Source organism: Centropristis striata, chromosome 15 (assembly GCF_030273125.1).
Source record: "Centropristis striata isolate RG_2023a ecotype Rhode Island chromosome 15, C.striata_1.0, whole genome shotgun sequence".
NCBI classification, from domain to species: Eukaryota; Metazoa; Chordata; class Actinopteri; order Perciformes; family Serranidae; genus Centropristis; species Centropristis striata.
Window position 1 is genome coordinate 29,717,623 of NC_081531.1, and position 144,179 is coordinate 29,861,801.

At 38.7% G+C, this 144,179-nt stretch overlaps 1 protein-coding gene across 1 annotated transcript; it reads left to right on the forward strand.

Annotated features, from left to right (window-relative positions):
* Positions 1-27,882: 27,882 nt before the first annotated feature.
* Positions 27,883-115,011, forward strand: pcdh1a (protocadherin 1a). Its single transcript, XM_059351517.1, has 5 exons — positions 27,883-28,447; positions 36,123-36,937; positions 37,893-40,079; positions 91,301-91,520; positions 110,952-115,011. Exons 2-5 carry the CDS (start codon positions 36,143-36,145, stop codon positions 111,320-111,322), a joined length of 3,573 nt encoding a protein of 1,190 aa, XP_059207500.1. The 5' UTR covers positions 27,883-28,447; positions 36,123-36,142; the 3' UTR covers positions 111,323-115,011.
* Positions 115,012-144,179: the final 29,168 nt, after the last annotated feature.

The window sequence follows — 144,179 nt, forward strand, 5'->3', positions numbered from 1 at the left end:
TGATGCTTGCTTTGTCTGGAGTTAAGTAGTGAGGTTTGAGCATAAAAGAAAAACTTTCGATGTGTTTATCACTACTGCATATGCTGAGGATAATTGATCTATCATTTTTAGCATCTGTCATCGATATTCACTGAATACCAGAATGTCCAATTTAAGCCTTTTCATCTTGCTGGTAATGTGAGCAGACTTTTGATATTGTGCCCATTAAAGGTTTCATAGCCTGAAACATCTGAAATTTTATCAGTGGCTGTAACTCAGAGTTAGCATGCCACTCCATGTGTATCTGTCCTGGTCGGAAGTTCTGAATTACGGGCCTCTGAGGTTGCTGAAAGGCAGCATAAAGTACCCAACTATCCTGTCTTCTGAAAGCTGTAGGCCATGGCTGCTGGTTGAATTAATGATTGGGCTCACGCATGAAAACGAATCAGGCTCACCCAAAGGGTACCCTGGCCTGTCAACTGGAATAATGACTGGAGCATAGCAGATCACTAATGAGAACAGTAAACAGTCAATTGTTCCACAGTATGGCCAGAAGATAAAAGAAGTTGTGCTACAGCTCGGTGACATTGTAATACAGACTTAACATAGTAAGAAACACCAGGTTAACTTTGTTACAGAAAAGCAATTAACATTGTGGGAAAAAAAACATGGAGATGGTAATCCAGGGTGCCATATAGAGAAAGAAGAACAATTAAACACCAGAACACAGCATAAAAACAATTAGTCATGGTTCATGAGTTGTCGGTCAAAAACATTTCACACTTGAACAAACTAGTATTTGAGGTCCTTTAAAAGCAGAGATCCAAACAACAGGGATGGCTCCAACACAAACACAAACAAAGTAAAGTATTGAAATTACTTGATGGATTAATTGAATAATGAGCCTTGCTGGTTGAAAATGTATATTTGTTATTAGAAACAAAGAAGAAACCATCTATTCAGAGAGAGGGGAACTTTGAAAATCAAAATAAACACATACAAAAAAGATAATTATTCAATCCAGTTATCTGAAAGAAAGGAGACAATGCAAATGATTATCCTGTTCATTATATTCAGCTCTAAAGAAAGGGTCATGGAAACACAGGAACCAAAAACTGCACATGGGTATTTACTTAAAATATTACAACCACAAAACCTTTTTTTTTTTTACAACAGATATAGCAATTATTTCTTAAACATCACTAACATATCGGATCAACCATGCAATTAACAAACCTTCAAAAGCTTTTCACAATACTTGCGTGATTGTGCATTCTGTTCAGCAGGCGGGAGGTCAATGTGAGACCAAATTGTGTGTTTGTGCACAAATGTGTTATGTATGAACAGAATTGTTTCCTGTCTTTTCATTTTTCACCAAGTGTGGCATGACTTATCTACGGTGCTGTGTATGCCACTGTTGGCCTGTGGAGGGCATGAACAGCCATTTAGGCACGGTGTCACATCTTTTTCTTTGACTGGAAGAATCTAATCCACAAGGAGCTTCATGGCACACTTTCTGTCCCTGAAGATCCCACTCTGTCCAAACAGTTGGACTTGTGCAGTAAAGAGGATGACTTCCCACTTATGTACACTTCCAATCGTGCTTGAAGGCCAAGCAGAAGTAATTCTGCTGGGGACTGAAGCAAGGTATCTGCAGTAGTAGATTGTTTTAGTTTGCTTGTTTTCAGTGTGACTCTAGGGATGGCAATGTCAGCTGGTTGGTCCATCCACCACTTAAAGTCAAGAATTAAATATCTGAGACAAAAAATAAATCCCATGATTTTTTTTAATGATATAAAATATATATATTTAATGACAATGACTTGTAGTTTAGCAGGAATTATCACTTTCTGCAAGTGGTAGTATGTTTTTCTTTATTTATATAAGGTGTAAATTGAGTAAGCTCCTGTCAGGTTACTTGTTTGGAGCAGAGAAGAAAACAAGACTAAGGGCTATATCTTACACCTGTTGCAAACTATCATTGCTGGTCTCAGACTGACTTTTTTTCACGGCCAGTTTCCACTTTATTAAAGTAGCAACTGTACTTGTTCCTATCTGTGTGCCCATAGGCTCTTGGTCTTAAAATAAGGCCAGTGTTGGCACATTGCTATCTTGAGGCAACAGAAAACAAATGGGCCATTGCCCAACAAAAAAACCTGGTCTAAAGTCAATGGTGTATTCTTTTTCTGTCTAAAGAGAGTGTTATTCAGATAGTAAGATATGCCAAAAAGGCATTTTCACATCCAGCGTAGACTGTGCTTGTTACATACACAGGGACGTGCAGCAGTATTTCTCTTCCTCAGTTAAATAGTTCATTGGCACATTTGCTCATATGCAGTAAAAATGGAGCAGTTGATGGGACAGAGGATTGGGACAGAAAAATGCTCGCTTCTCCAATTTACTGAATCCGCCATATAAATAATATGTGCCCATGTGCAGGTGCATCCCGACCACCTCTTTGCCCCTTGCATCTTACTTGGGTTGATGTTTAGTACAACTATGTGTTGCAATCTTAGTTCAGCATGTAAGCATTGGTCATTAGCACAAAACATCAAATACAGCTGAGACTGATGGATATTTCAATAGAAAACCAAAATATTGGACAATATTAAATGTTGGCCTGATGATGGCTTTAGATGAAAATTTAAGGCTCTTGCCTGCATCTGTCCATCTGACCTACAGTACTGTTTTAACCAGACTATAGTCTCTTCCTGCATGCATGTCTGATGCAACTGTTTTGCAGATTTAAAATCACATCCTTTTTCCTGATGTAAAAAGTAAAAGACACAATTTCCTGTGTCACTTTGGTCAGTTTATTTGTGGAACTGGAGTGGCACTTGCATGTCTTTCCATTCCCTCCTTTCATATGTTTTGCTTCTTCACAGGCCTCTAAGTACATATTGCATTAGACCAAACAAAATTTTTCTCCGGTGCTGCTTTTCTCTGTTTCATGACTCAAAGCTCTTAGTCAGATTTTATTATTATTTTTACCAAGAATCAATGTTTACTGCCTAATAATGGGCCACAAATCCTAAGTAAGAACCCTATTAATCTTGATTTTTAACTGTTTGTGGGTTTCCATCATCAAAACGTTGTTTCACCTATATCAGCCAAACAACCATAAAGGCTGTAAAAAGAGACCTTCATTTTCTGCTGTTAAATGAGGGATTTATGTTTAAAGATGTTTGCTGTCCAATGACATATTCCAGTCAGTAATAGAATTGCAACACATTTTATGTTGTAAATTAGCATTTTTGGAAAAGTTGGTGAATGCTGGAGTGAAAGAATAATGTTATTTCCATAGTGACTGTTATCAACTGATTTAAGTACTGAATAAGAAGGTCTGGTTCAATTATTTTGTAAATCGTGTTGTGCTTAAGAGGGATGCTCTGGGTTGTTTTGAACAGGCATATAGTGTATGCAAGACTCTTAAAGAAAGGTTCTCATTTTATCAGTCCTTATGAGACTGGTCCTGTTAGGCAAACCTTGCTGCTCTTTCATGCCTTGCTCATATCTCCATGGCAACACACCAGCCCCTGCAGGCGTCTGCCAAATTGACAGTGTAAAACAGAGCGCACACATCCACCCATTCATCCAACCCCCTCTCTTTCTTTAGCACAGAGACACCGGTTATATAGTTAATTTGTTTATGTATACAAATCATACTGATCATTTATCAACTGGTATAAACTGTCATGTGTAAGCTATAAAATCAATGATTGCTTTGTTCCCTTTTCAAGGATTAATTTGTTGGAATTCAACAGAAATAAATTGCACTAGGAGTTGCTGACCAAAAGCCTTGCAGGTTGAGATAGGATCAGGCGTAGGAGCAGGATCACAGTGTAGGAGGATTTAATAGACCCTTACCTGCAGGGTATACAGGCATTTTCAACAATTGAGCTGTGATGTTAGTAAGCTGTTAAAAATGCTGGAGATGACACACACTGTGACAGTTCAACACTGTCTCTCTACATAAAGACCATCCATGTACTTTCAGCACACAGCATGCATCAACAGATATGATTTTTACCATCACAAATCTATTATTTTTGACATTTTGCATTGAGATGAAAGGGCAGACAACCAAATGTGGTTAATTGACATGACTAACATAAGAAATTACATGGGAAAGAAATGCAAAATACGTGTCTGAAAATGTACTTTTGGATGTGATTCAGTGAACACCAAATGAACAGCTCAAGCCTGTTTGAAGAAAAAAAAAATGTTTTCAGACCTCTAAACTGTGAACTGGCAGTCTGCAGACTGCAGGGTCTTTTTAATAGACACTCCCAGGGGATTATAGAATTCCCAAATGCTCTGAGGCTATGTATGATCTTGTTTTGTGCAGCAGATGTAAGTCATTACAATAAAAATGGGTTAAATTACAAAAGATCTCACATCAGAGATCACGAGTAAGCTGATTATATTCAACTTTTTTTTTTTTTTTTTTAATTTTTGCAAATGCATTATGACTGTGACAGAATGATTTCAAAGTTGAAAAGCTGTTTTTCTGACGTTGTTTCAACTGCACACTGAAATAGCTAGAAAAGGAAAATTTAATTTAGATTTTGAATACCAAATAATCTCTGAATTAATTTGAAGCATTTGATTAAAATAAAAATCTGCTGTTATTTACTCATGTTTCATCTTTATTAACAATTTCAGGTTTTTACAGAATAGGGAGTTATCAATGAATTAACAGTGAACATGTTCCAATGGATAATCAGTATCCACAAAAGGATGCAGAACTATTATTGCACGCATAGGACAAGTCATACCTTATGCTGTATACATCACACATGCATGCACATATGAGAAGATACTTTCATATTTATGGTCATAAGCGGTTGGTGGGGGCCCTGCTGTGCTAAAGATTGAAATGATCTATGCTCATTAACAGTCCCTAGTGCAGTCTAATTAGCATGTAATAGGACACCAAATCCAGCACAGGAGGCTTGTTATTTAAGGATAAAGCTCATCTCTCATTTGAATGCATTTTTCATAAGCTGCTCTAATTAAGTTTCATTAGCATTATTAATTAAACATGAAAAGCTTCTCATTTCCTCTGTATCTTGGCGTGTACTTCAAAACAGCACAGAATGACATTTCTCATGGTAATGACAGTCATGACATCATATTCCTCAAAATATGAATTTGTCACATTCTTAAACATTTGAGTGGAAAAAACCAACAAAATATCTGTTCACAATATGACCAAATCATTTAACCATTTTTTTTTTCAAAAAATATTGAAAATAACTCCATGTGTGCTTACCAAGTATGACCCTGTGGACTAGATTGATACTTTAAAAACATTCCGGTCGCACCGGGTAGTTGAGGACAAACGATGGATCACAAATACCTTCTGCTCACAAACTGCTAATCTGCGTCCTCAAGAGGTGACCCATGTTACGATCATTCATTCTCACTCAAAAGCTGAAGTACCATCATTCTTACCTTTTCAAAGAAAAGTCTCATGAAACCATCTTGATTTGGTTTCTCTGTCGCCCGTAAATCATGTTGAGTTACAGTTGTAGAGCCCATCTGGCATATTGGCAAAAGCTAGCCTTGGTTTCAGCAGGCACACTTTTTTCCCTTGCCATTTATAATGTGACACATTTCACAGATGATGTCAATCTTTGCGATTTATATGCAAACTAGTGTTTTCACTTTGGCAACATTTTTCAAAATGATCATGAAAAAGATCCTATGACAAAGTCTGCATTATGGCAGAATTGTGATAATCAAAACTGCTATGATCTAATGTGATGTGCAAATGAGTGTGATGTTTCCCTGCATTGCTTTTCTTAATCAGTCAAAATTATAGAGTACCGTTTGCATTGAAATACACAAGCTGGGTGCACATTAATAACAGTTCCTTTATTGTCAACATCAGTGCAAAGTTTAACTTTCATTTTCATGTATAATGTCATGTATCACAAGCCTCTTTGTCCCTCAGTCCAGGAAATATGGTCTGGGACATTTCCATTGAGGTTTGGTCATCAAAAGCACGGTTTTATTTCCCTGATTCATTCATCGCCGCATAAAAAAAAGTGGCACATTTTGTCACTATCAACTGAAGTTTGTCTATGACATGCAAATTAATTTGGTTGTAATTTTCCTAAAAGAGGAAGTAACACCTCTCCTTGATGCTTTGCCTGGTCGTAAAAAAGTTTACTCACTATAATACATAAGTATTCAGTGTACTATATGCAAATTTCCAAAAGTCCTTTCAGTTCCAACAGTTTAATCTTGTCGGCTAAACTTCAGAACAATTGCTGGTCTACTTTGCACAGCTTTGCACTTAAGGTAAGTCACCAAGAAGAAACAAAAGTCAAAGCAACAATCTGCTAACATTGTGCTGTTACTCTTTATTTATGAATATTTTCTCAAATCTTCCTGGCACAATTATGAACTCTATTACATAAATATCCAGACTCATCTGCATTAACAAATTAATTTAAAGGCATGGACATATATATATATATATATATATATATATATGTATTTTACCATAAGTTATCTAAAAGAGTTAATAAACAAATTTTGATAATACACCATTAACAGCCACATTGCTTAAGTAAAGTTTGAGCACACATAAAGAGTATTTATGACAACGTTGAGGTATGTAGTAATGAGGAAGAGTCATGAAAAGTTCTACTTCATTAAATCCATTCATCCATCCTTCCCAACCTATCTCCAAATTAAGGAGCTATTGAAGAAGTCAGACTTTTATATTAGCTTGTCTGGACTGGATGTCTGTTTCTGTTACGTGTCTGTTGTCTCTCTGTTGGAGTTACTGATTTATGGTTGTACTGATTGCTTTTAACACTCTGCTATGTCTGAGTGAAGCTTTCTCTGATCTTTTCACCTGAGCAAGTGTGTAGCCTGACAACCTCAGGACCCCCCTGGCCATTCTGTAGTCTAGACTAAAGACCAAAGGCGTTTCAGACTTTGCTTTCCAGGCCCTCAGGCTTTTAGAGGATCCTACCTAGGGAGTTTAAATTGGGGAGGTCAGTGCATCTCACCTTTTTGTTCTGTGTGTCTATGGAAAGAGAAAACATCAATATAATTTAATCTGTATTATTAATTTCTTCTGTAATTAAGGGGAACAAAGCATGCTACTACAACACACTGTAATAAATACTATAAAAGAAACTCATGAATAAGGATGGGCTCCATTAGGATTTTACTTATACTTCTACTCCTATCAATAGTCCGTATTGGTTTGGATCTTTATCAGTACTCTTATCAGTTCTTTTTCAATTCCAAATAATTGCTTTAAAGAAGGTCTCTCATGTGGTTGATCCATGGGTCAATAGATGAATAATTTCCTGGTCATTTTAAAAGGGAAGTTGGCCTCATGCACCACTGAGCAACTTTCATAGGAAAGAATGGGACCCAGCATCCACTATTGTGTTTCTTTATCTTTATACAACATTTAATCACCAAACACTAGCCTTAATTCTACAAACACTGCACTGCTACGTTCACAGCTTTTACTACTAAATACTTTTGGAAATTTGGCAGAACTCAGTTTGTATTACACTCATAAAGTGGAAATTAGCAAGCTAGGCTAGGTTACTAACTTAAACTCTGATTCCCACTTATTACATTTCTGGTCCGGATGTGGTGATGGCAAAATACTAAAAACTTACTACCACAAGTAGTCCTGTTACCTCAGCATGCCATATGTTACCCCATGATTGGAATCATGACATGGAGAAATGAACGGAGACTCAAATCACAGATGGGACTGAGCAGCGGTTAGCAACGTCGGCCCCCCAGCTGCTTAACTGCCTCTGTGGCTGCTTGAAATGAAGCAATATTACAACCTATTTTTAGTGCCTGCCCACATACAGTAGACCAATCAAATTATCAGCACCAACAGGCTCAGCCAGAACCAACAATTCACAAGCTTTGGAGATCGAAATATAAACTATCCCTGCAAAATAAAAAATGTTAATTTTGTTGTAATGACAGTTTTGAGTAAATCACTACCCAAGTCCTAAAGAACACCAACAATGCTGAATTCTCAACTTTGAACTGGTTATTAAACAGTCTCAATATCGATGCCTCTATATGACCCACATAAGAAGCAGAGGGAGAGTTGTCTTTTGAATTTTATTTTTGACTTTATATTCAGGGTTATGGCTGACGCTGCTTGCAGTTACCTCAAATTCACTTTGAACTTTTAAAAGTTCAGCTCATTAAAGCATTTTGGATCGATTCATGATTCTCATTCTCATTCTAAATATCTGCTTTAAAAACACTTACTATAACTTACGTTTCAAGTCTTTCAGAAGGCTATGGCACAAGGAACAGGAATAATGAAGGATTTTTTTTTTACTGCATGTCATAGCTTAAGTCAGCAGAAAAAAACTTACAGGACTTTGCACTACTAAGCTGCACATTATGACCTAAAAGGAAATACTTACCAAGTGTTCCCCTTTAAATAATAAAGGCATGGAGCTTATGCAAAGGCACGGATGTCCAGTCTTGCAATACAATACAATGGTGACTGAGTGACTGCCCAAGGAATGCTTAGAAAATGATGAATGCTTCAAACTTTTAACTCATTTAGAGCAGTGATGCAGCAGTTTTCCTCCCTGATTGATATAAACTCACTCTAGGGTATATTCTATTACAATAGCAGTGGATTTTCTGCTTTAGTGCCAGTTGTACTTACGTTGAACGAGCCTAATTTGAGCACATAAAGTCTCAAATCAAACAAACAAAACTGACATAACTTTGCTTGTTTACAGTGTAGCCTCAGACATCATGATAATGCCCCTAGTCTCAGTCTGTCATTTTGGAACAATGCACTAGACTGAAACCATAACGACATCCATTACTGTAACATGTGAAGATTTTTAGAATTGCTCTTTTAGATTGTTCTTGACAATCAAATTGGAGTTATAAATGGGCTCTATTTCCTAAATCAATTTTATTCCACTTTAAATAAATACTTTGTATTTTATTATTTCATTTTACATCATGTTGTCAAGTATTCCTTATGGGAAAGAATTACCCCAGTATGTAAAATGAAAGAAATCCCAATGGTAAGTCTAATTAAAATTTGGAGGCCAGATGTTTTGCCTTCTCTCTTTTCCCAAAAGTATTCTATTGGCAGCCTCAAGCCTCTGTATTTTTCAAGAAGCTATTTGGATGCACAATAAAGCAAGAAAAAATTCTTTCATTTTCAGCCAGTTGATATTCTTATATAGCTGTCATTTGCTGGGTGTTTTTCATCCAAAATGCCCTATAAGACCACGAGGGTATACGCAGTTAAAGACCTGCTCTCATATTAGTTCTTCTTGCTATAATACTAACATGGTCAACACAAATGGAAACACTAGATTTGTGTCTTTCCTCTTGGATATCGGCCATATTGGCTCCCATTGAGGAGAGGAAAACAATAATTTCTTTAAATTGTCTAACCATTAGTGACACTGGAAAGCACACCAAGGCTTTTGCTCATTGAGCTATGGTGTTTAGGAATAGCTGGAGCTATTATGATTCACCTTTTTGCAATCATAAAGACTTTACCACATTAAAGTTGAGAAGTGATTGAGCTTCTTTTCCATTTTGGAAAGCAACGGCCTCAAAAATGCCCATTAAGTGTAATCACCACCTCTCTTAAACAAGACAATAGTATAAGATTTACCAAGACAGTGTGTGCTGCATTAGTGGTGCTGTGATTGTGTCTGGCCCTTATAAATAACCTCTGCAGCTTGAGGTCTGTTCCAAACACCAGCCCTTCAGTTTGTACCAAATTATAACCTCGAACAGGTAGAATAAACACATCGAGGACAACACATATCTGGTTATTGTGCATCTTTAGAATGCAGTGGTATTATTTTTCTGCAGGGATAAAGATCAGAATTCATTGTGAATAACGCTGAGGTGATAATAAAACAAAAAAGCAACACGTTAGGTCTTTACATAATAATTGAATGGTGTTTAATTACTGTGGATTTGACCCACGTGGCTTCATTCAGCTGGTGAAAAGCTGAAGACATACACCTCTTGAACTACAATAAATTCAGAATAAAGTACTAATGATTACTTGCTAAAAAACCTTGCACTTTGCTCTGTCTAGAAATCATCTAAAGCAGCACAGGCATTGAATTGGAAAATGAATAGAAAGTACAACTAAAAATGTATTACCAGGGACAAGTTTTTTCCCATTTAAATGTAGTTATAAAAAGTATGGATATACTTGGTGATATGATCTGTTATGTGTTCTTTGGTCGTATAATTCTGAGATTTAAGTGATAGAGTTAATACACCTACATCTTTTTTAAGCATGATTGTCTGTCTATGAGTTATTCAGATTTTATTTTGAATTATTTATTATCAATAGGTTACTGACTGTAAAGTATATCTAATGTATGATGAAAGTAAGTTTGACCAACGGTTTTTATTATCTGTACAATTTAATGTGTTCAATGCAGTAGTGGAAAAAAAGTATTCTTTACTTTAGTTAGTGTACTAATATCACACTGTGAAATGACTCCACTACAAGTAAAAGTCCTGCATTCAAAACTTACTTAAGTAAAAGTACAAAATTATCAGCATTTGGGTGTACTTAAAGTCTCAAAAGTAAAAGTAAACATTATGCAGAATGGCCCCACTCAGATATATAGTCTAAATATATTATTCGATCATTTGTTGAGATGTATTTATGTAAGAAGCTTTTTAAATTTGTAAAGGTAAGGTCCTTAAATTATAATACTCAAGTAAAGTACAAGTACCTCAAAATTGTACTTAACTACAGTACTTGAGTAAATGCACTTTGTTACATTCCACCACTGGTTGTATATTAAAACAGTTTAAAAGCAAATACAAAGTTAACCTTATGACATAGCTCCAAACATTTTGTTTCATGTTTTAGTACTATGTGAGTTCATTAGTGCATATGCTACCAAAGAATATTGCTTTTTCAAAGACTGCAGAATTATAAAAACTTTGCAATAACTGTGGGTTTATATTAAAGAAGATTTAACTTCACATTTATCCTGAGTCAGTGTTTAATACAGTAAGGCATGTAGGTGGCTCTGTAGGTCAAGATCAAGTTTTGAAAACCTGTAGAAAAAAATAAATTGCCTTTACCTCCCCACAGTGCCTTTGAATAGAGATGCGTTGGTGATAATTTATTATCAGTTCGGCCAATATCTACAGCTAGCGAAGGCAATTAGTGGATGTAGCATTTTTTAAACCAATGAACCAGTGAATGGGTCACTTCTTTCACTGGTGGGTGAGGTCTTAGTTTGCTGTTCCTAAGGAAACACCTCATCTATTTCTGTTTTACTGCAAGCAACATGGTCTCTGCCACTTTGTTGGTAGGCATCCAAGTGGGAAAACATATTGTATTGTAAGTATTATAAATATTGTGTTCATTTAGTTGACTCTAATTTGAAAAGGATGAAAAAAAAAGAGTGATTTCCTGCTGTAGCCCTTGTCCAAAGTTCTTTAGAGGCCTGAATCTGATTTTGAAACATTATTAAACTCATAGAAAAAAAGATCCCATTTTACCGCGTCTAATAATAAAAATAACAATACAGTTAATACAGAGGCATTTCATATGTCCGCTGGAGTCTTTTCGACTTTGAACCCTTATATTTCCCAGGCATTTTAAAGTTTCATATAGGGAGTAATATAATATATTGCATCACTTTTACACATCAAAATTTTATTGTTATATTGGATTCGACGCCAGGACATGTTGAATATTAGACGCTCACACACACTCAGACACACACACACACACACACACACACACACACACACACACACATACTCCGTTGCCCATAAAGTTGGAATATATTTGTTTTTATAATAAAAACTTTAAATTAATTGTGGTTTAATTTTCATTGTGATATGTTTGGAAGAGATTAATTATTAAAGTTTTGAGAAGATATACACTTTATCTGTCAAGAATAAACCACATTGTCACAATCATTTCAGGGAAAGAGGTAAAAAAAAAACATTTTATTCCAACTTTATAGGCAGCCGTGTATATTTATACACTATTTTGTTCAGAGACCTGGTGTAACATTAAAACCCTAACCAGGTATCTGCTTTTAGATTGTGGTATTTTATGAGTGCCACACTGTCTATTTTTTACATTTTGGTCGAACCAGTATGAGTAAAAAGGCTGAAGGAAGATGTCAGGTAGGTTACTTGTTATACACTTGAACCTTTTTTTTCTAAGTTCAATCATATTTCTGGGCTCTGCAGCTACCCAGAGAGAATCTAGCCAAGAGTACTTATATTAAAGCTCATAGCTAAGAGCTTTGAGAACTCTGTTATTTCCTAAAATTACATCAACTAGGGGATACAAATCTTGAAGCTTTCCACTTCCATTAGCGTGAGTCTGTAATCAGCTGAATGGTTTGGCACAATACACAGTAAATAAAAAAATAAAAAAATAAATTAGAGTTCAGAAAATTAGACAAAACACAAAACACTTCACATTCCTCAGATCGACAATTAAATTCAGCCCGTGATTCAGACTGCAAAGCTAGATGAATGCAGCCATTTGCTAATCCATTCCAATCTATAGAATTTATTTATGACACACATAATTTAATCTTTTTTAAAAAGCAAGACCAAAATGCAAAGTAGTTTAATTTGTTCTCTTTTTCTCACACTCTTGTTCCTGCTTCCTTTATGTGGCGTTGGGTTTGCAGCTGTGCCGTGTAGCAAATGACTGCAGGATTGTTTAAAGCCTACTGTTTCACTATCAGAAATGTTATTGTTGCTGCTGTTGCGTGCCTAACCATCAGGATCATGTGGATATAATCCCAACCCAGTGGCAAACGTAAACAATAAATCAAAAAAAAAAGGGGAAAGGAAATGCAAAGTAGAGTAGCTCCTGGCATGTTTATACATGCTGCGACCCCCCAACCCTTTAAGAGAAATACTGACATCCAGCACTGCTGTGTATAATCTGGAATGCACTGAATATGATAAGGAGGCGCGAGTATAAGACATAGAGACATGTTTACATGACAGTAACAGGATTACCTACCCCTACACTGCAATATACTCATTGCATTAGAATATTAATTTTAAAAATGTACTTTAGTTGCACGTTTGAAGTCCAGTTTTGTGAAGATGAAGGAACTGTTTCCAAAGCACCTTGTTTTCCCAAGTTAGGATATTTCATTTCTTGCAAGAGGGAGGAGTGATGCAGATCCTCCCACCTCTTAATACTCTCGGCTTCATAGAGAACCCATTCGGTTAATTAACCAAACCACATGGGGCCAAACATAAGTCCAAATGCTCTCTTGTTTTGATTTAAAGTTCACAGTGAATAAGAGCATGAAGCAGAGGCTGCACATACAGTAGAATATATGTGTACATATACCTGTAGGGTTGTTGAAGGTCTGACGGAATAAATGTGCCGCTCCAAGTATAGGCTTAATATAACTACACTTGCCTTCCTGCTCAGGCTGACTACGTCTTCCTACAAGGTGCAGTCCTATTCAGTCGCCTCTCTGTCACTTCTGCTGAAAGTATGCAAATATATGCTATCACGTCTATTTTTAAAAGATATTAGTTTTACTTTCTGTGAACAATATCGGACATTGGTTAAATATTCAAAGATACTGTGAGTCACTCATCAGCAGTGGTGAGATACATTGTGAGTACATTTACTAAGTATTATAAGTACTGTACTAGAGTATGATCTTGAAGTACTTGTACTTTACTTGAGTATTTCCATCTTATGTAACTTTATTGATTGATTGATTGATTGATTGATTGAGAATTTATTTGAACACAAAATTGAAGAGGAACATTTAAAAACAAATGAACAACAATAAATACAAGTCAACAACACAAAATGAAAATACAACAACAAGACTCAAAACTTATTTGTGTTCAAAAGGAGTGGGAAGAAGCCAAAGCTTATTAAATCCCACCCCTTCTCCCTGTGTTAATGTACTATATTCAGTTATATAACAACAATAATATTTATATATATGTATGTATAACACATAGTGATGTAGTTTATAAACTTGTTATTACTATTATTAACATACATAACTTGTTATTAACTTACAAACACATAAGTACACATACACCCATGTAGTCATAATGAGACAACAATGAACAAACAAACAAACAACAACAACACAAAAAAGAAAGAAAAATAGTAATAATACATTTAAAAAATAAAATGTCAACAATAACCACCTGTCATTTAACACACCGATTTTCATATACTTCAACTATTGCATTTTAGAGGCAAATATTGTACTTTTTACTTTACTCCAGTTAGCTGACAGCTGTAAATACTTTTCAGGACAAGATTTCACGCAAAAAAACATGATACATTTCACGAAGATCATTAGATGTTTATTTTATTTATGAAACATAACAGTATATTAAGTAGCTAAAATTAGCCCTACCTTGAGAAGATCAAAACGCGGCTTGCATAAATGGATCAATAATAATAATCCAAAAATATATTTGTAATATATAAGACAATCTGAGTGGGTCCATTCTGCATGATAAGTACATTTACTTTTAATGCTGATACTGTAATAATGTACTTTTAATTCAATATGTTTTGAATGCAGGACTTTTACTTTAATGGAGCAATTTCACAGTGTGGTATTAGAACTTTTACTTAAGTAAAGGATCGGAATACTTCTTCCACCACTGCTCATCAGGATATGGAATAAACACCCCACTTCATAAACTCTCCTCCAGCCAGCTCTGCTTACTGGCCAGTTGAGGTTTTCAAATGTAAACAACAGTGTAAACACCAAGGGAAAGGTAATAAAAACGGTCTGTCCCAGGTCTCAGATTGTACATCCCCAGGTTTTATCTGGCCTCCTCTCCTCATGTCTTAGTCCAGCCCATAGTAAATGAGAGCACAGGAGGCAAGGAAGAGTAAACTTTTTTTTTTTAAATTAAACGTCCTTGCGTCAGAGCCATCATTTTAAAGCAACATAAATTAAATATGATGTGGGGCAGAGCTACACACAATAGATTTCCTCTATATGTGAACAAAGGATGGTAACACTTTACAATAACCATCATTTATAAATGGTAAACAGATAGTTTATTAATGTTTAATCATCATTTATAAACCATATATAGGCCGTAATGTAATGTTTAACTATCTACATCATTTCTAAATGACAAATAGATGGTATATTAATGTAACAATTAAATAAAAACTAATAGTTCATGAATAGTTTTAGATGCACTCATTTTGAATTATGATTTTGAAATGATTCATATACCTTTTAAGAAATTGGCTTTAAACATTTAAATATTAAATATGTATAGCACTTTGTAAATGGTTAATAACTGGTTTATAAACCATCTATAAACATCACTTAGTTGGTTATTGTAAAGTGTTACCCAAAGGATGTTAAAATATATAACCACGGTCAGCTCAACAAGATATTTATTTATCTTTCATCTTTTTTATAACGACCTTAACTCCTTTTTTCTGCTTTTCCAAATCCTGAAATACCAGACAGCGCCAAATAAACCTGGTGACTCTTTCTATACAGCACTCTGACAGAACAGAGGACTCTGGCAAGAAAAAGGATGTGCTTTATGTTAAATAATGCACAGGTTGAAGGAGCTGACGGGCTTGCACTTCACTGGAGTTGTACCTTATACAATTTCCTGAGATATATTGATGTATTGGCCTTATTGGCTGTATTCATCTTCTTCCCTTCTTTCCCTTTGCATCATGCCTGTCTTACTCCTAAGCTCTCCACCTGCCTCATGCATGATATTGTTTGGAAAAGATAAACCAGTGTGCTTGAGGTGAGGAGATAATTGAACGGACAGCTGTTGGTGGAAATATCAGTGGACAGATTGTTCAGCCTTTCTAACTGCCAATCAGAAACACACACATACACACACCATGCAAAATCATGACAGATATGACAGTGAGTTGTTCATGTGGTGCTGACAGCTTTATAAACACAACTCTTTTAAATCTCCTCAGATGCCAGTGTTATGAGGAAATCAGTTGTCAATTAACTTGTTTTAGCTGTTACATAATTTCAACCTTCAGAGAATGATGATTTTTCTTTTATTCCCCCCCCCCCCCCCCCCCCCCCCCCCCCCTGTTTCTTATTAACTTGAAAAACCTCAAAATCACCAGATAGAGTTTGGAAAACAATATTTTTATTATTTCAACATGCGAAACCAAACTACATCTGAAAACTTTTTAACATCCCAAATAAAATGCAATGTTATTTGAAGTAAAGCATGTTCTGTTTAAGACACAATGCTATTTAAATGTCCTTCTTTTATTGCCATTAAGACCTCTACAATGATATAATCTTCATTAAGAAGGTTTACAAAGCTTAATCTACTTTACAACAAGTAGACTGTAAATAATTTAGGAACACAGTAAAGTTGTGATATGAAATATTGATAGCAAAATAAAATCAGTTAGATTGTGATATCATGAAATCATTTGCTCAGCTTAGAAAAAGGTTTTTGATTCGACCATGCCTGATCACACTATTAGGAAGTTACATAAATTGTGCAGCAGAATATGATGCTGAAGCAGTAATGAGTCATGTAGGCACTCTTACTGAAATTGGGCAGTGTAGAAAAGAGATTTGCTTTTATGATCAAACTGTAACTGCTGATAAAATCTCAAGAAGTGCTAATAAATGCATCTGGCAATTAAATCTAGGAATTCAAATTAAGGATGATGAATGGCCGTGCGTCCCTCTGTATTCAACAGTTCTGCCTTTTTCATTTGTAGCCTACAACCACTTGGATTTATCTGTAACGTTTAGCTTTTTAACTGTATTGTTTTTGTCTCTCTGCTGCTCGCCTGCCAACTAGTTTGGTTCAGGTGTTTGTTTATCCAAAAAACATCTTGTGTCTTATATTTTAATGTCTGAATGTATCTGTTTTGTGTGTGTGCAAATGACTTGTGTTTAAGAAGAGGGATGTCTATTTTGATGTATTCCACGACTTCAATTTGAGGATAGACTTAGAACTCGGTGCTTTACTTTCTGGGCAAAGATGTCATTACTGAATCAATGCCTGCATTTAGAAATATAACATGATTGGATATTCTTTTTAATTTGTATAGATTCTACACGTAAATGGAAACCTAATTTCAGTAGTGATGAAAACTCTTCACTAATCAGATTTACAGTACATCAGTGCAAACTTTGCTTCATAAACTGCTGACTCTGTGTTCCTGGGCTTTGTCTCAGGGCTGAGCGGTTCAAGAATCATGAAGTTTTCCTTTTCCTTTCCGCATCACTGCTCCCCTTTTATCCCTCAGTTTGCCCATCTATAACTGCTTCTGCTCCACAAGTGGATGTGCTACAAATTTGAATGCAATATTTTCCTCAGTGTTTATTTCTCTTCATAGCTGAGGATGATATAGCCCAGACTCTGTTTTTATGATGGTGACATTTAAAGAGAAAATTCAGACCATATCACATATGGCAGAAAGATGCTGAGAACTGATTGATGCCTGTGGGCTTAAATGCTATTTTATGTCCGACCACACCCCGTGATGTCACAGTGGGTGTTTTTAATCAGCTGTCAAAGGCAAAACACCTGCTGTGGCATCACAGACTGGGATGTGACCAGAGGTACGGCCTTCGTTAACATTTGTACTTCTAGAGAGCAGTGCAGCAGCGGGTTTTAGCCCATATTTCATTCAGTGTGGATTTACTCTTCAAAGTGGTTGCTTTTGCTGCAGCTTTTTTAGTTGTTTTCTGCTTCCTCATTCCCCACTCTCTCTCTCTTTAGATGTATCCCCGTTTGTGTTACATATGTATGTGTGTGTGTATCTTTGCGTCTGTCTGTTGTAGTGTCTGCATTTGCCTTCTCTTTGCATTTTGCTCCTGTGAAAGTGTGTGCGTTTGTGGAGGAAGGAAAGGTACTCCAGGTGTGGTGTGTGATAAGAGAATTGATGTAAATGTATACAGATCACATTCACACACTGTGTTGTGTGCCGCAATAGCAAACAAACCATGAGCTTGGAATTAGAACATTCGCTCTGCCTACAAAGTTTTAAGCATCAATTGACGTAAATGGAGATGGATCTCAGTTTAAAAAAATAAAGATGTATATATATATATATATAAATATATGTGTGTGTGTGTGTGTGTGTGTCTAAGATTTGGAGAAAAATCTGTTGCTCATCAAAATATTAGGATGTTATAATCAGGGCACTGGCCACAGACAGTGTGCTGGCCAGATAAAGCATGGTGGGCAGACTGTTTTGGGGAATTTGGGAGAGTTTGAGGGCATTCTCTGCTTTTGTTCTGATGCACCGGTTACCCTTGCCTTGTCCTCGTTTTACCTCTCTCATATTCAAATATGGCCACAAGGAAAAGGTGAGTGGGAATCAAATAGGCCTGCGCTCTTTAAACTGACTGATAAAGACATCAAATGAAGCGGTATTTCGGCCCACACTCAGTTATATCTGTAATGGACAACACACTGTTGAATGATGGCCTTAGTCTGTCTCTGCTGTTTGTTTTAAGAAATGCACAATAAACGGAATCTGTGAATGCCACGTACCTTTAGCATTAATATGTGGAACAAGTAGACAATGTATTAATAATGAAACAGTGCAGTTACATTTTTAATTTATGTGATTAATTCAAAAAACGTTTCTGTTTACTGACAAGACCCAATCGTTTAACGTGTTTGCAATAACATAAATGAGACTTCAGAAGATTTAAATGAAATTCAACGATTGGGCTCAAATGACCACTCAAATGGTCACTCACTGTTCCAACACTGATTCACTAACTTTGCTAATTACATGATTTTGTCTTTTATTGATATACATATGTTAACTTTTGTTTAGTTTACATCTGACCTCTCTTTTCTACTCTTTTCCTGCAGCTGACTGTATGGACCACCTGTGAAAATACTTAAAGTATGGCTGGTAAAGAGCAGTGTAACTACACCGGTCCCACGAAATGAATGGCCACGATTCTTACAGATGTCTCGAAGCTTTATTTTCTCTCTCTCTCTGTACTTCAGCTGACACCGTGAAAACTACAATGAATAAAGACATACACACTTGAAAACACATGCAACTCCCAATCACTGTTAATTATCATTGTAACATATAAACAGAAAGTTACCGTGTCCGCCACTTGGACCACATGTAGAATTATTGTTCTGCCGTTGCTTGCTCTCCTCTACAGCCTTTTCTGCTGCTCTGACCCATAATGCAACTGAACCACAACAAACTGACCCGGCCTCACATTTCGACCTCACATTTCCCACAATGCCCTAAATCAGACCCTTACATTTCACATTAAAAGCCCTCAAAAAGAAATACATTTAACCAAACATTTTATGACATTAATTATTGTAGTTTAAATCACCTTTTTATAACCAGGAACCTGAATGACCATGAATGTCTATAAACACTACAAACACATAAACTGTTTCAGAGACAGTTACACTCCCACCAAATTACTATAATTTATGATGATCTTTATGTTTGAATAAATCTAGTAATTTTCAGAACCAATTAGTGGTTATCTGTAACTCTCAGATTAAATCTGATACTTTGAACTTTCTGATCAGGTAGGTGTTATTTGCACCAAAATCATTTCAGTTGTTCTCTACAAGTACAACTACTTTATGAATAGGACGTTCAAGAATGGATGTGGCATTAACTCGTTGACCATCCTTATTGAGCCTTCGATTTCCTATCTGTAAAGTCACTTTTCTCACTAGTCCATCTTCATCTTCACAAACATTTAGTACTTTTCCAAGTTTCCACACATTGCGAGGAATCTCCTCCTCCTTTACAATGACAATATCTCCAATTTTCACATTTCGCCTTGCAGAGTGCCAGCGCTGTCTTAATGTGATGTTTGTCAGATATTCTTTCCTCCACCTACTCCAGAATTGCTCCATGAGATACTGGACTCTGCGCCACCTCTTTCTGGCATACAGGTCTTCTGCCACAAATTTTCCTGGTGGAGGCAGCGGGACAGAGGTTTTCATGGTCAGTAGATGGTTTGGGGTAAGTGGCTCTAAACTTGTGGGGTCATTGATGCTGTCAACAGTAAGTGGACGACTATTTATGATTGACATGGCTTCATAGAGAAATGTTCTCAAGGAAGCATCATCTAATCTTCCTGCACTCCGTGAGAGGACACAGCTTAGGACGCTCCTAACTGTCCTGATCTGCCGCTCCCAAACACCTCCCATGTGACTGGCATCAGGCACATTCATTATAAAGTCACATTGTTTTTCAGCCAGGTAAGCAGTCAATCGATCTTTGTCCAATTCTTTTAAAGCTTTTGCCAGTTCATTTTTCGCCCCAACAAAGTTTGTCCCTTGGTCTGATCTGATTTGTCTCACAGGTCCACGGATAGCCACAAAACACCTCAAGGCATTTATGAAGGCATCAGTTGTTAGATCTTCCAATAGCTCAATGTGAATTGCCCTTGAGGACAGACAGGTGAGTATGAGACCGTACCTTTTACACTCTTTACGACCTTGCTTAGTGTTAAAAGGTCCAAAACAGTCCATTCCACAGTAGGAGAATGGAGGGGAGGGTTCAACACGGTCAACAGGTAGATCTGCCATCTTTTGCGTTTCTGTTGGCCTGCGAGCTCTCCTGCACGTAACACATTGTTTGATGTGGTTTGCCACAACTTTGCTGCCACCAACAATCCAGTAACCATTTGCTCTCAGCTCATTTAGCGTTTGTCCTCTGCCTTGATGCTGAGTTTTTTCATGACAGTGATCTAGGATCAGGCGTGTGACCACCCCGTCCCTTGGTAGGATTACTGGATGTTTCAAGTCAAGTGGTAAGGAAGCCTTTTTCAATCGCCCTCCCACCCTGAGAACACCATCTTGCAATACTGGATCGAGCTGGAACAACTGATGGCTACGAGGAAGTTTGCCTTCAGTTAGTATTTGCATTTCCTCCTTGAAAGCGTCATCTTGTGCCAGTTTCACAAGCACAAGGCTTGCCTGTCTTCTGTCTTCTACACTTACAGGTTCTGCTGTTTTGGTTGCTTTTGCCAACTGCTGGATTCGAGCAACAACATTCACTGCTGTGAGCCATTTTGAAAACCGCTTGAACCTCTCCAAAAAGTTGTCCTCTTCTACAACCTTTGTTTGTAGTACTTGTGTCGTTTTGACTTCCGGATCACCCAGCAGGAGTTGTGGCGTTGATTCTGGTGTGACAATCTCTCTTTCCCACAGGAACTTGGGTCCAGTGAGCCAATTTGAACTGATCAACTCTGCCACCTTAAGGCCTCTGGAGGCATGATCTGCCGGATTTTGATCAGTGTTGACATGATGCCACTGTGCTGGGTCGGTTGTTTCTCTTATCCTCTGGACTCGATTTGCAACAAAAACATGAAATCTACGGGCTTCATTGTTAATGTAGCCCAAGACCACCTGTGAATCTGTCCAAAAGTATTCTTGGTCAATTTTTAGCTCCATCTCCTCTTTCAACATGTTGCTGACTGCTGCGGAGACCACTGCAGCTGTTAACTCCAGCCTTGGTATGGTTACAACTTTCAAGGGTGCTACTCTTGCCTTACCTATGACTAAGGAGCACTGCACCTTGTGTTCACCTACCACTCGAATGTATGAGCACTGGCCGTATCCATAGCTACTTGCATCAGAAAAATGGTGCAGTTCAGTTCTCTGAACTTTCCCTAGGTTTTCTGGAGTAAAGCATCTTTGAATCTGTAGGTTTTGTAGATTCTCCAAATCCTTCAACCAGCTCTCCCATTTCGGCTTCAGTTCTTCAGGCAGTGGTTCGTCCCATCCAATACTCTTTTGGCACATTTCCTGTAGTATTTTCTTTCCCAGCAGGAGGAAGGGAGCCAAGAAGCCTAATGGGTCGAAAACAGAGGCGACAGTCGAGAGGATTCCCCGTCGTGTTGCTGGTTTCTCATCCATGGTGACCTTAAAGGAGAAAGTGTCACTGTTCACACTCCATTTTACTCCCAAAACAGTTTGGACTGGGAGTTCATCATGATTGAGATCCACATCCTGAGCTCCACTAGCACGTTCACTGTCAGGAATCGACTCCAAGACTTCTCTGTTGTTAGAGATGAACTTGTGGAGGTGCAATTTCGCCTTTGTGCACAGAATTTGCGCTTCTCTCACCAGTTTAATAGCTGTCTTCACAGATTCCACGCTGATGAGGCCATCGTCAACATAAAAGTTTTTTCTGATAAAGTTGGCAGCTGCAGGATACTCTCTTTCATTCTGGCTTGCAAGATACTTCAGCCCATAATTTGAGCAACCAGGAGAGGATGCTGCTCCAAAAAGATGGACTTTCATGCGATACTCTTTTGGCTCTGAATTTGTGTTGCCATTTTCAAACCACAGGAAACGTAAGTAATCCCTGTCCTCTCGACTAACGTGAAACCTATGAAACATTTTCTCTACATCACAGGTCACTGCTATTGGATGTTTGCGAAACCTGCAGAGCACTCCTGTCAGCCCGTTTGTAAGGTCAGGTCCAGCCAGTAAGTGATCATTAAGAGCTGTGCCATTGTATTTGGCCGAACAGTCAAACACAACCCTAATCTTTTCTGGTTTTCTAGGGTGATATACCCCTTGGTGAGGAATATACCATACATGTCCTGTTTGGGGTTGATGTTCAGCTCTTTCTGCATCACCATCTCTGAAGACATTTTCCATAAATTTGACATAATCCTCGTTAAATTTTGGATTTTTGTCAAGTTTTCTCTTCAGGTGCTTCAGTCTCACTAGAGCCAGCTGCTTGTTTTCTGGCAGTTTTGGACGTGTTTTAAAAGGAAGGGGCATCTCCAGATGTCCATCTGCATTCTGGTGTACTCCTTCACTCAGTAACTGCATGAACTGTATGTCATCTTGCGATATGCTCTTTTCTCCAGATTGTGTGTCTTTGAAGTCAGATTCAAGGACTTTAATGACAGTGGCTGGCGTCAGTGGTGGAAGTTCCTTGACAGACACACGATGACACAGACCTGTCACTTCTGTTGACCTTGCAACCTGTGGTGAACTGCCAACAATGCTCCAACCCAAGTCAGTTTTGACTGCATAAGGCTCTTCATCACCCCCTGTGATGACACGTCGTGGCGCCAAGGCTCTGGAGCAGTCATAACCTATTAAGAGTCCGACTTCACAATCCATCAGATCTGGTATTTCCCTTGCTATTTCATTCAGATGTTTCCACCTTTTTGCAGTTTCAGGGGTCGGAATGTGGGAACGTTCCAGTGGGATGAAGTCTCTGGAGTATGCAGTTGGCAAGTTAATAAAGCTTTGTGAGGTAAACCCTCTGACTCTGAGACCACTGACTCTCTCACTCTGAACAATGGAATCTTTTCCCATCATAGTGGTAAGCTTTAACTTAACTGGCTCTATATGTGCCTTCATCCTCTCACACACCCCTTGGTCTACAAAGGTGTTGCTGCTCTGGGTATCTAGTAAAGCATACACTAATGTCTCTTTCTCAGGTGTAGTGATTGAGGAAATCCACACAGGCACTATCATGGATGTACTCCCACCATTTCCTCTGTCTATGCAGCAGGAAAGGGAAGATGTATTCTCTTCTGCTTGCATGGCCTGAGCAGATGGGTTTGCAGCAGGGAGACGGTCTTCATGAAGTGGTGTTGGATGATGTTTCTTGCAAATGCTACAAGTAGCTCTATTCTTGCAGTCCTTTGAATTGTGTCCTTTCCTAAGACAACCAAAGCACAGGTTATTGTCAAATATGAACCTTTTCTTGTCCTCCACAAGCTTATTGGTAAACCTCTGACACCTGTGGATGGAGTGGCTTTCTCCACAGCAAATACACGGGGCTGGGTTTGTAGATGTTACTCTCTTGTATCCACTTGAATCCCTTGAGCTGTTTTCCACAGCACTGTATGTTTTCATCACTGTACTTGGTTGATCTGACACTTTTACATTTGTGTTAAACACATTTGCTTTTGGGCGTTTCACATCTCTTAATGGCTTTTCTTCAGTAAGTTTCAGTGCATGAAAGGATGTCACTGGATTACATGCACATTCTGCTTCTCGTGCTATGAAGTCAGCAAACTCCTTGAATTCAGGGTATTCCTCTGTTTCTCTCAACTGCTTTGTGACATGGCGATTCCAGCGAGAAGTTACCCAATCAGGGAGTTTTTGGAGCATCTTTTGATTCTCTTCACAGTCATTTAACACCTGAAGCCCTTTAATGTGTGGCATGGCATTGCTGCAGGCTGTCAGAAAATCACTAAATTGTCTCAGTTTAACTGACTCCCTTGAGCCAATCTTCGGCCAGTTGTTTAGTTTTTCTCTATATGCACGCTGGATTACAAAGAAGTTACCATATCGTGCATTCAATACCTCCCATGCTTGGTCATAAGCTTCATCATCCTTTCTATAGAAGCTTCCTTCCAGTACAGACCGTGCCTCACCACTAATGTATTTTTGGAGGTAAAACAATCTGTCTGCTGGATTCATGCAGCGACGTTCTATCAATGCTTTGAAGCTTGTGCTCCATTCTAAAAACTTGAGTGGGTCTCCTGAAAAGACTGAGGGCTCTGGTGCAGGAAGTCTGGTAAGAACCATTGTGTCATGTAGGGCTTGCACTAACGATGCTTCATTGTTAGCATTCTTTGACTGTTCAGTGTTATTGTTACACGTTTGTTCCCCTTTATTTTCTTTTTTAGGTACAGGAGTATGACTGGCCAACTTACTGCCTGCCGTGCTGTTTTGGTCATCAGCCTCACTTTCAGTTTCAGAGTATGCCTTAAGCCTGGCAGCTATTACTTCAAGATCTCTCTGATTTTCTAGCCTTCTGAGTTCTTGCCTTTGTGTAGCAATTGCTTCTTCCCTCTTCATTTCAGCCTGTTTTGCAGCTAACTGTGCAGCATATTCTGCTCTTTTTGCTGTCATACTTTGCTGTTCTGATGCACAGCTTGACTGATGGCTACGAACGGTGAATTTTGAGACTGAAGTACCAAATATTGACTGGGCATACTCTCTGTCAAGCACCATACGAAGTCTTGCCTCTTCAGCCTTAACATCAAACTCCTCTTGCCCCACTTCACTCATGCGCACTTTCATTAACTCCATCAAATCCCTTGTTACTGCTGCACAAGAGTCCATTTTTCTTCTAACCTCAGTAGAAGGTGCTAATTGACATCGGATATTTTCATACATATCCCTCACTTTTGTCTCCATTCCTTCAACAGCATCCATCATGTCACCCAAGTCTTCATCAGTGCACTCGTCTTTAAGTTTGGTACGAGAAGCTCTAACTTGTTCTTTCCAGCTTTCATAGAGCATGATGAATTTACTCTCTTTCTGTGAAGCCTCTTGTTGCTTCAGCTCTTGCATTTTTGGAGTAAACTTTCTCTCCCGAGAAGATTTCCTTGTTGATGAAGTTAAAGAGGTAGGTTCCATTGTTATTTTCAGAATTTCTATTTTTGCATGAATGTCACCAATGAGTGTCTCTAACCTTTCCCTTTCAACTTTGTCACTTTGTGATTTTAGTTGTTCACTTAACTCAGTCAGCTCTTCTTGAAGTGACTCAATTTGTACACTACATTCATCAGCCTGTGATTTTTCTCCCTGAACTGACATTGTACATGTTTTAGAAAGGACACTATCACCGATTAATGGCAAAAAATGCACATAGCTTTGAAACCTGCTAACTGCGATCTTAGTTACAATATTTTGTAAGTGTTTAACCAAGAAATCCTCTTAATGCACTCCTTTGATTAAGCATTCAAACACTTGGATCAAAAATACTATTACAACATTCATTAACAAAATAAACAATAACAACAGTGGTTTGTAATCAGGCTTCAGTGATAAATCAGTCACTTTCTTATTAATTAACCAGTATTTTCAACATGTATTATTATTCTCACAAGATTAGCAAATGTTCCAAATTTTATGGAAATTACACCATCAAACCTGATGCTATCTGCCGATTCGCTCTTCTGCCGGTGCTGGGATGAAACAGTCAGTCCACTTTGTAACCCATGGACGGGATATTTGCAGAGCTGTAGTCTACGCTGTCAGACGGCGCCCTCTGTGAATGGAACTGCGATTCTCGAACGTGCCGGTGTCAGGAACAGCCACTCTCCTTCCATGAATTGGCAAGCCTTTTCCCGCGTTTTGTCCGATCACCCGCTGCCCAGCGCTCTTGCTTCTTCTTCTTCCATGAATTGGCAAGCCGTATCCCGCGTTCTCTCCGACCACAAGCTGCCCAGCGATCGTGCTTCTTCTTTTCTCATTCACGGCCGCGCACCTTTCTTTCTCCGGTGGCACGTTTTCACTGTAACTACACCGGTCCCACGAAATGAATGGCCACGATTCTTACAGATGTCTCGAAGCTTTATTTTCTCTCTCTCTCTGTACTTCAGCTGACACCGTGAAAACTACAATGAATAAAGACATACACACTTGAAAACACATGCAACTCCCAATCACTGTTAATTATCATTGTAACATATAAACAGAAAGTTACCGTGTCCGCCACTTGGACCACATGTAGAATTATTGTTCTGCCGTTGCTTGCTCTCCTCTACAGCCTTTTCTGCTGCTCTGACCCATAATGCAACTGAACCACAACAAACTGACCCGGCCTCACATTTCGACCTCACATTTCCCACAATGCCCTAAATCAGACCCTTACATTTCACATTAAAAGCCCTCAAAAAGAAATACATTTAACCAAACATTTTATGACATTAATTATTGTAGTTTAAATCACCTTTTTATAACCAGGAACCTGAATGACCATGAATGTCTATAAACACTACAAACACATAAACTGTTTCAGAGACAGTTACAAGCAGTATGGCAGTGGAAGTGCGTGGACGGCAGCTCTAATATGATTGGTTCAGGGACACTGTAAGCCTGAATGGCAGCCCTTAATGGGAGCCCTGGAGAGGTAACCCAACAGCTGTGTGTTTGCAGCTAATGAGAGATGGGGGAGGAGTAAAGGATCACAGACTGGAAACACTCTGATAAACTCTTGCCTCAGAATGGCTGGGGGAGATAGGAAATCAAGTTTTCTCCGGAGGACATTGCTTAAGGCTTTCCTTTGTGACAAAACCCGCATTTGACTCACTGCTCCTGGTCCATTGCTTATGCTTAAGCAGTTATGATCACTGGCATCAGTGTTGTGGAAGAAAGGAAGAGAATAACTGTGGCGTGGGATGGATTTCGCTCCCTGCTGAGCCATGCTGATTTATAGCCCTTAGCAAAAGCATTGTTTTTTTTAATTACACTGCTGCAGTTTTAACAGATGATGTTATACATAACTAGTTTATTCCAATGTACAGCAACAGCATTTTCATTGTCTTTGCTGGCAAAAAAAAACAACATTATTATGTGCATTACTCCAACATCAAGCAATGTTAACATTCAATTCCCTTAATTTCCTCAGCTGATCTAAGGGGACTGCATTACTTCCCTCCCTTATTATAACCGCCTGAGGGTGGCGCCAAATGAATAAATAGTGGCCGACCAGCTTCCATTTTAGGCCATTCATTTTGCTACATGGAATGCATATCAACAAGTAAACTGTCAGTACAGGCTACCTGTTACATCAAATTTAGACAATTTGCGCAATCAATGCATTTAACATGAACAAAAGCAGTGGTCTTTTTGCAGCAGTAGTGCAGCACATGCACAGTGACTGCACGATACGCTTATTCTATAAGGTGCATCCTCCCGTTTGAGGTGACCCAGTTTAATGAGATCTTCTTAAACTGTAGGAATCACACAATTTCCTGGTAGGCAGCCCAGGCATAATGTGATGTTGAGTGTGAAGTTGCTGTGCGCTGCGGTGGATGGGAGCCCCACCTCCTCCCACGCTCTGATGAGTAGAGAGAGAAAGCGAGAGGGAGAGAGGGGAGCAACTAACCTACCCACAGTATCTCACCACTTGCTCTCTGGAAATGCTTCAGATGGGCTTCTTGTTTAAGACCGGTTAGCTATTCCGTTTTGCGTTGAAAGAAATGACATTTATGTTGCTGTCGTTCAGACATCTAGTGCGTCCTCACAGTGCTTTTTAGGCTACTTATATCAGGGGAAGCGCTCGAGAAACTTGGACTAAAGGGATGCGCCAACGAGTGCATATCTTGGCAGGGATCAGTTATTGTGGATCGGAAATGGCACACACTAGGCTATCCCTGTGGAATGAGACTCTTCGTTTTCCAGCTCTATCATAAAATAATCGACCACAAACCGCTCATAACTTCTAATATTTCCACGGACTGAAATCTGTATCTGCTCTGCAAGACTGCCGGACGACGGTGGATAGGCAATCCTGAATTTTGATGCGGAAAGTTGCAAATGCTGTGAATGGATTTTGTGGCCGCTGAAGTTATTTTGATGTGAGCACTGTGACGGAGGTTTGAGGGTTAGACACCTGCCTCTGGGATCACCGGTGGACACATCAGCTGCGGACGGATTGGCGACGCGACAAGCGCTCATAGAGAAGTCTCTGGCTCAGGTACTGAAACAAATGCAATATTAAGCGAGAAAGTTATTGTGATTGTGACGTTGATGGAGATCTGTGTCGGGAAGTTTGTTTTGAAAAGATTTCTGACTTGAAGTGGTGTCTAATAACGCAGGCCATACTAACAGACTGTTTATACAACAAGTTGTCTGCGGTGCACTTAATAATAGACAAGCAGCGGCTCGGTGTTACAGGTTGATAGGACACCGCGATAGGAAGGTAACAGTGCAGATATAATGACGCGCTGCGTGATGGATCAGACGATGCATTGCAATTAAAACACAACTGAGTAGAGTTCCAGCCTCCGTGAGTAATGACACTGAGTCATTAAGCGTCATTGCATTTCACCTACAATATAAGTGCATACGCTTGAATCGGATGTGTTCTGGCGATAGACTAATTGCATCTTGTTATGATTCTGTGAAGCAGAAAATGTGATCCATTTGTATCATGCATTCCTCGTCATTCCTTTTATACAGGCTGCAAACATCATATGATTTGCCTTCATTTGTGGATCTTTATTTGGAGCGGTTTACTCGCGATTTTATTTTATTTTTTTGCGCGAATAATTTTGACGTATAGCTTGCCATGTTAAGAACTAATGGCCAGTTTTCCTATGGAGAGATTCGCGCATTTAATTGGAGGGGGAAAAAAATAAATCTTTGATCAGCGCATCCGCACTGGTAATCTCCCCTGCTCTCCAGTGAGAGTCTGGGGTGTTGTTTCTCGCCACCCCACCGACCACCAGGCACATTTTAATAGTCTGCCCCACGTAGTGATGTCGGTCTAAGTTCCCTCACATACTGTAGGCTACAAGGCCGTCAAAACAGAGCAGATCAAAACAGGCCTAGAACCCAGTTTTACCTCATATCTGACAAACTGTCGATAAGACATAAACCTGATGAATGTGGTGATCTCTGTCGATTATAAAGCACTTGTGAGAGAGGAGTTAAGCAAAAGACACAAGATCTATCTATCTATCTATCTATCTATCTATCTATCTATCTATCTATCTATCTATCTATCTATCTATCAAATTATGAATAAGGGGCAAAAGGACAAGCTGTCAGTTCAGTTTCCTTTATATTTTCCCTTTTATAATTTTATTCACTTGCCATGCAAAGAGGTAGTTGAATGTTGAACTTTACACATGTCCTCTGCTCCCCCTGAATCCTGTACAATAACATGTATTGTGTTGAGGAATGGAGTTGCTGAAGGAAGGCTACCTGTTTGCCATTTGGTAAACATATCAAATCATTGAAAGGGCACAAGCGGGGTTTCTGACTTGACTGCTTAAGCAGCTCCTTGAACTTCAGTGCGTGAACCTGTACAAAATAATACATCATCAGTAAAATACTTATGAGGAGCCTGGTTTTAATTACAAACACAGTTCAACAAGGAGTAAGAGACCTGTCAGTGTGTTTATATCTCCCTTATGTCTGAATACCACCTCTAAGATTTCTAGTGGGATTTGTTTTGTAGTAGGAGTGACCCCCATCACTGTTTTTGTGTGGAGTAGCCTACATGAATATCTAAACGCTCCTGCCCTCAGCAAGTGTTTCCAACCAAAGGCCATTGCTTTCTCATTACTAATGGTCAGGGTTTACTGTCTCTAGAAGTGTGTAGAGAAACATTTTGCAGTAAATTCTGTTGGTAGAATCAGCTGTAAGGAGACCTAAGCTGTGATACTAGCCATCATAAATCATGCTGGTGGGAGGGTAATGGCTTTTACCTGTTATACTAGCTAAAGGCGCAGAGTCAGCCAATATATCAAATCACCTCAGTTGAGAAAATCATTAAATCATCCGTTATCTTTCCACACTCTAGCAAAGCAGGGGAGATTACATCTTATAGCAGACATTCATGAGCTTGATTTGTACCAAGTAACAGGTGAGAATTTAGCTTCTGCAGAGGAGAAGGAGCACTGGTGGTGTTGCTGGATTATAATCTTAATTTTTTTCCCTACACACACAAAATTCGCCCTTTGACATTTTATTAATCTGCAATTATGCCTCAGTTGATTCTATGCGTGAGTCATTTCTGACGGACCTGTGGAGCGGCCAACTTAAAGAGCAAGTGTCACCCAGTCAGTCACTGAGTTGACTCAGTCAGTAGATAGTCTGTCTCTATGGTAACCAGGACAGGCGCACATGCTCTGCAATACAATTATATTTCTCATTTTTAACATACCTTTTTTTAATGAATCATGACAATACTCACATGCATGCACCCACACAACCATTCAGCCTGTTTTTAGTTCCTCTTCTTCAAAGCCAAATATCTGAGGCATTGTGTAAAAAAAAAAAAACACTTTCAATTTCCTTCAATACTTTTTACAATTTTAATTGATATTATTTTACTTTACTTAATAAACTAGTGCGGGAATGAGTAAGATGCATGCAGGAAATAAATTATGATAGAATGATGTTGTTCACTCTAGAAATAAATAACTAGTGGATTACAGGATGTTTTTTACAGACTGCACACTTTTACTGTTTGTTGAACAAAGTTCTGCTTTGGTACATTTCCATATTATTCAAATTGATCTCCACAAAATGTCTTTTCATTTAAACTCAGTCCTTTAATTTCTAATGTTCCTGCATTATATTTTTCTTAATAACCAATAACATGAAATAAATATAATTTCTATTCTATTTATAATTAATGTCACATCAAAGCAAGATGTACAGTTTTTACAACAATCGTTTCAAAGTGTGAATGAAGTAAAAATGATCCTTCAATAGGTGCAGATATCTCTGTGTTGTCCACTGACCAATATGTAAATAAACTCCAGGTGGTGGAGGAGTGTGTTTTTCCATATTTTTATGCTAGGATGGTACCAGTTTTTCAGCGGCCATTGTTATGGCTGGGTTCAGCACCCCTGGCCTCATTAAGGCAGATACCTCTAAACCTCTTGGGAATGCATGGGACCAACTGTGTAGGGTCAGTGGTTGTAGACACGTAGAAGTTGAAATGCTCTCTTCAACCGTGAGGTCAGCTGGGTGGTGCATTGTGTGAGGGCTCCAGGTGAGACTCAATCAGACCTTGCAGTTTGACTGATGTTTAGCTGCCGGAGGAGTCTCTCACCTTCTTCTCTGTGAGGAGCAGAGCAGCAGCACTGGCACTGAGCCTTCAGGGAGAGGTGGAGGGATAGGGGATTGTAGGCAGTTGCTAGGAGGAATTTGGGAGTTCACTGTCATTCAAAATGGCATTGGAGGAAATGGGTAGATCCATGTGGCAAGAGAGAGATCAGAAGGAAGGAAGCCACAGTGTGTAGAGACACCCCCTTATATCTGCATATGCTGGGAAACTCAAGTCTTCTCTCTGTTCCTTTTGAAGTTGTTGCAACTATTCCAATATTCTGATTGTGGATGCTTTTTGCTCCTTGCTTTGTCCTCTTTTGCATATTTTGTTTTTTAACAAAACAAATCCTCTTTTCTTTCATTATTTAAAAGGCTATGGTTGTATAAACAAAAACAATATTTATCCCTGCAGTATTTGCAAGTGTTTGACAATTTTCAGGAATATATATATATACTTCCTATTATTCCTCTTTTGAAGGCAATACCTTATGTATACATACATATAAACGGTCATATACTTGTAATTAGATATATTTTTACCTCTATCCATGAAATTATTGTGACAATGTGAATTATTCTTGACAGTTAGTCAAGTAGTTAGAGTGTATATCTTCACAAAACCACACGTATCACAGTGAAAATGAAACCACAAATAACAGAGGATTGTGTATGAAAACAGAATTATTCCGGCCTTGTCTATATATTATTTTACTGTCAGGTAAAATATCATATAAACAACACGTCTACATTTCAGTAAAACTTCAACAGAAGTGACAATAGACTCCCAAGTGACACAGTGGGCAGGAGTGAAAATAACTTTCCCTGCTCTGTTTTAACCGCTCTTATCTATAGAGGTCATAGGCAGGTGAAGGGGTATGCTTGGGTGAGTTTCTCCTGCAGCTCGGTGAGTCTGTGGGGTGATGGCCATGCTGAGAATGAGTCATGAAACACTGACTCTCTCGTCCGGTCTTCTACTTAGACTTGGCACCCCTGACGGTCTTAATAAGCTGGGTTTGGGCCAGGAAGTGTACTTGCTGGGTGGCAGGTCTACTCTGTGATGTTCCTAGGGGTCTTAAAGTCCATTGCTGAGTAGTTTTGTTTGACTACATTTTTTGCTGCAAAGTTAAACATCTTCACAGGAGATGTAGCAAACAGCAGACCCATCAGGCATTTTGAGACTCTCTTTGAAGGTCCACCTCCATACTGTGGTACAGGCTGCCTTCAGTTTTTCTCTATGTTGGAACCATCTGGACCATTGCATGATCACAGCATGAGGCAATGTGCTGAATGCTGCTTCACTGGAAGAGTTAAAGTTATCTCCTCGGCAAGACAGTAGATGCCTTGATTGTATTTGGAAAGATATTTTTTCAGAATATTTCTTGCTTCTCTTTAAGTGTCTGGCTCAGTGTGTTTGTTGGTTTGTCTATTTGTGCAGGATTTCTTTGCAGCACAATGCGCTTAAGGGAATTACAGTATGAGCCCTTTAGGCCGTGAAGAGCCATTATAGTTTTGCGTAAAGGAAGTACAGTGTGTACTTCGCTCATACAACTTGTAGTACAGTAGGGGTCAACCAAGCATTTGCCAGGTCTAAGTTGTCCTGTGGAGCAGCTACCACCAAGTAGCTGCACGTCTTAGATATAATGTGTAGTCAGTGTGCAAAAAAAGAAAGTTTCTAGAGTGATTCTTCCAGTTATAGACCACTGTGCTGCAACAGTTCTTGGTTGGTAATTTTATTCAACCAAACGATTTCACTTTCTCAGCCTTGCACTTCCTGACATCCAGTTCTTGTATCTACCCCACAAGGGCATTGTTATTGTAGTTACTGTATTGTAGTGGTTAGAGTGGTTGACCAGGAATGTAATATGACAGACACATTTATACACACAGGAAGAACTAACTTCTTGTTTCTCCTTTTGAGTTTATGCTGAGTTATGTATCCCGATCTGCCTGAATCAGCTTGTAGTCTTGTGGGTCTACCACACCATCTGGGATGGCAGATGATAACCAAGTTTTTCAGAGAAAAAGCGCTGACATGCAGAGAATGTCACTACTAGTTGTGTTCAGCAGTTCTAAGTCATGTATTTTGCTACTCAGGTAGTGAACTTTGTTGAGATGTGTAGTAGTCCAGTAGTGGAAAGTTCCCCTTCGCCACACCTCAGAGTGCTTGGAGATGAGTGAAAAAAATAAAAAATAGATGCTGTCTAGCTTTTGATAAAATATTTGTGAGGTAGCTGAGAAATGTGAGATAGAAGCTCAAAGGCGTGGTGTCAATAATATTCAACCGATAAGAGATTCTCACTGAGTGATGGCAAAACGCACATTTCGCAAACAACATGAATTTTAATGTCAATGTAAACAAAGAAAAAAGAACACCAATTCTCTGTGGCTGCCAGGCACGGTGCCATCTGGAAGACAGGCATGAGGCCAACTGGAAGACATTAAGTCATGAGTGTCATCAACCATAACAATCATGTCACTATCAAAGCATGCCTATTCATTGTAGAAGTGGCAGTAATGGCAGGGGGACAGTTACAGCTAAAAAAAAACATTATGACAATAATTATAGTTTTCATTTTTAAATGGCCACTTTGTAAAAGAGAAAAAAAACATTTTGCAAACTTTAATTCAAAAACAAATGAAAAATAAGAGAAATGACAAAAAGATGATCCAAGTCTCAATAGAGTATAGTCACGTTATTCCAAGTAATGCTTTTATGAATTTTTTTTAACACACTTTTCTACAAGCTCACATGTTTCATGTAAGCAGGGAAAACAATATGAAATATTTACAATTCCATTTAGAATCACCTTCGATTCATAATTATTTTTCAAATTATAAAGTTTCTGTTTTATCTGTCAGCTGTAGATATAAAAAACTGTTTTTTTTTACGCATCCGCTGATTATGTTTTTACTCCAGTATGCCTTTTTTCCCCACTGTACACATGAACACACAGAATGCACACTCACTGTTCACGCCACATTGACTAGAGGCTCCCCCTGCAAATGTAAAAAGGGACACATCGATAACTGAGCAATTACTGCATCAATAACCTGCACTTCCAATTTTAATGTATTCAAAAGGAATTGGATTTCTTCATTGGATTTCTGTATATTTGTGTTTTGCTGTCTCGCTTAATACACATTTGCTTTGCGCCTTTCTAGAACATTGTTTCATTTGAGGTGATGCAGACTGAGTGCTTTGAGCTCAAAAAACATTATTTGACCATATTAATGTATATTTCTCTCTTTCTCACAACCGCACAAACTCAGGCTGCTCTGATCTCACTTATTTTTCCCTCAGGGGCCCTCACGGTTCTGGCCGATATTAGATCCAGTACCTGTGCTCTTTTTTTTTTTGTATTATTAAAGTTCTTTTTTGTGTAAGGTATGTGTAATACTTCAACTACACACCACTTTTTTTTACAAAAGTGAGGATGTTGTAGACACTCACAGATGCGCCACAGACACAAAACTGGTACATTGTTGCCACCAGCACTGTCCAGTTTTCAGGAGCACTGGACCTTTTAACCTCAACATCTGCTCTCATTTCAATTACCAATAGAGCGCTTCACACATACACACACAGAGGAAATAATTATAGTCTAAAATCATTGTAGCATGAAAAAAGCCAGAATTCTTTAGCTGGAGGGAATACAGATCAAAGAAGACACTAAAATAATGGCTCTTAATTACAGAGTTGAAAGGTTCAAAATCAAACATAATTATTACAGTGTTTGAACTAGCCAGTAGCAATAGTGCATGGATAGAAATTGTTGCATTGTGCATTGTGTCAAGCTGCATGTGATAATTGCCACGTCGCACAATCTGCATTAGAAGAACTGTCCTCATTGCTTCCTTGATGCTTAGTATGTAAGAGCTTGTTGTTAGAGGCCTTAGCAGGTTTGTAAGGATTTCTGTTTGAGGGTATGTTTCTTACTGTGGGTTATTTTAAAACTACATTGCTTCACCAATCAATGTCTAGTAGTGTAATACCAAAATAATGAGTCTTTTAGGCAATCTGATTTTGTATTACACTTTTATTTAATTACGCAGCTGAAACAATGCAATCCACACTGGCCCTCAAGTTTGTTTTGTGTGCAAGCTCAGAAGATACAATTTCTTGTTCCAACATTAATTTCCACAAGAAATTTGTGAAGCTGAGACATTCATTTAAGCTACTGAAGCGCTGGAACAGAAAAGAGACCAAGCCGGGAAATGGTTATGATTGCACTTTTTAAAAACTGCCTCTTTCCCTTTGTTGTTATTGTTGTCTTATTATTATATCATGCTTCTATGCCTGCTACTTATTGACAACAAATATGAATTTTACAGAGATATCATGGAAAATTACACTGAAGACATTTTTTTTCTTTATTACTGGCAGCATGTATCACTGTTGTCTCAATGACTTGTAGATGTGATGTCTGTGTTTTTCGAGTTTTTAATAAAAGTGAAGTAATTGTTATCTATGGAGCTTTGTACAGCTACAAGGCATTTTATAGCTATTATAGCTTGTTGTCACAACACACAATTTTTCAAAAAGGTAACAACATTTTGATACATATACTCATTTTGTCCTTTTGCAGGCAGATCTTCTGATGACCTAATGGAACTGAAGTCACAAGTAGTCCTCTTCTGGGTCCTGGTGCTGCACTGTGGCTCTGCTGAAGGCAGTATCCTGTACCGGGTCCAGGAGGAGCAGCCTCCCAACACTCTTATTGGTAGCCTGGCAGCAGACCAGGGCCTACCAGACTCCGGTCATCTTTACAAGCTGGAGGTGGGTTCCCCTTACCTTCGTGTCGATGGAAAGACGGGAGACATTTTCACCACAGAGATTCCCATAGACAGAGAGACCCTGAGGGACTGTCGATCCCTGGCTAAGGGTAAGCCCTGCTACCTGGAATTCGAAGTATCGGTGACAGATCTCATACAAAACCAGAGCCCACGACTCATTGAAGGACGCATCGAGGTGCAGGACATCAATGACAACACTCCACAATTTCCATCTTCTGTGCTCACCATCTCTGTCCCTGAGAACACCATCATGGGGGCACTGTTCTCCATACCTCTCGCTACAGACAGGGATTCGGACAGGAATGGGGTGGCAGATTATGCGCTGACTGCAGGGCCAGACGCAGCAACCCTATTTGGTTTACAGGTGGCTGACGACAGGGGGGGGAAGCTCCCGCAGCTTATTGTTCTGGGCAACCTAGATCGCGAGTTAAAGGATTCCTATGACCTCAATATCAAGGCAGTGGATGGAGGAAACCCACAGCGTTACAGCAGCGCTCTGCTGAGAGTGGTTGTCACTGATGCTAATGACAACTCCCCCAAGTTCGAAAGGTCCACCTATGAGGCAGAAGTGTCGGAAAACAGTCCAGTGGGGCACTCTGTGTTGCAGGTAAGACACAAATACTGTGATGCAAATATACTTGTTTTAAAAAAACTTGTTTTAAATCAAACCAAAACCAAAATTGTGCTTGATTTGCTTGATTTTTTTATATTCAGCAACTGAGAAACACAGACAAAAAAAAGGAAAAAGAAGAAAGAACTCAGTTTATCAAGATGGGTTTTTTTTCTTTTTAAATGAGTCTGCAACGCTTATCCCTCGGATAACGTCTGAGTGTGAAAAATCCAAATCAAAGATGGATATTTTTATTCTGCCATTGTGCTTTAAAATATTTAAAAATAGCCTCACAACTCTGAATTTTCAAAATTTAGACTCTAATGCAGAACTCAAGGGAAACCAAGACCACATGTAGTTCTTGTCAACTCACATATCTTCATCATACTCAAGTTTTTAAAAATGTGTTATTTGAAAGTGGTTTCAAACCAATGACTCATTTTCAAGTAATACAAGTATTACAGCATTATCGTGTTATGCTTCTGCAGGTAATTAAGCTGCTTTTTGCTTTTGTTGTGCTATTATACTTGCAGAAATAGAATTAGAGATACACAATGTCAGAGTGTAGGAGTAAGACACTCTGTGTAGGATTTTGTCTGCATACCGCTGTGACATTGTACCGACTGTCATGAAAGGAATAGCAGCGCTAATATATTGCCAAATGTTTTCATGTGGACCTTCTCTCTCGCCCATATTCTGGAATAAAAGAAAGGGGTAGAGAAAAAAGGGCTATAACCATCAAAGCAGAGATAAAGGGCAATAATGAAACATGCCTAAATAAATCTGTTCACTTGCTGTGCTTTGAAGTGATCAGAGATCAGTTGATTAATTTATTAATTCATTCATTGACCAATGATTAGAAGAGAAAATCCTACACTGCTTTCCTTTAATTCTAACCCCAAGTTGTTTCGCATAAATCATGCCTTTAACCACAATATTCCTTTCATTACAGGTCAAAGCAAATGACTCTGATATGGGCCCTAATGGAGAAATTGAGTACACCCTTCACCAAGCAGTAGACCCGGTGCCGAAACTCTTACGAATTGATCGGTCCAGTGGCATTATCTATGTCAAAGGAGCCCTGGACAGGGAGGAAATCAACAGCTTGTCCTTCTATGTGGTGGCGAGGGATAAGGGTCCTCAACCTAAAAGCTCGAAGACATTTGTGACAATTGAGGTGACTGACCAAAATGACAATGCTCCAGCTGTGGAGATCCGTGGAATTGGTCTTGTGACACACAGTGAAGGGGTGGCTAACATTTCAGAGGACATGCCAGTTGGAACAGCCGTTGCTTTGGTGCAAGTGTCCGACAAGGATGAGGGAGAGAACGCTGTGGTCACTTGTGTGGTTGCAGGAGATGTACCATTCCAGCTCCGCCCTGCCAGCGACTCATCAAGTGACAACAAGAGGAAGTATTTCCTGCAGACCACCACCCCCCTCGACTACGAAAGAATTAGGGATTACCGAGTAGAGATTGTGGCTGTGGATTCTGGAAATCCAGCACTCTCTAGTACCAATTCTCTGAAAGTGCAGGTGACTGATGTGAACGACAATTCTCCAATATTCTCCCCGACTTTGTTTGAGGTAGATTTTGCTGAAGAAAACCAACCAGGGGAGAAGGTTTTGGATGTGATTGCTTCAGATGCTGATAGTGGCACTAACGCAGAGCTCCTCTATAATATTGTGGCAGACTCAACCATCAAAGGTCTGTTTGAAATTGATCCAAACACAGGGGAAGTAAGAGCCCGAAGTCCACTTGACCGTGAGCATAAAGAACAATATGAGTTCCGGGTCACTGCAGCAGATAAAGGATCACCTGTTCATAAAGGAACAGCAAGTGTTGTAATAAAAGTCCTTGACCGCAATGACAATGATCCAAAGTTCATGCTCAGTGGCTACAGCTTTTCAGTTTTGGAGAACATGCCTCCCCTCAGTCCAGTTGGCATGGTAACAGTCCTGGATGTGGACAAAGGGGAGAATGCCCATGTTCACCTCTCTGTAGAACCTGATGGAGGGAAGTTTGTTGTTCAAAATGGGACAGGCACCATTCTTTCAAGCATCTCGTTTGACCGAGAGAAAGAAAGTAGCTATACTTTCCGTCTAAAAGCAGTGGATGGAGGAGAGCCACCTCGGTCTTCATATGTGGGCGTTACCATCAACGTACTGGATGAAAATGACAACGACCCTGTTGTCACCAAGCCATCCAATTCCTCCTTCAGGCGCTTATCACCTCTGGCTTCCCCAGATAGCCATGTTGAGGTAGTGGAAGCTGAAGACCTGGATAGTGGGCCTAATGCAGATCTGGTCTTCAGTATCGCTGGTGGAAACCCTTACCAGTTATTTCGCATTTCCCCCTCCAGTGGGGAGATCACTCTAGCAAAAGAGATGACCCGAAAACATGGCGGACTACATCGCCTCGTGGTGCGAGTGAGTGACAGGGGGAAGCCTGCACGTCATGCCACTGCCCTGGTCCACATCTATGTCAATGAAACCATTTCAAATGTCAGCTTAGTGGAGGCTCTAGTAGGACACAGTCTTTACACTCCACTGGACAGAGACATTGCTGGTGATCCTGACAATGGGTTTGCTGCACAGCGTAGTAACATTTTGTTTGGAAGCCTTGCCGGTGTGGCAGGTGTTGTCATGTTGATCTTGGCGGTGGTATTTATCCGACACCGCATCCAGAGAGAAACTAAGAGTGGGTATCAAGCTGGCAAGAAGGAAACAAAGGACTTATATGCACCCAAACAGGCACCAAAAAATGCCAAAGGCAAACGAGGGAGGAAAGGAAAACCCCAAAAGTCCCCAAAACCACTTGGAGAAGATGAGGAAGTCAGCCTACAAAAGAGTCTCAAGTTCAACCTTGATGGGGTCAACGACAGTCCCAGGATACACCTGCCCTTAACATATTCACCAGGAAGCCCTGATATAGGCAGGCACTACCGCTCCAACTCCCCCTTACCCTCCATTCAGCTGCAGGCCCAATCCCCTTCAGCCTCACAGAAGCATCAGGCTGTCCAGGACCTTCCGGCTGCCAACACCTTTGTAGGAACGGGAGGAGACGACAACTCGACTGGCTCGGACCAATACTCAGACTACAGCTACAAGACCAGCCAACTGAAGTACAGCAACAAGCAGGTAAGGTCATGCCTTACAAAATGTAACTGCTATCTAGATCAGAGTTGTCAAGCTGATCCACGAAAGGGCCAGTGCGGCTGCAAGTTTTTTCGTTCCAACCAAGAGCACACCTGAAACAAATCAACTGTGTGAGACAAGACAGTTCAGTTAATTGAATGAGTTAAGTCGATTGTGCTTCGTCTTGGTTGGAATGAAAACTTTCAGCCACACTGGCCTTTTCATGGATCAGTTTGACACCCCCGATCTAGATGGTCTGTTGGATGAGTGGATGGTTGGTGTGTTGCATTGTTTTAGTGTATTGAAGAGGAATAACTCAATTTTAGAAATCATGTATGTTATCTTATTGTGTGCAGTTTTCTGGTAGAATGAACAACTCTCGTAGGACTATGTTGTCAGCTACAGTAATACATCATGAACCACTTAAAAGACAATAACATGATATCAAATATTAATCATTTGAATGGCTTTTGCTATTATTGAATCATCAGTTTGAATTTTAAAAGTGTAAAAAATGATTGCAGATTTTTTACTGTCACCTTTTTCTTATTCACAGTTTTATTCCCTGCAGAACAATGCATAATGTTTGAGATGGCAGATTAAGGAGAGACAAGATGTCTACACCCATTTGAAAGGCATATAACTTTTATAAAGGTTAAAAAAGAAATGGCATGGTATTCCATCAATATCTACTTGCCATTAAACTGCTTCTATGGTCACATGGACAACATTAATATGCTTTGGGAATAGAGTAATTATGATAATTAGAAGGGTGTTTTTTTTGGAAAAAATATAGTATCAACTATTTTTCTTAATATCAAGTGCAGTGGTATGTTGCCTTACTAAATGTTTTGCTGCCATTTAAGTTTTCTGGAGAATTAAACTTGACACACAAAGAAAACTGTTTTTAAATGTTGCAATCCCAGAAACTTTAAATGGCCCTTCATACTTGTTTTTTCATGGAGTTGGAAGTGGAGTTGAGTAGGGAAGGTCCGTTTCTCAGTGACTTACTTCTGCTCTTCTGCCTGACCTCTCGTGCTCTGATCTCTGCGGGTCACTTGCTCTTATCTCCCTGCTCCTTATGCTCTTATCTCCTGTTATCTGTACAACATTTGGCAAGGCTCGAATTGCCATGGTAACCGAAATATTAATAGACTCAGAGGGGATTACGGAAGAAAAATTTGTAGAGTCTAGGGATAGAAAGCTATTGTGTCTCTGGGTTTCTGTGTCATCTCCAAGTGTGTGAATGTGCATTTTGGACTAGACAAGTGTGTGTTCAGGGAGGATAAGGTAGAATACCATTCCACTTAAATATTATAACTTTCTGATCCCATCAGTTTATTAAGATATCTGTACACGGACTACTGAAATGCAACTCCCTTTTTCAGTACAGTAATTACTGTACTGCACTTTCATTCTTCCTGAGGAAAGAAAAATCCTCCAGGAGGTAGAAACAGTATCACACAACTTCAAAGAAGAGCAAAATCCAAAGACTACTATACTGGGGCATTTCTTCTCAAACAAATGCAGTGCACCTGTGATAGGCAACCTAACATGACTGATAGTTCTTGCCACCTCTGAGTGATAACTGATATATTTGTGAATCACACAATAATGTCTAGCTCTTGCAATGCAATATTCATTTTTGCTGCAGTGCTATCCAAAAATGGCCATCTGTTTTTTTTTTTTTATCACAAATATTTGACACTGATGTATACAATTTATTTTCATCCGAGACGAGTTGACATCAGCTTTCAAGATGCTTCCATATATCAAATCACAGTGTCATACATACAAAACAGTTTGACATTCTCCAAGGCTTTGGAGATAAAGTTTGACACATAAGAATTAGCAAAAAATAGAAGTGGAAAATATGCCACTGAGTTCTGAACATGTGTAGGTGACATATTTTCTGTGGAGATATCTTCAGAGCCAGTATCACAGTTGGCTGGTTGGTAGTTTCAGCAGATGCTAGCTGACAGCTTAGGTGATCACAAGCCTTTGTGGGTGGAGTCAGTTTAGAGAACAGTCACCACTGTCTCCTTGATGGACAACATAAGGGACCAAAATGACTGCAAGCCACGGGGTGTGTCTGGGTATTTTTGTGTAGTGCCAATCTCTGTGTTTGTGAGTAGATTTCTTGCTCAGTAAAAGAGAGTTAATTGTAACTGCGGCACAGATGTAAGCTCACAGCACTTGACAGTGTTTGTGGTTTTCTCAATATGATAACATAAATGCGTATGAGACTCAAGTGATTGACAGGCTGTGTAAAAACATGGACAGATGCTGAAGCTCATGTGACATACCTCAGCAGATGTTGTCTCATGTATGGCATCCCCTCTCACATCAGGAAGAACAGATTGACCAAAATATATAATTAAAGTAACTGCCAAGTGATGTGACAGATGTAGAGTGGTGCCCTTGCTTTAATTAACTCCGCTACACTCGACAATGGCTTTTCATTGCGAATGTGGTCAGGTGTCTAGGTTTGTACTAAACTTCTTGATGTAATGTCTGAAATTTACAGCCTGCATGTTTACACATTATAAGCACACAAAAATAATGATCAGTTAAGCTCTATAACTATCTCCAGCATTATCATTCCTTTTTTTCATTCATCCCATAGCTGCAAACTATTGTTGCATAAAATCAATGTTCAGCAAATCAACACCAGTCTGATCTTGACACTTTAAAAAAAGATCTCTTTCTCAAATCGTGTTTTTTTTTTTTTCTTCATGTGCAAGCCGAGGAATATCAGTCACACTGGTGTTGGGTTGTTTAATTAATTTTGCATTAATAATGTTTTCTTTTTTATTGTTCTCTAAAAGGAATATCAATCAAACTGGTGTTGCATCATTCATTTTAAGAATGCTTTTTTTTAATGTTTTTGCTAATGAACTCTTCTTTGTACTTGTGTTTTTGTAACTTTGAGTTTATGACATTGATAGTGAGCAGATATTTAAACATGAAGATATTTCACCCACTTCAAATCCTTACCTAAACCCGAGAAAACAAGTCATCGAGACAAGTTTAATTAGGTCCAGTGTTGTGATTGGGGTTGTGATTAGACATGAAGTCATTCTGACTCAGGTTAAAATTAGAGATGAGGAAATGCATCCAGACAGTCAACATAGAGGACCCTTTTTGACAAATGTATCTTTGCAAATACATGTACGCACATACAGCAGTGGTACATTGTAGATTTGGTAGTCAAGTTATGTATTATTTCACCACAAATATGCAAAGGCTATTACTTGTAGTCGAGACAACTAGTAGCCAACCTGTATTGTGTGGGTGTATCACTGCCTAAATATGTATTTACATGTACTTTGTAGCCTCTTTTATTGCCATTTATTTATTTTAACATTAGATATTGTATATTGCATTAATTAGCTGGTAAGTCCATGACAATATAATTCATTGTTTCAGCATACGATATTTTCATTTAAATTAAAAGCTAGGCTTGATAACAGCCTTGCTGAATTGTAGAATCTTTAAATTCTGCACTCAAGAATGTCTTGTTCAGGGTGCCGAAACCCAAACGGATGTTTCAGATGTCCTAATTTGATCACATCATTATGGTATGTGCCAGCTATATGTGCAAATCAATGTTTGGTGTGTTTTCTTCACTAGGACCTAGTACTGCTATCAATTAGGAAACATTTTGATCTTCTCCCTAGACTCTGTGGAGAATATTTCAGCCCTCTAATTGCTTTAGATTAACCCACTTTGAGAATTCCTGAAATGCAGTTTCCGGGATATCGTATATTACAACAGACATAGTGCCTCTAAACACAGCTGAGCAAGAAATAATCATTGCCTCACAGCAAATTCACAATGAATCCTTTTCATAAAATGCTTGTTCGGAAAGGAAAAAAAGAAAAGGAATAGACGCAGACATCCAAAACTAACCGATGATTGTAGTGTATGTGTCTAGAGCTAAGGAAATTTAGAACCATGGACAGTGCTTCTTGCTTCCAACTAATCCATAGCCTCCATAGATGTACTATCATTGCTTCATGAGTGAAAAGACAGATGACAGGCTGATAAAGAAAGACTGCTGTCGTCAGTTGTCCTGTGTCAACACTCTTTGGAATTATACCAAAGACTAATTAAATATCTGAAATGCGAAATCAAAAAAGTGTCGTTTTTACCGTAAGTGTTGAAAGGCCTGAGCCTGTTTCTCAACTATATCTGAAAAGAAAGCCTATGTCTTGGCAAAAACAAGCCTTAACAAGTGCAAATGCACAAACAAACAAACGCCAAATGTTTCTATACGAGATTTAAACAAACAGAATGTGCTTTCTGCATGGATGCTGTAGCTTCCCTGGGCTGATCAGAGGTCCTTACAATTGCGTTCATAATGCTTGCACCTGTTTGGGTAATATTATAATTAGAATTGGGACAGTGGGAATTTTCCTCAGGGTCTTGGCAAGTTAAACCGCTCTCAGGTGTATGTCACAATTTTGTTATTGAGCGTGGGTAGGCATTTACATACAGGAGAGTACAGATATTTCAGAGAAATTATTATCAATATGGGAATTTTCATATAAATGCGTGATGCACAGCATGGCATGTGCAGTGTAGACAAATGAGTAAACGTTGCAGATGATAGTTGCAGATGATAGTTTTTTGTGAATTGTGACTCTACTTATTCAAAGTTTCTGGAATGGAAGTTTGAGGATTGTTTCAGAAAAGTATGCTTGAACCTGTAAGGGATTTGTTCAATTAAATTTATATGATCGCAAGTTAAATCAAAATTACAGTCCTAATCAATATAGAAGGTGAATGTTTGTGTGCCTTCATGGAAACTATTTTCATAGCTTTTAGTTCCCCCTTAGTCACCTTTGGATGTGTGATATTGCATGATGGTTGCTGGAGAAACCAGTGACTCACATTAACCATTACAGCTGATAATTAGCCCTTTTGGGTCTAGGAGATGGCACCTTTTTTCACACTTCACTTAATGAGAATCTTGCATTTGAACAAAACACACTGTCAGTGCTAAGGAACACTGTAAATGGAGTGTTAACTAGCAATCACGATCGCCTGAAAAGCTGTATATTCGTCTTTTATATACGGTCACACTATTATAATGCTTTATTTATCAAAAATGAATGAGTTTTGCCCCCCTGTGTTGTTCATCCTTATTCCTGTTTGCAGTTACCTAAAGCCAAGTGGATTCTTAGAGCAGGAAAGGGGGTAGAGTGAGTCACTGTGAGTCTTAATTAACCTGCTTCTTTGTTAAGAAGGGCCCACACTTTGTGAACTTTAGGCATCCCTTTGAGCTGGGATTAGCCCAATTTAGCCCAATACGGCTGTTTGAACTCAGCAGAGGTGTATTACAGACGAGGCCGGAGGCAAAATTTGCAATTGTTCTACAAGACTGTGACACATTATTGTCTCTTACCTGTACGTAATACAGTCAACCCATGGAAATCATTGAATATATGTCATCTGCATTTTCGGTGAACAGTTGGGAAAGGAAAGAGTGCAGCTGACTTATATTCCCTATGTTTTCCTATCTCGGTTTCCAATCTGCCTTCCAGTATTTTTCAAACAGGCATGGCACACAGATATACGCACACAGACACCCACACACACACGGCTCTTTGTGCACCACATATTTGCCCTGACTGATTACCCAGAAAAGGAAGGCTGGAAGGAAAGTGAGGTGAAAAGCATTGTAGATGCTGGAATAATTTACACAGCCTGTACTGCATGTTGTGCTTACTGTTTAATGGCATAAAAGCGTGATTCAATGCATTTTGTCGTAGGCTGCATTTCATTGAAAGTACTGTATATTGTTTAGTCACCACTACTGCTGCTATTTCACATCTTAAGACTATTTCCAAGTATTTACATATACTGTAGAATGTTTGTGTGGTTTTCAAACATACGTAAATAAAGAACAGTGACCTTCGTTCATAATACAGGGTGCCACATTATGTTTTTACATTTCGTTTAAAGTATCTTGCAGCTCTGTATCCTATTGTTGCTTACATAATGCACTATGGTTTTTAGCAGCATTTAAACATATTGCAATTTATCCGAACATCTGCATTTTATGTAATTTTATGATCAAGTATGTATATAAACTAGGTTGCATATTATAGTACCATAATTAATTGATTTTAAAGGCACAGTGAGTTGGATTTTACTCAAAATGGATAAAGAGACACAAATACATTGTAATCTGTATCAACCATCAGTTACTCCACTCTAGAAGAGTGTAGTGGTGTCTCTATGTGCATAGATTCTGCTTTCTGACCCTATTTTCTCTTTCTTTTCATTTTGCTTTGTTTGGGATGTTTCGAGGCATGGCCTGACTGACATTGTAATCAGTGTTGGCTAATTCAGAAGTTGGGAAGCACTGCTAAATTCTTCTCTCTGGGCACAAATACTTTGCCTGTTAGCTCGCTGAACTGAAGATCGCTAAACTTGGCTGGCTAATTGGATGCCTTGAGTCACGAACAAGGGGTCAACTTTCAATATTGTGTTAGCAAACTGCAACTAACAAATCCAACTCCTTGTGCCTTTAAAACACCGACCCAAAAGCTTATTGGAAGAAAATTATTTTTGATGAGAAAAAGTTTCTAACATGGAAACAAACACTGAGATGCTTTTTTAAGAGCTGAAGCCAGTAATGAATGTATGGTACTTTGATCCATACTTGATGGAGCCAAGACATTGCTGGATCAAACATAGTCATAAAGATGACTGAAGTAGATTCTCAGGAGGAAGCTTTCATAGGTCTGAATAGATTTTAATTGGGAGAGTTGAATCATTGGAGAAAGCAAATAACACAAAGCTACAAAATAATAGATGGACTTTTTTATTGTGGTACTTCAGCCCTCCTCCATTGTAAATAGCATGAGGCCAAACCATACTGTCACCATTCAGGTAACTGAGGTAAATGCAGACACATATTTACTAGCACACGCCAGTACAAATGGCAGACAGGCAGGATATCAACTACTGGAAGTCTGGCATTTAGGTAACAAGAAAAATGGCCTGACTGGGAGCCAGCGTAACCTAGCAGTGAGAAGCCTTCTACAAATAGTGGGACTAATTGCTGATGACGAGAGGCTCGGCAGACAGGTGATAGGATCAGTCAGTCTACAGTGGAAGAGAAATGTGGGCAGGAGGGGACTGACAGAAAAAAAGAAAAATCCTGAATACACAGAGACAAGACAGACAGTCTGAGGCTGCCTCTGAGTGGGAACCTGAAAGAAAGGAGAGAGAGAGAGAGAGAGAGAGAGATGATGATGATGCAGGGAGCACCACAAGTCTTGGTAAATTTAATGCAGTGTGTGTGTGTATGTGGTGAGCTGAGATTGCCGTCAGCATTAGAAATAAGATATAAGCAATACGTGTTACTACATGACTACATGAGAGATAAATATTAGAAAAAATGAACGTGTATTGAGTTGATCATGAAGGACTCAGCTATGGGTCATACAATAGAGGATTCAAATACAAAAGAATATAAGTACATATTGGCATTTCATTCAGCAAGTCCTTGTGTATACAATCAGCTTTGTGTCATCCGCAGGGTTTTTTTTGGTAAGAAACCAATAAATACTGAATGCCCTGCTTTATACTCTTACAATTACACTCGTACGCTGGATTGTTAGAGTTTGAGCGGCTCCAATGCAGACTTACTTTCTTTACCATTAGAAACTAAAGCCAAAGACTCAAGAGACTTTTCATTATTTTCTGCTGAAGCATCGCCTTTAAATACTGTGTGCTTCTAATTTCATTTTGTTTAGCATGGCTGAACAAGAAGACTGAACTGGCAACTTCCCCTTGGGACAACAATTAAGTTAAAGCATAATAAAATATTCCTTGGACAACCTAACATGATGTGGGCTATTCTACACATAGGACAAATTCTCATAGACTTTTACATTAATACATTCATTGTGTTTAAAGGTTTGTATAAAAACACGAACATTGACAGGAACTTTTGAGCTTTGAACTCTTTCTTTCCGTTGATGTTGTTCATCAGTTTTGGCTTTGCAGACAGACTGCAAGCATTCCTTATTACCATATCTACATGCAAGCAGAGCCTTCAAAGTGATGACTCTGTCCTTTAGTCAGCCATATCAAGTCCATCTTAACTTGCAAAAAAGTATTTTGTAACCATGCAGCGCTCGTTGTTGACATACTAGAATAAACTCCTTTTGTAAGTGAATATGTAAATCAAAGTAAGTTCTGCAGGCTGCTGGATATTTAAGAAGAAGAGTATGTCAGATAACAGTTTTACATTAGTGACAGTCTGTTAGTATTAACATATTCACCTGAGTGGTAGCAACAATAAGGAGAGCTGCAGTTAACACAATTATAGACTTATTAGTCTATAACTGTGTTAACTGCAGGTGTCTTTCTCTCACTCTTTTAAAGTTTGTTTTTTTTTTGGCTAAAGCTGTCACTTTGGCAGAAATCCATCTGAGTGGGATTTAGATAGTTTTTCTGATTAAAAATCATTAATAACAGAACGCGTTTCTTCACTAAATATTTGGCCTTGTAGCGCAGATGTCTTGCAAACATCCTGCAATCTCCTATTACTCCTCAGCCAATTTGGTAAGCTCACTCATTAATTTACAGTAATCTACAACAACATGAAATTAGAATGTCAAATACTTTTCTGTTGTTCATTTTTACAGGGTTTTTCCTCGGCCTGGCTGTTGGAACTGCTGCGATAGCTTCAGAAGCCAAGCTTTGCAACTGCATTACACACAGGCGGGCATCTTTGCTCATTGACAGAAATTGTTAGCCAAAATAACGACAGAAGCAGCACCACACACTAATCCCATGCAAAATTAAGAGATGTAAATTTCTTGGGCTCACACTCCACTACCTCTAGAAAAGAAACTGTCCCCTAAAAACGAATGAGGAAAAAGAGTAAGGGTGAATTTGAATTGTGGAAGCCTCTTAAGACTAGGTGTACAGTATTAAATTGTCTCCTCCTTTGGTTCTGCATAACATACACAAAAGCCAACACTACAACAGGCATGAAAGGGCCAATGTACTGGCCCTTGATCAAATACAAGTTAATAAAATGAATACAGCGACAGCAAACTGATCTGCTTTACATATTCCTTTAATTTCACTGCTCTAGTAATTTCACTGCATAAGTCTAGTGGGCTAGAGCCTAAAATCCTTAAACTCCACCCCTTCCTATCTTCTTTGGTGTGTGCCTGCTCATTGCTATTAAAAACTGTGCAAGGCAGGTGGAGATTGAGGCCAAAAATATTCATATAACATCCCCAGACATCCTTTGAAGTATCTTGCCAGGGTAGAGAGGGTGTGTGTTACCTTGAGTTACAGTAGACGGAGACGGATGTCAGCTGTGCGATCTGGCTCTGCACAATATAAAAGATGGCACAGCTCAATAATCAAGGCTTATGCGGAAACGTTGGGTGCACAGGCTGCCTGCTATACTCAGCACATTTACAATTTCTTGGCACCCGGCACGTACCCGTCCTGTTTCATGCTCTCTTAAAGACTGGAGCACCTAAATATCAAGATGCATCCTAATTATTCAGAGGCCAAACAGCTGTCCAAACTTGGGAGGGGCAGAGTTTCTTAAAGTTATTGCGACATAACAAGTCAAAGTCTATTAGATGCATGTGATGCTCATTAGCATGCAGATTTCTGGTTTTACACCAGCAGACCAATGGGAGTGCCAGACTTATTGGAGGGTTCCAGGTAGTTGAGGAGAGAAGATTAAAAATGGACTTGACTCAAAGTCAGAATCCATGGATCATGATGTGAAGTTGGACACGCCTGGGTTTATATATTCAGCAACTCAAGTGCTCATCTGGCAGGAGGCTTCTCATCATAGGGCTTAAAAGTGTAAATCAGGCTTAAAATGTTTGTAATTAATACAGAAATGTGAAACAACAGATATTGAACTCACAGCATGATTAACATGTTATGTCCCTGATAGATGGAAGGACTTTCTGCATATACATATGTACTATTCATTCACATGTTGTTGTACTCAAACAATTTAAATGATTAAATCAATCATGTTATTTATAATAATAAATAAAATAAATAATTTACCTGCATGTGACCCAAAACTGGGGAGACATAAGCAACATTGCATGTAACACAATCAAGCATGTAACTCGGATGACCAGACACCATAGTAGCATACTGTATGTAATAGATCATGTAGACTAGTACTTGTAGGAGTAGTAACACAATAGAGTCTTCCTAATATTGTCAGGTATTTTGTCTTGTCTTGTCATGCCTCTTACTTTATGGAATTAAGAAAAAAATTTCACTGAAGTAACTTCTCTAACATGAATTGATTGCACATGAAACCAGTCAGAAAAGATGAGTTCATTTTTGCACACTTGAACTTGCAGACACAGCAGATAATAGTTAGAAATTTCCCACCACTCTGGGTAACAGACGAGGTATTGATTCAGAGTGCTCCTCACAAAAAAAAGCCTCTAACTAGAGGGATGATCAACATGGTGAGGGCAAGGGAGACAGCAGAGAGGCAAATGACTTCAATTAACAGGCTCGCTCTAATGAGAGAACCATCCTTTGAACTAGGACACAAGGATTGATTCCATTTGCGCCTCACTCTCAGATTGAATGATTAGAATTGGCCCTGTGAGATTGGCTGGCCCAGCTGAAGAGTGGCAGAACTGACAGGTGTAGATAACAGCCTAGACCATGCACAGGAGGAACTAGTATACTTTTCAGTATATACAAGCACAGGTAACATCATTTTTGCGGTTTCCTGCAGTGGCAAAAGGTGATATCTAAAAAGAATAAAAAAAAGAAAGTAAAACAGAAAATGCGCCAACAAAGTGTGATACCACTGGGCTTATGCTGTTGATTTTAGTGCCTGAAAATAATAACATAGTGTGAAACGTGTCACTTCCTGTTATTGTGAACAGCTTTAATTTGCATTTAACATCAGTAGTGGTGCTACATGGAAAGGTGACGGGGCAAGGTGACAAAAAACAGGGTGTACACAATGTCGCCAAACAAGCATTATATTCTAACACAGTATCAAATCTAAATTTTTCCACAATTCTCTCAAAATCCACATCAAATCTAAATAAGTGTAGCGCTCATAATTCTAAAGTGAGTAAAGAAAAGTATCAACAACTGAAATTTTCAGTGTAGATCAGTGAAGTGACATTATTGGTCAAGAAATAAATCTGCAGCTTTTAGTAGTGATTACTAGATTAATCAGCATTGACACAAGTTCATTTTCACAACATGTAGCTACATCCTAAAAATAAGAAGATATGAAATAATAACCACTGTTATTAAATTGAACTGTTTTTGAGTATTTTGAACATAATGAGCTGAACAAGCTGATTCCCAAAAAAACATGCAGGTTTCTTGATCTGAAGTGCAAACTGCAGTGGTCACCTATCATTCTACAGTTTAGAAAGAGGGGGAGGAGTAGTCTCCAGTCTCCTACATTTTTTTATCACCAATTAATCAATGTGATCTGCCATCGTGCTATTACTGCTAACTTCGGTTTTGCATTGTGCAATGCCCTCCATTAATGGCACATCCTCGATTATATTCTGCTGAAAAATCGGATAACTGTTGGCTGGTTCACTAGATACCACCAAGGTTCCAAGAATTGTGAATGGAACCAGTTTAAGAACCAGATATAACTGGAAAAGGGCTGTCTGAGATTAATTTGCATCACAGCTAAGCGGGGAATATTGCCGGATGGAAAGCAGATACAAAATGCAACTCTAAATCAAGATAAATGTCCCAGTTTTGTGTCCAGTGACATACAAAATATTAGCCGCAAGAGGATTCTTGGTAACCATGTGAGGTTCCAGTGCTCGATTTTATTCCCCCAACACCCCCAACCACGATTTTTAACAGTTAATGGCACTGTTTCATGCATCATGTCAGCTTTAATGTAGTGATTATGCATTAAACATTTTTTAATAATGTAACAATGCATTGATTTAGGGGCAAAGGACCCGTAACAAAAGTCTTCCTGATGAATGGCAACTCTAAGTGAACTTTCTGTGCAACTCGCCATGACTGCCAACCACGAGCCCTCTTGATGTCATCAAAATGCCCGGCAATGCTGACTTGCTCTTTGATGTAGAGGGAAAATAATTAAAGTGATGCTAGTGATCTATATACGTATTAAAAAGTGATGGTCTCTCCCTATCGATCAAGTCTGATGAAATGTCTGATGAAAAGCCAGTGGTTCACAGTGATCTGCGCTCATTTTTCCTCAGGCGCATACGTTTTCTGCGAGTGGCACATGGTCAGATTCCGTCTTTTATGCAAAAAAAATAAAATAAAATGAGTAACTCCTTTAGGTAAAGCTGTGTGGAGGCTCAGCTCCCTGATGGCATTGCCTTTAGCTGAGATATTATATCACCACGCATCCCAGCCTCCTTACCTTCTGCCAGGCAGATTAGTGCTTTTATCAATAAGCAGCTTAGCACCAAAGTGTCCCTCAATAATATGCCATGCTATTTTTTTCTTTCGTTGCTTCAACTCCTGGGCTTCTCTTTTCGTGTCTTTTGCGCTTGCACTCTCTCTTAACCTCACATTTTCCTGTTTTCACCCCCCCAAAATTTTTCACTTTCTTTACTGGGTATTAACCTCTGACTTAGAGAGACAGTGATACATTATGTATTCTTCTCTTCAGGTCACATTAGGAACCTAGACAAGGCCCAGGAGGACCAGAGTGCAGCATCCCCATCAGACATACTACCCCATTAGAAGCCTGCAGTGCACCATAAAACCCATTAAGGTCCATTAGGGAAGTGCTCTGGCCCACAGACACCTTTAAGACCAGTCAGCCACAAAGGTGCACGGTTACAAATAGTGTAAAACTTATTTGATTTGTCATTCAGGGCCTCGTGTCACACAAAAAGCCATGTGTCAAGCATATTTGCTACATGGTTGGGACATAACTTACTAGTACTATAATGCAACGTTTATTAAACGTTTAATTATTCTCACATTCTGTGATGTTTGGTAACAGCGGTTTTAGCTTTACAGTTATCACATTATTTTTCTAGTTAGCAAACCAGCCCTCAATGCAAATGATCATAATAATTATGAATTGGCATAAGCATTATTGAGCTAAAACAGATCCCAGCTGAGATTTCACTCAGTCTTTTGTAGCTGCCTGAACACGCTGTTCAGTAAAATGGCAACTCTTTCACCCTACTTCGATTGGAACAATTGCATACAGCTGAGAGGTTTCAGCATACTGCCTCTCATGTGATCAGAGCACTGCTTATTACATTTGATGAGCCTGACCTAAATCTTCCAGTGGCAGACACATTTTTCACAGAGTTTGAAATTCTAAATCCTAGATCAAGTCAAAGGTGAATCCCTGACTTAGCCAGAAATTGCTATTTCTGGTGCATTTCTGTGGGACTGCTACAAGCCAGCTACCATTTGGTAGTTTGGGACATTTTTCATGGTATTTAGTAGACGTCGCCACCAGCTACATTTGTGTATCAGGTTGGTTACAGTGTGTCACAATAACATGTTCCATCAAACTAAAGTTTGGCAGCATTTCCTTATTAATTGTTTTAATTAGCTCTGGAGAAACATTTCAACATACCTTTGTAAAGAATGTTGCCGTTGTTATGATTAGTGTCAAATCTTCCATGCTTTTCCATGAACTAGATGGGTTTTTTTCTGTTTCTGTTTTTTTACTTACAAAGATGATGGATGAAAACAGAATTTAGAATACATTCAGAATAACAGAATATGTCTTAAACAGAATACATTCTTTGAATTACATTTATGTACCATTTACACCCTACAACACAGTATAACTGGTATCTTCCTAGTTTATGTAATGCACTTATATTGCTTTAGCCTTTTTTTCTATGACAGCAGCTCTGAAAAGAGTTATATATTGTCTTGCAGGATTATGCTCTATATGCTTGGGGGCCAAGATATTTTATATTATGTTAAATTTTGCCTTACGGGTTGCATGGTAAAAAAACCTGTTCATAATCCTGTATTTATAATATAATATATATTCATATTATACCACTTGAAACACCTTGCCTGAAGTGTTCCAAGGTGCAAAAATGTTCTTTTCACGAAACAAGTGGTTATTCGTCATTTCTTCATTTACTTTTGTCCTTTTCACACCTGTAATGTCTCTTTCTGTGTCATATACAGTCAAGTGTTACAACTCGTCAACCTCTTTAATTACATGAATATTTCACTTAAAGGAAATTATGAACATTCCTATTATTATGAATGTACAATATTGTCTTTTTTTGCATTCACTAAGAGCATTTAAAGTATGTATCATGTAGTCTGACTCACTGGATGAAGAGTTGGGATAAACCTGCCGTTGGCCCCTCTTTCGAATCGCTATCTCCGCTCTGTGTTTTGTTGGCTCACCAAGAGGATTGTGATTTGTTTAAAGAAATATACTTCAAACAAGCCATATTTTTTAGTTTTTTGTTGCCTTATATCCCAGACTGATATCAGGTGCAGACAGGTCTGATTATGCCAGGCTATGTATCGTGTAACTTGTGATACATAGTTGGCCAAGAGCTTACAATTGAGTTTGTGAGAAAAAAAAATCAACAGTTATTTGGTCTGAGCCCAAGTATCTTTGCCTTGGCCTTCAAAGTAATAAGTTAGAATAATGAGAATTGGCTCTATGAAAAGGGTGTCGAGAGGTCTGACTTTTACCAACATGTACAGTCATTTAAAAAATATTACTATTTAAGTGTTATCAATAAGATTTTAAAATGCTTTGTGAGCTTGTGAAAGCTAAATGTGGGGGTAGTACAACAGCATTGTGCCCATGCCCTTGACTTTTCTTTTTTGCGCCGACAATGCTTTTACGCTTTTCAACTGAAGGCAGAAAAGACAGAGGAAGAAAAGAAAATTGTCAAAAGAAAATAATCTCATTAAATGTGATGTGCTCAACGTTTAAGACATTAATCAAAAGGTTGTGTCAAAATCTCTCAACAAAAAATAAAAGGTTTTACTTTATTAGAGGAACAGCCAAGATTTTCATTAACATTTCTGACATTGTAAGACAATTATGATTATGTCGAAATTTTATTTAACTGGAGAACCATTTGACACACGCAACACTTATGAGAGCTATTCAATAATTAAACTCGGTTAATTTTACATTTAAAAACAACTGTAAGTAGTTCCAATCTCCTTGAATAAATTGTTATCACTTCTTGACTTGTAGCAACTGCCAGAGCAGTTCCTGAACAAGAAAACTGCTTACAGCTCCTCACCTAAAAAAAATACAAAACAATAGTGTTACTTCCATGTGTTAAAACAGGGGATGCTATATGATGTGTTTCTGCAGCTTGGTGTGATAATTGGAGGCAGAGGAAACAAACCACCCGTCCCAAATGTATGTGTCTGATCAACACGTGTAGAAACTGTGTTTTCATGTTTTTGGAGCAACTAAGAGACACTTTAGAACTATTTCTTCACCAACAGCTGCAAAAACTGCGCATTTTTTGCAAAATTGGACGCATTGCATTGTGGGATTATTTATAGAATGTAGTAGTTGTGACACTATGGCAGTATAGATCACAAAGACAATATAATTATATTGATCTTGCAGTCTATTTCTCTTTAATATGTTCTCTTTGACATTGACTTTGGAATCATTACATACAGCTACAGTATTTTTCAAAGTCATTTGGTCTTTTTAAGATTGCTAAAATACAGACATAGAGACAGAAATGTTTTTTGGTGGAAAATAAAACATGAGAGGGATGAATGAATCATTCATTATAAGTAGAAAAAATCCAAAGTAGTAAATAAATGAAATGGACAGATTTTATGCAGCAGAAAGCAAAGGAATGAATTGCCCAGCTGTCGTAAGGCCAAGAGGACCAGAAGGATTTAGCTGTACTAAAAGAAAAGAGAGTCTAAAGCAAAAAAAAAAAAGAAAATGCTTGTGAAAACACTCATGACCATTCATATCATTTGGAAACTGAATTGCTTGTCAGATAAGTGCATGAGCAGCAGAAACATCTCGCATTAAGGTGCAGTAATTGCAGACTTACCTACACACCGCGGACTATTCAGGTTAATTACACCTGGTGACGGAAGCGTAGACACATTACCCACTGGGGACTGAACATGCAATATGATTGCCAAGTACACCGCACTTCCTGAGCCAAAGAAAGTGTTTTTTAACCTCCAACTGAGCGATTTTTACTGAGGAAGCAGCGCCACAGTACTCATTACAGGGCTCAGGTTGGGGTAGACACTCAGCCAATAAAAGTTTGTCGAAATCTGCCTGTGATGCATCCAGGAGTGCTATATCAGCATGCTGCCTCTGCTTCATTGCAGGAGGTACATATAGAGAAGAAAGAGGGGCCATGGTCAAACTGAGCTATGAGCAGCTGTTCTGAATTCCTATGATATTCAGGCTTAATCCAACATTAATCTTCTATTTAGAATGTGAGCTTTGAAAAAGGCCACAATTGCATGAATGTGACTTATTAATTTAGCTTCTAAAAGAAATGCTAATATCGTTCAGGCATGCCTTTGGATATGATTTTACTCCAGGCTATAGGTTGCTACTGTTACTGGGACATACATTCGATTAAGCTCAGTGAGCATGTCCATGCAGGCAGACGAAATTGTGTGTGTACAGAGTGCACTGTAGCATGGGTTGCATCCTCATCTCCAGCGATTGGAGAGAGGGCAGGTGCTGGCAGAGGTTCGAGGATAGATGGTGATGGGTGGTTGGCTTAAGAACGGGGAGGATCGGGGGCTGGGTTGTGGGCCAGATCTCGTCCTTGCAGTTATGAAGGAGAAACAAACTGATCTGACAGTGACAAATGAACCATCTCCTCTTCCCCAACTGCCAGTTTTGTTCCTCTCAAACTCCTTTCTCACCCTCAGTCTCTTCCCCATTCCCCCACCATTTTCTGTTTGAGCGCCCTCATCCCCTATCATCTTCATTTTCACCTACCAAGCTCTTTTTCAGCCTCACTTTCCTCTGTCCTACATTTTTTATTTAACTTTTGTTCTCCCGGTGATGCTCTTTCACTTCTCTGCCTTACTTTATTCTCTTTCTTGCTCCTGCTTGAGCATTGAAGGTTTAAGCCTCTGAAGGGGTCCTGCTGCATTCCATTATGTAGTTGTTTTAGTGGATTATTTGGTCTGTTTAATAGGTAGAGTGATTCTAGCATATAATAATTACTTCCCTGTTTCTGTTTCATGCTACTGATGCAACAAGCACGGCATTTAAATTCCATAAATTGCCTAGCATGTATCAAAATTGTATTGCCTTTGAGTTGAAGTGTCCTAGCCAGGTGCCTTTAAGCAGGAGACACTGAAGTAGCACCAAGAATGAAGGCATAGCTCAGCAGTGATTATTGTTGAGGTTTAATGACTGTCTTGCTCCTGTAATAGACCTTCTGGGGTGTTGAAATGAGATGCCAAGCAGAGAAGACAATTAATTGCTTGGCTTCCTTTTGTCCCCGCCCCCATCCCCCTGTGTATTGGACTGAAACTTGATAAGATAAAGGCTTAGGGCCACCCTAATACCTTAAGAGACTTGTGACTATAATGCATTTATTGTGGGTGCTTTGTGTGAGCTGAGTTGCCTTGTGCTTGTATTTGAGGTGTACTTTCAGTTGTACTTTTCATTGAGAACAAAACATGCAAAAAGAATGAAATACCACTCAATAGTGAATGTGTACTTTCATGTGGAGATGTTCCAGAAATATTTTTATTGAGCTGTGGCCCCATTTGCTATAATCATATACAACAATTTGACAGGTTGGTTTGTGTGCCTTTGCTGCTTTTCTTTTCAGTGCCCAACATACATTTTGTTCTGAATATTAATGAAGGAAGTAGCACATAAATTGATAGCAGGATGAATGTATCATGCATGCTATGTCCTTCCTTGCACAATCTTTAGAAATGTTTATCAGTTACACGTTATTAATATATGGATAACCAAATGGCAAGCTTAGCTCCCACTCTGGGCCAATCCGTCTGCATGTAAAAATGCTCAAATGCAGTGTTGACATGCAACATTTCCAAGTGTGTGTGAAATATTTTGCATGACCCCCTTAAGCTAATTAATGTAATTTTAGAAATGCAAAAAAAACAAAATAAATATTCCCTCAAGTTTTGTTGAAAGCTGATCAGTATCACAACATCAGGTCTCTAGAACAGATAAGAGACACACTTTTAATTAGAAGATTCTCTTAAAGGCAAGCTTACATCCACATCATAGTGCTCCATAGTGTGTAGTTCTAATGTTGCAGCTCACCTCAAATGCTAGTTAAATATTTGTCTTTGTGTTTCAGCTACGACACATTTTCATCACGATTAGTCTCGTACAAAAGCAAGAGCAATTTCATACCGAGGAGTTGCTACAAATGCCACGACCATACGCACAGTTAAATGGTGGAGTAAACATATTCTGTGAAGAAAGCCACAGTACACACTCTTGTTTATGAGCATTAAAAATGCATTGGTGTTCTAAATCATTATAATGCAAATTCTGAGTCTGTAAAGCAGCAGTACACTGTGCACATTAGATGAGTGCAAATCCATCAGGCAGGGCTAAAAAATACTGTGTACCGAATGTAATTGGAATAACAAATAGTAGGCTATATTATTCAACATATGGTCAATACCGTACAGATTGGAGTCGAGAGTGAAATAAAAGCAAAATGTGCATGTTTGCCACACCATTTCCTTTGGGCAGGCACAATATGCAGTGCCATTAAGAGAACAGCTCGCCACGGGTAATGGAACGTGTGATGAATTATACAACCTCAAATAAATACTGTCAATCAGTTAGAGGTAAAGATTAATAGCGAATATGGCCACTCTTAATGCCTTTATACAATTGCTATATTTTGTTTACATATTTATATAATATTAGCATAATTTACTGAGGAAAATCCAGCAACGAACATTGATTTAAAAATCTGATTTCTGTCTCCTCTTGCTCTCTGCTAAGTGTCAGTACAAACAAAGCACTTAGAGTGAGGACTAAAGCGTTGCAGTGTGGAATTTCAGCTCTCAACATAATGACTCTCAGAGGCTGCAGCAGCTCATACAGGGAAGGATTGTTTTTGGTTTGCAGTCATATGAAATGTCATCTGGAATTTGACAAGATATGAAGAAGCAATCCCCTTTGAGAGCTCCACTGAACCGCACATTTTCTTATATTGTTCTCTTGTTATAATCAAGCCCTTACGGGTGACCCGTGTCATTGTGTGATAAAACTAATTATTTGCCACAAGAATTATTGTGGGCTCCGCTGTCTCGAGGTCAGAATAACTGGCAGCCTTCGTATACTATTAAACTGATTATCCTGTGTCACTGGCCAAGAATTTGCACTGTTGTAACAGAGTTGATATCACATAACCAAGCAGATGCCATGCTTTTTTATATCAGCTTTACACTGCCATTGTTAAATATTAAGACAAACATTTTATGTGTATTTACACAACCCTTAATCCAAAAAACCTGAATAAAACAGAATGTGATGATTACATAATCCTTTGTGACATACAGTACTGTGCAAATGTTTTAGGCAGGTGTGGAAAAATGCTGTAACATAGGAATGCCTTCAAATATAGAAATGTTAATATTTTATTTTTATCAATTAGCAAAATGCAACGTGAGTAAACAGAAGAAACAGCGATATCTGGTGTGACTACCCTTTGGCTTCAAACCAGCATCAATTCATTTTTTCACACCTGCCTTTTGCACGATACTGTATATTTAATTAATTTGATCTATTATTGAGTTTCATGCATCCTGTTTTTATTAATATTTTACATGGCATTTCAACTTTTTTTGGAATCAGGGTTATATAATTTCTGCTGTGGCTATTTATGTACACTGGCAATGACATTATAACAATATGTTTGTGAAAAATCAATAATCAGAATAATAATAAGCACATTTAACCATCAAAGGTTAAAATAATACGTTCCACAGTCTCACAGAAGCCCATGACTCCAATTTGGCTCCAAAAATCAAATAACAAAGTAAAAAAGCTCTAAAGCTTCCCGTTTACATTAACCCCAGCTACATTTTGTATTGTGGAATAAGTCTGCCCAGCCCTTTTCATAAAAAAAGGATCAGTAGCTTTCACTTGTCTGTTTTTAGTCCTTGTTTTATCATCCCCTTTGTTAGCTGCAGGAGTTCAATCTAATTAGTTAGCTAGCAGTCTGACTGGTGAAATGTTCCTTTTTTCCTTTGAAGTGTTGCTCATAGTTGCGCTTTACATTTGAGCATGAGCCCTGATCACTGTCCTGAGCAGATCATGCATTACTTACTATTTCTTTGATAAATGCATCTGTTTCATTCTCTTCATAGTTCATAGACCAAAGATTAATATGTTTCAGTGTTCAAACCATTTCTTTTCATTGTTTTGATTTGTCTTTCTTATAATTTATATTTCATGCCATTACAAACTATTCTGCACCAGGATAAAAGTCTGTATTCATACAGCAGAACATTGGTAACAGGCCAGCAAAGGCTCGAGTGTTGGGTTACAGCTGTTAAGAGGTTTGGTGGCACAGCTGGAGTGGGTTTGCATCTAAGGCTTCTTTAGCCCAGCACGTTGATATTTCCATGGTTGCACAGTTTGAGCTCCAGGGCATCCTACAGTAGGACAATTGTCCAGCTTCCACTTTAGTTCAAACAATATGCATCCGCTGCAGCTGCACTCACTCTTGCGTAGTGAAACATACATGAATTTGTGAATACATTTGTGAATACTTCCATTATAATCAGAGAAATATGCAACTCACATTGTCAAATTGAGATTCTACTTACATTTCAAGCCTGTTTAGTGTGTATGTGTGTGTGTGTATGTTTGTGTCGTGCAATTGGTTACACGGTAAGCATGCTGTTGCTGGTTTTTAACTTCAAAACTCCAGCAAAATGTATTCAAGCATCTTCCATTGCCCAAATTCAAGTTAACTGGAGACTCACCAGGAGAAAAAGATGCCACCACAGAACAGCTTGCTACATCAGCAGTTTTCTGCTTCCTTTGTAATGTGCTGCAAAAAAATTGTGGCTTCAAGCCCACACCACTCGAGGTGAATCGAACATTTTAGTAAGTCTTTAAAAACTAGTAAAGAGACTCCATGTGAAGGAAAAAACATTCTCAAAAATCAAGGATGAATTTGTTAAAAGCCTTAACATTTAGACAGTACTTGTGTCACATTGTGTACTTTTCACATATTTAACCTTCTATAGACATGTTTAATACAGTATCTGAGTTTATATTATGTTACTATTAAAAAGTTTTCTTTTCTTTCCCCTCTGCTGCAGTTTATTTATGGGACCATCTCATCCTGAACTATCAGGCAGCGTTTACATTCTCTGTTGCACGCCATCAGCTTACAAAGTGGCAGTCCCTTTCCATGTCTTAGTCCTAAGGGATATTGGCTGAGATGAAGATATAAACAGTAATTGTTGTTTTATATTTAATAGGTTTTATACATTTCCAAAATCTTGACAGACTAAATATAAACATAATTGACTAATGTCCATTAAAATTATGCTTCTATTGAAAAAGTGCCATTCCAGAGGCATTGCACTAGGGCAAGAACAACAGTTTACAGTTTAATTAACTAATCCATTAATTAATATATATATATATATATATATATATATATATATATATATGTATATATATATATATACACATATATATATATATATATATATATATATATATATATATATATATAAGTGAGCTGGGCATCTTGTGCATCATGTTGTAGATTAAATAATTGTGATAACATGTAGAAGTATTTGTGATTTTTTAAAAATCTTCAGTATTATATTATTGCAATTATTACTATTAGTTGTAGTAGTAATAATTGTTGTAGTAGTAGTAGTAGTAGAATTTATCGGTTCAGGCTTTATAGGCAGTAGGTGATTTTGTGAGTCAAGGCAGTGCTCCTGTGTGCACAGGAAAGTAGGGTTGGATTTGGGTAAATCAATTTTAATACATAATAGGTGTGTGTGTAAGGTTGTTTAGTGGCTGTAACAACTGTGGCCAATCACATTTGCGCCTTTATCCCTTTTAAAAGCAGCACTCTCCCACCGTGATGAACTGACACTCTGCAATGGAGAGTGGAGAGTTGGAAGCACCTTCACTTATCGTTCTCTTATAAAATGTGCAGAGTTCCAAGGGCACATAAACAGCAGTCAGAATGTGCTGCCAAGGGCAGATAATGTGTCTTTTTAAGTTGAATTCACAACTGTGGACATATTGAATGTTGGCAGTCACCCGTTTTTTTTTTTTTAATCCTGAGTAATGATGCACTTGTATGTGGAGTGACAGTAGCTCAGGTGGTAGAGCAGGCCAACACCTGGCATGGCAGCTCCAGCAACAATGCATGAATGCTTGTGTATATATGTGTGTGTGTGTGTGTGTGTGTGTGTAATGTAGGGGAAAGGTATGTGTATGTGGTTGTATGGTATGGAGGACTTAAATACAGAACATGGGCAGTCCGTGGTCTAGAGGTTAGGAATCGGGCTTGTAACCGATTGCCGGTTCGACACACACACACACACAGCTCCTCGAGTGCGCAGAAATATGCTGCATTGTGTTCACTGGTGTGTAAAAAATAATGGGTTAAATGAAGAGTTTAAATTTCCCCGTTGTGGGACTAATAAGGGAATCTTAATCATAACGTTAATGATGGTCCACTCAAGTCCATATAGAGAGAAATCATCATTGGACTTACACAAAGATAGAGAGTGAACACTACCATGCATGACTACACTTAGAACAAACAGTAGTTAACCTGAGCGCTTAAAGGTATCGCCAGTCATGAGGTGTTAGGTTACAATACTCACAATATACCAGGGGCAGTTTCAATGCTTTGATGATTGTAAAAAAAAAAATGGTTCCACTACCTCCCAGAGAACACAGAAGCAGGTATTGCTGTTCTCCCCATGCGGCTTGTTGATGGTAAAAAAGCTTAAAACGTAAGTAAGTAATCTGCTTTTGGGCTGGAGGTGAATCAAAAAAAAAGAAAAAGAAAGAGAAAACAGATCCATGATTACTTGATTTGCACAGATGATAAACTCCATGTCAAGAATTCACACTCACCAAAGCATATTTGTTATCTGACGGAAACTCCTTATATCCTCTCCCAGTTGTGTGCTTCCTTTGACTATTTCCACCTTGTTAACTGGGTAGCAGACAGTCTGCAGAGATGGATAAGCACAAATACAATATATCAGAAACCAGAACATTTCAGGGTCTGTTTGAGAAAACCCCAACCCAAAAATATGTTCGAAAGAGTCCATGCATTTAATAGTGTTTCTGTATGTGCTTGATAAGCATGCGTCTTCAAATCAATGTGCTGCTAGTGGGTGATAAGCCTTACATTTGACTATAGCCCTCTATAAAGCCCACGCCTTTGATCGTGTGTTCTCTGTGCATTTAACACAATGTTTTTGATCCTTACTCTGTAAATTTCTTTAAGCTTATGGATTATTGTTTGCACCAGAGTATCATGACTTTGCTTTTTACTGAGGAGAGACTTGGTTGAATTTTAGACAGAACAGTAAGGAACCCTGAACCTGTCTTACCTGTGGCACAACTCTGTATTTGACCAAAGTGTTATTGAAGCAGGGAAATACTACACCTCTAAGTAGACAATGTGACACCTGCAATGCCTCGGTGACGAGCCATCTCTAATTGAAGTAAGTTTTCCCATGTGAGCCGTGCCCTTGGCTCAATACTGTAAACTGAATATTTTATTCAGCTAAGGTTATCATAATAACTGTTCCTTTGTCATTCTTCATGTATTTTATATCTAGTTAAGCTAAAATGTCTACTTGCTGCACAGGTGTGCACGATGTTGGGTTGTGATAATCTAGATTATTACCTTTAGTTTATTGTTAGGATAAAAGAAAATATGAAAATTATGAATATGATGAAAGCATGGCTATAGTAGGAGCTCAGCATGTTTTTAATACTGTCAGGCTATGCATTTGATTATAGCCATTTGCAATGTGCTTGACTGTGAATTTTTGCATGTATCTCTCCAGCTGGGAGCTTGTTTGTGTCTTTCAGCTTGTCTGCCTCACTGTCGGAAACAGTCATTGACTCAGAAACAATTACCCTTATGACTTGAATATAATTCAATTAATTTCCTTCATTTCACAAGTAATAACGCATAACAGAGTTCCTATGAGAGACATAAGGTTTTCACAAGAGAATACTATTTGCCGTTGGCTTCTATTTTTCTGCCTTCTTGGAGACGTGGTTCTATGAAAGTCCTTAATCTTCTCCACTCATTTGAGATGATTTATGGGTTTGTAGTGAGACCTTACTTTGTTTATCAAAATGTCCAGTGAAGAGCAGGATGACAAAATGAGTGCACTCTGAATCTTTGCGTGTGTTCGTCCTCTTCCTGTGTCTACCCTTTTAAAGTGTTTTTCTCCTGTCAGTCACAATAGTGATGATTGAATAGGTTGGGAAAGAGAATGTGGCTCTCACATTTAGTTTAAATTTGACATGTATCTAATAATATGCCACAACCCCATTGCAGACAACTTGACACCTCTAATCTACATCTTGATGGCATTTGCTGTTATGTCAAGAATCACATAGCTCAGGAATATTTTTCAAAAGTCTATAAAATAATGTTATTCTGGGCTTAGTGAGAGTATCTGATGTAATGCAAAAATTCTGTCTGCCTTATGTTTCCCTTCCCAGAAATCAGCCTTTTATCCTTCTCAAAATGGTCTTTTTCTCTGGGATAAGATCAGAGCTTAGGTGATGTCAGTGTGATGCCCCCCAGTTTTTACAGTTTAAGTATTAAGCGTGTCCTTGTTGTAAAGAATCCTGCAGAGGATTCTGGTCTTAATTGTTCCCCTTCCTTGAGCATTTCAGGACTGATTCCAGTACTTCCTTGGGCTAGGTTTTTTCTCTGATAATTAAGGGTTTCTTTAATGTTTTCAGCAGTTGGGTCAAAGCTTATACTGCACCCAGAGCTTCAGGAGATGAAGGGATCTCACAGAAACTATGGATCAAGAAATAATTACCCGAAAGGTGATCTTCCATTTTTTTTCTTTTGGCTATATGACAGCATGTGGCAGAAACATTAAACATGTTTGACATTTTGAAACACATGTGACCTAGCCAGGGCACATGTGTACGTGGAGCACATTTCAAAGTGTCAGTATGCTGCTGCTGCTGCTGCTGCTGCAACCAGTCTTTTATAAACTTTGTTGAAAGTAAAGGCTTTTAGTTTCAGAGTGATATTTTACCAATAAGATGAGCAATTACTTAGCTTGCAGGTCCACACTAGCATTTACGTTGTAACAAACTAAGTATATACCTATTTTAAACTATCAATACATCTTCTGCCGATGCAATGCACTAATTTTTGTGTCATTAGGACTAATGAGCAAATGGCACAACTCTGTTTTGGGTTTTTGTCGGTCCTAACTTTGACTCACTCTGTAAGTCTGGAGGTAGCATTTCTTTCCTGGATTTGATGTCACTACTTCCCATTACTGAGTTCTGAGTGCCTGCTGTATCGACACACTTAGTGGGGACAAAGAGATATAATCTAACTAAGCTTTCTCTGAGCACCAATTAACTGTATATTTGCATTATTGATCAAATCTGTGTAAGTGCGTTTTGAATTAAGATCGTCTCAGTTAAATCTATAATTAGTATTCGTATAATTAGACCTGTTGATGAATTTATTCATTTTCCGAATGTTTTAATTCTCAAAACTGTTTCATTCAGGACACATTGGGTGTATTTTTCTGTATTTTCTCCGACAGAAATGTGAGTTATAGAGTTCTGTTTTGTTCATTTTTGATGCTTTGGCATTAACACATAATCTCGGAAGGACGCTTGCTACGTGCCTGGCTATAGATAGGTAAATAATTGATAATATAGAGTATGTTGAACATTTTGAGCAATGGCAGACCATTGATCATATAACTACAAAAGTCTTAGCCACCATAAAAACCTTTTAATCAAACAAATGGTCTGAAATTTCCAGCAGACTCTCTATAGCTGTGCAGTATGTATTCACCTCTTTGTATAATTAGTTTAATATCCACAGCACAGACAGAATATTCTCCCTTGAACTGTTATCCATCAGTGGGCATATTCTCATATAAACCAGTGTTTTTCAAGCATCTTTCATCATCTGATTCAAGCACAGGAAGGGCAGTTATTACTCAAGTATTAACGAAAGGAATACAGTCTTTAGCAGGCATGTCTGAAGTGAGAGCAGTGAATAGTAGCTGAGCAGCTGCCCACCATACTGTACTGTACAGTATGTGTCAGAGTGCATACAGCATATTAATGCACAAGTGTACAGTTTATGTATAGAGCACAGTAAAAGAAGAGAAAGAGAGAATAGCAGAGGGGCGGTAAGGTTTGTGTTTATTATTTTATTTATGTGTCTCTGCAGAAAAAAGGCGCAACAATGAGTGGGTTGGGGTGAAGGTGAAGAAAAAGTCTAGCAGGAGATTGGAGGTAGCTGTTCACCTGGGGATTGGGTCAGGTGCAGAGAGCAGAGACAAGAGGCCAGGGAGAGGTATGTGGGATTGTGAGTAGGAGGATGTGTGAATGTTACTGTATCGTTTGAAATGGAGGGGGTTGCTAGGATACGAGGGAAGAGATCAGATGCTCTTAGAGAGCACACACAATATGTCGACTGGATCTGTCATCAAGAAAATTAGAGCCAATGATTATTACTTGTTTAAAAAAAAAAACCCAACCAAGCGTTAGCAGTTTTATGGCCTTCTGCGATATCAGCAGTTTACAAAACATGTGCTGTATATTGTAAAACCTTGCAAATTTCATCATCCTCGCACTCTTCGCACAGAAAGAAAATGCTTTCAGGTGTTTTTGGCCACCAGCACTTGTGGACAAAAGCTACAGATGTCCAATATGACTGTAAAATCGAAGTAAATTGGTGTGTGAAGGAAACAAATGTATAGCTTTTCTCTCCCTCTGAAGAAGCAAGTCTGACACAGCAGAACACACTGCAACGTGTCAAAAGGAGAAATCACTACACACAACCTTATCAGCTCTGTGTATGCATAATTTAAAGGGGAGATGTTCAGTAATTGGCAAGGTTTAAATATCTTGAGCTATGGTAATTGAATAGTCTCCCCACTAATGGAAATGTGTCAGACATGCTCTTACACCCAGCAGACCGCAGACATTGAGTGACAGAGCACCAGGGCAAGAGAGTGAGACATGGAAAGAAGAGGAAAGGAAATTCTGTCTTATTATTTGCTTGGCTGTAGAGAAGAAGATGTCATGAGGAGAAAGAATGGCTGGGTCATATTTTTCGGCTGCAGACCAAGCTGCATGGAATTATTCCATCTCTTTCTTCTAATATTTATCTTATGATAAACCCACTGTTAGCTCCAGGGCTATACGAGTCTGTTGGTTATGTTCTCATCATAACCCTCCTGGCTATTTAGTTAGGTCTGACTACAGACTGAAGAAAGCCGCTCTTCTTCTTCTTTCCAGTGAGAGTTATATTACTCAAATGAAAAGTCATTTTTAGAGATACTCGGCTAATCTGGCAGAGCAGCAGTAGCTACTTGTCAATCCATTTCAGGCTGAAATATTCGAAAAGTCACACTGTAAAATGTAGTGCTATAAACCGCAATCAAAGTCATACGCTTTGACTTGACCCTAGTTAGACTGATTCCCTCCCTCTTGTCTTCATCAGCAAACCATCATATTTAATATCTTCTGTGTTCAAGACAAGAAACATATAATATTGGCTGTCTAGTGGGGGTGGGCCAATGGCTGACAGCCACCCGACCCCTCACCTCAATACTGGGAGATGGGATTGCGTCAAACACAATGGCATTGATTTAATAACTTCAAATTTATCAAGCTGCACAGATTGATTTTGAACAAAACTAAGGATGGACACTTGGGCTGTCACTTTTTCCCAGAATCAAGTGTGAACAATTCCAAAGAAAAATATTCTGTTTGACCAAATTCCAACTGTTATGTATTAAGAATCCCATCGATGCAGATAGTTGTAATTGCCTTTGGAAATCACACACGAGAAAGAGAGAAGGAGAGAATGAGCATGTGTATTTAAGAGAAAATTCACTGAGAATATCATCATAGTCCAATTTGGAAGTCATCATCCAACCCCATTGTTTAGTGACAGATTCTTGTAAGAAGTTTGAAGTAAGATTGCATTTCAGAGTCCTTTCTTATGGTGGCATTATAATATAATCAAGTCATGTCAAGTCAAATTTATTTCAAAAAGCACATTTAAAAACAACTCACATTGACCAAAGTGCTGTACAAAAGTGTATAAAATCACAGTCAAGACAGTAGAAGTGCAGGAAATTCAGAGTGACAGTAGTAACACTAGTCAACAAACATCATTAGAACAACAGGCACACATCAAGCCCTATCAGAGAACGCAAATTAATAAAAGGGAGTGTTTAGCCTGGATTTTAAAGACTCAGTAGAGGAGGCAGATCTGATGGACAGAGGGGTGCTATTCCACAGTGTGGGGGCTGCGACCGGAAAAGCCCCATGAGCTTAAGTTTAGATCTGGGAACAGCCTGCAGCCCAAGGTTAGATGACCTGAGGGACCTGGAGGTAGACCTCTCTGTTTTTACCATTACAGCACAAAAAGGGCAGATATAATGCATTGTTTTGAGGGTTGTTAGTTCCAGCTTCCTGTAAGCCAGCATCATATAATTTGTTATTAAGAATGCCAGAGACATATACCGAAAGCCTGAAATATATATCATTTCTTAATTGAGTTTCAAAGCCTTGCATTCTTTCTCCGGAAACATTTGGAGGACAGAAGTGATAATGCGAAGCAGAGGTGAACAACCTTGCTCTGCTGCAATTTGAGATTCGTGATATGATGTGTCATGCTCTTGAGTGAAAATAGCAAGAATTGATGATGGCTGTTGAACTATGAGAGGACTATGAGAGAACAGATTATACCACAAAATGGGATTAGAATGTGAAGGATGCACACAGATCTGCATCTGTTTTCCCCACAGATCAAAGCTCCACTGTGGCACAGAATGGGTTTTTGTGGGTGTGCATGAAGCTTCTCTGCAGTCATTTTGTACAACCCTTAGTAATTGCTAAGTTCAATACATCTTGTTCTTTATAAATCAAATTAACACATCGATCAGCCAGGAAGCTGCCTAATAACAACACTGAGTGGGCCAGTAGAAAATAGTGTCATTAGTCTGTAGAAGTCTGCAGCGTTTACTTCTTTTATAGGTAATGCAAGTACCTTTTTGTTATCTCATTGAGTCCAGCACACCATACTGTTACACATGATACCTGTATGCTGAACTGTGGGATAATGCAAAAAAAAATTGCACTCCTGTGTTTGATTTGATATGATTTATAGAAAAAGATCTGCATTTCAAAGATTCACTAAATGGACAGAAAAATGTTCTAGATTGTTCTTGTGTAAATTGTTTATGCGATTATCTTGAGTAACCGTATCTTAGATTCAAATGTATTTCTTTTGGCTCTGAGCACCAAAAGCAAGGTGCCATGTGGTTCCATTATATTCAAGCGAGAGCAGACATCTCTACAGCCGATATCTGCAAAACTCAACAACTTAGACCGATAGATAGTGCTACAGGTAAGAGGAAATGTATTTCTGATCGGGGGGTGAAATGTCTCTTTAAAATGTCTTAAAATGTCCTTTATTTGCAGCTACACTGATATGCAGATATTGCAGATAAACGGAACGAACAGAACCGTTGTCATAATTTCTGAATCTCGTAAGTTGCCAAAGTATGGATCAAAGAAAAAAGAATTCTAGCTGGAATTCTTTGTTGAACAATTTGTCTTTGGTGGGGTGAAAATGCAAAATGTCAGCAATCTCTCCTGTCAGACTGCAGGAGTTTGCTTCAGAATCAATGTCGTGAGGACGGTTCAAACTATTTTGGTTGTGATTGACTGGCATGTCAGCAGCTGAGCAACCGTCAACAGCTGCAGAAATAACCCCACACGGGGTTATAGCTGTTTGTTTTGTGGTTTGATTTTTGTGGGTCAGGATGCAGAAGGAACATTACATAGAAAGGAATATTTAACAATCTGCCAAAACTGAGTATCTGGGGATGCATTCTGTTGAAACCAGGACATATTCATCTATTTCAAAGATTCCTCTGGACACCTACTGTGTCACTGAAACTGGAGACACGGGCTACATTTCAAGTTAACTGTCTACCACTTCCAACTGTGACAAGATGTGGCATGATTTCCTCATGTAAGCCAATCAAACGAGCGGGCATTCCCCTTCTTATCACCGGGACAATGCTGTTTAGTTTAGTCAGCGAGCAAGAAAATGCCCAGATCCTACTATAGCCAGGTCCAGGATATAATTGAGCTTAGCTGCATTAGCAGCGCCAGATATTCTGTTTCATTCACTCTTTGAACCTTCGATTGCAGCTCTCTGCAGAATAATAGGCCCACTGTTCTTCCTGCCTTAGTCCTCTATATGCAAGTAATGAAACCCTATATGTGCTTAGAAAACAAGCTTGAATTTGACCAGTGGTGTCTAAATCATTACCACCACCACCAACATAATATATACTACAGTATATCATCAGGGTTGCTTTATCGTAATATTCAGACCATTTGTCAGGCAGTGGACAAATAATTGTGCTTCACTCTATTAAACTAAGAAATGGGAAAGTCATTGTAGATAGAGAGCAAGAGAGAGATGGATTTGATGGGGGTTGGGAATAACAGTCTGACACGAAAGAAATTAATCCTCAATATCCACTGCTCCCAATGCACCTCCACAATTGCAGGCTCAGGCTGTCTAGTCCATTCATGAATCACTGGGCCTAGGAGACACGCAGGAGAAAACCACCAGCTCTCATAAATAAAGCAGGAACCTACTACTGTAGTGCCAATGAGTCATCCAGGTCTGCTCTCATTCAGTTTTGGAAAGGGGAAAAGCATGACAAACCACCTCCAACACTCGTGAAAACCTGCCATGACTGTATTTACTCTAAAACTTAACCTCACTGCCATTGCTTCCACCAGGAGAGGAGCAGCGTTAGCCACCAGCACAATGTGGAAGCACACTTTAGTTATGAGAGAAACGCTATGAAGATTAGATAAAGAAGACACATTTAATTTCCTCTTATTGATTCAGGGTGGTCATCTGGATTTTGGCTCCAGCGATCGATCAGATAGATGATACAAGGTGGTTATCAGGCACAGACGATTTTTTATTTGAACATATACACTGCAGTTCTTTCCAACTCACCAGAGACGCTTCACATCAAAATGTCACTAAAATGCCACCAGGGAAATAGAGCTATTTTTTTCTCATATGCCTCTAATGTCTGAAGGAAGAAAACACAGCTGAATTCCTGGAGTGGCTGTTCATTATCTCCATCAAATAACACGGCTATCATCCCAGGCCTATCTGATCATCTACAGTGTTTGAATTCCAATGGCAGCAATCAGTTTAGTTTTATATTTTAAAAATTGTGTCTATATTGTCTGTAGGAGTGTGGAGGGTTTTTTTTGCAGTAGCAGAAGTATAATTTTGTGTATTGTTGTAGCTTCAGCAATCTAGCAGCATGATTAAAAACTCACAACACTTAAAAAACTGTAGATAAGCTCTTTTCCCAGGGAAAGGTCCTCACTTGAAATTCATAAATAATGAGAATGGCACTTGAAGAGTTCAAACCTCTGCCAAGGCCAATGGTGCATTTTCCCGAGTTGAGGTCTTCCCTCTTTGGTGTGTTCATGAGCATATTCTTTGAAATGAAAAAAAATGAAAGTAAATATCTTTTAAAGTTTTGGCCAGGAACTTTTAGTGCTATTTAGCAGTTCTCCTTGTGGTAATAAAATGTTTTGTGAATAAGGCCCCTGATTAATAGCGGCTGGGTTTGCAGGTGGTTAAAATAATGCATCATTAATGAGGAAAATATTAATTGTATTCTCTAAAGTGTGAACATAGCAGAGAGCAGTGGTGCATATGGCTTTTAAAGGAAATGGGAGTCTACACTCTGATTGGTTTCATTTATGGTACATCCAAAACACACCTATGAATAATGAAGATACTAAATACAAGGACCCTGGGGCCTTACTCTGTGCCCAGATTATGTGCCAGTAGAAGTGGAGTTAGACACACCCTAAATGCACTTAGGGCCCTTAGACTCATCGGAAACCATTTAATGTTAACAGTAATGTTATGCATTCAGTGGATTCCCTTGCATTTAATTTGGTGTGCAAGTTAATTGTTTCAAGCATCTTCTACAATAATCAAGACTCTTAAGACAATGATTAGTCAGCAGATCTCATACTATAAAGATTTTGGATGGCAAGCCAATAAGACCTCATTATTCCTGTGTTTTCAAGGCATTAAGCATGACACTTTCATTGACTTTGCAATGCTAAACTCACTGTATCTGTACATGTTTATGTAACTGCTCCATATGCTCGGTGACATGCTGAAACCTCTCAGGGTTTCTGGCTCACTTACTCTGGGAGTTTTTTTTTATTCACTGGGTAAATATGTGAAACTTACTACTAGGGACCATTTTAAAGCTCATTGTGAACTGATTTTAAATTTGATCAGGGAATTTTTCCTTTGGAGATAGGTGTATTTTTAGTTATACTGCTTATGCATAACTTTCACATATATTTTTTTTTTTCAGATTTTCCAAATAACGGTACAAGGATACATATACATGGAACATAAACATAAAATAGTCAGTAAACACATGTATACCCTCTCCCTACCCTAATTGAACAAAAAAATAACAAACAAAACAAGCAAAATAAAACAACGCTACAAGGACAACAAAATAACACAAAACACACTGTTAAATCAAAACTATGTAAAAGAGACACAGGTTAAGATACAACTTAGTAAGGAATACAAGTGTCTTTGAGGTTTAGAAAAGCTCTATATAAATTAAATATACATTTAAAAAAGTATTATTATTTTTATTATTATGACAAAAGACTTAGGTTATATTGGAGTTTCTCCAGTACATAAAATCTTTAAGGCTCCATAGCTTCCCAACGGTCATAGGGAAGGAATTCCAGATCTCACGGAATTCGGCTGCTTTCTTTTTATTGTGTATGTTAACTTCTCACTGATAAGGCATGCGGACAATTCTTTAAGCCAACGACCATACATAACTTGTTACATAAAATCCATCTAGGGACAACATTTGCAAACAATAGCCTATAAATGCTACAGTTATTGTAGTCTTTGTGTTGGATTTTTTTTCATGTTTTCACATCAAAATATAAATGACTAGGAAATGTCAGCTCATGTATGATGTTTTCCCGTCCAGTTTAATTATTAAATTCCCCCCTGACAAGCTAATGTGGATGCCTATGACATGAGCATATACAGATGCAGATGTTAGGAGCTGCATCCCTGCATACAGTATACATGAATATGGAAACATTTGATATACACTGTATTCAAGCCTTGCTTAAAATCATGACATACGTTGCTTCCTGCTGTTTTGTCAAAACCAGATCCATTATTGTGCATGGTGAATGGGTAGACAGACTGTTAGGAGCCACTCCACAGTCTTTTTTTTCCCCCATTGGATTGTGGGGACAATAAAATATTTCTAATCAATGAAACTTCAAGGCTGATGAAACACAAACCCATCCTTAAAAACCACTTCCATATCCATTAATTGTATTCATTAGAGCTTTGAGAGGTTTTTCTCTACAAAACTAGAACTGTGAATTAATAAACAGCCATACACGTTGAGCCCTCTGCAGGGATAAATATCAATAAAGATCAAATATTATTTTCTGCAAGATATTATTAAACTGCAGGCTATACTCTGTGCAAATAAACAGCTAATCTTCACAGTTGGATTCTTGCTTGTATTATTAGCTTAAAATCCTTGTGTGACATGTTGGCCCGATAAAGGTCACAGGTTTCATATTACCTTATGAATGTCTTAAGAACACACTGTAGGTTATTGGTTTCAGCAATAACAATGCATCCATGGCTAGAGGAGCAAGACTCATGCTCCTGCTGCCATTGAATTCCTGTAATCTTGTGAAGTTAATTCCTTTCTGGTAGTACAGAAAATGTCTAGCAGATGGTGATCAGTATTGACATTTAAGGTTGTTGTGGAATGTTATGAGGGAACAAATATGGCATACAGGCTTTTAGAAAGCCTATCGATTTGTGTGTGACGTACCACATCTTTCACAGTGGACTCTGTATTCAACACAAGTCTTAAAATCAAGACTTTTCCCCCCTTTTTTTTAACAGATAAAAAAAAGGTCAAATAACTGAGCTGAATTCTGTAAAACTCAGGAGTCATAGTTGACTTGCCCCCAGTTGTTTCCTAGGTCTCACAAAGTGACGCTATTATTTAGAGTTATTGAAGTGTTGCCCTGTATCTTTTAGTGACAAAGCCTGGTTTGTGACTCTATAGTGTAGAAGCCATGAGCCTTTCAATGTGCTGATGGACAGGGTCAAATACCATGATCTGTATTTATCTGCGGGATGCTGCTCCTGTGCTGTAAATGTGATTTTAAAGCCTCTTTATCCTCTTTTTGAGGATTTGCAGTATAGCAGACCACATGTGAGTCTCCCTGCACTTCAGCTACACTATCAGCAGCCCAGTAGGCTATCCATAACACACACAACCTCTTTTCATTTCGTTTTTGTATTTACCAAGGAGCTGTACTCATTGGATACCATTCAGAATCATGAAGCAATCTGCTGAGTGCCTTAAGGTTACGCCAATGAAAGTATTGTGGTAAAATATCAGGCCTGCATCTGTCTTTGGTGTCTAAGAAGCTCAAAGCGTAAATCACTTGTTCACACTAAAAAAAAAAAAGATTAGATAACAAAGAAATAACAGATACCAGAGTTTTCAGATAACAGAATGGTGTGGTTTGAATTGGAATGGGGTAAATCTCAGGCTTTGAATTGCAGTTAATACACAGTGTAATGAAAACAGATGGAGATCGAAAGTAACAACATGTTTCTTAATTCGATGTTGAAAGCATCACATAAACTGACAGTTTGTCAATAATATTAGGGGAGATATACTGTGACTAATAATTCCTTTGTGGTAAGAGTTCATTAGAGGAAAACCAAATAATCTTGTTGACTAATTTATGAAAAGGCTACAGCTTGGATCTTTAAAATCAAGCTCAAATCAATATCATGCTGAAAGCACCATAAAATCTAATGGAGATTATAAGCAACACTGCATTGTAAAGACACAAGCTACTCGTGATAATTACACATCACTTTATGCTAAATATATACTAATGAGTGTCCATTTTATTTCATCCAATGGACCACCTGCTCATTGATGTTACAGTTTGCCAAAAAAAAAAACAGATTTGAATTGTAAAGGTTAGATTTGAATGCATTTGATGGCCTTTTAGTTTTATGCTGATCTGAAACTCTATTTTATGTCCATGAACTGGTGGTAAAAAAGCAAACCTTAGATACATGTGGTTATAAATAACTGCTGATGTCAGAAGAATATGGAAATCTTATGAAATATAGAGTTTGTTGATCAGGGCTTGCGGTTATTATTGTTACGTCTCCCAAGCCTCTAAAGCTCCTCAGCAGTGTCATCTTATTGTAGAGATGGCTTTCTAACATGACATTATACAAGCTTACAAAAAGCAAAGGTAATATGTAAGTGAATCTATTTTGGCAGCATGTTCTGTAACCACCCAAACAGACTTCATAGGGAATAAAGAAAGTGGGGAAGCTGGAGGGGGAGGCAGCCAGTGAGGAATCATGGGCTGTCAGAACCATGTCTGTCTAAGCTTCAGGAATCCAGGAAGCTAATGCTGTTTGATGTATTAACCATGATGGAGGGGGCAGTGTCTGTGTGTTCATGCGCAGTCCTGTAAGGATTTGGGTACATTCTCTCCATGTGTGCACGTGGGTGTATACGCATGTGTGTGTGAGTTTTTCCGTATACTGTGTATGTGGGTGTGTACGTGTGCGCCCATTGACAAGTGGAAGAGGAAGGAGAATTGATGTTGTTTGATGTATTAATCATGCATATGTGGGATTGAGAGGCTCTGTGATGGGTCGCTTGGGCACTGATTCTATCTTCAATCAGAGGCTCATTTGGGTCCCTTTGTGTAAATGCTTAACATTGTTTAGCAGAAAATAAGCAGTCTGCTTATAAAACATTTGTGTGTGTGTTTGAGACAGAGAGGAGGGGACTTGGGGAAAGCTGCAAGAGTGTTTCTCAGATTTTTCATCTTGTTCATACATAAAGCGTATTAGAAGCATTGTATTCCATGAACCCATTTTGGATGTGGTATTTATCAAGCGCCTTTTAGCGGTCAAATACGAAGAGGAAATGTGTTTTCAAACATCAGCTCTGTGTATGAATTAATCAATAATTCAGAGGAAAAAGGTATGACACTGATCTATATGCTATCATGATTTATCAGCCTCACGTCCACCCTAGTGATATTTCATGGATTCCCGTTGGAGGTGGATGAATAACGGTGTCCATTAAGACAGCCCATTTTAAAACTTCACAGTTAATTAGTTGTGCTTATTTTGTGCTCATTCAACCATCCGTATTCAGGTGCGAGCCGGTGTTGTGAAAGTTATTAAGCTGCAGAAAATTATTTGCCTTTCTCCAATTCACTTGCCCACCTTAGCTATTGAAATCTTGTCCAAGAGGCACTCCTACTGTCTCAAATTTAATCCATGTTGCCTTTGGATTACAAATGTATTTCGTTTGACACTTAAATTCACTGCAGAGCTCTAGTTCTGTTGCCAGGCAACTCTGTTAAGGTGCACACAAAGGATCATTATAGATTTCTTGGGTGCAACTGCTAACTTGTACTTCTTTAAAAAGATATTTCACCGTTCTGTATCCAGATATGGCTCATGTTTGTTGTATTTTTCCCTATGCTTCAGGTTACTCTGGCCCTAATACATCCAATTCAATATTAAGCTGTCAATTTTTTATTCAGCTAAATAGGCCTACTTGCAAAAATCATTCCTGCCAGTAAATTCACCAAGACTGGGCTCAAGCTTCTCTGCCACACTATGAAAGAATACAGTTGAGTGCCTCTTCTTATGCATCTATCAGACATATGTTGCTAACAGGAGATGACAGCATGGCCCACAGTATTTAAATGGTTCATGGTGCTTGTACTCTGATGGCTACGATATGACATGATGAGCCATAAATATGTCAGATATGAGTCAAATGAGCTCTGAAAGGATATGGCAATAGAGTATTCATACTAGATATTCTGCTTTGGGGCTCTGTCTAAAGCCCATTGTGGGGCACTCACACCAAAATTTCATCAGTAGATTAATCAAATCTGTCATCAATATCATACCATATCTGTATCAACTGTGACTAGTCTATCCCCCCACAGTATAACTAAAGCTGCAGAGAGACTTTGACAAACATATCAAATCTGCTCACATTTTTCAAGATTTCAAAATTAGAAATCCCTGTTATTATAGTTGAGAAGGTTTGTTTAGATGCCTTAATAGCATTACTTATTTGTTTTTTAACTGTGTAATCTTAATTGAGCTATAGCAATATGTGCTGCAAATGTGAGAGCAGCTTTTCCCCTGGAAAAGGCACATCACTTATTGGCTTCATCAGTGTTGTATGTATTTTTTTTTCCAGATGCAACATGTAAGTCATGTTAAGTTTGAACTCTGCAGGAAGATCTTTGCTCAGTTGCACACTGCTGTGAAAAGCAGAGTGGTGGGATGCAAAAGGAGAAGCGAGTGGAGGTAGGATCTGGAAACAAGAAAGGCAGTCGGATTACATGTGCATGTCTGGCAAATGGGCGATGAGACAGAGGGCAGGGACTTGATACTTGTGTGTGAGTTTATTTGCACTACGATTGAGATGCAGTAGGTGGATTACAGAGCTCTTCTCACAAAAACACGCTAACTCCTAAAGGCCTCAACACACAGAGCAGCTCACTCAAACAGAGTAATCTCTTCATCTGATGATTTTTGATATGTTGTTTTTCTGCCTCGTTTCACTGCGCCAGGCTCTTCTCAATCCCCGGGTCTGCAGAAAGATCAATGTTGAGAACACATCCTGCTTCAGCAGTGACTGGGCGCTTGTAGCCAAAGATGAAAAAGGTCACTATGAATCTAATTAAGCATGATTTTTCAGTTCCTTGATAAGATGGAGGAGCATGAGGGCTCCCCATCCAGTTGCTTCGAAAGGATTACTTTGAGTGCAAGAACAAGATGCAGAAACACTTCCCAAATCATCCAGCTCTTGGAATGTATTGCCAATCGGGACATCTCAGATGCAGGGTAACAAATCAAGACAAGCGAGACCATGAGAGATGCTATTAATAGCAAAGCATACATGTGCATGCGCACGCACGCTCAGGCCGAAACACCGCAGCGCACACTCTCGTGCACATACTCGAGGATGGCCAGGAAAAAAATAAGTTTTAAGTATGGTTGAAGGCTTTTTCATCCCTCTCCCCAATCCAATTATGCTCCAGTTCAAACAAATGGAAGTATATGCATGCTTCTCAGCCAGATGCTTCAGCAATAAAGATATTAACTCTGAAGATGGGAAGTTTGAGAGGCAATAAGGTACCCAGCAGGGAGTGGATATTGAGGATTAATTTTTCTCATGTCTGATTCTTTACTTCCCCCCATCAGACAATCTTCTTCTCTGTCTCTCTTTCCCTTCTGGTGTTATTAACTCACGATATATCTTTCAGAAAGGCAGTTTGGTGGATGCTTATTTTACATTATTTTATAGGAAACGAAGAAAGGAGATATGAGAAAACGACTAATTGACAATCGACATTCTGCTATTGGTATGTGATTCAAGAAGTTTTACAATATTTATGTGGGTATGTGACGTGAACCTTGTTCAACTCAGGTTACCACTCCTTGCTGACACGAGTACATTGACAGAGTGTATACTGGCCTACAGACAGCTATTAAGGTGTGGTGACTGTGCAACTTCTGCTCTGGGCTGAAAAACAGTAAATATTGATTGGTTGCACAGAACTTGAAGCAACTGCTTGCAGGCTAAAACAAATGGAAACTGTACTGTAAACAGCAAATATCAGCCATAATCCATGTCAGACAAGGCTGTGAATTGAACTACTTTTAGGTAGAAAATGATATTTATTCCAGTAGTGTACAGCAAAACCATCCAAATGACTGTGTTTCTTTGACCTGTTTCTACTTACCATCAACATGGTGGGAAGTCAGTCTATTGACTTTACTCCTTCTTTCTGTTAAAGTATTGCCTTTAAATTCTGCCTTCCTTTAATTCAGTTTTGTTTAGGACCGCAGCTGTTGGAGATTGAATTGGAAACTTGCCCCAGGGACATTATTTAGATAGAAAATATAGTTGCAATTGACCATCGGAGGGCTCAGAACCAATAAACACACACACACACACATATCGCAATTTGCAAAGCTGCCAAAGCGTCTGCTCAGCAGCATTATAGAGCATGACCAGATGTGATCTGACATACTTAAGGGCCAATTCCAGACATTTATGTAAAATTTGATTTTTCTTGCTTTTGGCATTGAAAATCAGTTACTTCACACTTTAAGCACATCTGCTGGCTCAAGTTTGTAGTGTTTGATCATTTGGGTTTGACCAAAATAGTTTTACCTGCAGTGCAGTAATAGGGGCCATATTAGGATAAATTGCATATTATAGTTGTTGTTGAAGCTGGCTGCTATCATAACCAATTAATGCAGTCCCTTTAACTTCTGTTCAAGCAGTAAACTCTACACCAGTGCTGCACTAGCTCTCTCTCACCAGAGGAGCTTGTGATGTTCTTGGTACAGAGTCACACAGTGCAGATATATGCCACCAAAAATATCCTGCTGAGGTCAGACTGTGTCACGTTTTAACTTGAAACCGCATTTCTGGATGTGTTAAAATCACCGTCACCATGTTTTTCATGTGTTGCGATGTGAATACGGAGGCAGCGGTTCACTACATGGTATGAAACAACTACAGCGACCTTTGTAGTGTTTCCATTCTGCAGATTGTTGAACCTATGAAGGCCATAACATTAATTATATTGTGTATGTAAAGAAAAGTGTAAGAGGCAGCCGTAGCAAGCATAAAGGGAGCTGTTGCCTGTAAGCTTCTATACAGAACCACACCGCAGCCCTCAGCATAACACAAACAAAGACTCGTCTGTCTGGTAAATAGTAAAGGGTCCTTATCATCTGTCTACTTCCTAGAGTCTTTCCTGCTTCTCACTTTCCCTGCACCCTGCTGGCCCTACTCCAAGGTACAATATAGTCACTCTAATTCACAACAGTTCTCCTTATAAAGGCAACTGTTGTTATGGTTGCTGAAAATTAGGCTGCAAATATGCTTTGGCCTCCAAGGAAGTGTTAATGTCTGGGTCTAAGGAGCAACTGAGTTTTATAGAGCTTAATCACTCAAAGAGAAACTGATGAAACTTTAAATCTGAATGAGTCGACCTGAACATGAACCCTTTACATCGGGGAAATAAAGCAATACACTTAACTAGTATAGTGCTTGATACAGTATATTAGATTAGAAAACATGCATCCAACAAAGGACAACTGTTTAAATGTAAATTTCAGCTAGCATTCCCACATCTCATTAATAAGATTATTGTGGAAAAAAATATTTGAATGCAACAATAATTTCAATAAATGCCAGTTTTTAAAGTTGTTTAAAGCCTGACGGGAATTACACGAACATGGTTAAATTTAACAGCCATTCAGTGTGTAAAGCCCAGCGTTGATATTATAAAACTTTTTTAGTGCATTATTAAAACTCTGTTACATTCAAGGGTCAAAAGATCTGACTCAGTAAAATGGAAACATCATCGTCTGTTGTTGCAGACTGGCCCAAAGATGAACCACCAATAAATCTCCTCCTCCTCATCATATTAATTGTATAAGTTTTGTGGTGTTTAACTCTGCTGCAGATATTAATCTGGCTATCTTTGTAACATTGTTGTCTTTGGTAAAATCTTTTATAACTTCACCATCTTCTTTCAGTTCCTTCTTTGTTTTTTCTCCATTGTGGCAGATAATAGCTTCTGCAGTTGCTATAAGTCCCTCTGACTGCCTTTTCTTCTTTTGCTCAATATTGTGTCCTCCATTTCTCCTATGTACTTTCTTTATGTTTCTCTGTTGAGAGCTTTTGTTCCTTTCTACAGTCTCTAGTAGCACAACCACTGCAACCCCCAACGCTACGGAATCATGTTCCACCTATAAGATTTATTTTGACCCTATGAGCTCATATTAGCATATTTAGTCCCAACAGTTTAAGACAACGAGAGTGTCGCTAGAACGACATCACCATCTAAACCCTAAACCAATCAAATTTTTAATCCTGTGCCCTTCCCAATTAAGTTTTACCACTGATCCCTTCTCTAGCTTCCCCAGAGCTCATCCCTCCCCTCCAAATCTCTCTTGACACCAAAGAATATTACATTTGTGTTTCCCCATTCCATCATCTTATTTCATTATGTCAGAAAAAATACCAATTAACTCAAAATATATTGTGTATCAAGTCTGGTTCACTATGTATATTCACTTTTTACATTACATACACACAAATGTAAAGCAAAAAAATGCCATTGATAAATTCTAATTAAATTGAAGCAGGAACAAATTATGATTAATTGATAGGACTGCAAAATTCCGGGAATTTTCAAAGTTGGAAATTTTCCATGAAAATAAACAGGAATTTATGGTAATAATGAGTGAGTAATATTTAACTCAACATTCATGTTTTTGTTGTTCAATGAAATAATGGTTTGTTCACAAAAATAATAAAACTTGAAATGTCCTGTTTTTTGGATTTTGAATGTTTCCAAAATTCCCCAGCATAACTCCCATGGAAAGATCCCACAAAAAATCACCCTTTTTAATGTAAATGAGAAAATTTAAAAATGTGCATTTCCTCTAATATCAATAAATCTCAATAAAAGTGTTTTTTTTTCAAAATCAATCAGCCCTATTTGATAATGTTTAACAATAAAACAACAGTCTGCCATACATACAGTTTATTATAATGGCAGGTATTTCATTTATAAGATTCAAAATTCCATCTTTTGGACGATCATTTTGTACGTGTTGCTGTATGAGAGTGCTTTCACTAACTGCCACCATTAAAACAGTACAGAACAAGTGCACATGGTAGACAGAGAGATAAGAGTTTAAAAAATTTGTTGTGCATAGACGCAACTCTCACTCTAATACTCGCACTCCTGTCAGAAAAGAAAATACGTCACGGCATTCCCCAAAATTACCAAACGGATGCTGGCAGGGGGGACTCTTTTTTCTTTCTCCCAAGTACCCATCTCTCACAGTTACCACATTTTTCAGAAAGAGTTGCACAGCGGGAGAAAGATTACTTTTTTGGACTTTGATTTGTTTTTGACATTGTGTGTTCGGAGCATTTTACGGCCTGATCATACACTAAATGAGTAATTTAGTTCAAACCAGGTCAGTGACGGTGGGAAGTTTATGTGTGGTGGCTGTGGCTGTGGGACAGGCTCATTGGCGGATGATGCCCCGCAGCTGACAGCAGTGAGCCGACCAGAATCAGTTTCATACACCGACTTGAAATGTGTTCTATCGTGAGAGGTGTTCTTATAATGGAAAAAAAAGACATCCATAGCTCATTGTGGGACAGAGGGGCTGACGGAGAGCTTTTTGTCGAAGGGTGATGCATTTACACCAGCACTCCCACATCCTGTCATATGGAATGGCGTGAACAGTCAGATTTGTCATTAGATGTGGCAGCTATATTCACACATGGTGGGTCTTGCTGCAGTAATACTTGGTTTTACTGTGACAACATTATGGTATTTCAAGGCCAGTGCGCCCATTGAAATGAAATCCTCTGTGTAGGGAAAAAGAAAAACTCCAGAATAGGCGGCTGCACAGACAGTGAAGAATGCGAATTCAGTCTTGCCTATCAAGACCATTAAGGTCTATGTGATTGTTTTTTAATGCATGCACTCTAGCCTTTTTTCTCTCCATTTACAGTACGCGAACAAAGGGACTTCTGGTCTTTATCCACCCCTCACCCCCACCCCTCCACTGTCTGATCACTTCATCCTCCACCCAAACCCATGCTGACTCCTCTGCACTCTTTCCCCCTCCCCGCCTCTCGCTTATGTTCCTCCCTCCCCCTCTCCAGCGTGTCCCCTAGTTTTCTGGTAGCTGTGTCTCTTTGATAATCCAAGACTCTTTGAAGACTCCAATTCCACGCTGCTTGCCTTGGAGCTATTGCACCTACAAAAACAACTGTGTGTGTGGGTGTGTGTGTGCGTGTGTGTGAGTGTGTGTGTGCCAGTGTGTGAGTGTGTGTGTGCCAGTGTGTGAGTGTGTGTGTGCCAGTAGAGAAAGAGGGAAAGAAGAGAGAGCAGTCGATGGGATGAGAATGGAGGACATAATGGTGGAATGGAAAATAAAAACAGTTCCATATGCATTTCTTTTGCAACTGCTTCAGTCTTTATGGTTTTATGCTTGCTGCATACACTGAAAGGTGCACTTCTTCATTGTCATATTTGTTGGTGCAGCTCATTTTTTCTCTGCCTTCAGAGGCAGCAGCTCATTGATTCCTGCATACACGCCCAAAATGCCAGAGCCAGGATGTACTCACAAAGATTGTAACTAAATGGAAATTCTAAGTCCCACACTCAGGGAACTCTCACAGGCGATCAAAGCCTTTACACGCACATTTTGTAACTAAAGCTACAGATAGAATAGCAGAAAGTGTCCTGTGTATTCTATACATTTACTATACACTACCAGTCTGAATATTTCTTCACAAAAAGCCGTTTGTCCTGCTTTTCTCCACGTCTGTCAGATGCTGCAGTGAGGTAATTAAAGAAAATTGGTTGGCTATACTTAAAATGCCACAGTGATCAAAATTAATCATTACTAAAACATTTTTCTCCTCTCCACATCCCCTCCACTCTGTATTGCCGTCTCCTCCTCTTACCTTTCAGAAAGTCTGGCTGCTGTCTGCGACTCTGTCTCTATTTCTCCATTGTTTCAGTCTCAATCTTTAGTCCCCTCTTCTTCCATCTTAGTCTCTAGCCCTACCTTTTTGTCTCTGTCATTCTGCCTCTCTTTGGCAGAGGAGCTTGCCATTGGGATTTAGACGAAATTGAATTGAATTATGAAGGAATTTCTCTGCAGTACGATTGGCATCATTTCCTCCACACAACAGAACATCATTCTCATATCTCTCAGTGTGGGGGAATGAAAATAGGCCGTGCACCATTCTTTCTCTCATCCTTTTAAATTGAATTTTTCATATCACAGGGGCACTGAGACATCAGCCGTTTCCTTTAACATGGGCAGAAAACCCATTTCATAATATCTCAGAGACACATAGCTGTGATTCAATAGGAAAAGTCTGGCTTCCAGCTCCAGTACACATACGATATACCTCGACTCAGGATTGATAAACAGGGCCACATAGGTTCCCAGCAGCTTGAAAAGTTAAGGGTATTCCAGTTGAGTATACTATAGCTGTTTGGCTTCACAACTGGTCAAAACACTCCATTGTATTCTAAATGAAATGCAGCTTGTGCTCATAACCTTACACATTCCTTCCCCTCACACTGTCTCTGTGTGAAACATATTTGAACTTCTGGTGCCTCCCAGTCTACCAGTTTACTTTTATTCCATTTTTCCCAAACTGTCTTTGTAGAAGCCCTATTTTCCACTAAAAAATTGCACCCAAGTTGCAATAAAACATAGCGATGATTATGTTTAGCGGGTTATTATCCCCATTCATGAGTCTTCTTCAAAGGTATGAAGCTCAGCCGCTTGTTGTACTTTGCTCCTCCAATTGATTTTCTGAATATTCAGCATGTTTCACTGGTCACAGTGACACAGTTTAAACAATACCTCTGTGTTAGAAAAATTTGAATAAAAACATTTGGCAACAACTTAACTGTGACGAAAAACAAAGTAACAAGATATTTTATTTGAATAAAGTGTTTGGGCACTGTTGCTGTTTTCAGCTTTTGAAAAACGAGGTTTTCACTTCATAGCAATGAGATAAAGAGGGGCCGCTTTAGATTACTGTAGGCCTATATAGCATGATCTATTTTTTCATTACGCTACACCAATCTAGCACATTTTTTTGTTTGCCATGGGAAAAACATAGATAACTGGGTTAATTAAAAAATATAATTTTTATGATTAATTCATAGGAAATTATGCAATATTTGACTTTGATCCAGATGTGTTTTAGCAAGCAGTCAAAGTTCTATAAATGGAGATACGATCAATGTGATATAAATGGGGTACCAACCACTTAGGCTTAAAATTCAGAGGTTAACACCTTTCAAGAGTCAATGCTCCCTCAAGCTTTAAATCTCAGGTTAGATATTAAGGAATGTACTGTTATTAAAATTGATATGAAATTGAGGCAATTTTGTAGAGAACCACCGGGGTACTTTTCTACTATCGTAATATAATATCACCTTTTGAGTTATATTTATTAAATGTACTTTATTCATATGTTAATATCCTGTTATATCCCACTGGCTCCAGACTATATAGATTGCAGTTCCACCATATGTACCAACCATTAAGCTGCCACTTGCTGTGAAATACAGTACGCTGGGGAATCATTTCAACAAGGTAGTTAGACTACAGACAATGCAGTTGCCAGCTTGATCACCAAATGTTCACATACAGATCAGTCAAAACACAAATGCAAACTTGGAAGCATGAGACAGAGATTCAAACGCTGAATCTAAGTCACCTGCGGCTCTGCTGGAAGTCTGCTCAAAAAGTGGCAGAGACGATGGAAAAGCTTTCCCATCTGCCTAAGTACCAGCAGCCCTGTGCACTGGCAATCAGTGAGGCTTGGCTGGATGACAGGGCATCTGACGGCAGAGTGGTGTCAGGTAGCTCCAGGTCATTCACAGTGGACCGGGAACTCAGTGCTATGGGAGAGCACAACAGCAGTGGTGTCTGCTGTCCCATCAGGGATCAGTGGTGCAAATCAGCAATGGCAATATTGATGCACCACAGTCACCAAGATGCTCTCCTTGTTGCTGAGGCACAGCCATTTGCCCCAGGAGTCCCTTTTTATTCCTTCATTTAAGCTGCAGGCAAAAACATTATTTTTTATTTCAAATCCAATCTTTAGGACAGACTGTCCAGACTGTTATTTGCAAGTGATTAGATATGACCATTAACAATAACCCATCTGCGTCAGTGGCCGTGGAAACGACATAGGCGTGAGTACATTCACAAACTGGTGGTGCATTTTTCCAATACAGACACAAAACAGCACGCTGCAGGCTGGGTGAATAATGGAGATGTATCCTCTCACTCTTCACACCATAGCAATATCTAGTCTCAGTGCAGAAGTCCTCCATCACACCAGACAACATTAGTGACAGAGGTAGTTGATGTATGTTTTTTGCAGAAGTCGCAGCCAGCTAACAGGGCTGACAGCTTTCTGGACGTGACGTCACTTCAAAGTGTCAAATAGCGTGATTTGAAAGGGTCATTTTTATATCGGATATCAAACCACAAAACCATGAATGTGGCTTGAATTTTATCTGATAAAGGATGTCTCAGCCGAGAATTTAATATGGGCTGCCAGTCTCAACAAAACCTAACATTCCTGAAGCCTCATTCTCGTGATTCACCTCACACAAATCATCAGTTATGAATATATTATTTGGATTCCTTATGAATCTTACCAAAAACCAACTTTTATTTTACTCAACCTACTTAATTACTTCCAGTTGTTATGTACACTGTAAAAATGTCTGTAGATTTTATGGTGAAAAACTGCTAAACCATGACAGTAAAAGACCGTAAAATAATAAATGAGTGAATTCAGTTTCAGTAACAATGAAACACTATAAATGTATATATCCGCCTAAACAGTATTTTTTACAGTTTTGTTTTTTTGAAAAATACATTACTCCACTGTAAAATACATTGTTATATGTATTTAATGTAATATATCTATCTATAATAAATATATGTATTTATATTTTGTAAAAAAAAAAACTTTTTCTCACTGTTAAATGTACTAAACACCATATCACTAACCAAAATATACTGTAATATTTAATGGTAAAATCTTTAATTTATGCGGCATTAATAAAAAGTATTTTCTTGTCAGTTATATGGCAAAACAGCGTTTCTTTTGATGGAAAAAAGTTTTATTTATACATTAAAAAATTGAACAAAATGGCAATCTTAAACGTGAAATCAACAGTGCCAATATCTTTTTACCGTAATATTTAAAAAATCTCTACCGTATTTATTACGGTAAAGTTCTGGCAACCTGCAGCTGCCGTTTTTACCGTTAAAACAACAGGTTTTCTCTTACAGTGTTTGAAAGTAGTTATTTTAACCTAAGCCTTGTTCTTTTTCCCTAACCTTCACCAAGTAGTTTTGTTGCCTAACCCTAACCAAGTAGTTCCAGCTCACAATGTTTAAAACATGTTTTTGTAACAATTTTACATTAAATTTATATAAATAAAGTCAGATTTTATAAGATATCACACACACCCTACTAGATGTATACATTATGTGAGTGCCTATATTTTTTGTTGGCTCAGACAAATCAATTAGAGGATGAGAGGGAGAACAAAGTTTAGGGCTTATGAAGTCAAATGTCTTTTCTTACAGAAGTTTTTGTATTACATCAATAGTTTTGTTAATTAAAAACGACTATGCTCAGCTTACACAACAACTGCAAATACAAGCACATCAAAAGACTTAATGGTCCTTTCTCCTTGCTGAGCCTGAGTGCGTAAAGAATGTTTATTTTCTGTAACAAGGCCTTTTTTATATGTGACTAAAACTTCTATAGAAAAGGGAAATATTTAGCGGTTAATGGCTGTGAGATACACACCTTTGTCTCTTTTTGTTATTGTCCACAAGAGAAACTTTTATCAAGGTGACAGTGTGCATACAATCTGTTGAATACTTATTCAAAGTTGACTAAGGGCAGAGGTGATGAGGTATAGGAAATATATTTGCTATATAATAGCTTGAGGCCATCAGTCAGAACAGCTAATTTTTCAGTTTTAATGTAGTAGCCACGAGCTCACTTCTCATTGTATAAAAAATGTATTCACACAATTGATAGTGTAATTATTACTTTTCCTTTTACATCTGACCATGAAATACCTCGTGAAGAAGAAACAACATTGTTCTCTAACTGGCTGCTTCTCTTTCTGTCTTTTTAGCATATCAGTGGAAATATTCAGCTGTATTCATGTGTGGCTAGAAATTATTCTGAGGCAGTAGGTTGTATATAATATTTCTGGCAGTCTGACAGAAAAAAAAAGCGTCTCTAAAGAGCTACAGGAGCTCAAGGTACGGAGTGGATGATTGCTGTTTATTGCTACTTTAAAATGTGTCTTGGTTCCCTTGTAAAGACAGAATCCTGCTGTATCTTGCCATCTGCTTTGGAATTTTAATATTAGGCATATAAATGAGGCCATTTTAGCCCAATCTAAATGGGGTTATGAATTCGGATGTCATCGTAAATGTCCCCTCTTTCATTCTCAGCCCCATAGCTTCTTACTCCTTCCACAATGCCCAAACAATCCCCCTCTCTCCGCCTCCAGTCTCCCAGAATCTAATCCTTCTGCTTGTCCCCTCCAGCCAAAGCGCCGTCCGTGTCTGCCTGACCAACTCCCCGCTCCTGCTCAGCCTCCCCTTCCATCCTTCCGTCTTGCCGCATCCCTGCAGCCCCCAAGGCCTGGCAAAGGATTTGTGCTCTGACTAAAAGGAGAATCTATTTCCCATCTCTCTGCAGCCTTAGCTAGTTATCATACCCAGGAAACATGCTGACTCTCTGGAGTGATGCCTTGAGGAGAAGTTTAAGCAAGAATCCATATTTAAACAACTAAATGCCCCCTAACATTTAAACAGTCGTGGAGCTTCGGCGACGTCCAATCATATTTTAGAAATGCGTCATTAAGACACATCACGTCTGGTCCAGCCACATTGATCAATAGCAAGTTTATTGAAGTATCACAGAAACAATAGTGAAATAACTCACTATTGTGTGGTGTTTTGGATGGCTTCTCTATTGATACTTCTGTTAAGTGGAGTCTAGTGTGCTCTAACTTACTGATTGTGTGTAGATGCACCAATCAAAGAGCAAATAATAGGAAGAGACAATATGCAAATGTCCAAAACTCAGTGTCGACTTTTCTCATTTATGCACCAAGCATACAGACTGCTATCACAAACAAAGACATAAATGTGCTTTTTGTAAGAAATTTAGCTTAAGTTACATTTAATGTTACAAATAACCATGAAGCCCAAGACAGCTTTTATGCTATATCTATCTATGATTTATTGATGCAGCGATGTAGTAGCACTGCTGGAAGAGAGAAAAACAAGATGCACCCCAGAACTCAAATAATCATTATTTAGATGAAAGAGCAGGAGATGCATCTGTGAAGTGAGAAAAATGTGAATGGTTGAGATGATGGGGAGATGAACAGGTTTCTGGGAACATTTTGAAGCCCGCTAACAGCATTAAGAACACAGTGTTGATAGCACTTACCTAAGCTCTAAAAGCATTTCTCAATATCTGGTGTGTATGTACTAAAAGGCTGATGGTTCGAATGATTTCTAGCATGGATTTGTTTGCCAGAAAAGTGGTTGAATGGTAGAAAGCACAGACCCGTGGTATTGATCTGGGCTGACTCGTGCAGCAGAGGCAGGCCTGTTCTGCTGTATCAGTGCTTTCCTGACTTTTACGAGAGGTGCTCATGTGTGGGGGTGGGGGAGGAGTGTGATGGCACGTGCACTGTAAGGAGTCATCTTTCTGTTGTGGATCGGTGGTAAGTAGCCATTAGTAAACTGATCTTGGGAAGAGGAAATTTAATGGTCTCCTAACTGTATTTACAAGCCATTCAATTTGATAAAGGGTGCAATGTTGAATGATTTATTATATGCTGCTCTGCTACTCTTCAACTTATCAAATTCAGGATATCATCCGTATTTTCATTCATTCATTTATTATTTCATTCAAATCTCATCAGTATCTAATGGCAAAATCGAATCTTATGATATTCAAATGCTGGCAAAACAGTGACGGTCACACACGGTATTTCCACACACACGGCTCTGTTTTGTTCTTTTTGTTCGCCTTATTTAGATCTTCTTGGGATTCCTTTTTAGTTAAACCGCAGAAATATTGTCTAGCTTTCCACTCAGTTAAACATCAAAAGCTTTGGAAACTGGAAATATTAAAATATGGAGATAGGAAGTAGCTCACAGGGGCCACTGATTAGTGTACCAATCATTGTCATCAGAATTCATTTGGCAGTGGAAGATTTAGAAAATGAAACTTTTGTCTGACTAATAATGACAATAACAGAAAATATAATCCTTTTTACGTTTTCAATCTCTGTGGATGAGACTGTTGTTGTTTTTTACGTTTGCTTCCAGGACCTCACAGATGTATAGAAATGTTCTCCATACCTCACTATATATATATATATATATATATATATATATATATATATATATATATATATACACACATATATATATATATATATATATATATATATATTTTTTTTTTTTTTTTTTTTTTTTTAAACATATTGTACACTTGCTCTTACTAGTAAATGTTACTTGTACATTGTGTTTTTTTTCTGTGCATGAACCTTCACCTCCATCTGGAGCTCCTGATAAGATGGACAATGAATAACAAATAAAAATGCACAATCCTTCACATTGTGTCCCCACTGTCTATACCTGTGGGGACAAAATGTGACAGTACATCCTGTTATATTGTACATACACAGGACAGTATCATTCAGCATATTTAAACACAAGCCCCATATTTAGGTATTTTTTTGGGATAGTATGGGATATTTCAATAGTTCATGTATTCAATTCCAGCAACTGCTAATTCGCCCACCCTTATAATTGAAGTCCTCACTATGTTCATATATTTTTACCCTATAATATCAGCAGAATAATAACGGTGCAAAAGACTGTTTAATATTTAAGAGTGTTTAATATTTAATACTATTTTCTGACTTTTGAAGAGTGAATTTTAAAAGGCCACACGGTAGCCTAAAACAGTTACGGTACAACCTGCTCGCCGTCTCCACGGAGCCATCGAACAAAAGGAACAAAAATGTACAAAGTGTACAAAAGTGTAGTTGAAAAATCCTTTTTCTGCTTCAAAGATATTCATTTGTTGTCTTTCTTTTCCAGCATCCCCATCGGCGAGTGACCTTCTCCACCGCCAACCCTGTGCAGGACCTGCAGGACGCCTCTCAGCACAGCTACTATGACAGCGGCTTGGAGGAATCAGAGACTCCCAGCAGTAAGTCATCGTCTGGTCCTCGCATTGGACCCCTGACCCTGCCTGAAGACCACTATGAGAGAACCACTCCAGATGGCAGCATTGGAGAGACCGAGCACCCTGAAAACGGTACGCTGACAATCCCCTCCATTCTGTCGTGTTCTCTATGAATATGTATTTAAATGTAAATTACTCTAATAGGGTCTTTTTGTGTGTGTGTGTGTGTGTGTGTGTGTGTGAGTGTGTGTGGGGTTGTTGTTGGCGATGGAGACATTTGTGGGAGATTTGTTGTTGTGCTCTGTGGCCATTTTAGAGTGGAAATGTTGTGGCACCCGTGACGTTGACTTGCTGTGTTTGTCGATGACTGTGTGAAATGTTATTGGTTTTTAAGCAGATCTGTGCTTGTGTGGGAGGATGTGTGGGCATTTGTGTGTGTGTGCGGGATCAGGGCTGGAGTTAGCAGTGTCTCCATCCTCCTCATCAGCAGGTCCACTGTCAGACATCCTTAATGACCCTCTCTCACAAGTGTGCTAATTAAAAAGCCCAACTAATGGAGCATTTGCCCTCTAAATAAATCTGAACCATGACATCTGTGCAGAAAACACTGTGTTTACTCCAAGCATTTCTTTGCCGCTCGCTGCATCCAAGTTACACACTGCAGCTTAGGTGTGCAGGAGCTATAATTTTTAGCCACAGTAATCAATCCACAGGCTGAACAGTGATGGTCCCAGCATAGGTCCATATTAATAAAAACTCATAGCCAAAGCTGTAACTGCTATTCTGTGAACTGTGTATCATAATAATAATTTTGCCGCCTTAAGCTGCCAAACATAATCCATTACCTGTCTTGTAACACACTGTGATAAGTGATTCACATGGTGCATTTCCAGTCATTATGGTATTTTGCATTGCACCGCTCTCGGGATTAGACACTTTTACATGGTGATAGTTCACCAAGAACGTCTCGCCCTTCTCCTTATATTTGTATATCATTAGTTTGTTGTATTAACGTATGGTTTTATCTCAAGAGCATGTGCGGTTCTGCTTTTTGTGCATATGGATTTTAAGGCTTTTACTGCCCCGTACAAATGGGGCAGGTATCAGCAAGGATAGTGTTGTTGATCAGCATCGACAGTCACTTTGTCACAGTGTGAGTGAACAAGACACAAATATACCTTTGTCAATAAGACTGACTCCAAGTGCAGAGACAGACTTCTGTCTTTTATTTAAGTGAGAAGAAGAAACTATTTCAATCCCAAGCATTCCCAGTTGCATGAACGTTCCAGGATCAAAGGCTAAATTGTGTCACCGTCGTGCCAAAACAGCAGATGACAAAGTTCTATTATTAGTATAGTAGCATTGTGATGCGTTGCCTCTTTACTAGACAACTGTGTTGGATCTCATTAGCTAGCTTATTCATCTGTACTGCAAATGTTTTTTGTTTATGTATTTATGTCAATTAGTGACACCATTAATCAAAGTTGTTGGTGTGCAGAAGAGGATAGTTCTTGGCAATAGCGATTTTCCCTCTGGCCTCATAGCGGTCAGGGATGGCTTAACATTCTGTTTAATAGGTAGATTGAGTCGCCCTATATAAAGGCTGGCTGTTTACAGACCATGAGCCAACAGCTGACTTTTTCCATTTGCTCTTTGCACTTAGGGTGTAATATGTGCATTTTCTTTTTTGTAGCTGATTATAGCGTTTCTCCCATCTGCAGAAAACAGGTTTTGTCAGACAGGGCGCTCTTTGTTGTCAGCAGCAGGAGAGCAAGATTGTGAGTGGAGATGGAGCAGTTAAAGGATGAAAAGATGGCACAAGATGGGGGAGATGTTAGATTGTGACAGGAAGCGGGGACTAAGAGTCTCTGACAAGGAAGCAAAGCCCATAGGATGAGTACATAGGACAGGGAGATGCGAAGATGAACTGCTAACCAAGGATAGACCTAATTAAAATGTGATTCCCACTTCAGGGAGATAACAAAGAGCCCACATAAAATGAAGGATTAGACAGAAAAATCAAACGAGACAGAGGAATTCCTCCCCAGCTCCACCTGAACCGTGACGTGAAGTCTTTTTTTAAGCATTTGAGTGACAGAGTGACAGGTTGTACTGGTGCAGAGCTTTATTCATTGCAGTACAAATGAGTGACAGGCAAAAAATGGGGAGGTGAGCACGATATGTCACTCCATTTAAGTTGGATAAAACGCAATATATGAACCCCAGACTGTCAGCCTTTGCATCACTGGGCCCCGGAAATATCGACATGGATGTGTTTTTTGTTATACAAGTTGAACTTTGACAGTGGTGAATTTACATTGTGAGAGTGTCAGTGGCCTGCAGTGGAGAATGATGTAGTTCATGATCTATTTTAGATCCACTTTTGGAAAGTATGGTGTCAGTCAGACCTTTGCTGTATGTTACTAGTACAAGCTGTGCTTGGTGAGCATTCCAGTGTGACTGCAGCCTGGTCCATGCAGTTTCATCATTCACAGCATCTGATATTAACAATAATTGCTTTCAGAGGCAATTGGGATTGTACTTCTGATCTTTATCAACCCCTGAATATACCCTGTCCACCCCTACCTCTCAAAAAAATAAGGTTATATGGTAAGAGTCTAATTATATTAATGTCAGATTTATATAAGTTGGTGGAATTCATGTTGAATGTTTTAATGATCTAAGTTTGCTGCCTTTTAAAGATTTTTTAGACTAAAGTACTATGACCTTGGTTTATTGGACTGGGTGGCAGAGAGGAAAGGGAGTGTGTGGTCTGCGGCAGTCTCTGGTTCACTAAAGTAGACATCAACATATTCCCTCATGCTTCTTGGCTTTGGAATTAAGAGTCGATTCAAACTACAGTAATAAAATTTCTGATATATGACATGTGTGCTGCCTGATCTGCCGCAATTAATTTCTGGAGTTCCTTTTTTCGTATGCCTGAGCAGCTGCTCCCTCCCCCCATTTTTTTTATAATTCTTGTCTTCAGGCTTTATCAGAGTGCACTTCATTTCAGTTTCCCATGTGAATTTTTTTTTACTCTTATGTTCACGCGTGTAGCGTGCACATCACTCAACTGTTGGTTAACCTCATCAGAAATGTTTATCTATTAGATGCACGTGTGTGTGCACCTGCATGCATGCATGTATTTGTTTGCATAGGAGGAAGTTGCATCACACTCTGAATCTCTAAATCACTTTGATTACAGTGCTATTTTGTTTTAATAGACTCTCATCATAATCACTGAGCTCTTTAATTCTCTTTAAATTGATTGCTTTAGACAGCATGAAAACTGCTTATCGTGTATGTCTGGTTGCTGTCAAGATGTATGATTTGTCCTCCACAGTAATATCAGAGAACGAGGACGGACTCTGTCTGTCCCATCTGTCCACCCACTGTGTCTAAGACACTAACAGTAACATTGATTTACAGTATTGCTGATTAATTTACAAGGAGAATGCATAATTTTGTGTCTTTTGCTATTTACATTCCATATATTTCAAGTCCAAAGTATCAAAAACTATGAATTTTATGAAAAAAACATTTGCAGAAGATTGCATTCATTTGCATTTCATCTAGCTAATGTTGATGATATGAGTCAACATTCATTCTTTGATCCTTCATTTGACTTGTTGTCATTTTGTTTTACAAAGTTTCTTAAGTTCCATTCCATCAGTTGTTGCTGACAGTTGTTTTTTTTTGTTTTTTTTATCTACATCAACCCAAGTCATTGAGCATATTTTGAGCCCCAGCACACAGCCGGGACCAGATGCATTAAACTTTGTGTAAAATCACTACTGAAACTGTGTACAAAGATACAGAGATATGCATATGCCTAATTTCCACACCCACAGCGAGCAATTAATGGACAAAGAAATGCCCTCAAACTTGCTTTGCAAAAAGTGTAATTTCACTGACTGTGTCATATGTGCCATGCCAGCAGCTGTCATGAAACTTGGCTGTGGCTATTTGTAGAGTCCCTACCACTAATTCATCACCTTCCTGCAAACCATCATCTTGCTAAAATCTCATCATTATTATTGTTATTATTATTATTATTATTATTAATAAACATCAGAGTGAAGATCAGTGTTTCACAGATAGAATTAATGTTAAAACTTTTTAACAAATTGCAATTTCACAAATTGCTTCACAGTTAAGAATAAACTGAAATGATCTTTAACATGGAGATTACATTTTTTTATTAATGCATCTTTGATTAACATTTTGCCAAACACTGCAGCCTTAAAAATAATAGCACTAAAGGACAATCAAAAACCTGACAGTAATATTTTGTTATCAGGTTTAACCATGCATGTGCCCGGTGCCTGCTAAAAGGAGCAGTCTTTGTGCGTACACATCGTTTAGGCATCGGGCCCCTGAAGACACATTACTGAAATTATTTAACCCTGGGCATGAGCCATCCGGGACCTGTTACAGGCCTCTTCGTTCTTCTTAGGACACAAGTTTGACCAGCAATCCCGTCATGTCCAGTCCAACCTAGACAATAATCACTCTTCTGGGGATCAGTGGTTAGGCGTCTTGGCTGTGATATGAGGGCTAGCACCGATAGGACACAGGTGGATTGAAGACTGGTACCAGCGTGTACACACACACACACACACACACACACACACACACACTCAAACTCAATTGACCACAGATGGAGGAATTTTTGATGTGGCCGGTTGCCCAGCGTGAGGTCTCCCTGTGTCTTCCACTGTTCGGACTCACTGCCATATGGGCTATTGAGAAGGGTGAGATAAAATGGAATAAATGGCATTTGCATGATAATGAGGTTCTTCAGTAATGCTGTCTGATTTTGCTGCCTTAGATCTCTCAGTTGATGCATGTAGCCCCGTATATCTGTTTTTTTTTTTTAAATATCCTGTCGTCAGGGATTTTCCTCTGCTTTCAATGCTTGCCATATCAGTTTCATACAGGGTACCACAGTTTTAGCCATCACTGCTTTAACATCATGTGCTCCCTGTGAATATTTGGTTTGTGGCTTGTTTGTGTACAAAGCATGAGAAACATTTTAAACAAAGAAAGATGTGGAGGAAGACGTTGTGCAGACAGAGAGGCAGATCGTCAGCCTGATGGGGCTTGTTTGTCTTATGGTGCCAGCTTGGGCTCATAGCCTGGTGCCAGTATAGTGTGCTGATGCAGGGATGTGGTTTTCCTCAGACAGATGTCATTGTGCCTTGTCAGAGTCCCTGCCTGTTAGTACTATTGAGTGGAGTGGAGTAGACCACGCCAGCCTGTACCAGCACATCGGTCTATGCCAGCCACTGCTGTGGAGCCACAACCACCCGAGCAGGGACGGGTCATGGGACTGGCAGTTTTGTGGAAGCTTCTGTGGAAAAAAAGCCCTTACAAGTGGTCCCCTGAGGCAAGTTGTCATGAGTAATACGCTTATAATCCCAAACTCATTCTAGCACACGCATTATGCTCTGCTCACATCAGCTGCTGCTGTTTGTTACCCCCAATTGTTTGTAATTTTATGTTGCAGCAAATAGGTCACTGGAAGAGCCCAACTGGAGCAGAATTAAACCCTATAACCTGGATTAGGCTTTGACACCGTGGACAATGGTTAACTATGGCCCTTTTACAAATGACTTTATGGGAGAATGCAGCTGAATTCAAAATGGAACTGATGATGTGTCAACACGTCACAGTTTTGAATGTGTCTAGATTTCACTTCGCCCAATTTGAATCCAAAAATGTGCTTTCGCTTGTGTGATCACTAACAATGAGACCTACACACTCATCTCAAACTTTGGTTGCACACATTACACATTACAATGACTGCAGACAGGCCAGACCTTTGAAGGGGGCCATGTGAGAGAAGAGACATGGTATCACAGCTCAGACCATTAACTGCAGCAAAGTCTGTAATTGGCTGAGTGAAGTGACATATTATTGTGTTGCAGAGATTGCAGCCACATGTGAAATCTAGAACCAGAATGGAAGTCCCATTATTCCAATTATCTGCTCCTTGCATTCAATTTCATATTACCTTTTTTTTTTACACTTAAAAGTGATTTCTCTATAATTTCATCATTATGTTGAGCTGACTGGAAGACTTTGTGATAATAGCATGTTTTTGTCATAACCTGTAACATATTTGGGCTGTAGTTATTTTAGTTTGGATATGCATTTGCTTTGGTTTTGTTATATTTGGTTATTGCCTATGCTCTAGGAGAAAATACTGAAAAACTGAGAAATGTATGTTCAATGATAAAAAAAAAAATAGTTTAAATAGTAAGAAATGAAAAATCATAGATCAGAGATTTAGCAGAACATTTCTACAACATTTCCCAGGGACAGATCCCCAGCCCTCTTCATTTTACATTAGATCTACACAAGCAACTCGGCTCTTATCCACATGTATATAACATGGATGAAAACCCAGATGAGTGTTCGGAATTATGCACAGAAAGAAAAGTTCACACATATAAGCGCACATTAGGTTCCATAAATAGTGCTTTTAACACCATGCTGCCACTGAAAATGTCCGGTTTTAGCACTAAGCTTGTAAAATGAATGAGTGAGCCAGTATGCCTAAGCCAGTATCCCTAAGCTTTAGATGTGCTCATGTATTACTCTAACAAAAGTGGATGGCTCTCTGTACTTAGGCAAAAATTGGATAGCACGCTGCTTGCTCTTGCCACGCCAGTGAGTCTGGGCAACAGCATGCTGAAGCAGCAGGTTTGGAGGTGGTGATGTGTGTGTAAATGCAGGCTTGAAAGTACAAGTTTATAAAGACACATGGAGAAAATTTCTTAATTAGCCGGGTGTAGCTTGTGGCAATATGAGACGTTCCTTTTAGCTGAGTGTCCACTGGCAGGTCCCTGAGTAGAAACTTTAAGGATAATTATGGAGGCAGAAATAGAAAGAGGTGGTAGTGTTCTGTTCCTCTCAGTGGGTCTTACCCAGTCTCACCCCAGTTGTGATTCGTAGAGCAGGTAGAGCACTGTGCTTTGGGGAGGGGATGCTGGCTAGGGGCCAGATCCACTTCAACCTCAGTTGGTCGGGCAGCTCAAGCCGGCATCAGAGAAAGGCCCTGGGGGTCATCTCTCCATCATAGTGTGATGGGGACCGAGAGCCGCTGAACCTCCCTCTAACTAGTGTTCTGCCCTTCAATGATGGATGGCACTTGAGGGACTGGAATTGTACTGTATGGTTCTGACATGCATTTCCTTATTTCCAGTGAGTTACAGAGGAATGGAGCCGCTCTTGCTTTAAGGCTTTCGTACCGTCAGTTGAGGATATCTCAGAATTCACTGCAGTTCAAGGACCTCACAAAGTCTGTGAGGACTACATGCAGTGGAACTGAAAATGTCATCTCCACACTAAATGGAAAGCAGCAGTATGTTGTGTGTTCTTGTTTTTTGCTTTTTTTACAAATGGAAATATCTGTGTAGTGAAAAGATCAATTCTTAATTTGTGGTTTCGTGTTAACATGGTAAATCATGCAGTCGATATTCTACATGCCTAAAGCTAAATAGAAATTACTTGAATTTGTCTTGCTTAACCTCACGGCCAAGCATGTTACAGTGCTTTGCATTTAATGTGACATAACTAACATTTTACTGCCCTATTGCACTGAATATTTTTATGGGTTTTTTACAGGGGTTTTCATTAGTTCCACAACTTCACCTGTTCTAGCATTTTCTGGCTTTGAAATGTCACTTTAAAACTCAATCTCTGGCTCCTGCTATCCCTTGTTCTGAAGCCAAAAGTAAAGTAATTCTGACAGAATTTTGCATGATGCAGCTTGTTTCCGCTGTGCATTTCTGCTGGATCTCTGCTCTAATTAGAGAGCCTACTTGACTACATTGTACAATTGTGACAGCTTACTGCCTGTTCCAAGCTGCAGAGCTGTAACAGAGACGTGTAGATCTTTGCATTTCTTGGTCGCCACAAATTGCCATTTTACTTACAGCAATTATACAATTTTCTTCACTTTCCCGTTGGCTAACTCTATCTCAGATGGTCATGTCGCAAGGTCCAACACTTGTCACTCATCTTGATGAGCTGTCTACTTTGAAACAGTATCTAGCCTGGAGATGAGGTACCCATCAAACAGGCAGCCACCACAGGCACTGAAAAAACAGATGGCGAGTGCAGCCACTTTAATAAAAAAAGCAACAGCAATGTTTACTCTTGTTGTGCATTTGCTGTATGTCTTTTTTCCCTTCTCTTCCTGTTTTCCCACTTCATTGTTGTTATTGCAAAGGCTCCTTTGCACTTGATAGCCCAAATCTAACTCACCACAAGCCACAGTCACGTGGCACAAAGGAAGAGTAGATACGGCCAACATTATCAAAAAATATCATTAAAAAGTCTCCACATTTCAGGCGAACATGGCGTTTTTACGGAGCACACCAAGGGTCACAGACAGACCCAAGCTACTGCACTGTGTACATGACCTAATTTACCCACCAGTTCATTAAATTTTCATTTTATTATCTCGTGATGTAGTGAATGTCCTGTCCATTTATGTTATTTTAATGTGATAAAACATTTATATTGCCGCTTTAATGCCCCTTTAATACACAAGGCAGCACTAAAGTGCAGGTGTGGTCTTCATTCAATTAACCAAAATACTTGCAGTTATGCCCAAGTGTTCCTGCCTCCCCGCCACATTTACACCCATATCCGAGCAGATATTAGGTCAACTGTGTTGTTGCGTTAGATTATCATTTTTGTTCGAGGGGTTCAACAACATCAAAGGACATGAACATTGACTCTTATCCAGCATGCCAAAGCTTGTAAGAGTCAATCAAACGCAAGCAGCTGAATGCAATTGATCAGTAAGGAACAACAGGGGAGGGTGGAATCACGCTGGCCTTAAAAGCCGATATGATGACCCCCTGCTGCCTTCTGTGTTTTGCGTTTCTCTTCAAGTCCATATTTAAAGACAGAAATGTGCAGTTTCCTTTAATAATTATATATTCAATCAGTCTTGTGATGCCATTTGATTTTTTCCCCCTAGCCTTAATGAAAGCCTTGTCAGAAAAACTATCTCCTGGCAGAGGGTATAGAAGGGTAGAGCAGCTTTGGGAGATGGCTGCTGCTCTTTTCATTTTTGCCTCTCTGCTACACAAAAGGCAATTTTCATATTTCATCATGTTATAAATTTGAATTGTCCGGCTCCAAACACATAGCTGTATTGTTCAGAGCATTGTGGGAACAGAGCTTTCCGTCTGACTGGGTTAGTATTTTGACTTTCCCAGAGAATTGTCAGTCATGCAGCAACTCTCTATCTACAGTAAACGGTCAAATAAAGCTTCGCCTCTTCAGGGTCGTTATTTAGCTGCCGCATGGACTGCGTACACAATTCTAAAGATCGGATTTTGTGAGATAATGTTGGTGTTTTTCCATACTTTGCATTAAACCTCTGAAGTCCAGGAGATTTTGGTTCAAATTTGTCAACTTCCTATGCATTAATTTCTGTCTGTGTTTAGCATCTTTCAGTCTGTCCTTACATCACATGCATGGCTCCTTTTTCTCCACACAAACTTGGCTATCAGTCAGATTTTTCATTGTATTTGAATTAGCAAAGTATAAAGCTGCCAGGAACCAAAAATACAAAGAAAAGACAAAGGTGTCTATGGAAATGTACTATTTTTTACCATTTATACACACACAAAAAAGCAGAAAAAATAATAAATAATAAAACTACAAAACAGTCTATTTGCATGTAAACTAAAAATAGTAATAGTTTTCATTGTAGAAAGAAAGTTCACATTTTAAAAAATGGTCTAGACACGTAAATGGCACACTGTGAAAGCTCCTATGATTGCACTTTCCACTGGCTTTCTCAGCTTGTCTACATATCATATATAAATAAAGTCATTACTGTAAATAAATATAAATAGATGGACTCCAGAGGGTTAAAATGATGTGCCTTCTGTGACTCTGGTAATGATAAACAGAGATTTTAATAAAACAGTTCAAATATTTGTATCATGTGGGTCGATACATGCATTTTGCCTGGACTTCATCCAGACCACATGTAGGACAACTCTGATGCCAGCCTGACCACTTGGTTTCTGGTTTAAGGATATGATGTATGATCAAATGATAAAAGTTGTTCAGGAACAACCATGGCCATAGGCTATGTAGCCTCAAGATGTGGAAAAAATGTTGAGAATGTCACTACAGAGTAAAAAAATCTTTGAAACTGTTTTCTGCATTTCATTTCTATTTTCTTTTACCTCTCCCTAGTTAACCACATCTCACTTGCAGACTGAGGAAATCAAAGGAAGATTAGCAAAGAGATGACATCTTGATCGAAAGGGGAAGGCAAACAACAAATGGAAGACATCCGTTTAACATGTCAATAAGATCAATGAGTGAAAGATAGTGAGCATGAAAGTGGTGCATAGGAATTAACTCCAGGGGAAAATCCTGAGAAGAAAATAATTCCCTCTTTGATAATTAGAGCTGTAGATCACATGTAAGGAAGTCTTTGATTTTCTCATTGATGAGAAGAAAATTGCTGTGAGTTATATTCACATTATTTTGTATGATTTGAATATAGAACCAGTAAAAGCCAGTCAACATATTGGATATTGTATATAGGAATATTTTCCCACTCTTTCTCACTCACAAAAGAAAATGCATTTTATACTGAAAACAAGAAAATGAATCTGTGATGGGTTAAATGGAGGCTCTTAGAGACAGGTTAGTGTGTGGGCGGCAAACAAAGATAAAAGCACAACAGTAACATATTGAGACCTGAGCAAAAAAGCCCATTACAGTAAGTGTTTCTAGGAAAATTCGGTTCAAGGAAATAAACAGCTTAAATGCAAGAGACAGTAAGACTGAATGTTTCTTTTTCTGCTATTGCAAAATGAAACATCTCCTACCTGCTAGGATGAGGCCATGGAGCGCTGCCACCGTGGTAGAAAGGGCCAAAGAGTGCAAATGTGAAAGCCTAAAGCAGGAAGAAAGCTTCAAAGGCAGGGACCAAGAAAGAGACATTCAGACAAGAAGAAGAAAGAAAGAACGTTTGGGTGTGAGACAGGAATAGACAAGTGACTCTTCAAGTAAATGTCACACAGTAATCAGAGAAGGGTAGGTCGATAAAACGGTCTGTCTAATTATCATGACAATAGTTTTCATTAAATCAGTCATAAACCTCACAAAAACGTATTTTTGGCATTTTTTTTCTCACCTCCATCTTCACTTCCAACCTCAGTGCTGTCACCAATTATTAAACCAACTGAAATCTTGCATTTCTTTTTTTTTTATCTGCTCATCTGCATCAGAGGCAGACTTCTGCTGCTTGTAGACAAACACGTCCACTCACAGCAGAACTGAGCAAAGCAGAGTTCAATCAAATTGTTCCAATAGAAATGTATTCTTAACATTTACTAAACAAGTTTGGTTAAGCTTCCTTGACCTGTGCAGAATTTGTAATGGAGTTACACTTTGTGCCACAAAGAAGAAAAAAACATCAGCCTATTGAGCGTCCAGTCACAACCCCACACCACAGGGATTTAGTCTACATTTCTTTGAGCATTTCTAATTAAATTGCACAGAAAAGTGAATAGGAAATGTGAGGTTTCCTATTTCAGGAGTGAAAGGAAGAAGGAGCAGCAGAGTGGGCCGAAATGTAATTATGCAAGCAGGTTATAACATAAAGATATGATAGCATTATACAAGTTAGTAACCTTTTACAAATTCTGTTTCCTGTAAACCTATGACAGCTAAATGGAGTAGTGCCCTTGATTATTCCATCTAACATGTTGTTAGAGTGTAAAAACGATTATTACATTTTAAAACCCTATGCCAGAGGATTAATATCATCCATGTATATTACTTTAAACTGTGTTTACATCAAACTGAACATGCATAAAGCAGTGGCTGTGTATTAATCCTAATCAGCTTCCCTGTGTTTAGTATTACACCCTGCATCAACGGTGGCGCAGCCCGTGATAAAGATTTAAATGCATCATTAATAAAATACCTGTATTGGCCTAAAGAACAAATGCAAATTTCTAAATTTAGGCACTGATGTCTAACTAATGCCTTTCAAACTCAACATGCACATTCAACTCTCCCTGAAGCCCTCTCTGCATGAATATGAGATTGGATACAGCATATAGGGGGCTGCTGTTTATTATCCAAGCTGACTGCACTAATAAAAGATTTAAGCAAAACGATGTTGGCATCTTTTCTCCCTTAGGGCAGCATTGATGGGTGTAACAGCAGGTCTATGGTCAAGACCTACTGTATGTTGTATAATGTGTTAATGCAAATGATTTGATGGATTATCTGGAGACCTATTTGTATTTATTATTTTTTTCCTTGCAGTTCCACTTACAGACCTACAGAAAAAAAACGAAAGGTATTGTTTGAACTGAGTCAATTGAATAATAGTCATAAAACTGTGAACTAGACTTATATAATAATCATAAACCTAAATCTCCTATGCTTGTGATAAATAATTTGTTCTTGTTTATTTATTTATTTATTTTTTTTTTTGCATTGGCAGCTGCTGCAGATCAATATTGTGTTGTCAAGGTTCAGAATGCAATTTCCAGTCAGTAATTGGCCAGCAAGCCAAACATATTGTTGTGGGCAGAGGCATGAAGCTGTTCTCCACACAAGCATTTCACAAACACCTCTGCACACCAACAGAGAAACGATTATATTACTCACAAAAGCAACTACATCATCATTTAGAACCGTTTCCTCCCTGTCCTCCACCAATGTTTTGAATCTATTTTATCTGGAGATGCTTTATGTTTGTCACAGTTTGACAAAGCCTTAGTATTGGTTGACATATCACACCGCATATCAACTTCTCAATTGGAGGAGCTGGTGCATAGCGTGATCTGTCAGCAGGTGCTAAGGCTTTGTCAAATGCAGTGATACGAAAGGCAGTCTTCAAATAGAGGAACTGTAAGACAAAATGGTGGATGGTGAGAGAACTGACAGGAGGTGTAGCATCACCCACTGAACCATCTACAGCGGCTCCTCCTGACGTGCCTCTGGCCGACATGTCCACTCCTCAGCCTTTGTCAGCGAGAGGCTCGCCTCAGCAGGAAGCCGAGAATTCAAACCTGTTTCCTTAAACATAAATACCAACTCTCATCCTGGCATTACTTTCTGTGGACTAGAGTACTTATAAGCCTGCACTGCAAAAAAGCCAACTTATATTTATTTGGCCTAAAACAGTGATTTAAGTTGGTACAACTTGGAAATATCAATTATTGACATTTAGGGCAAAAATGTAAGTTAGCACAACAAAGGAAGCCATTTGTATGCCCAAAAACAAGTTTGTGAGTTGTTATTACTTATATCTTTAAGTCAGGGTTCACAACAAGGGACAATAGTTCTGCTAACTCTTATTTCTTTGTTGTGAAATGAGGGAAATCGGTGAAATTCGGTCATTAGCGAAAGCTAGCGGCTAACTGATGCTAGCGGCTAATTGATGCTAGCGGTGCTGCTTGTTACAGCTACAAGAGTAGCCTTAGCGTATCAATGCTATCTCAACATTGTGGTCGCAACATTAGCTGACATTTCATAGCGGTGTTAAAATCGTGCCAATTCAGCACATTGCAGAAGTTAGCAGGAGTCAGGAGTTATTACAATGTAAAACTATAAGTTATAACTTACAGTTAAGCTGACAAAAATCTGAATTTTGAGCAGACTCAAAAACAAAACTTAAAATATTTAGTTTAATTGTCCAACTTAAAATTTTATCGAAGTTTGTTGCCTTCAAATTTTGAGTTCACCCAACTTTTCTTTTTTTGCAGTGTGATAAACCAAAACTTTTAAAGGGACAGTTCATCCCCAAGTAAATTTTTTTGTCTTACCTGTCCAGCTTTTTTCATCTTGATTATTTGATGCAAGTTGCTGATTGTTGGAAATATTGGCCATAGAACTGTCTGCCTTCTTGCGATTATAATGCAACTTTATGTCACTTTGCTTGTGTGCTCAAAGCAACAAAAACCTATGAACAATCAAACAAATGAAGAAACCCAACAGCAAATATTATGACCCAGTTAGTCAAGATAATCCACAGACTTTGTTGTGGGCAGTTTCATTCCTAAACGATGGTGAAAATGATGGTGGTAGCCTCCGTTTAGTCACTGATTGGTTTTATGGTTTTGAAGCCTTGATATGGTGGCTGTCACCACCTTGTTTTGTTTTTTTGCGAACACTGCACAAACAACAGATCAGGCTGCATCAGATATTGCTAGCCCTAGTTTGGTTAGGAAGGGCCATCCGTTACTCAAAATGAACAGCTGACTCCTTAAAATGTGCGTTGGCCGAACAAAGCTCTGAACAATTTTTAGCAACCAAAATATTTCATTAGCTTTGAAGTGAAAGCACACTGTGAGACCAAAGTTAGCCCCGCCCAAAAGCATAACCTGCTTAACTATGTATTTTACTTAAAATGGGTCTATAATTCACTAAATAAACATTGTGCTGTAATAAGACGTATAGAAATTGCAAGGGTAAAAACGAATTGTGAATCTTAACTGTGGTAATAAATCAAGTGAGAAGTCGGGTTATTTTCCTATATTGACTGTCATGCAGTCTGACTTGTTATTGTGGATTCACTACCTGTATTCACACAAAACAAACTTTTTCAACAATGCTGTCTATAAAAGCAGGGCATGCTGTGTATGTGAACTGTTGCACACACACCACGCACACCAATTATTTACAGAATGAGAGTTGTGGTGTTGTAACTAAATGGTTAACTGCAGCCTTATCTAACATGTCACTTTCTGTAGAGGTAAGGTGACAAAGCCTTCAAGCCTACATATTCTAATTTTGCTGGTAGATGTGAAAGTGCATGTCTGAGGTTACAAGCTCCACCGTTGTTCTTTTGTATTCCATTACAATAAGCAAGGAAAATGTGCACGTCAACACTATGTTTGTGTGCTTGTAGCAAGTTTCCTTCTGTTAAAAATGCTTCCCTCTGGAGGAAAAAAAGACTGTTTCTGGTAGCTTCTGCTTACTGTGAGAAACTGTTCTGAACACTTGAATAACAAGACTTGACATGTCACAGCGAAAGAAATACAAAACCCTGGTTTCTTGTTGTTTTTCTTCACAGAGTATGACAACCACAGAATACATTCACACCCAGTTATTACACTGATAGCCAGCACCAGACACTAATGTCTGTTCACTTGTGGGATATTTCTTTCTCCTTTTGTTTCTTGGAACTTTTTAGTCATTTACCACATAAACTGTTTTGCTGGGATCACAAATATACCATTAATATCACTCACGCACTCCCAAACGAGTAGCTGTTTTTTCCCCGTTATCCCTCTATGAGCTGTGGGTCTCTCATATTTGTTCGTCATCGATCATAACGGTGTGGCGCACACGCTGGAAAGCAGCCGGTGGGGAGAGGCAGCATTTGCAATCAAACAGAGAGTAGCAGTGTGAAATCTCAGGAAGAGGCAGCTTCCCCCATGCCCGTGGGCAGGGGATCAGACGATGAGGAAGCCTGCCTCAGACACTCAACACCTCCCACTGGCACCCTGATGCAAGCAGCATGCAAACCCACCCCTCACATGTATCTGTCAGCCGGGGGGTTAAGCTCTGTGTGTACCCCCACTCTGTAACTGCACTGTGGAGTGCATGTTATGCTACTGCAGTGGAGGTGCTGTTAGAAGCTTTGCTAAGGTTCACTGTGAGTCGGTGATGAGGTACTGAAGGTGAAAAAAGGTGGAAATTACTGTTTTTCTTTTTTTTTTATGATATTGCTTTAAGGAAGCAGATGGGGCCGACCCAATATAAAAGGAGAAAGCTACAGGTGCAATCTATCTCCAAGTCTAGAGGAAAAGAATTCTGCTGTGCAGAGAGTCAGAAATGTCATTGAGTCACTGCTCCTCAAAACCAAATCACAAGCTCTCTAAATCCAGTCAGTCTGTTCCAGCCACTGGCATAATCGTGCTGTGGTTTGCCCATCTGTCCTCCATTGTCCACCTTGGTTCTCCATCCATGACTTACAAGACTATAAACTCTAAAGGGTTTGTTCCAGACTGTGAGCAGATTTATTTCAGGTATAGGTACAGCAAAAAAAAAAAAAAAACAGGCCTGAGTGGGTGAGAACAAACCCATTTTCCCACAGTGACTTTGTCTGCTCTTTAACCCAGTGTTTGACTCATTTGCTTCATCATGTCCAGCAAATATTCCAACAATGATCGTTTCAACTGAGTGTGGGAGTGTGTTTTGATGTGCAGAGCGGACGTTATTGTGCCACACTGTAAGTGGGTACTACAGCTACAGATGGCTAACAGCCACAGCAAAAGGCAGACACAAAAGTACAATTATCAGCATTGATTTTATTTTGTAGATAGATTTGAGTGTGAAAAAAGGTCAGAGCAAGCAAATATAAGGCGTTGTGTTTTCACAAACAATACACCCTATCATAGCATGCTGCCAATTACTATATGATAACCAATTCATTATTTTCACATGTGGACATTTATTTTTGATCTGACATGTGTAAAAGAACATTATATACACTATAAAACGCTAATGAAAGCATGCAGCGCCAATTACTCCAACACGACAGGTCACAGATGAATATACACCTCTCATTTGTTAAATTGTCTATTAAGAACAGACAACATGTCAGAGCTACTTTATAAATAAAACCATATAACATTTTGATGAAACACTAACAGACAAGGTAATGGCTGACTGAAATAGCTTGCATTAAAGCATCTATGTTCTCTGATGATGGTGTGCGATATCTGCTTTGGCACTGTTGGAAGAAAATGGCAGGGTTTGGCAAGCTAGACGGCGTATTTAGCTGTCATTGCTGATTTTCTGGCCCCTGATGATGATGAGCATGGTTCAGAATGTGCTTTAATTCCTGTCATTGGTGCATGCCATCATTTTGAATTACATGTTTTCTTTTAACTGCCATTTCATTACATTAAGTCCAAATTATATTTTCTAAAAACACAGTCGACCTAAAGTCAATTACCATCCCGACAGTCAGTGCGGATGTGGCAATCAGTGTTAACCTTTATGTCTTTTATTCCTTCTTTTGTAAATATGAATGGGTTAAATAAAAATTATACATTAAACAGGCAAATATGGGACACAATTGTGTCTGGCTACCTGTGTGTAGGAATGGTATAGGTATCGTTAAATCATCAGCTGATAACGTGAAATTTGTGTTATTATGTATTGTATATCTAAAATTATAGTTGATAAATTATCGCCTGATGATACTAAATCAAAAAGTTCAATCATCCATCTTTTCTCACTACATCTTTGCCTTTCTTCCCCTCAGGTGTGCATAAACTTAAGGTGATTAGCCCTTTTTTAAAATAAGAAAATGCAAAATTCTGGGTTATCGTGGCATGTCATTCATAAGCCCTTTAACATGCACACATATACTAGTCATTTCTAATTTCTAAAGACCGAAACATGTCCAATTGTGGCATGTAAAGTGTTTTAGAAAACCTGTGTGAATGCACCCGCACACTGACTCTTAGTTGTGGAGCAACACAGAATTTTACACAAGGGCGCTTGGTGTGGCATAAACCTCCTGGAAGCTGTGGAGAGGTTTTAATCAAGTGTGAAATCCTTTTGGAGTAGATGCCTACACGACTGTGCTTGTGCTTAGAAGCGTACTCCTCAACCCTCTCCCCAACTCTTTTCCCATGAACATCTTTTGTATCAAGAGTCCATTTCACTGCAGTGATGCATACAGACAACGCTCTTAGCGAAGCTGAGAAAATGAAACTCCAATCATCATGCATGAGGCGGTGCACACAGGCACACTCTCGCCTCGCTTGCTTTGTCTTTTCTTAGAGCTCCAAATTCTGCTTCTTCTTTCCTAATCAGGCATAAAAATGTAGTCCATTCATTTGAAAAGAATCATTGACATTGGCCTTGTAAACAGAGAGGAGAATTTGCCACTTAAGCACAATGATATAATTAAGCATGAATAGAACGTTCCTCAATTGTAAAGTAAATGTATTAAATAGCCTAAACATCTGGCAATTTAGGATTATTGGAACAATGAGATTAACGGCAACAATAGATCGAGCTATGCATTCTTTAATAAACAATGGGATACTTGTATATGGATTACTACCCATGGTAAATGAATATTGTCGACATAAATGAGGGAAATTTAAAAAAAAGAACAAATACCTTCCACTGCTTTTTATTCACCAGTTTAAAGTCTTAAATCGTGCCACGCCATCACACAGACTGTCTCGCTGGCTTTTGATTGATTGAAGTCTTGGTGGACCAGATGCAGTTTTTCAGCCCCAGAGGTCTGACATTTTGTGGGATAATTATCTTGCCACTGGTCATGAGTACAATACTGATGGTACGTCTCATAGGCTTACTGTCAAGGTGGCATTTGCTCTATTAGCTGTGAACTCTCACTACTGTCTCTAATACGTCATCTCTTGTGGTTGCATCATTCACATGCTGCAACATCTTTCTGCTCAGTTGTGTGTGCAGCTCTGAGCCCTCCGCTTTCCCTACGAATACATTTACTCTCTTTCACACACTGTCCTGCGTGTAGCGACTGTGATGGACGTGTTCTTTCATGGTGTGGACAGCGTCGAGGCATTACAGTAATGCATTTATCACGGCAATCAAAAGTTTACATGGGGGTGGCATCGCAGACTCACAGATCTTAGTTGTCTGCTCTTCTCTTCTCTGAGAGTCTGAAGGGATAACAAAGATAAATTGAGTGGTATTTTCCATTAAATCTGGGCTGTGTGTTTAGCTTGTCAACAGGTGGGCTGCTTAACAAGTCTATTAGATGCCAGCTGCACATATCTGGTAAACAAATACATGGGTTCCTCAATGCAGTTTTACTTTGAGAAACCATGGCATACTCTAGAGTGATAGCTGGAGCAAACTTATTTTGGAGCTTTAACAGCTTGTACATTTAAATGAGGTCACTGGGTCATGGACCCATTTATTTAATTAGGAACAGTTGAATAAAAAATGGATGATAATCAAGGGCAGGGAACTCATTTCAGCACTGTCAATCAATAACTCATTCAACAATGGTTTTGCCCAAAGGGATGCAGCCATTCACTCTGTAACCAAACACATACATTATGTGTGTCTGTTCCAGTATTTTGTCCATTCTTGCTGTCTTTTTTATGTGTACACTTAAGTGGAGCAGCCTTTACAGAATACAGATCACATGTGATGGAAATAATGCATGATGTGTTGAAAGTGTTAACAATACAAAGATATATTACAAACATACCAGACAAACTGCTGTTGGATACTTCTAAATGACACAGACACAGCATGCCATCTCGTGAATGTATCACATCGGCTAGTGGACTACACACACAGTAGTGCTCATTACACAGTGCATAGCAACAGCTACATAGCAACTGCTGCTGACTGCTTAGCAACAGCTGCAAAGACATCAAGGAGGGGGGTGGGTTTCATGGGGTGTTTCAGATGACACCATTTCTGTTCAAAAATGCCATTTTACAACTTTTTTATGAATGTTCTTCTGATGTTTATCACCATGAAGTTGTCTCTGATGTCGCTGCTTTCTCCCTCTCCTGCCCACAGATATCCGCTCCATCCCTGATGTGGCGATGACCGGAAACTGCACAACCGAGTGCAGTGAATTGGGCCACTCAGACGCCTGCTGGATGCCCGGGCATCCCTCCCCCGTACGCAAGACCAGGAACCCCCCGAAACTCTCCACCTTCGTGCCTTACCAGGAGAGAGGGAGCCTGGGACGCCTGGCTAACGGGAGCGCCAGGCTGGGTGGCGAGGAGCACCGGTCGCGCCTTCCGCCCTCCCGCAGTGCCTATTCCAACAGTGGTCACGACGCCAGTCAGGACTGCCCCTTAGAGGAGATGCCCCTGAGCGTTGCCTCTGAGTTCCCGCCCACCTCCCCTTCTGCCCACACTCCAAAAAGAGAAATTTACCTGTGAGGAATATCATCATCTGATTGGTGCACAAATGAAGAAAAGATACATCCACTTCAGAAGGAGAAACAGGCTGTCCACATGCTAAAGCCAATGCCCGTTTTGTAGGTAACAATAGGCTGTGACTCATTCAATCACTGGCATGAACACTTGTTTTTTGTCATTTCCTCCTTAAATTATTAATTTATTAGTATATTTATTAAGAACTCCACAAAGTTAATTGATGCACTCACTCATTTATTTATACAAAATCCTGAAGGATACGATTATAACAGATCAAAAGGAAATGAAGATGGTAATTGCTACTTTAGTAGTAACTAATTATTGTTGTAGTTAGCCAAGTCCCATTCTGTGAAGTGATCTATTGAACTTGGAAGTTGTGATCAGTGCTCTTGTGCCATTATTAGATATAATTTAATAGACAGCCAGCCGTATCAGCAGGCATAACACTTTTGACTAACAATCAAACAAAACGGTCTATCTTAATGTACAGTGCTGTAAATACATTTGAATGGTGTGTTCTACATATATTTTTGTCTGGCATAAGCTGAAAAAAATTGCCTCAGAATTTTAGCATATTTAAGCTTTTCTTTGCTGCTGCTGTTTAAACTTGATTGAAACCATCTCCAGAAGTGGAGCTCGATATTGTGGAAGGCATTTATCCGCTCCACACAATCATACTCACACCTTCGACCCCTAATCATAGTAGAATAACCTTTACCTCTGCTCCCTGTAGAGCTCTGCCACTGGTGGAGAAAGCTGTGTGGCAACATTTAAACTGACATTATGTTCCACTGACTCTCAGCACTGTGACCTATCGTTCATCATGAAAACGGTTGACTTGGCCACAGTACCCCGGAGTCACAATGACCAAACCCAGAGTACTCACCAGACACATCCTGATTGGCTTCTCATATAAAACCCTGTGACACTCTGTTGATGAAATCATACCAGTGTATCAGTTTAAAAAGCTCCTCTCTGTCGTGACAATCAGACAGGCTCTCCCAACCCTTTCCCCTGAACCTCATAGTCCTTTCCCCTTCATGATCCACAAGAATTTCTGTAGATCTAATGAATGCATAAAGAGTTATTTACATTAAAAGAGCACTTGAGCGTAAAAAAAAAACACTGGAGAGATTGGGCACTTATGGAAGTTAATATCACACTGACGAGTGCTCTATGTTGAGAGTACTTTCTTTGATTTTTAAAGTAGCAGTTCTCACTAGATTTATACTTCTTCAGAGGTGAAGTGGGAACACAGTGCACACTAAAGAAACTGAGTCTACAGACAGCCTAAACCTTGAAGTCTAATAAATAGATGGGTTTGGAGAAATCTGGGGAGTTATTGTCGATAACATGAGGGGTTACAAAGTAAAAATTTCATGTCGGTGGTTAAAATCTGCAAATGCAGAATATTATTGAGCTTGAACATAAGTTAAGGTGGTAGGAGTCGATTTACTGCAACTCTTGTTATTATGATTTCCCTCTATTGAGGACAACCTGCTTAATAAATTATTAGGCATTTTTCCTCCTCTGGCTATCAAACAGAGAGTAAAAAATAGGGCATGCCCGTGGGCTTCATTTATCTCGACAAAGATTTTCCAAGTGAATCTGAAGGATATGTCTGAAGGACACTGTGTATTAGTCAGTAATTGGATGTTAATGATGACAACACTAGCCTGCCTTACAACATCGTAGAGCTAGCTGGTGTCTTTGATTTAAACATTGATTTGATTAGATTTGTAGATACCTTTCACCTCTGCAAAGTATTTCCATAGTGAGATTGTGTCTCTGAGTAAGGGTGGAAGAGCCTTGAGTGGACATTTCCTAATTAGGGTGAGTAATGAGTCCTGAGCGAGGGCATGTGTGAGCACACCCCCAGGACACGGCACCCACCAGATAATGCAAATCCACCCGCAGAGCTACAATCAGTTAAAAGGGGTATTTTTATCAGCACTTACCTCATCATGCTGCCATTGAAAACTGCGTTTAGAATAATTAAACTGAAAACATATGGAAATTACTGGACATGGCCATGATTAAATAAGGTGGGCGATTATCCTGCCTTGAGGGGGAGAAAGCACATTATGCCGTTTTCAAAGCCATTTAGCGACTGAAATAAAATTCAAACAACAGCCATGATACACTGTGATTAAACCCCCACAGCTCCCCCAAGCACCCCTCTCAGAGCTGTGGATAGCCGCTTCATGAACTCAGAGCAGTGGGTAAGATCACTGACCTGGAATTAATGATAAGTGAGAAAGATAGCGATGAGTGATAACACCAATGTCACATAGCCTCAATCACAACTTTATCTATTTAAATGCTTTGACTCGATTCAGATTCACAACTGCTTTGCATCTAAATTTATCTAGGGGGTTAAATCTTTAACCTGATTCCAGCCTAAGTACACTTATCGCTTTAGTGAATCTGGTATCTTCAGATTTGTCTCTTTGATCACCAATAGTGAAAGAAACGGGGTAGCTCTTAGCAGCAAAGTCGTAATCATCGGTTGTTGTTCTGAACAGAATGACAGGAGTTTGATTTAAGTCCTCTGCAAAATAAAAAACAAGCCTGGGCCTATTTTCCCCCTCTCTTAATGAGTTGGACTCTTTCACTCCAGCCGATAATGACCTCCTGCTACTCACCCTTGGAACAATATATCACCAGGTTTGACCTTTCTTTTGAACTCATGCTGAATGAACTGTGTTTACTTCTCTCTCAAACACAGAACAGTTCTCCTTGATTAAAGTAAGAGGACATCATGAAGCACCTAAATACACTCAAAAGTATGTTGAATAATGTTTAATTTGTACTTAACATTGATTTAATGTTGAATTCACTTGAGTATCTTTTGCCTATCTGTGGTGTGTATCGTACGGTGATCATTTCTGTGGACAGATGGACAAATTACTGTACTGAATTGGCAAGGGATTCTTTTTTTTTTCTTATTGATCAAAGACTCTTAGAAAACTGGTTGTGTGAAAAAAAAAAATAAAGAAAAATCTTTTGGTGGTGTAGTGTACATAGATCTCCACAACCCTGTGTCTGCTGTCAAGCCGGCAATGATTTTAGCATGAATTCCAAAGATAATTGGTAAAAACTGTTTACTCTTATTTCTTTCATTTTACTTTCTGAAATGTCAGTGCTGGTTCATATTCAAAAAGGCCCTCTCCCAAAACGAACTGAAATTAACTGAACATTTCATGTTTTTCACAGTTCATCTAGAACAAAGACAATTGCCTTGAAAATGTGTCTTTGCAAGAGAGAATCTAGTTGTTATCCTAATTGTTGGTATATTTATATAGGATAAAATGCTTGTGATGCCATGTTTTTGTACAGTTTTATGTACATACAAGTGAAGCTTTCTAAAAGTTCTGAGAAAAGCCGATGGCATATAAAAATTGTAACATGTTTTCTTGAGATGTGCACATCTTGCCTTGGTTGGATTGACCTTTGCTGAGTCAGTGTGAATGTGGCCGTTCTATGCCTGCACTGTAGTCATTCACCGGCTCCCACCTCCTGAGGACTTAATCAGTTTTTATGTTTATTGTGAACAGTGGATCGTCTTATCTTACCAGTTTGTTAAACTCCTGTGTTCTGCTTTGTTCTGTTTTCGCATGTTGACAAATTCTCTTGTAATACTGTAAGTCCTCATGAACTTTGTAATAAAATCACTTCAGGGAAAAAATGAATGCTGTCAGTGTTTTCTTTGTTTTCTATTATTATTCATCGCTTTTGAGTGTTAAACAAGGATTTGGCTGTTACATTTTTATAAGAGGTTTTGCAGCCTTGGAGCTACATTGTGTAAAATGTGTCTCACTCTAGGACCCAGGCTCATTAAGGAGAACTAGTATTCTTGTCATGTGGGGACCAGCGCCTCATTTCTGAGTCAGGAAGCCCCAGAATGTTGAGAGGGAAGCATTCCAGGGCCTGAAGTAGAAGAGTCCCAGGACCTGTGTTCACTACTTCAACGAGAAGAACGATGTGCCAGAAGTACACAGCTCCGATCATGCACTTAGCTTAATTCAGAACATTTCTTTAAAGCATTGATGAGCTGGCCATTGCTACACGTTTAGTGCAAGGCTAACAAGACTGCTGTCTTGTGATGTTAACTTTGATATGTCTATGTGCCTTTTCCTTAAAGGGAGAATAGAATTTCTTTAATGGACAATGATCCACGGTTGAAAGCATTCAGTGAAAGCGGAACTCTTTCCATGTCTGATGTTCATGCTCAGTGCACTTCCACTGTGTGTGATCATTAGCACATAAGCTGCAAACTTAATTGAGTTAATCATTGTTGCACAGATACCATTTTATTTAATAATGTGTGAACTACAGTAATGTAACATGAGTGATTAAGCAATTTAAGGTCGGTTTTGCAAACAGTATCCAAGACCAAGGCTTGAGTCACTCTTTGGTAATGTAGTCCTACTGTATATTCTCTCTCACATGACCAGAGAGATTATAGCACTATATGCCACTTACCGTGCCTTTTACTCCTTGCTGCTTGCAGTTTTTGCGTTCAAGGAATTTTAAGACAGCCCTCATTTTTTATTCACTTGGGGTATAAAAATGGCAAGAAAACCTTGTCCTTTGTAATTATTAAAATAGAAGAATGCATATATTTCCCTAACACTACAAAATGTATCACACAAGGTCAAGTCAGAGAGGTGGACAGTACTCTGAGTAACTACTTATCATGCTCACTTCTGAAATCCAGAGTTAATGACAAGAGCCTGCATTAAATAAAAAATCAGAAAGAGCAAAAAGCTGCAAAGAGACTCAAACCACGTCAGCGCCTATGTGAGGCTTTTTATGCCCATTTTAGAGAAAACCCATTGTAGACTACCAGAATTGCTTAAGATAAAAACAAAGGACCAAGTGGACGAAGTAAAGTAGCATTGACCTGAGAGTGTTGTCAAAATAAGTTTGGCAGCAAGTATCCGAGGGGTGCATTACATTATGAGAATTAAAGTGTCGAGGTGCACATGGCAGTAGGAGTTTATACAGTCTATGGTTGAGACATTTCACTCTGAATCACAGATGTCAACCATGCCAGTCTGAAGAAAAATGTTCACGGTAATCCAAGCAATAGTTATTGAGATCTTACAGTCTAAAACAAAATGGTGGATCAACCAACCAACATTGCCATCCCTACAGTCATGCAGCTAACCAGGCTGACAATTTAACACCATAGAATATTTAGCATTAAGGCCCCTAAAATTGCCTTTCACTGCCATGTAACAGTGGACAAGCCAACTGGAACTATTTTTTATCGAACACAGGCACGCTGATACTGCTCAACATCTGCACCATCCAACAGAACTGTTAATAGAGTTAACAGTATTCATTCTTCTGGAAATAGATAAAGGCAACAATCTCCCTTGTATAAGCCTGTTAATCTAAACTCATTAGGCACATCGTCCTCAGTCATAGCTGCCAGTTAGCATTATGGCTAAGGCTCCAGTCAATGTATGGCTTTGTTACATCAAGATTCCTGTGTAGTCAATAATTGTATGCTTGCTTTTCACACATTATCTCAGTGAACAGTGGCAAGAAGTGACATTGACTATAAAATGGTTACACAAAACTGGCTCATCACAGCTAATTGGATCTTGCAAGTGTTAAGGATCACTGTTTTTCTTTATTAAAAAGAATATATATCCCAAATACAATGTTACATTCAGCTCTACATTAGATCCAGTCATGTGTAAATGTGAGGATATGGGCCAGTAAACCACAGACACTCTCTTCATTACATAGCGAAAGGGAAGGCTAATGGATAACAGCTCATAGGTCACTTGAACCAGAGTGCAAAATTAAAAGACCATAAGAGAGACCTCGACACACACAATATATACATTTGAGGCAGGGTGCTAGCCACCATCTTCTCCACACAGGCCTGTAAAAAGCCATTGCCCAGCCCCTTTACCCGCCCCTCTGAAAGCAGAACAGACAAAGAGCTGCTGTGAGTCGTAGTGCACCTGTTTGTTTCACATAACATGCTTGGCAAGCACAGGGCATAATTGTGATGCATGTTTTTCTCCCAGTGAGATGGAGGGTGAAAAGCATCCAAGTGGACCATCCTAGACCTGAGAGAACTGCTAATGCTTTTAGGTATGAAGGACGGCCTCAGAATGGCACAGCTCCGGTCAAGTCTGATGAATTTTTGACCTGGATGGACAGAGAGGGCAAAGGTCTCACAGCCTCTTAACTGATGGCAAGCTGTAGCTGTGTAAGAGACAACAACCACTGCAAGGGGATATATCTCTAAACACCATCACATAGGCCTACCTCAATGTAAGCAGGCAAGTTTTAATAAATATTATATATAACAGTATAGTAGACCATACAGGATTTGCAATGGTGGACAATTGTGGAGTCACTTAGTATTTTTTTATTGCAATGCCACTGATTAAAGTTTTAAAAAATGGTTAAAGCAAAACATCTCTGACAAAGTGCATAGGAGGTATATTTTTTATGCAATTAATATCTATAGATATTTTACATTTAAGCTCAACTATGACACAACCGAAACTTAAGCACATCAGATGATTCTTGAGATGACTTGTTTAACTTTCTCTGTCCTATTAGAGTAAGATTCTATAATCACAAAAATATATATTTTACATTTTATGTTTTATTGTTTATTGCAAAATATGTGTCTCCAATAATATCTCTGTAAGTCATATCAAGGCAGGAGTTTGTGTTTTGAAAGTTTTGCTCCAGGTCAGATCACAGACATGGTGTGTTGAGCAGAAAGATAACTGTCTTCTCTGCTTGGTGACATGACGTGTCCACGTATTGAATGAACTGACAAAATCAGCGGATCGAGAAGAGGCACTTCTGGAGAGATCTACCTACATTCTTAGAAAACTTTTGTTAGGCTATAGAACTGGGTTTATGGGAAATTAGACTGCATTCAGAACTTCATGAACTGACCAGCCTATGTGTTGTCAGGGACGTGTGGATTGATTGAACCGAGAGAATCTGTAAACTGCACATTTCTTGACGTTCTGCAATAAAATGAAGTTAAACTGAGAACTCGGACGTCTCCTGCTCAATATTCCCCATCAAACGAACAAGAAATAGGTAAGGGTTTTGTATTGGAGTCAGATAATTTAATTTTAAAGGTTTCCTCAATGTATTTCTCAACACTACCCTAACAAGTTTTGACTCAAACAAATTCTAACAATGTGTCTATCAGTTACACATTGCAGTATTCCAATATACCGTGTGTGTATGTGTGTGTGTGTGTGTGTGTGTGTGTGTGTATTTTGAATGCTGTAACAACTTGATGTAATTTGTAAAAGTTGTAATGCTAATCACGACTTGCGTGTTAGCGTGTTAGCATGCTAGCGACATTAGCAACAGCTCTGTGCTGTATCAGTACGTTACTGTGTATAAGTGGTGTTTGCCAATATAAGCTAAAACCTTAACCTACCCAAAACTACGTCTGTTTGATAAAGATATATTGACACGTTGGCTTAGCTAAAACTACCTCTGTATGATAAAGTATTAGGAGCCTTTGGTTGATTGAAGTGACTGAGACATTTCTTTGGTAGTGTTAGCTAAGACCTTAAGCGCAAACTACTATTGTATGATAAAATATGAGATTTTGGTTCATTAAGATGACTGAGGAGATGTTTGCTTTGTGTAGTTAGCTAAGACTTAAAGCTAAAACTACTTCTTTGTGATAAAGTGAATGAGTTTGGTCCATTAAAGTGATTGAGGATACATTTGTACTCATTAGACAGGAGCATGGAACTCCCCTTGCTGAGAGGAGTAGATGTCTCCCGCCTGCTGCAGCATCTTTCTGAACTGCTGCCACCATCCAGAGCCGAAAATCTACTCTGAGCCTTCCCTCACCATGCATCATCTGTCCTCAAACCTCCTCCATGTTTCAGGTAACACCCAACAGACCTGTGAGTACAAACTAACATTGTATGTGTGTTTTATTTTGGTAGTTGCACTAGCAGGTGAGGCAGGACATTAGTTCTCAAACTACTGTTTTGAAGGGATTTGGAAGTAACAAAACTATCAGCGGGGTACCCTCATATCCTGTCTTCTGTGAGGTATAATTATTGTTTTTGTCAATGTAGTCTGGTGGCTTTGAAGACAGCATTTGGATATAACAGCTTCAGTTTCCTGTGGTAAAGGGTTGTCGGTAAGCAGCATAAAATACATTTTCTAATAATACTACGGCCTGCAGCAACAGAGGCAATAACGTAGCTAAATATGCTAGTGTACATCATCTACTCCACTTATTTAGGTCATACTCCTGTCCCTAATTGGTAGAAAGCAGAGATCACATTTTCTTATTTGAGGTGTAACAGATGGTGTTTCCGCATTTTTAATTCTCCATTTCCAGACTATGAAAAATAATGTTCAGTGTCCTTATTTACTTCGCCAATAAATCAGAATTTCAAAAAACCAAAAAACCTCTGTTGAAGCCTTAAACTTGACAACAACTATAATGGAAAGTTAAAACAGTCAACCAGTTTGCATCTGAAACAAGCAAACAATGCAAAGTTCTTTACTGCATCATGAAAATACAGAAATATAACAACAAATACGCAAATCTAATTGTGGACAAATTATACACTGACGGACAGCTTTACTGTGACCCCAATACCATAGCCCATCTTCTCTAACACAATACATTATGTCAACCCATCAGCGACTGTAATAAAATGATTTGAATCACCCATTCCGCCCTCCCTTTTCAAACACAAATAACAAACAAATAATACAAATAACAGACTCTTTGTCCCACTGGTGTCCAATGTGAACAACCACCCCTCAAATTCATGTTTATGCATTGTCTGTTCTATGGGTTTGGATTTGTTATTGTTGCCGGTATACTGAATGCTGCTGTCAATTGCTAATATGATAACCGGTGACAGCACAAGATATTTTAAACCTCTCACACACACATACAAACCTCTGCACAGACAAGCTTGCATAATCAGACACAAACACACATTACTCATGGCACATACTCACCAGGACGCGTCATCCTAAAAACCTTCAATCATTGCCCCACTTAAATTCCTAAGCTGGAACATACGCTGGATTGGCTCCCATGCCAAAAGGAATAAAATATCTATTCATTTAAATAAATTTTACCCTGATATATGCCTACTTCAAGAAACTCAAATTTTAAGCCCTAAAATCTGTGGATTAGTCACCAGAATTCAGTCAACAATTTAACTTCTTACTACAATTCAAGGCAAAGAGGTGTATCCATATTACTTATACAATAAAGTCACTTATAACCTATGTCTAGTATTACAGTCCCAGATGGAAGATTCATTATCAACAAGAACTTAGACCTTGTAATTGCAAATATATGGTCCTAACACCATTCAATTTCACAGTTTCCAAAATGATTATTGGAGGAGATTTTAACACAGTTCTTAACTCAACAATAGCCCCATCAACAACAACAACTGGCAGGAAATGGCAATCAAATGTGAAAACAAAACTGTATATGGAGGAGTTAGGACTTGGTGACAGTTGGTGTATAAATAATCCAACAGTAAATGAATATTCATATTTTTCGCTGCCACATCATCACTCATTCTTCAGCACTGTGTTTTTCCTCACTAGTAACTCACTCATACAGGACATAACTGATACATCAATCCCTTCAATTGTAATAAGTGCCCATGCCCCTATGTCCTTAGTTCTCCACAGTAAGCAATTTTACAAACAGCCTTCCAGATGGTGCTTTAATGTTTCACTCCTCAGAGATCCAGACTTTGACAGGTTCTTCAGGAGACTGGGCATCTTTTATCGACACAAATGACTTTCTCGAACAGCTCACCAAATGACTTTACAAACTGCAAAAAAAAAAAAAAAAAGAAAACATTTGGAACTGAAAGTCAAACAATCACAAAATACATGGCAAAAATCCAGAGAAGTAAATTAATTTAATAAATAAATAAAACTTGGGAAATATAAATGATAATTGATTGATATAATACAGTAATGTTAAAGTAGTGTTTTTTAATTTAGGAACTACAATCCAATATCTGCAAATAAAATAATATATCAGGGAAATATATTACAAAACAACTTCAACAAAAGAAAGAAAAGAACTCTTTCGGGTCCCTGAGTTTTAGGCAAACCATACCAGCCCTATTTTTCGACTGACCATAGAAATTAGGCTATGGGAGTTAAACAATAACATGAAAAAAAGCATTTGATCAAGTTTATTAGATATTCCTTTTTTCAGTTTCTGGTCCAGAGAATCATTAGTCAGTTATATTAAGACACTGTACAACCTAGGACCACAGTCTGAGCTAACAGGATAACATCATCAATTTTCACCACTCTCATCTTCATCTAAGCCCATGTACCTTGAATTTGGTAAATTCTTGTAAACCTGCTGGCTGAGGCAAACGTGTCCTTCCTCCTCCACCAGCGGTACGTGCAGGCAGTGAATCATATCATCAAAGGGACGAAGACAGAATGAATGACTGAAACTGACTGATGTGTGTGTTTTTCATTCTTTCTAAACTTCACTCAGTATTGGGATGTCAAGAATATGATTTATTTCATTGACATTTTATATTTGTTTCCAATGAGATATGGTCAAGTTTCTATAGCGAATTTGCTGTTGTAAACATTGTTGCTGTCCTAGAAACAGGGCTGCCCTTAGTTATACTTTTCCTGTTTGTATTTATTATATTTTCTTTATTCTTTATTTTTTTAAACTTAAAATAAAAAACCAATAGGAGTATTCATAACATTCTAAAAATACCCATCCCTAATTTTGATTCAAAATGTGGTCATGTGTTGTGTCAAGTGTACATACACAACAGCTTAATATGGCTTTTTAGTGTTCATACAGCATCAGAGCATTATACAATATTTAGTTTTTATTACCTCTGAAGAACTTATTGAAAAGTCAGGACTGGCCTGGTCATATCTCCAATACCTACAACTCAAATCACTCATGTCATGTCAAATGAAGTCATTGTGATTGCTACACTGCTCTTTACTCCTGTCTTCTGTTCCTTGCCGACCATCACAATGTCTGGGTCATTAGCCAGCACCTGCTTGTCAGTCTGGAACTTGAAGTCCCACTGGATCTAAGCTTGGCCTTTCTTGACAACCATTGCTGGTGTCTCCCACTTGGAGTTGGGGACTTCCAGTCTAGAAGTCTGTAGTCGATCCATAAAAAAGAGACTTTATAAAATGGATGGCTTGAATCAAGCAATCTAATTGGTTGTTAGCGGTTGTATAAATCCCATATACCATGGCTATGACGTCCAATTCCTTGTCACAATTCTATAGCACTCCACTTTCATCTTTTTATATGAGGTGCTTGGGACTTCCTGCCGTTACTTAGCAACCAAAATAGCTTGTGCAGGAGTCTCTAATCTCCCATTAGTATCAAAGTGGTTTTCCAGTGTACAACACAGCGATGGCGTCTAGCGCTGTTTCTCTGAAGCTCCCGGAGTTCTGGGAATCGTCTGCTTGGTTTCACGCTGCAGGAGATTAGCGCGGATACCACAAAGTACTACTACGTAGTGTCGGCCCTCAAACATTACTGATTGATTGATAACACAGTCAATAACGTTATGAGGTTGGGTTGACTGCGGGGATAAGGCTAAACCGGTAGCCTATGTTAGGATAAGCTAACAGGGCAGCAACAAGAAAGAACGTTCCATAGCAACTGCCGGCCAGGAGGGACTATTTCTTTGTAAGAACAACGCTTTATGGATGGACCATGGCCTGTCGTGAGCTATTGCTTGAATATAATCTCTTTTTTTACTTCCTGTTGGTAAAACTTTACAGATCAGTAATTTTGTTACTTTTTTTTTGTTCACTTACTTTTGTTGTGTTGCACTAATTAATAATATTTACAAAAAAGCTCAGCTCGACTAATTAATTATCTCTCTCACTCCATGCAGCAGAGTGGAGCAGGTGTTCCAAAAGCTTAAAGAGACACAATTGTCTGCTCCAAGGTTCTCTTCTCATACGCTCCTTTTAAGAAGAACTTGCATGAGTGACTATACTGACTTTACCAGTTTGTGAACCATGCTTAACTTGCTGTTAATTTTAGCTCACCCTGCTTCCCAGGGAGTGAGAGGAAGCCAATATTATCAATTGCATGTAACCTTAAAGCTGGACATGGGCAGCTGGCTTGCTGTGCGTAGAACATCATCTACCTCAGTGATAGATACTGCATGCTGGACTACAGTGCAGTGAATGATCGACTGGGGAGTCTGCTCTATATTTCTACAAGCCTAGTGTACCCAGTGGTAAAGCCAAAGTAGTATAGCATGCTGGTATGTGTTGGATAGCCCAAATGCTTAACCTGTTAAAATACCAGAGTTTGGAGCCTTCTCACGGTATCACCGGTCAAAATGTTACTGAGGTATTACAGCATTTGTACTCTCCACTGAATTTTAACTCAGGGTAAGGGGCTCCATTTTGTAATTTATTAGTCTATTAGACTTGCTCGGCATTTCACTTCACTGTTGTAGTGAAAGATGACATAACTGGCACCTTCAAGACCTATTTGCTGCTGAAAATTTCTCCTGTGGCAGGCACTGGGCTTCACTGAATTGCCGTGTAGGGCTGGCTTTCTGTCTATCAATTATTTATGTGCCTATGTTCTGCTGGAGACCCTCTTACTTGAGGGATGTGCTGTCTCAGTATTATGGTTATTATCTGCTTTTTGACTCATGGAAGTGTTTTGCTATTCAGGGGAGTCACCCAGAATTGGGCGAGAGAGACCCGAGACCATGTGGTAATTGACAACGCAATAAAGATGAGGCCAGGAAGATGATAAATTGAAGATGTTAAATTGAATCAATAACTCCATACATATCTCATGAGCGGCCTGACTTATAATTCAGTTTTACAGATCATATTCCTTTTACAGTGAAGTAGGTTGGCATCAACTTCGGTAACACGAGAGTTTGTTTGATAGTTGTAAAAAGTCTGAATATCAAACTGAGTTATTCAAATATATCTACCTAGTACCACACTTGAGACTGGAAAAGGACTTGACATTATAGTTTAGCTTTTCCTGTCTCTCTGAAAAAAAAACATGTACTGGATAGTGAAAATAATGCAAAACACAGTGACCTTTGACAGATTACAGAACGCTCAAGTATAATATGTCATAATAATAAACCATCTACCTAACTCCTCTAAGGGCCAGTGTTTCGGAAGAAGCTCTGCTTGTAGCACGGTGAAAAATGAGGGTGTTGGTGCCAGTGTGGTGGATGAGTGTAGAAAGGGTTTCATTCATCATCCCCTGAATGTCATCAAATGTTATAGTTGTCTAACCCTATCAGTGATTTGACATGAAGAAGCTATTTGCCTAATCTTAACAAAGTAGTTAAGATACCCAAACTGAACTGCTGTGTTAGTGGACAAAAACTATGACAAAAATATTTTTCAAGAACAAAATGAGATGAGAAAATAAATAAAAAGTCAGTTATAGCCATAGTGTAAATCTAATATAAAAAGGCACTTGCAGAGTGCATAGCTCTACCAAGACATGCACCGCTTGTTTTATCTAGTTTTAGTCTTCATTGGAAGCCTTTTGGAGAGATAGTTAGTTTTAGACTGTTTTTTTTTGTCAATAAAGACAAATTGAATCCAAATCACAGGGCTGATACATGAATTATTTTTCATTTTTGCTAACATTTTGAGATGGGACCCTTGTGCTGCATTCATGTGATGTCAGAATAATGGTAAAAATTTGTTCAGGACTGTTAAATTTCATGGGAATGTCCCATCAAGTTGGAATATTAACATTGTAAGATCGTAACTATAGCAGAATTATCACATTGCATGGATAACAACAGACTAGCAGTTATTATGTGGGTTTGAGAAATTGTTTGTCCAAATCAGGAAATTGCCTCTTCCCAGTACTGGCTGGTTTCTGGCTTGTTTAAACTTTGAATGTCTTTCCTAGTTGAACTTAACACTTCTATCCAAAGTCATAGCTGTGGCTCATATAAGGTCATAATGTTGCTACAGTGAAGAAGCCTTGCCGGAATCATTGGAGATTTTGAGATTCTCCCTTTAGCAAGTTTTTGCTTTATTTCATCCATTACTGACCGTTAGGCTAATGCAACACATCGGCTACGCTCTGCCTCTCCTTCTCTTTTCCTGCTGGGCATGGTCTGTCCCACTTGGAACACATGACATACATAGATCCAGACGATTGGCGAAAAGCAAGAGAGAGCAATTTTCTTTATAAATGATATTTGAAAATAACCAAACCTGAACACAACCTGAGGCTGGAGTACAACAAAGAGCCCCAAACCTGATATATATAGATATATCTATCTATATCTATCTATCTATATATATATATATACACACACACACACATATATATATATGTATGTGCATGCATACATACTAACATAGATATTTGTGTGTGTGTGTGTGTGTGTGTGTGTGTGTGTGTGTTAGACAAGCAGGGCACAAAATGACTAGCCCTTTTCTTTGTTCAGATCTTATGAAAGAAAGATTTCAAAGCTCTCTCCCTGCAGAGTACTTTTAAGATGGTGCACTATTGTACATCAGAAGTGGCCTACACAAATCTAATCCCAAGGTTTGGAAAAAAATTGTTCCTCTGGTGGATTGTAGAGGCCTGACTCTACAGGTTTACGTACATTTTTCAGCTCTGCAACATTTCCAGGAATATATCTATTACCGTATAGATGTTCATTATAAACCTGCAGGATGCACTGCAGGGAAACACTGCTCTCCTGTAGCCTTTTTCTCAAGATGAAAACACCACTCGGCTACCGCTGCTGTTGCCGTGGAAACCTGGTCACTCTCACTCTTTTACCCACACTCTTCACCACTCGCTTCATTAAGTGCGTTGCTGCTGGCAATTAGAATAAAACCAGCGGCAGGGATGGCTGTCTGGAAATGCAGTCTCCAATTAAATACTTTCAAATAGCAATGTTTCTTCAAACTACATCTGCTCTCCATATAATAAACCATGCACCTGGGAGCTATGCTTCTAAAAGCCTGCACTATGGTTGCTATATAGAACAATGAAGAAATCCATGTCTTTACTACTGTGAATACAAATGCAACATGGATCAGACACTGACTTGTTACTCTGATGCTTTTTCAAGCATGCTCTGCACTCAAAAAAGCAAAACAACGTTCCAGACATTGTCACGCTTAGTTCACAGGAGGAGAAAAATGCCTGAGTGATCAATCTAAATCTGCATCCTTGTGTGTGCACAACTATTACAAGTACCAGACAGACAAACACAACAGTTCTTAACTCATCAATTCAAGGCCATTTCTATATAAATGATTGATATCAGAAATATAAGTGGAACAAATAATGGCTACAAGTCTTTAAGTCTGATCACACTCAGCCATTTATATTACTGCCCGGCATTTTTACTTTGATTAACTGACGATGTTATTACAGCATTAAAATTGATGAAGTAAATTTAAGTGAATCATCATTACAGGACGTTTGCTTTAAGTGAATAAGTACTCTTGAGAAGTGCACTTGGTATGTTTCATGTGCAACATCATCATTAATTTAATCTTGCCCGTCAGTTGCTCTCACACATACTAAAAAGTGGGGGAAAAAGGACATACTGTATGTGTGTATCAGCCAGCACTGCACTCAGCTCAGTCTGTGAGGCTTTGCATCACTCATTTAACACTCTATTACCTCCCACCTGAGCACACTCGCAGTCATTACAGAATTACCTACAAGCTATCCATTTGCATTGACAGACCTTTTGTAATCGAGCGACAAGCCCTCAAACAAAGTCAGGTCAGATGTTAATTCTGACAAAGAACAATTAAAGGCATACCCAGATTGATGATACAATCAATAGTACAGTATCAGAAAATTGTCTGAATCTTTTGGTTATTTTTTATCATTCAAAGCTTTTGACCAACTCCAACTATTGATAAAGTGAATGAATCTATCATTATCCGGAAAACAGATTTACTCCCTGTCAAATCTACTGCACAGATGTAAACCCTTTACGAGTTCTCACATTTAGCTGTCACTGTCAGGACTACTATGAAAATATAGAGAAATAATTTTCGAGCTAATATCTTCACTTGAATAAATCTTTGTCTAAATAGAGCTAGTGTCTGAGAGTGTTTTCGAAATTAATTCAAACAATGAGGCACACTGCCACCAAGATCGAGAGCTTGTTTTGATGCAATGGCACTGAGTGAGATTGAATTTTACTCCATTGTAATGATTTGTTTAAAAAGAAAAGACAGAATGACTGAGGTGAAAGGACAGAAGGTTTACTTTAATCAAGGATATCAATAAAAAAACACATCTCTTCAGTACACAGTGGCTACATTTAATTATGTCAAAAGTAATTGGCCAAATAACAAGTCAGGAATCATCTTGTGCAATTACTCAGCTGTGAAACCCCAAGTGTGTTGCTTTTCAAATAATTCTAGTTCATCTTTGACTTTTGCTCTATGTTACTTGAAGGTGCTATCTAATATGTGACCGCTCATCTTGGAAGATTTTCTCCATATGAGATAATCAGCTGTAATGTCACAAAAGGCTCTGTTGTTTTTGTAGGCACGTGCTGCTTCAATATCCACTACAAATCTGCAATTTACACATGAAGGGAGGAAAAATCCACGCTATAGTCAAATAAAAACAACAACTTTCATTTCCTTTGACATTTGCCAAGTCTGGCCGCAGGTACCAACGCGCCCCCTGCACCTCTCCCTCATGCACCTGCTGGCTTTTAGGGTCGAGGCTGACGAGTTAATGCGGCTCAGGTGTTGTAATTGAAGATTGCCACCAGCTGGTTGTGGTGTAGCTTGGCAGGGCAGAGCAGAGTGGAGTTGGCTGTCGGGCTGAACAGGTGAGCGGTGCTTCGGTGCTGCTGGCCCCTGTTCACAACAAGCCCCTTGTTCATGGAGAGGCACTTGTATCTCCAGGCACCACATGCACATAATGGCTCTAACAGTAAAATAATAAAAGAAAAGAACGAGCGCTTCATTGAATATTAATTTGAATCTGAAGATACTCTAAAATTAAAACCAACTAACCTCATTAGCATTATCTCATTGAAAATTTCAAGTACAAAGAGAATGGAGCCACAATATCAAACAGTATTTCATTGTCCAAATACTTTGGCTGACTGTAGCACCAAATATTCACTTAGTTTAATGTAAACCACCCACACACTCAAAAGCATGTGGGCCAGCAGCGATCCGTATTAGATTAAATCAGCCACAAATTCTCTTCCAAACTCTCTGCGAGCCAGGGAGAGCTCACTCAGTACCTCTTTGTAGCCTTAAAGGATACATTTAATACTTTCCATTTACATCTCTAAACCTGACAAACATGACATTTAAGCAGTAATCTAATAAGCCACCACTACAGGTCCAAATGGAATTAACACAGTTTGCATTCGCCTAAGATGTATTCAGCATATACATAGATGTCTTCAGATGTCTAAAGTACATTAGCAGTTTCTCCCTTCCTTCTTGCTCATTTCCATTAACAGCTTAAGCTGTGCATTTACAATGTCTACTACTCTCTGCAAAAACTAATAAAGGCTCTCGACATTGGAGGTCATGGCAGGATTTTCTTTTTTTTTCAAGTGCCCACTTGAATTTCAGTTAGATGTACTGTTAGAACTCCAGCCAAATTTATTACGAGCACCCACAGCATTTTATAAATTCACTGCATTTCATTAAGACCTGGATTTTTTTTTACTTTAATGTGAATGTGTGAAAACTATCCAAATAAAATAATAAGCATATCAATAACATGCCTTATGCAACTGGACTAATCTAGAGTAGGCATGCACACATTTTTTTCACACACAAATCCCAATTTTCTTCATTTTTTTTATTAGGCCTTTTTAGCTGCTGCTGCCAGAGGGACAAAGAATATGTGAGCAAAAAGAGAGCAAATAATATCTTTCCCAATGAAAAGCTGCAGGGAGAGAAGTTAGGATTCCGTGGTTATGGGACACTTTGTGTAACCGCCGGCATTCCCTGCAGCTCTCAACAAATTTGAAATCGATCATTACATTTACACACTGTGGTACCTGGGTGGGGATGGGTGCAAGCCAGCACCTTATGCCTCTCAAACGACTACAGTGGCACTGCACCATGAGGAGCAGCAGCACTCTGTACAGAGACAAGTCAATAAACAGTTACTTGGGCCAGCGGGTTGTTTGTCAAGTGCAATTACAGGAAAAGAAACATTTTTGAGACTGATGTTACCCAGTTCAAACCAGGTGGAGATTGGAATGGAAGGCAAACTTAAATGATTGGAGGATGGATTGGAAGAGGTGTGTGTGGCACTTAATACTGTCTGTAATATGAGCCGCTGTAAAGAACCACAAAAAGGGCCAGAACAGGCTGCTCAGAAAAGCAGGGGGTGAGTGAAGACAGGGGCAGACAGCTGCCATAAAATATGCATGTTTGTCCCGAAGTAGAAGAGATATAAAAAATATATGAACAACAAACCAATAAAGACTAAAATAGGTAAATAAATAAATATTATCCATATGATATGCTAAAGATTTGAAAGCATTAATTGCCTATTGCTCAAAAGGACATAAATGGGTCACAGTATCAGAGCGTGTTCACTCATTAAGATTCAAGATTTGCCGTCAAGTGAAATAGCATGACACATCCAAAGTCATCTGTAAGAACAGAGGAAATCTCACAGCAAATGAAATGTTAAACAAGAGCTATGTGTAGAACACTATAATGCCTGAGGGCATTATAGTCTGTTGTTGAAGATAGTCTTGGCTTGTTATAATTTACAGGCCATGAGTTGTAATTAAATATTAAGTCTAATTAGCAGAATCTTTCTTGGTGAGTAACTCAATGCATCCGACTAACCTTCAGTAACTTCAAATGCTAGTTTTAATTTCGATGAAGTGTAAAATTCTCTAATTTATGCACAAATTAAAAGTACAGTAGTAGTTCTCACTTGGAAGTTATTCGGTTCAGCCTGTATCATTGAGCCTGGTGCATCGACTGCAACCTAAAAGGGTTTCTAGGTATTTGAGGAAGAGAAAGCTGTTTCAACATTTGAGGTGGGTTCATTATGTTTAAGTAAGAAAGTAAGAAAGCTTGTTAGGGAGTTTTTCGTAGGAATATAAGCTTTCCTTCCATTACTCCTAGTAATAGTTATTTAAGTGCAGAGTTCACAGCCCAATCATCTGACACTCAAAACTAATCACCTGTCTCATACAATCCGTCAACCTTTTATAGAGGCCTCTAGGTGATAGAATAATTGGTTGTGGTTCACTTTCTTCCAGAAGGGAGGTGTTGTACTTCCTTTTTGTTTTATGTGTCTTCTTCTCTCTGAGGGTATTTAGTTTTAGGTGACGGTAGACTTGTGCAAAATAGAAACACCCGAAGACATGTTGCAGGCAGCAAGTTGACTTTGCTGAATGGTGAGAGCCAACTGTCACTTGAGCAGATCCAAATAATTGATTGGCTCATTATCCTAACGCTATATTATCTCTGTGTGAGACTTTACGTTATGCGGTTGCAACAACCTGTTATTTCACCAGGGGTTTTATTGCTGAATTAATTTGTGAGTGTTTACAAATCTCACAACTAACACACTGTACTTTAAACACTGCTGATTTTGTTCAGAATGTAGTTATGACTTTGAAAGTGCTAGATTTTAACATTATATATTTAAATGCCAGTTTTTTTAGGCTGGATGAAATGTGCTTCTGCATTTAGCAGTTTTTGAATATTTTACCAACAACAGTGGAACATTTATCGACTAGCACTATCTGTGCTGTGATGTGCTTTCAGTGGGGATCAATATTAGATAGTAGCAAAGTATATATCATCAATTTATTTAGATGTATTTGCTTACTTACTACAGAACACCTTTACCCAATGGAGCAGTCAGTACAGAAGCATATTGATGCTATTTCAAAATTGTTTATGCATATATTATGCTGTTACATAGTATACATTCCCACTTTGCTCCCAATCCAAGCCTTTTATTAGCCTGTCACTCTCTCTCCACACACACACACACACACACAATACATCACTAGTGGATTGTAATCCTCACAAATGGCTGACCCTCTCCCCTGAAGTGACAGAATGTAACCTTTAGGAAGAACTGGTCCATCTCCTCAGGGCCAGTCAGAGTAGACACCAAATTCACAGCAACCAAGTCTTTTAAGAGGCAGCCGAAAGGGCACCAGCTTGTAGAGGGGGATACGCACACAGCTCACGGATGTCAAACCCTTGGAGCTTTGCCTGTTCACCGCTTGATAATTGGTCATCTATCTACTCTCCTGTGATCACCAGTTTAGTTCCAGCTCTGTGGGTCAGTCATTTATTTCTGGTCTCATTGCTGCTTGTTTGTTTCCAGTTGTGTAGTCAGCTGTTTACTTCTGGTCCTATGATCAGAAATTTATTTCTGGTGCTGCAGTCAGTGGTTTACGACTGGTTTCAAGGACATTGCAGTAGATGTGCAGTGCTGCAGCTGTTTTCTGCCTGATTTTATTAATTGGCTTTGGACCTATTTAATGCAGTGGAAACATTGTGTTTTGGTTATATATCCTAAACACACACACACACACACACACACACATAAAGAGAGGGAGAGAGAGAGAGAGAGAGAGAGAGAGAGAGAGAGAGAGAGAGGACTAGAGAATGTAATTTCCTCAGAAATTGTGGTGGGACTGCATTGTTTGGAAAGCTGGAAGCTGAATTGTATTGCTTCATGTATAGCTTGGAGCTGGACAGCATTGCTTGATAAATGTCTGTGAGCTAAACTGCTTAGCTGCCTTTACTTTATATGAAGGAGAAATTGAAGGAGTATGAAGGGTTGGAGTAGTATCAAAGGGATAAAGATGCAAAATGCAGTGTTAACAATTAAAAAAACAGACATTAGTCCTACAATCTGACAGTAAGTAAATAATGCCCTTCAGTGTCTGAAACAGGTGTTGAGGTGTCATTTAGGTGTCTGTGTGGAAAGAGGGTAAACCATCAGTTGAATTTTTAACCATGTAGGCACTGCCAGTACAAGGGTTTTTATTTTGAAAGTTCCCCTAAAGCCTACTTTAAGCTCACGTTACCTTTTGAGGCTTAGAGCACTAGTTTGCATGCGGGGCATTTTATTTTGAAAAGCTGGCCTTCCTCAGAGCCCCATAAGCTCCTGTTACAATCTAGAATTTGTGTCCTTGTGTGTGTGTGTGTGTGTGTGTGTGTGTGTGTGTGTGTGTGTGTGTGTGTGTCTTGGACACATGCATTATTGACAGAGAGAAGCTTCTGTGGACATAAAAAGTTAAAACTAAACATGATATATGTGTGTGAATTCCTAAAATTTACTGAACTTGTCATATGCATTTTTCTGAGTTGAAACATAAATAGCCTACATCTATATTTGACCACAAGGCAGTTGGTGGTATAAATGCTTGAACATTTTCTGTGTTTTAATACCTCTTGTACTTCAGAAAACACTCAAACTTTGTAGAAAAGTCATGAACTTTAAGGCTTGTGGTTTTTATTTAGTTTTATTGAGTTATTTGCATTATAAAAAACCACAAGGTCTATCTGTCAATAGGGTTGAGCCAGATAATTGGATGAAATTAATATCTGATACAGATAATGCACTTTTTATAAGCACACATCATCTGGGAACAATGTGTCAACAATTCTACAACTAAACGGACCAGTGAACTCCAATGTTTGTGCTTTACATTTGGGTGATATCTTAGTTTGTTTTTGTTGTTTTGATGCCAGCAAATGTGCATGTCTATGCCTTCCTTTAAAAGTGTAGACCCTTTCAAGTACCTGCCCAGTTGAGATTGGGAAATGTAAATGGGAAAGTAGAGTGTATAGAAAAGTTTTGTTGCAGTGAGTGAGTTGCATGTGTGAAATGAGGTTGAGTGGGAGACACCCTTAGCACAATATTGAATGGTGCCATGGGAGTAGAGTGGGATCATGGCAAGATGAGTCAGCGCTGTAAATGCAGAGAGCGAAGTGAGTAGTAACTTAAATATTGACGAGAGATGGGGTTGATGTCTCTGGTGAAAACGATATGAGATCTATATGACAGCAATACCTTGAGGCCTTTTCAGAAACTCTGCCATGAATGCAAACTGATGGTTAATCAGTGATAGAGGTATCTCCTAATTGGCAGTCTCCAATAAAATACGTTTGGTGTATGGGGTTACTCCTGCATAAGAAAATAATATATTGATCATTTGGTAGCTAGATATTGCTCTCTCTCTCTAAATGGACAAGTTTATTAAACAAACTGCTTTAATGTTTCATTTATAAATAATGATTGGGTTGGCTTATAAAAATTCTGAAATGGTTTGTTATGGAGATAACAACACCATTCATTCACAGTTCAATCATTAACCAGTTCTATTGGGCTCCCGCAAAAGTATTTAGACTCAATTTGATAGAGAATCCCAAGTAAGGAAGGCACTTGTCTCATGAGTTACACAATGTATATAAGATGCAAATATAAGTCTAATATATACATCCATCATTGGATATTCCTGAACTGCTTAATTTTCCTGATCATTTAATAAACACAGCACTGCACTACAGTGATTCCTCAAATAAGGTCCTCTTATTGTGTGTACCATGTGTAAGCACCGTGATAGTCTTGCGGAACCTGGTCTCACAGAAATCCGTGAAATAGCCACGGATTTGCTTAACTCAAAATTCGTGGAATAGCCACGGAATCACTCAAATTTCTGTGAAACTGACACGGATTTCGCTACAATGCCAGTTAAAGACAGTCATATCCTGTGGCCATCCCATTGATATTTTTTCCTATTGGTTTGTGTCCAAGTCACGTGACTTTCAAGGTTCCGGTGGTCAGAACAAAAAACATGGTGGACAGTTCTCTCATTTTTAGTGAAAAAATTAATTTTTTGACTTCTTGACTATTTTTGCCAATTTGACTGTTTCTGCATAAAAATGGATTTTGATTACATTTCTAGCGAGAAATATATGTTTTATTTTCTAAATATTCACTCAGTGAATGTACATAATCACTTTGTTTGTTGGAATAGCCACAGGATATGACTGTCATTAACTTACATTGCAGCAAAATCCGTGTCAGTTTCACGGAAATTTGAGTGATTCCGTGGCTATTCCATGGATTTTGAGTTAAGCGAAATCCGTGGCTATTTCACAGATTTCTGTGAGACCATGTTGTCTTGCAACCTGTTTAGGCTGTACCCAACTCTCGCCCAATGTCACCTGGGATGGACTCTAGGCAGTAACAGTATGTCGATTTCACAACTCCAATTGTTGAGCATGTGTGCTGTTTCGCAACATTTCACTTTCAGTGTTGTTCGGTTTAGGCACAGAAGGCACAGTTGCAGTTTCGATTTGATTTGATTTAGGCAAAAAAAAAATGCATCTCTAAGGTTAGGGCTAAAAAGTTCCTGGTTTAGTGCTATACGAGATAGTTTTAAAAGTGAAATAAATGCAGAAAAAGCCAAAAGTGAAATAATTGGTAAGGGGTTTATACTGCTTTTCAGACATTATTTTGTGCCTTCTCCAGCTAAATATAAAGAAACAGCACCAAATGGCAGCCATTGTGATAACACATTTAAAATCAGTGGGCTGCAAAATATTCAATGTCAGATTGCTTTCTTTTTATTGTCATTTCCCTTTAGTGTGCGCCCCCTCACATTTTGTTACAGCTGATGTCATAGAGAGCCATGAAATTACCAAAAGGGTGCAGGCTGGAAAATACCTGCTTGTTCCCAATGAGACTGTCACTTTACAAGGTCACTGAGCTTGATCTGCTCTGGTACACAATTAGGGCACTCTGTATCATGAAAATTAAATTGACAGGACATTCATTTGCTAATGAAACACACAAAAGAACTAAGCACTTGTTATCTAAAATGTCGCCCGAAGTATTTAAAAAATACATTGTCCATCTCTTGCTTTCTTCCAGCTATAATGAAGTCTCTTATTCAGTTGAGCGATCTCACTTTCAAAACCGTTTTTTCAAACGCACCTAATTAGACTTCACAACCTCTCACTGTCGATCTTGTCTAATTAAAAGTCTTTCATTCTTCCCCTCACCTCGTGTGTCTAGTACTCGTCAAATAAAGGTCTCACTCTATTCCTTTTCTTTCCGCTCTGAACTAAATAAACGCACTTCCTCTTCTTTCCCCCTGCATTCACATCTTTAGTAAATTAGAAAATCCGTAATTGAATATCACTGTCTCCCTCCTTAGGCTTTAAACATTCTATCTGCTCCTTCAGCACACCTCTCACCTCGGTTCCCAGCCAGAAGGGTTTTCATGCTTGTTTACTTCCTACGTGCAACTCTAAAGCTCTTTTTTGGAATTGAGCCCATTCTTTCAGATGTTTAAGATCTCAACATCTCATCTGTTTCCTGTATCACTCCTGAAGGTTCTGTTTGCCTCTCAGGAGCCTCTCCTTTGTTGCCCTAGACATATGGGACGCAAATCTGTTCAATGAGGGAAGCTGAACCATTGCATTTTATCTTCTCCATAGTTGTTCCCTGTTGTACAGCCTGCACAACAACAGAGTGAATGTGAAATGCACCTTTTCTCGAAAAATATATGATGTGGTTTTCCTGTAATTGTAAAAATGTCTTGCGAGGGCATGGCATTGAGATTATTTTTAATCCTAGTTTTTCATAAATGTTGTTGCTGTAAAGTCTGCACTATGTAGCTTTGCATGCCGTAGAAATGCAAAGAAACAGAACCTAATTAGAAATGAACATTTTTCAAATGCCGTGTTTTTTTTAAAAAGGTTATGGAAACATACTATTACAAAAGTACTTATTAAATAGAGTAGATGGCGGTCGACAGGTCCCCACTTTGGAGAAACAGGCAGGCCACCTGAAAAATGAACAGCGGTCTAACTGTAAGCTATATGTAGAATTTTCTTTTGCCAATTTACTTTGCCGACAGACAGCCATGGAGTTTACGTGTTAGTGTTTTGTGGCTTTGGTGAATCAGACCATACCGTACCATACCAGTCATCCATCACCCATCATGTTCTGCAAGGCAAAACTATTTTTTTGTCTAAATATAAAGGCTTCAGGTCTGTCTGAAAGTGTTGCAAAGCAATTAAATAGTCTAAGTATAGCAAACACTTAAAAACCATTTTGCCATACAAATACGACTAGACTTGTTGAAGGTTAGGGATTCTGCTTTAATCTTGCATTTTGGTTTTAATATAAAAAAAACTCAAATTATGCACTCAGAAAGGTAACTGCAACAACACATGCATATTCTAAAAACAGGACAAAAGACATTTTATATGGGGTACATGTGTCAGATGTTTTTAGTCCCCCCCCCCCCCCTTTTTAAAGAAAGATTATTTGCATTAAAGAAGTAATATTTGTAGAGATACTGTAAACGCATGCTCACAAATGACCAAAATCTTGAAACCAATAGAAATCCTTCACAGAGGCTTCAACTTTTTGTTGTTTTTTTGCAAGATGACATCAATCTCTTGAAGATTGTACTTCATGCTGTGGAGGTGTAGGGGGCATGGTAGGGGGTTGCTGTGGCTAGAGGAGTCAGGATGTAATGTTAGGCTGCAGCACCTTCTCACGTCCTCTAGCCTGGTTGTTTATCTCCTACTGAGCAGCAAGAATCTCAGGAAAGCGGTGAAGTCTATCTGGCTGCCAAGTGTAGAATTTAACTTCACATTTCCTCCCAAAGGATTTATTGAACACTGAAGACAGCTTGATTTTGTGCTGCTTAATGAGCTGGACTTACAGGTGCTGCTTTGTATTGTGCTTCCTATCTCACTAAGGATAGCATAGTGTGATAGAACTTTCTTTAAAACATTTGGAGCCTGTATGGTATGTCTGAAGACAGACTTGCAAAAAAAAAAAAAAAATGGCAATGTAAGCCACCGCTCTGAAAGTTGAACAGTTGGAGGCATTCCTTGCCAAATACTGAATGGCAGCAGCTAATCAGTTTTGGGAAATCAGGACTCAGTTGATTACAAGTATCTTTGGAAATGCAGACCAGAATTTTGAAGTTGTGTGTGCTTGGCAACAGTGCAATCCAATGACGATAACTCATTACACAGTATTTAAGGAAATCTTAAAACAGTGATGAAATGTGGGTTTAGTTAAAGAGATTTCACCACAATACCTGCTTTTGTTTACTGGGATTACAGCCTGTTGTTTGAATTTACTTGTTTTCTTATCCAGTCTGAAGGTTAGCGAAATGAACAAAATGTCTTTAAATGCAAACACATGCTCTGCGCACAGTAAGGAAGAAAAAAAAGCCTTCATCTGTAAACATTTGGAATTGCATTTGATTTATTCCAGATAGCTATGATGTAAAGCAATTTCTGCTCAAATTCTCTCCAAATAAATCGTTGTGAGAAATACATTTCTTAGTGAAGAGTCATCAAATGCATTCTTGAGCCACCAAGCCTCAGAATTTCTGTTATTTTTCGTAATAATCATTCAAGGACACAAGAAGTATGCATATTGTATTGACGTAGATCACAGAGAAATAAAACATTCAGCTTTCAACACCTCAAAATTACAGTCCTCAACCCTCCAAAACACAAGTTGTCTTTGCAAGCAGCTTATTATGGCCTATATTTACATTTCTTTTTAGGCTGCAACCACTAGTGGCTGTCATAATAATGACAGAGGCAAAGGACGAAGTTAGGTGACATAGTATAAAAAGTGACAAAGTCCAGGGAGTAGCACAGGGTGATGGATGGGTCAAACAATCCCAGGACATTCACCCAGGAGATCCCTGTTTGTGTCCTGTGTAAAACATAGACTGTATATAAATAATGGACGTAGTCACCGTGACGTCACCCATTGGTTTGTGGACTGCCCATTGGAAGCATCGAGTTCAGCGTTACACTCGCCGCCATCTTGCATCGCCATCTTGTTTCCGATTTGCGGAGCAGACCATATTTGGACTGTGAAGGAGCAAGAGGGATCTGACGACACTGACTACACGCCTCTCTACACCGGCAACCCGACTGAGAGAAGTCGCTGCTAATTCACTAACAGTTAGCATTAACTGGAGCATTAACTGGGATGTTAGTTTTGGCTAGCAAAAAAACAAAACAAAACGTATCTTTCTTACCTCAGAAAACTGAGCAGCGACTCCTTGGAGTGTCTGTAGTCCAACCAAACACTGAACAAGACATTTTTACTGAACAAAACGTTCAAATAAACTGTCATTAAGTGAAAATACAGTGTGAAAGGGTCAAAGTTATGATACCAAATCGGTAATCGTCCTCTTTTATATCTATATCACATTATATATAACTTTATTGACTCGTTGCCGTGAAAACGCATTGCTCTGCTTTTCTCCTGATGACGGCTCGCCTTGTCAGTGACCTGTCAATCAAAGCTAGAAACGCCCCAAATCATACAATTCTTTATCTTCTATTTTCTTCTAAATGGGGCCATTATTAGAACTATTGACATACAATTGTCTTGAAGATCATTTTTAACTAGCGATTGAGACCATTGTCCTGAAAAAAATTTCTGAGGTAATAAATCAAGTTTTCAAATTTTGCACTGAAATGAATGGGCAGCCAAAACTTAGCACCCCCTACTGGAATTTTCGATGGATTGCAAGCTTAAGGCACTTCCTGGTTGGCCTCCATGCTCAGACACGGAGATTGCCGCCTGGTGTAAAACCAAAAGTCAAAATTTATTTTTTTCCCAACTGTTTCACATTAAGCATGTTTTAAAAACTGTGACCTTTTCACAACGTTAAATACTATTGTCATATATGTCGCTTTCGGAGTCATTGACAAACAGCCTATTCTGTCAAGTAGGTATTGGTTGGTGTTGCAAATCTAATTACTGTTGCTCTCAACCTTAAGGAATTTCTGTTGCGCCTTAATATTTCCTCATTTATATCCTTTCATGAGTAGAAAAAAATAAATGCAGCCAGTTCAGCTATTCTTTCTACAGAAACCATTATGATTTTATCTCAAACACTAAATCTATAGTTGTCAGACCATCAAGCACATCTTGTTACATGCACGCCACACGTGACAGAAGGTTAGCAGGTGTGTAGGACTGCAAAAATTGTGAATATTAAAAGTAGTATTGCCGGACAGGTTGGTATATTTCCTTTTCTATGATGAAGAGTTAGAAAATGAAAACACACATGTGCCTTTTGGGGACCAACTCTTCTATGTTGCATTAATTAGTGATTTAGAAAGTTCGCAAATGTTTAACAGTGTGGTGAATTGAAAAATTGAATTCTGAAAAATGTCAATTTGGTAGCTGCCAATATGACATATTTCGCTTTCATAACGAGACGTTCTTTCACACACGACTAAACCTGTATTTCCCCCCCTTACTCTTACGAGATGGAGTCCATTTTTACTCTCTTTGGCCATCACAGTAACAGTCAAGAAGATTTGACAAGCATGGCAGGTTTCTCCCTCTCAGCCTAGAAATGGAGGACGAGAAGGCTGCAACTTCTGAAGCCAATTACTTAAGTTTGGCCTGTTTTCTTTCATTCTCCCCTCACGAGAAACGATTGAATGAGAACTTCCTACAGTAATCTTATCATATGGTAATAATGTACCATGGCCTGCATGTTTTTATGTGCCAAGTCATCTTCACATCATTTATTCTCCCTATTTTGCAGTGCATTCTAATCTCTCTTCATAAAAAAAATAAAAGGTACTTAGAAGATCCTTTTGCCGAATAGCTGGTTTCTGTGGTGCTGGAGTGTGCCAACAGGGAACATTTACTCAGAGATTCTTCGCAGTGTTTAGATAAGACTTTGGATGCTGGTGACAAATCAAATGCATGTCTGTGGGAGTGTGAGAGGACAGCAATACAGCCAATCATGCAAAGCTGGGCTGCCTCTCTGCCAAAATGAGATTCATATCAGGAGTGAATAGCGGTTTTCTCAAAAGGCAGCAGTGAATAGTACAAAAATATCCACTAAATGTTAAAGAACATATATTCATGCCAAATAACTGTGATCACAATAAAATAGAGAGTATAACTAAGAAAAAGATGTTCCATTTAGCTGAAGCACCCACTCGTTTAACACAGATTTAAAACAAATGTAATTTTTCCCCATTGTTTACAGTGTTAGGTGTAGTAAACAACTTAAACCTGTTGATAATGTATTTATATTTGTTTTAACACTGCACAGATGAGCAACCAGTTTCTGTTTTTGTGTGCAGTTTTTAGTTTTATTTATTTATTTTACATTTTTACATGTTTTTAGAAGAATGCGGTGACTGTAGCTTGATAATGAAATGTTCTTCCTCAAGGTGGTGACTCTGTCAGAGGGTTAAAGTTAAAATGGCCCTTTCTCATTCTTGCGTGTTGGCGTGTTGTTGGAGTAGCCAGAGGGGATACAGTGAAAGAACGGAGGAGGCTGAGCAGGTTGCATATCATCTGTCTGTGTCTTCCAACATTGTAACAGTCTCTTATGGTTCTGTGAGAGTAGTTAAGAAAATTATAGCTGTGCCTCAAACAAATTACTTATGTCAAAGTGCTCCCAAGATAAAATTGTATTCTAAAGGTGGAAAATTGTTCTGATCAGCGCAAAGTACATGATGTTTATAAGAGCAGAAATAGTCTAAGAAAATAACTTGTTTTTCACATTTTTTTCACAGCTGAGGGGCAAATGAATAGGCAACTTAAAATGACAGCACATCATACAGATAATAACTTTCATAATGCATGTATGTATATTTTGACATTACTTATTTGCATATGACAGCTGATTTTGCAGTGTCTGGCATGCATTTGAGAATTACAAGAAAATGACTGAAGCTTTGATCCTGTAGTTATACATAGTACCTAACACTATTACACTGGAAAACGAAATGCTTTTGCCTTCAACTTCAACTTCAAAAAAAAAAATCTACAAAAGGAGGTTGTAACAGGTCTCAATGGGACTGACCTCACTGCAAAAAAAGAGAAAAACAACAACACAGATGCACTAAAAAAAAAATCAATAGCACATACCAGTGAGAAAAAAACTGAAGAAAATCACAACTTAAACTTCATGTCAAGTGTGTTGCAATATTTACAATATTTATTTTTTTATATGGCTTGTTGTTTTCTTCCTTCAATAGCCATGCTTTTCTCTACAGTCTTTCTTTTGGTCTTCTAATGTTCCTTATGTGTCTCATTCTCTGCACAGAAAGTGTGTCTTCACATCAGAAACTCTAATCATTAGTAACAGGTGGAGTCTTTAAGTCATGAAACAAGTGAGCTGATGTGCACTGACCATAACAGCGTGCACAGCATACTCCTTGTTCATGGTTTGACCTGTTACACTCACACTTGACAAGTCCTTGAAGGCCAACTACACATGCAATTATTTGCTTTCTCACATGGATCCCCAATGTCAAGCATTAACGAACCGACCAAATTGAAAAGTATTTTCGCGAATTATATAAACAGCTACAAAACACTTTCAATTAATTTAACATTTGCTGTTATTTTATCAGATTTTCACTACCTGATTTTGTGGCAAAATAAATTAAACAAATAAAAAAATAACATTATGCAATAAATCAATTTTGTTATCTTTGTTTATTCTGAATTATTCAGGGTTTTTTTTAAACTGCACTCGAAATACAAGTGAAGAGATGTGGAGAGTGAGACTGTAGCCATAACCAGTGTGGTGTCAGACCTAACTTAGACTTAGAGATAGCTCAAAGTTAAGTTCACACATAATATAATGAACTAACAAATGATGTTGCTGACGTTCATTCTTGTTTATTTAATTTTTAGACCTCACAGGTACAATTTGCATATCAATGTAAGATTTGTTTCCATTAGAATTTGTACTTACATGTTCATAAACATTCAAATATTCATATGGCCTGGCATCAGCACTACCGGTGTTGAAGTTTCATGAGTGACCCTATTAATTAGTGACTTTCAGCCATATGCATCCATAGTGCCCATAGAAACTTCCCCAAATGTCTGGCACAGATAATAAACATAGATTAGCATGTATACATTTTTCACTGGAATTGCTTGATGTTCACCTACATGTTCTGTTCATGTTTCCAATAGCTTTGTGCAACCACAACACATTTGGCTAAGAACCATACATCGGTGAAAAGTCTAACAGGAGGGGACTATGGCCTTGTTTTAACCCTATAGCTTAACCAGAATGTGGTGCCAAAATAATTTTTGACATATTTCCCTTAATGCATAAATGCTAACATAATATCTTGTTACATGCATGCCACACATGACAAGTGGTATTGCCTTAAAAGTCGGTATATTTCCTTATCTATATTTCCTTTCATCATTTATGCTTACAGAAAAAATGTCAAAGCCCTGACAAGGTGATATTCCATATCATTTGTTTCCTATAATTAGGTTCACAACTCAATATGGGGGAACAACTTGTCTATCAGTACATTAACTATATGAAACTTGATCAGGTTTGTTTGAAGTTTACAAAAATGGCCTGCCAACCAGTTGATGTCTTGTATCCAATATGTTAATGTCTGATTATCTTCCCTCACAACAAGGTCTGATTACATACCTGAATTTGCTCCGTTTATTCTTCAGCAAGGCCCCCCTAAACTCTTGGTGATGGAATATAAAATAACAGTATTATATCTTTATAAGTTAACAGGCCATATATTGCAATGATGAGACAGATCTTAGTATCCCGAATATGAAAAGGTCCAGATGCATATAAGTTTGATGATTCATCAGATATCCTGATGTCTGTTCTCTCATAAAGATGTCTGTAAAACTTTGCTCCATCTGATTGATGGATGGCACTAATGAAGTTACAGTCTATTCACTTTTCTATCAGTCTGTCACACAACTTGTCACTTTAATTTCTGATTCTCCCCACCGGCCTGTCAAAGCTGTGATCAAGTAGCAAAGCCCTCCGAAGCCATAAAAAATGATCACCAAATTCCTAATTTTATTAGTAAAATTCAACAAGGCCGTGTTCTCTCAGAACTGAAACTTCTGGTAAATGTACATCCAAATACAGTATAGAGAAATGATCACTGTGGTTTAGCTCAGAAGGTAAGGCTTTTGTCTCTCGATATCAGGACTGTGGATTTAACCATTTTAATCATTAATTGGCTAAGAAGGATGATCTTGAACCAGCAAACAGGCAAAGCAAAGAAAAGCCCACTATGGCTGACCACCAAACTTAATGGGGAACTCCACTGATTTTACATCTTGTTAACATATCTTGGAAAGTACTTCAAATGTGAGGTCAGTGATGTCACTTGAGTCAAGATTAAAAACATCTAGAGGTGTAGCACCAGTTTCCTATACCCCTGTAGCATGCTCTTTATCCAAATCCAGTGGACATTAGCAGTGGCGTCCCATAGGCTAAAACATTCGGGGCTACAGCCCGGGATGTTTTTTAATTAGCCCCGAATATTAAAAAAAAAAAATTCAATTACATCCCCAAACTACGGTTATCTTATGTTGATGCTTCGATAAAAAAGTGTTTTGGGACAGGTTTGAGTAACAATTAATTATTTTATTTTTTAAAAAGCCACTACTTTGGCTTTGGCACACAAGAGGTTAACACCTCCAGGTCGCACGTGATGTCATTCACCCAAAACAGCGGCGTCAGGCAGCATGCGCACTTAACAGGCAGGCTTGACAACAGCAAGCTGTTAAGCTGAAGTGTAACAAGATATCATGTCACAAAAATAGATTTCCATGTTTTACCCCGCAAAGGTGGTAATGGGAATTGAAATATAATAAATAATATAATAATAAAAAAAATAGAAATTATGTAAAAATGTATAATTTCAAAAAGAGTGTTGCAGCTGGAACTACTAGAGGGAAGTAAACAAACAATCTTTTATTATTAGCATACACCTGAAAAGTAACTAAAGCTGTCAGCTAAATGTAGTG

What these genes read in the sequence shown, in the direction of transcription:
- pcdh1a (XM_059351517.1), top strand. Translation starts at nt 36,143, where the DNA reads ATGGAACTGAAGTCACAAGTAGTCCTCTTCTGGGTCCTGGTGCTGCAC. An exon ending in TGGGGCACTCTGTGTTGCAG is followed by an intron (nt 36,938 to 37,892) that starts GTAAGACACAAA and finishes CTTTCATTACAG; the next exon opens with GTCAAAGCAAATGACTCTGA. An exon ending in TGAAGTACAGCAACAAGCAG is followed by an intron (nt 40,080 to 91,300) that starts GTAAGGTCATGC and finishes TTTCTTTTCCAG; the next exon opens with CATCCCCATCGGCGAGTGAC.